Here is a 144,179-nt window from a genome sequence, read left to right on the forward strand (position 1 = left end):
AAACGTGTAATAAATAAGACCCTGCCCCCACTGATAAAAGTATCTTTGTTGACTTATGTGCAATTTTCATATTTCTCCGCTAGGCTCCTCTCTTGCGCCATCTGTCTGAAGCCCAAATACATGGTCAAGCAAGGCTATCCGCGCCCAACTGTATTTGCGTGATGGCTTGACGGTCCTAGAGAGGTGGTAAGAGGGAGACGACACTGGTCACGGTCAGGACCATCAGTCAATGGATGACAGCACAGCATTCAGTCACAACCGCAACTTGCGCCAAGAGAAAACACCACTTTTGGTCAACGTTTACCCTCGACCCTCGGGTATTCAGTCGCAACCGCAACTTGCGCCAAGAGAAAACACCACTTTTGGTCAACGTTTACCCTCGGGTAAACCAAGCATTGTTTTTTAATGTTGATAATAGGAACGGGGTGGCTAACGTCATTTTTCTATCTTCAGATGTTCATCCGCTCTTCACCTGGTAAGGGGGTTTACATTTCACACATCAAAGATGTAGCTTACAAACCCTATCTAGCTACATTTCAATTGCGCAAACGTTCAAATGTGTCGCTTTATGTTGTAAATACTAATACGCTATTCAATGTTAGGTATCTTATAGATAGCAAGCAGCAACATGCAAACCTGTAAAAAAACTCGGTCAACTCGTCAGCTAGCTAGAAGATAACCAACCAGCTAGCCTGTCGCGTAGTTCACTGGTCCACGTCACTAATTTTTTGCTATCAGGGATTCTTGACGTCGTCCCATTGAAGTTGACATTTAGGAGCGTTAAGGTCAGGGTATGGACATCCCAAGGATTCTAGATAGTACTAACCGTGTTTCACTAGCCATATAGCTGGGTGCACCACCGGCAGGAGCAATCGCGGGGTCTTTGATCTTATGCTGCTGCCTTTGCCCACCGAGGGCCGCAGGGTCTCCTGGCTCAGGTGTCAATGGCCGGGGTTAATTATGTTTTAATAGCAGGTGCATCTGCATGCTATAATCACCTATTTATCATGTTATCTCTGGTTACCAGATTTGTCATTCCCGCCGCCTATTGTATTCTTGTAATACATTGTGTTTCAGAAAGCACTAAATAAATATTTGAATGTGCCTTTTATAATTTTCCCAGAGCTATATATTTACAGTTTGGCTCTGGACACAAGATCACACCATGCCAGCGTAGACCCATTATTCTGTCAATTTTCACATAGAAACTATTAGGGATCAATGAAAGAAAGATGTGTTTGTTAGGGCCAGGATGATATCACAATATTCATTAGTTTTATTTAACCAGGCAAGTCAGTTATGAACAAATTCTTATTTTCAATGAAGGCCTAGTTCAGGGACAGAACAACAGTTTTTTTTTTTTTACCTTGTCAGCTGGGAGATTTGTACTTGCAACCTTTCAGTTACTAGTCCAATGTTCTAACCACTAGGCTACTCTGCCACCCCAACTGCATGCCACTGAACCTTGAGAGTAGAGGTCGACCGATTATGATTTTTCAACGCTGATACCGATTATCGGAGGACCAAAAACATCCCATACCGATTAATCGGCCGATTTAAAATAAAAATAAAATAATAATAATATATATTTAAAAATATATATATGTATTTGTAATAATGACAAAATATTAATAATAAATATTGCAAAAACAAAGTGTTGGAGAAGAAAGTAAAAGTGCAATATGTGCCATGTAAGAAAGCTAACGTTTAAGTTCCTTAATCAGAACATGAGAACATATGAAAGCTGGTGGTTCCTTTTAACATCAGTCTTCAATATTCCCAGGTAAGAAGTTTTAGGTTGTAGTTATTATAGGAATTATAGGACTATTTCTCTCTATACCATTTGTATTTCATATACCTTTGACTATTGGATGTTCTTATAGGCACTTTAGTATTGCCAGTGTAACAGTATAGCTTCCATCCCTCTCCTCCCCGCTACCTGGGCTCGAAACAGGAACACATCGACAACAGCCACCCTCGAAGCAGCGTTACCCATGCAGAGCAAAGGGAACAACTACTCCAAGTCTCAGAGCGAGTGACATTTGAAACGCTATTAGCGCTCACCCCGCTAACTAGCTAGCCATTTCACATCGTTACACGAGCCTAATCTCGGAAGTTGACAGGCTTGAAGTCATAAACTGCGCAATGCTTGAAGCATTGCTTGAAGCATTGCGAAGAGCTGCTGGCAAAACGCACTAAAGTGCTGTTTGAATGAATGCTTACGAGCCTGCTGGTGCCTACCATCGCTCAGTCAGACTGCTCTATCACATCATAGACTTAATTATAACATAATAACACACAGAAATACGAGCCTTAGGTCATTAATATGGTCAAATCCGTAAACTATCATTTCAAAAACAAAACTTTTATTCTTTCAGTGAAATACGGAACCGTTCCGTAATTTATCTAACGGGTGGCATCCCTAAGTCTAAATATTGCTGTTACATTGCACAACCTTCAATGTTATGTCATCATTACGTAAAATTCTGGCAAATTAGTCCGCAATGAGCCAGGCGGCCCAAACTGTTGTATATACCCTGACTCTGCGTGCAATGAACGCAAGAGAAGTGACACAATTTCACCTGGTTAATATTGCCTGCTACCCTGGATTTATTTTAGCTAAATATGCAGGTTTAAAAATATATACTTCTGTGTATTAATTTTAAGAAAGGCATTGATTTTTATTGATTTTTATTTTTTATTTCAGCTTTATTTAACCAGGTAGGCAAGTTGAGAACAAGTTCTCATTTACAATTGCGACCTGGCCAAGATAAAGCAAAGCAGTTCGACACATACAACGACACAGAGTTACACATGGAGTAAAACAAACATACAGTCAATAATACAGTATAAACAAGTCTATATACGATGTGAGCAAATGAGGTGAGATAAAAGGCAAAAAAGGGCCATGGTGGCAAAGTAAATACAATATAGCAAGTAAAACACTGGAATGCTAGATTTGCAGTGGAAGAATGTGCAAAGTAGAAATAAAAATAATGGGGTGCAAAGGAGCAAAATCTATTAATTAATTAAATACAGTAGGGAAAGAGGTAGTTGTTTGGGCTAAATTATAGATGGGCTATGTACAGGAGCAGTAATCTGTGAGCTGCTCTGACAGTTGGTGCTTAAAGCTAGTGAGGGAGATAAGTGTTTCCAGTCATTGGCAGCAGAGAACTGGAAGGAGAGGCGGCCAAAGAAAGAATTGGTTTTGGGGGTGACTAGAGAGATATACCTGCTGGAGCGTGTGCTACAGGTGGGAGATGCTATGGTGACCAGCGAGCTGAGATAAGGGGGGACTTTACCTAGCAGGGTCTTGTAGATGACATGGAGCCAGTGGGTTTGGCGACGAGTATGAAGCGAGGGCCAGCCAACGAGAGCGTACAGGTCGCAATGGTGGGTAGTATATGGGGCTTTGGTGACAAAACGGATTGCACTGTGATAGACTGCATCCAATTTGTTGAGTAGGGTATTGGAGGCTATTTTGTAAATGACATCGCCGAAGTCGAGGATTGGTAGGATGGTCAGTTTTACAAGGGTATGTTTGGCAGCATGAGTGAAGGATGCTTTGTTGCGAAATAGGAAGCCAATTCTAGATTTAACTTTGGATTGGAGATGTTTGATATGGGTCTGGAAGGAGAGTTTACAGTCTAACCAGACACCTAAGTATTTGTAGTTGTCCACGTATTCTAAGTCAGAGCCGTCCAGAGTAGTGATGTTGGACAGGCGGGCAGGTGCAGGTAGCGATCAGTTGAAGAGCATGCATTTAGTTTTACTTGTATTTAAGAGCAATTGGAGGCCACGGAAGGAGAGTTGTATGGCATTGAATCTTGCCTGGAGGGTTGTTAACACAGTGTCCAAAGAAGGGCCAGAAGTATACAGATGTTTATGGTTAGGTACACATTGGGGTAACGGCGGTCCTTTTTCGCGAATGCGCACCGCATCGATTATATGCAACGCAGGACACTCTAGATAAACTAGTAATATCATCAACCATGTGTAGTTATAACTAGTGATTATGATTGATTGTTTTTTAGAAGATAAGTTTAATGCTAGCTAGCAACTTACCTTGGCTTCTTACTGCATTCGCGTAACAGGCAGGCTCCTCGTAAGGCAGGTGGTTAGAGCGTTGGACTAGTTAACCGCAAGAATTGAATAGGAATTGAATCCCTGAGCTGACAAGGTAAAAATCTGTCGTTCTGCCACTGAACAAGGCAGTTAACCCACCGTTCCTAAGCCGTCATTGAAAATAAGAATGTGTTCTTAACTGACTTGCCTAGTTAAATAAAGTTGTAAAAAAAAAAAAACTGCAAAATCGGCATCCAAAAGTACACATTTCCGATTGTTATGAAAACTTGAAATCGGCCCTAATTAATCGGCCATTCCGATTAATCGGTCGACCTCTACTTGAGATGCAAGCATAGTCATAGTGGCACTGCTTAGTGTCTTTTCAACAGTCCTTATTCTTATGTGAAACCATTAGGGCAGAATCATCTGCATAGAGGAACAGAGGGCATGAACAGGCAGAGTCCATGTCATTTATGTAGAGCAAAAAAGCAAAGGCCCCAAAACACTCCCCTGGGGGACACCACAATTTATCTCATTAGCATCAGACAGCGGCACGCCCACATACACATCAGTTAGGTATGAATTCACCCATAATAAGGAGTTGGTGCCAAAACCAATTGCTTACAGTTTGTGCAACAAAATATCATGGTTCACAGTATCAAATACTTTTTCTAGGTCAACCATTACCATATCACAGAAGTTGCCCTTGTCAATTTCTTGCTTGATCAAATCATTCAAGTATAGTAAACGTGTCAGTAGAATAGGATTGTCTAAAACCGAACTGAAGGTCATATAAAATGTTATGGTCATCAATGTACTTTAGGATCTGTTCACAGATTCACTTATTTCATAAGGTCCAATACAATCAGCAGCATCACACAGAAATCTAGCCTGGATGTTATACAGTCCTGTAGCTTTCTGTTTGTCAAGGTATTCAAGTCTTTGTAACATCTGTGGTTGAAACCTGGGAAAATCCAAATTGTCCTTCGGAGATGCCTTTGGCTGAATAATAGGTTTGAATAGGATGGTTGGAGTTAGCCAACATGGTTGCTGGCAATGGTGGTGAACAATTCATTAAAATGATCAGCCACCTGTGCTCTGTCAAAAGGTTACAGTACCATTGATGTTCAGTCCTATGCTGTTTGACTGTTTTTGGCTTGTTGCAAGTGCCTAGATCCTTGAGAGTAGAACCCAGTAGAATCACTCCAGAGTTAAGAAAGCCACAATATGCAGTACATATATTTGAAGGATCTCATTAAAGTAACTCTGGTCTGGAGGTCTATACAGAGCCGCTACCAAAATTGGTTTGCTCTTAGGTAAAAATATATCTAGCCAAACTGCTTCAATGCGATCATGGTTTAAATCAGTTCTCATGTCAAAACTAATGTCCGCTCTGACATAGATGTACACATCCCCTTCTCTCTGATTTCTGTCCTTTTGGGTAATTAGGAAGTTTTCTCTTTCTGGCGAGCAAGCAAATCTCATCTATTTTTTGGCAGTAGACTGCATACATTAAGATGTAGACCAGTGATCACCAACCTTTTCTGATTCAAGATCACTTCCCTAGTCAAAAAGCAAGCTGAGATCTACTGCTCAGATATATTTTTTTACATTAACCTCACATAGTTTTGTAGGAATGAAGTTTGGGCAGTAGGTCTAATACATTATCACAGCATATTGGCTATATGATTGGCCTGCCAATATTGTTAATCAGACCATATTATATTTCAAAACTCAAGCTTTGATAACAAAATACATTAGTTGGTTTAGCACTTGTGAGGCACTGTGGAGCATGAATTGAAATCATTTGCTTTTTTATTTTACTGGACTGATGGAACCTGCATCTGATGGTCAACGAGGTCAAATCACGACATCAGTGATCTTCAGGTCGAAAAGTCGAAGCTCTAGAAAGATCCCCGAGTTTCCGATTTGGAATTCCGAGTTCGATGACCATTCAAAACTATTTTTCCCAACTGCCTCTCACGGTCCCTGCTTTCTCCTTCCTTTCCTCCGGTGAGACTGACCAGAGAGAGGGGACATCGTCTTCCACCTGATGGCTAAACTCGAGTCGCACCGCATCTGCCTCATGCACAAATTCATGTTGTTCCTATGACCAGAGAAAGTTAAATATTCCTTAATATTAAAATCGACATGACGAGCTGCTAATAATAATAAAACGCAGGGCTGTTGATACTTGGCTACTCATTCATTATGGAAGCTCTGTAGCCACGGTGATTTGAGCTATCCGAATGGACAGAGCAGTAGGTGCACTCGATTTAGTCACAGATTTGCCGGTCCGCCAGGCAGGCGTAGGTTGTCTTATGGGAACACTTTTCTACCCGGTGAGCAGGACTTTTGAATCAAGTGCACTTACCGGCAACAGCTCAACACGATTTTAAAGAAGGAGCGCAAGCCTTTATCGTTTGATGGCTTTTCTACAGAAATATTTGGTGATCGACTGGTTGGCGACCACTGATGTAGACAATGCAAACCTCTGTGGGCGAGGGGCTTGACTCTGGATGATGTTGTCATCTAGAGTCACACGTATTTATTTTCCAACCTATAGCACACAATATTTTACAAACAGCAGGTTTTTAGAGGACCAGTGTTTTAATTTTTGCCATGAAAAAAATATTGGGATACTGGTATCGTCACAGCCCTAATATTCATCAAATGTTCAGCACCAATTGGTAGATTAAAAAAATACTGATCATGTATATTATTTAGGGTAAGGAAAATATATATGAATAATTTAAAAATATAGTTTGGAAAGCATTTACACACTAAATACAGTGAGCTCCAAAAGTATTGGGACAGTGACACGTTGTTTTTTTTGTCTCTCTACTCTGGCACTTTGGATTTGAAATCATACAACATCAATATCGTGTGAAATGTTTTGTAATTACAGCACTTTTTGCGTATAGTCCCCCCATTTTAGGGGACCAAAAATATTGGGACAAATTCACTTAAATGCAGGGTATTTTCATCCATATCGTGTGAAATGTTTAGAAATTACAGCACTTTTGCGTATAGTCCCCCCATTTTAGTGGACCAAAAGTATTGGGACAAATTCACTTAAATGCATCCAACAAGTTTGTAGAGTCACAAGCTTGATGTAATCATTGCGTGCTTGGAATATGGGACCAAACACTAAACATTTGACTACTTTAATACACATGCTGTTTGTTTTGGTTTGTGTTTCAGATTTTTTCGTGCCCAATAATGTATTGTGTCCTTTTGGAGTCACTTTTATTGTAAATAAGAATAGAATATGTTTCTAAACACTTCTCCATTAAATGTGGATGCTGCCATGATTACGGATAATCCAGAATTAATTGTGAATAAAATGAGTGAGAAAGTTAGACGCACAAATATCATACCCCGAAGACATGCTCACATCTCACCACTACAATAACAAGGCAGGTTAGCATTTTTCTAATGTTTTGTACACTATATTGGTGAATAAAAATACAGTGGTTTGATTCATCTAAAAAGTTGCCATATTCAATTGTTCAACCCATGAAATATTGGAAGGTGAGTAAAGTGTACAGTAGTTGTTTAACAGTATTCCTATGAATCTGTCCTAATAATCCTCACTAATCATGGAACTGTGAACTGTGCTAGGCTTGGGTGATATACTGTTTATACCGTATACTGGGCTATTTTGATATACAGACGGTATGATTTTCAATAAGTGCCTTCAGAAAGTATTCATACGCCTTGACTTATTCCACATTGTGTTGTGTTACAACCTGAATTCAAAATGGTATTTTCTCACCCATATACATACACACAAGGCACGATAAAAACAAAGAAATGTTTGCAAATGTATTATACAGTTATTTAATGTACATAATATTCACACACATGAGCCAATACTTCGTAGAAGCACCTTTTGGCAGCGATTACAGCTGTGAGTCTTTTTGGGTACGACTCTAAGAGCTTTCTACACCTGGATTGTGTAACGATTCGAATGGAAGGGGGAGCATCATAGTCCTAATGAGCTATTCACTGCCAGAGAGTAGGCCATACTGCCAACAAACTATACCATGTAGCCTACACTGTCAATGATACCTTACCTCAGGAGGAGGATTTTGAGGTTCCTGTAAGAGATCCCCTCTTTTCATATTGATTGGCTAAATCCAAAACATCTAGACTAGGCCTAGCTAGCCAAATATAATATTTGTGTGTAGGCCCACCTATCACCACATGTTGTCCAATGTGTCTGTCTTTCATCACAGAGATTTATCAAACAGTCCTTTGTCTTCTACCGGTAGGCCCTATCTGTAATCAGCTCAGGGCCTAAACCAGCAGGCATTAGTTATGGGTGATGTAAGCAAGCCCTATGCTGCATGTAATTCACAAGAGCAAAGCAGTCCTCCCCTGGCTCCCATATCGGTAAGCAGCTACAGTAGCCTAAATGAGGACAAAGAGCTGTGGTGGATTGTGGTGCTAAATATAGCTGGGCGCTAAATTCAGATTAGTGTTGAATAGTGAAAAGTGAGGAATCGGTGTGTGGGAAATATCATTCAGCCAGCTCTGAGATGATTGATTTGACACCAAGGGCTCCTGACCCCCACCCCCCCCAGACAGCTCACTGGCTTTAATTGATGTAGGCCTATTTTATCCCAGATAAGTATCTGGAAGAAGAGCTTGACCAATGATTCTGCTTGTGAATCTGTTGCTGCCAGTCAACCCTGTCTTTCAGTCAGTTCAGCCTAACATAAATTATGCTGAATGGAAAGTAGGAATGTAAAGATAGTATTTTTGTATGTTCAGTGTCTGGCCTCTGCTGAACTGTGGCACTTCTCTGTATCAGATCATATGGCGCGCCATGACATCTAGAAAAGTTTTTTTGAGCAGAAACTCTTAGAACTGTTAGCAGGCAATCCATAGGCCAGTGCAGAGCAGTGTGTCCTTGGTGCAGCACTGTGATTCACAGGTTCACGTCCCACTGCCCTATTTCATTCTGAGTGCTCCATTATGTTTTCAAATGACCTCCCCTGTCAGGGCAGTACGATCTAGAGCAGGGTTATGGGACAATCTGCCTGTTCTCCTTGTGCTCTAATGCAGCAGCGGTGTACCAGGTTCAGTTCCACCACCTGGTCCAAGTCTCAGACCCTACTAGCATTTAAACAACTTGATCCAGTGCCTCTGTGAACTCTTATTTTCCCTAATCTGACACTGTCTAATGCCTACTGACTGACTGTGATGAGGTCCTGCTGGGCTAGGCTGGCTTCATAGTCACACCTCCTGGCCCAGGTCTCTGGGAAACAAACTACCGCATGGCGGTGTGGAGTGTTGACTCAGTGGCAGCCTGATTAATTCAGCTCCTGTAACCTACTTAGGCGGTGCATGTATCGGCCCTCTGGGTCACGATGCAGTTGGCAGCGGGTGGTGCCTCTGCCCTTCCCTGGCACTGGCCGACTCTATTCTGGTGCTTGGGGACACAAGCGTTGCCGTGGGAATGCAGACGCCTAGGGTGTCGAGGTCGGGAAAGTAATGCATTCAGACAGCGCCTCTGCCTGAGAGCTGATTGGAGAAAAAAAGATGGAGAAATTGAAATATGATGACATTGTTTGAGCACTATGAATTTGGAAACTACACACTCGACATGGTTTAATGTGCCAATAAATTAGCACAATCTACTTATTCGTTTTTTCTAATTACCGCCGTCTTGGAGCTAGTATTGGGATCATGTATACTGTGCTAATGCCGACACAAAAAAATGTAAATAAAGTAACAGAGCATTGTACAATACGGCGAACTTAGCAAATGAGGCATTTGTGATAAGAACATGGGGGCTGCCATCTTTATGCACCTTCGCTATTGTAACGCCGCCTTCTTTCTGTGTGTGTGTGTGTGTCTTCAAAAAATGTGTAGCCTTTTTATAACCTCCTTGGACACACTATTGCTCGAGTGGAACTCCTCCATTTGCACCGCTGCTCATTGTGTTGATGCCTGTCTGCTTCATTCTGTTCCTGTTCCCGACACTGCAGGTGCTGGAGGGATGTGTGGGTTGGAAGTGTTAGGACACATCTAGTCCACCTCTGCTCAGAGAGAACACATCTAGTCCACCTCTTCTCAGAGAGAACACATCTAGTCCACCTCTTCTCAGAGAGAACACATCTAGTCCACCTCTGCTCAGAGAGAACACATCTAGTCCACCTCTTCTCAGAGAGAACATAGCGCTGTGTCTTCCACACACTGCCTGCCTGGGGAGACCAGCCACCACATCCTCAGAGCATTGGATGCAGCTGGGTCAAAACCAGAGGAGAAGAGAGAATGGCTTTCTGTGGTGCTGTGATGATGAGAGGATAACGGGGCCAAGCACTGAGGGCCCTGAGGTGGACAGGCACAGTTGAAGCAGCAGGCCAGGGTTGAGCCAGGCAGGCAGTGGGCACCCACCGTCCAGGGACCAGGAGCCACCATTTCTCGGGTGGTGTGGCCGGCGCGGAGGAGGGGCGCCGTGCGGAGGCTGGAGGCACTCTGGATGATGACCAGCCTGTTCCGCCGCCGCAACAGTGGTAACCATGGTGACGTGGCGTCACACAGCGACAGCCCAGTCCCAGCTGAACTCAACAACGGTAATCCCAGTGGGGGTGGGCAAACGGTGCGGCGTCTGGAGTTCAACCAGGCTATGGAGGACTTCAGGACTATGTTCCCCAGCATGGAGCAGGAGGTGATAGAGTGTGTGCTGCGGGCCAACCACGGAGCCGTGGACTCCACTATCGACCAGCTGCTCCAGATGAGCCTGGAAGGACACGGCTCTGATGACGGCTCCGACTCAGAGGACAGCATCCCCCCTGAGGTACGTCTGCATGGGGGCAGGGGCGCTGGTATGAGAACTTGTGAGTAGCCCAGATAAAACTAAATGAACGCAACCTAAGACAGTCTGAGACCATAGCATGTCATGAAATGTATGTCAAGGTTGTCAGCTACTTTTTCACCCAATAGTAGTTATTCATTCACACACCTTATTTCCCTGTGTTTTGCCTCTTCAAACCAGATGGTTGTTCTTGGGGAGGGAAAAGTAGTTTTAATGTTGCTCTTAATATGCTTTTGTCGTGGGTGACATGCATTTCCCTGGGGAGCAGGTGATTATGCACTGCTATTGTGGATAGAAAGCTTTGATAAAGTGCCTAAAGCGATCTTCAAAAGCTTGACAATAGCTAGAGGTGCACACTTTGTGGTTTCTCGTGCAATGGGGTGACTGTTGTGGACAGCCAAGACCAGCCATTCCTTTGGAACTCCCTTGGTGCTGATACATAAACTATTGCTGAGTAGTAACAAGATTGTATCAAGTGCAATATTGGACTGGCAAGCTGTTCACTTTGTATTTGATTAAATTACTGCAGGTCTCTCAGTTTCAGCCATATTGAGTGTTTTTATTAGCCTTTGTCCACTCTGGCTGTATTCCACCATGCACCACACAGGTTATGAACTGTTTGTTTATTTCCCCCAATCATTCTGAAAGACTTGAGGGAGAAAGAGGAAGATTAAGAGCTGCACTTAAAAATTACACTGAATGTACAAAACATTAAGAGTGCTTCCTAATATTGAGTTGCACCTCCCATTTTGCCCTCAGAACAGCCTCAATTTGTCATGGCATGGACTCTCCAAGGTGTCGAAAGTGTTCCACAGGGATGCTGGCCCATGTTGACTCCAATTCTTCCCATTGTTGTGTTAAGTTGGCTGGATGTCCTTTGGGTGGTGGACCATTCTTGATACACACGGGAAACTGTTGAGCGTGAAAAACCCAGCAGCGTTGCAGTTCTTGACACTCAAACCGGTGCGCCTGGCACCTACAGTGCCTTGCGAAAGTATTCGGCCCCCTTGAACTTTGCGACCTTTTGCCACATTTCAGGCTTCAAACATAAAGATATAAAACTGTATTTTTTTGTGAAGAATCAACAACAAGTGGGACACAATATCTCTGTGCCATATTGGATATTTCAAACTTTTTTAACAAATCAAAACTGAAAAATTGGGCGTGCAAAATTATTCAGCCCCCCTTAAGTTAATACTTTGTAGCGCCACCTTTTGCTGCGATTACAGCTGTAAGTCGCTTGGGGTATGTCTCTATCAGTTTTGCACATCGAGAGACTGAAATTTTTCCCCATTCCTCCTTGCAAAACAGCTCGAGCTCAGTGAGGTTGGATGGAGAGCATTTGTGAACAGCAGTTTTCAGTTCTTTCCACAGATTCTCGATTGGATTCAGGTCTGGACTTTGACTTGGCCATTCTAACACCTGGATATGTTTATTTTTGAACCATTCCATTGTAGATTTTGCTTTATGTTTTGGATCATTGTCTTGTTGGAAGACAAATCTCCGTCCCAGTCTCAGGTCTTTTGCAGACTCCATCAGGTTTTCTTCCAGAATGGTCCTGTATTTGGCTCCATCCATCTTCCCATCAATTTGAACCATCTTCCCTGTCCCTGCTGAAGAAAAGCAGGCCCAAACCATGATGCTGCCACCACCATGTTTGACAGTGGGGATGGTGTGTTCAGGGTGATGAGCTGTGTTGCTTTTACGCCAAACATAATGTTTTGCATTGTTGCCAAAAAGTTCAATTTTGGTTTCATCTGACCAGGTGGCTTGTGTCAAACCTTAAACGACACTTTTTATGGATATCTTTAAGAAATGGCTTTCTTCTTGCCACTCTTCCATAAAGGCCAGATTTGTGCAATATACGACTGATTGTTGTCCTATGGACAGAGTCTCCCACCTCAGCTGTAGATCTCTGCAGTTCATCCAGAGTGATCATGGGCCTCTTGGCTGCATCTCTGATCAGTCTTCTCCTTGTATGAGCTGAAAGTTTAGAGGGACGGCCAGGTCTTGGTAGATTTGCAGTGGTCTGATACTCCTTCCATTTCAATATTATCGCTTGCACAGTGCTCCTTGGGATGTTTAAAGCTTGGGAAATCTTTTTGTATCCAAATCCGGCTTTAAACTTCTTCACAACAGTATCTCGGACCTGCATGGTGTGTTCCTTGTTCTTCATGATGCTCTCTGCGCTTTTAACGGACCTCTGAGACTATCACAGTGCAGGTGCATTTATACGGAGACTTGATTACACACAGGTGGATTGTATTTATCATCATTAGTCATTTAGGTCAACATTGGATCATTCAGAGATCCTCACTGAACTTCTGGAGAGAGTTTGCTGCACTGAAAGTAAAGGGGCTGAATAAATTTGCACGCCCAATTTTTCAGTTTTTGATTTGTTAAAAAAGTTTGAAATATCCAATAAATGTTGTTCAACTTCATGATTGTGTCCCACTTGTTGTTGATTCTTCACAAAAAAAACAGTTTTATATATTTATGTTTGAAGCCTGAAATGTGGCAAAAGGTTGCAAAGTTCAAGGGGGCCGAATACTTTCGCAAGGCACTGTAAACACCCCATTCAAAGGCACTTCAATATTTTGTCTTGCCCATTCAGGCTCTGATTGGCACACATACACAATCCATGTCTCAATTGTCTCAAGGCTTAAAAATCCTTCTTTAACATGTCTCCTCCCCTTCATCTACACTGACTGAAGTGGATTGAACAAGTGACATTAATAAGGGATCATAGCTTTCACCTGGTCAGTCTGTCAGCCTATTCTACCTAACATGCTAGGCTGTTTTAAAAGTAAAGTTAATTTCAATCAACCATTTATTAAATACAGGATTAAAGAGTGCTGCTGGTCTAGTTGAATTAAACAGCTCAATACCAAGCGCTCACAATGCCTCTAATTTAGGGCAGAGAGGCTGTGCTGTATTGCCAATGACTAGTTATAATACAGATTCATAATTAATTTAATTTGCTCTTTGAAGTGTCCACATGTGCCATCTGATGGGATTTTCAAGACCTTTTAGAACATTCTCAATGGTTCCCCTGACCTCTGACCCTGTAGATCTTGGAGCGGACGTTGGAGCCGGACAGCTCTGACGAGGAGCCCCCGCCGGTCTACTCTCCGCCCTCCTATGACATGCACATCTACGACAGGAAGTACCCAGATCAGGTCCTGCCCACAGCATCACCACCACCCAGGCAAGAGAAGAAGGGGAGGGAGAGAGGGCTCAGGGCTGTCTGCGTGGCTCTGACCTCATTTCATCACTTAAAGGAGAATGATAGATGGCTGGGATAGTGTGAATGAATGAATGCATTTTCTCTTATACCATCATTTACATGAGTGATGAGATGCATATATTCTTCGTTGTTGCTTTCTCAATATCTAATACATGATATGGCTGCTCAGCAATTCATGTTGCGAGTGCTTTGAAAGCCAAGAGGTTCGTGATACATTGAATGCTCCACCTGCTGTCTAATGAATGCTACTACATTAGCTATGAAGTCCATGTTCTGTACTGTGCCCTAACTTGAGTAGATCTGTAGACATAATGCTAGTGACACTTTTGTTAGATGTAGACAATCTTATGTGTGCCAAGGAGGGAACCTGTGAGAAGAAATAAGAGAAACAGACAGGTTTATGCTAGACCGATCCTTTGAAGATGACCAAAACACGTCATTATTGATATGTACTCTTATAGAACATAGCATTGGGACTAACAATATCCTTTCCCATCTCTGTGCCAGCTTTGATGCCAGTCAATCCCGTCCCTGCCAGCCCCCTCCTGGTCCACACCCTCCTGCCAGTCAAAGGCAGATTGGAAGTTACAGGAACTGGAACCCACCGTTACTAGGCAACCTCCCTGATGATTTCCTCCGGATCCTGCCTCAGCAGCTGGACAGTCTGCCAGTAGGTAGATTTATGGGTCAGCCCCTAATGGACCATTAACCCACACTCCCATCACTTACAGACCACTGCCTGGCGCTCTGCTCTCGTGGCCAACTGGCTGGATAATTACCAGCCTTTGCAACAGACTGCACATGAAGAAAAATACAGTTCAACTATTTATACAGATTCAATTTCATTATTTTACAATTCATTGTGCAATTTTATTCAAAGCTGAAGCATTTCCACATAGGACTTTTACACGTCTAACATTGTTCTCTCTGGTCCCTCCCTTCCTGCAGCGCTCTCACAGCAGCCTAACGCCGACTAGTCTGACCCAGCCCTCCTGCTCTTCCTCCCTGTTGTCCATGACGCAGCAGGTTGAGCCTGGGGCTGGGGCGGCGGCCAGGGCAGGCCAGGTTGGCATGGAGACGGACCAGGAGAGAAAGCTGAAGCAGTACTTGGAGGATGAGCGCATAGCCCTCTTCCTGCAGAACGAGGAGTTTATGAGGGAGCTGCAGCGCAACCGCGAGTTCCTCATCGCCCTTGAGAGAGGTGTGCATACACATACAAACGTTTTTTAAAAATGCATCATTTGAAAAGGTCTTATACACTACTTAGTGATGATATCACTATGCTTTCATCCCCAGCAATCAAGCTATGAAGAGTCAGTAAAAGAAGGTCTCTGTCATGGCAGTGCTTTTCTCCTCATTCCCTCCACCTCTTCTCTAGTAGTGCATGAAGGAGAGCTTGTCAGCTCCTGCTACATGCCTCCATGCTTTTAACTCCATTGATGCTGAGACATCGGCTCCCTCTGTTTTTAGATCGGCTGCAGTATGAGTCAAAGGCATCCAAGTCCCATCATTCACCAGCTTTCATGGGGACGTCCACTCCAGGTAGATATCGTTCATCTGCACTCCATAGCATTTAGCTCCATTCTCGTTCTGGCTCAGTCTGAGACTGTCCAGGTTTCTTCATGCGGGGCCTGTGTACAGCGGGCTACTGCAGTGAAATGCCTTATTTTCAAGGCACACAGAGAAAGTGTGACTTGTTGTGCATCTCAGTTGTTGTGTGTGTCTCTGTGTGCATCCCTGTGTGTCTTTCTCTTGTGCTCGCATGTCTCTGTGCGTGGTCTATTTCACGCTGCTTGTCTGTGTTCTAGGAGATAATTGTGCCTCAGGCTCTGGGGAGGCCTGCACCAATGTTACAGATGACGCCTTGTTCCGTGACAAACTCAAGCACATGGGCAAATGTAAGAACACTCAATCTGTCGCTCTCTGGGCCATAACCAAATCATTTTCTCAATGTGTGTGGCTCTATCACTTCAAAATTCAAAATGTAATTAGAACTTTCCAAATTGGGCATGTGCAGTTAGCATGACGTGCTTCTAGCAGTACGTGGAACTGTAAATGATGGATGCTGAAGGACATGACCCTTTCACAGTCTGTGCTCCAGAAAGCTATAGGAAAACCAACTTTCCTACCGTCTCTGCACTTGAATGAGATGTTAATAATGATGATGTTAAGAGATGAGATGTTAATAATATAAATATATAATGATGTATTCATGGACATATGCTTTTTCAAATCAGAACAATCATATTCAATTTTTAAAAACTTTCTATTTGATCCTGTAATCCTCCACAGCTACGCGAAAGAAGCTTTTTGAAATCGCTAGAGCTTTCTCTGAAAACACCCGAAGAAGAAAAACAAAAAGGAGGGCCCTCATGAAACATCATTCGTATCCTTCCACTTCACCAGTGGTCCCTGCCACCACCCATCACCTCCCCCTCCTTTCCCTAGTCTCGAGAACTCGACCCTAGGCAATAGTCACTAGGGTCTGGTTTCAATTACGGACTCTTTTGGCATAGAGGAACTACCTCACTATTACTATCCTCTTGAATAAAATACTAAATAGTAGCAAGTAAGTCAAAGATCACAGAGGTTATTTTTAATGAGTGCATTTCGCAAGTGGCTAGTTTGCATCAACAACCTTCATTAAAGCCCTTGCAAAGGTTTTGCCTGCAAACTTTGGTTTCAAATCGTGATGTTCTGGCATGTCTGCATTGTGATTTGTTGAGAGGACCCACCCTAGACATTTTTCCCCCCCTTATTGAAGTTGCCAAAAGAGTAGGTCATTGAAACCAGATCCTGGCCTAGGGTCGGGTTTACAAGACGATCCTCTCTCTGGCAGGCCTCCATGCTCAGGAGTCATTGCCCAATGGATCTTTTGTCCTTGCCAGAAGTGACAGTGAGGTTCAAATGAACTGAACAGATGTGCTTGCATTGTACAGATGTAATTAACAATCCCTCAGAGACTTCTCTGCATGTTGATGAGTGGCTGTAATATCTGCCTTTGTTTCTACTGTTGATGTCATTTGGTTTGAGTTCCAGGGAAAGTCCCATTTAGTATCCAGTTGGCGGGTCATATGCTGGGCTTCATCATATTTACATTTGAGTAATTTAGCAGATGCTCTTATCCAGAGCGACTTACAGTAGTGAGTGCATACATTTTCATACCGTTAGGGCTGTGCTGAATTAGGAGGTCCTTTCATGGCCTTGACTCTGAACTTGCATTCATAGTATTGTGTATAAACATCTGCCTCTCTCCTTAACATCCTCTACCAGACTGGGTAATGCTGCCTCCACTGCCAACCTCTTGGAAGATGAAGAAGCTGGACACCTGAGTGGTACATTTATCCATGTTGTTTTAATATCATTCTAATCAAAAACCTAATTGAATCGTATGAGGCATGATTGTTCGATTGTTTCATTTAGGCCTAGTCCAACTGTAAACAGGGAGGTGAATTTAGTCCGCATGCTAGTTTGTATGAACCTAACTCATGTGTCTGTACAGAGGAGGACAGCATGCTCAAGAGACCAGGCCCTCAGGAAGAGGAGGTGCCCCAACAGGAAGTGTTATCATGGTGAGAGAGCAGTAACACTGCATACAAAAAACATACTAATTACTATACCTTGAAAACTAGACATTTTTTATCTTTTGGATTTCCTCAACTAACCATTATCTTAACTATTTCTTTGACAGAGTTGTCATATAGTTTTGTCTGTGACAATGGAAGAACAATATGGCTCACACTACCCTCTTCTTGACCTGAACCAGCCTGTCCCAAGTCCCTTGGAATATTACTACCTTCAGATGAAATTTCCCAGTTATGAAGTCGTAAGTCCTGTTTTAGAAGTCAGAGCAATTCTTCCTACCAATGAGATTTCATCTAACACGATGAGCTAGCTAACATTGCTAATGATAAAGTTAGCTAGCTTGCTTAACTTTGACAATATGGTAAACTAGCTATTATCCACATTGATAAGTTTGACAGCGTCAAACATTAATTTGCTTTATCATCTTATGGTTGATGAAAGGTCAGTGATGAAACGTCACAACTCTTAAATTGGTTATCTTCACTGACTTTCACTCTTGGAATTCCAACATGGGAGGGTTGTTCAAGTGCTTATTTCTCAGTCGGAACATCATATTTCCCACTTGAGTAGCATTTGAAGGCAGCATATTGCTCTTTTGATTTCATGTTTCAGAAATCATCAAACTAGCTAGTTAGGCACTTTTTAAAATATTTAAGTTATATGTCAAATGTATTGTTATTGATGGTGAATATTTAAAAAATGTTATGATTTAGATTTAAAATATTGAAATTATTCCTGATAATTGCTGGGTGATACAGTAAAGGCAGAGTGAAAGCTGGAGTTGTAATTCTGATAGGACTCAGGACCCTAGTGCATTTTACTCTCATATGAATGGATTTGAACATGTCTAGCTCCGGAACATTCAAACAGTCCATTTCTGGCCCCATGTGAGTTTCTCTGTGTGCAACAGTGAATGTTCTAGTTTATGCTTCCCCCAATGCAATTATATTCTCCCAATCTGAGACTATACTCTCTACCAAGTTGTCTGCCTTAAGGTTCAACAACAAGGTCCAGATAGGAACATTTCCCCCATTGATCTAATGGTACAGTTGAAGTCGAAAGTTTACATACATTTAGGTTGGAGTCATTTAAAACTCGTTTTTCAACTACTCCACAAATTTCTTGTTAACACATTATAGTATTTGCAAATCGGTTAGGACATCTACTTTGTGCATGACACAAGTAATTTTTCCAACAATTGTTTACAGAGAGATTATTTCACTTATAATTCACTGTATCACAATTCCAGTGGGTCAGAAGTTAACACACTAAGTTGACTGTGCATTTAAACAGCTTGGAAAATTCCAGAAAATTATGTCATGGCTTTAGAAGCTTCTGATAGGCTAATTGACATCATTTGAGTCCATTGGAGATGTGGATATATTTCAAGGCCTACCTTCAAACCCAGTGCCTCTTTGCTTGACATCAGGTGTAAATCAAAAGAAATCAGCCAAGACTTCAGAAAAATAATTGTAGAACTCCGTAAGTCTGGTTCATTCTTGGGAGCAATTTCCAAACGCTTGAAGATACCACGTTCATCTGTACAAACAATAGTACGCAAGTATAAACACCATGGGACCACGCAGCCGTCATACCGCTCAAGGCAGAGATGCGTTCTGTCTCCTAGAGATGAACGTACTTTGGTGCGAAAAGTGCAAATCAATCCCAGAACAACAGCAAAGGACCTTGTGAAGATGCTGGAGGAAATTGGTACAAAAGTATTTATATCCACAGTAAAAACTAATCCTATACCGACATAACCTGAAAGGCCGCTCAGCAAGGAAGAAGCCACTGCTCCAAAACCGCTATAAAAAAGCCAGACTACGGTTTGCAACTGCACATGGGGACAAAAATCGTACTTTTTTGAGAAATGTCCTCTGGTCTGATGAAACAAAAATAGAATTGCTTTGCTGCAGGAGGGACTGTTGCACTTCACAAAATGGATGGCATCATGAGGAAGATATATGTGGATATATTGAAGCAACATCTCAAGACATCAGTCAGGAAGTTAAAGCTTGGTCGCAAACGGGTCTTCCAAATGGACAGTCACCCTCAGCATACTTCCAAAGTTATGGCTGAAGGACAACAAAGTGAAGGTATTGGAGTGGCCATCACAAAGCCCTGACCTCAATCCTAAAGAAGATATGTGGGCAGAACTGAAAGTGTGTGTGTGCAAGGAGACCTCCAAACCTGACTCAGTTACACCAGCTCTGTCAGGAGGAATGGGCCAGAATTCACCCACGTTATTGTGGGAAGCTTGTGGAAGGCTACCTGAAAAGTTTGACCCAAGTTAAACAATTGAAAGGCAATGCTACCAAATACTAATTGAGTGTATGTAAACTTCTGACCCACTGGGAATGTGATGAAATAAATAAAAGCTGAAATAAATCATTATCTCTACTATTATTCTGACATTTCATGTTCTTAAAATAAAGTGGTGATCCTAACAGACTTAAGACAGGGAATGTTTACGAGGATTAAATGTCAGGATTTGTGAAAAACTGAGTTTAAATGTATTTGGCTAAGGTGTATGTAAACTTCCAACTTTAACTGTATATTCCCAGAGATGACTAATGTAGGGGAATACTGTTTCCAGTGTAACCAGCGAGCCCTGGTTTGAATCTGAATCTGGACCTTCAGTGTAACAGTATCCATGGGTTTTCACCTTTAGCATGCCTATGCCTATTTAGTAAGTTTAGAACATAATTAATTTACTGTTTCTCATGTACATTATTAGAAACACTATGAAGTTCCTTCTTCTGTTTGTGGCCCCTACATCTTTTTTGCTTACAGTAGAGCAGTTAGACCTTCAATTGTGAGTTGAGGCTTAACTGTCACGGTTAACTCTACTTGCAATTTTCATATTCTACCATTTTCATTCTTAATGAATTGTCTTTTTCAACCACGTGTTCTTGCTGGTGAATATCACTGCTATGTCTCTCAGAGTATACCTCTTTGCACCTCAGAACTTTTACTCAAGTGGTATGTTTTTGTTATTTAAAGAAGAAGAAATTATGTCTATTATTTGAAGAAAACAGTTTTACTCCTGTTTTGCTTGTAGCTACTTAGGAAAGGAAGCTCGAGACTATCACAATGATCCAATGGCTTTATGTGATCCTACTGTAAATGAGACCAGTAAGACTTGATGGAAGACAAAATATAAAAACTTCTATATCATTTTTTGGACAATACCAGTACTTCCTGATATTGCTCACGCTGGTTTAGACTTGTATTTATCTGCATCTCATTAAGTGCATTTAGAAATTAGTCAGACCCCTTGACTTTTTTCCACATTGTTACGTTGTAGCCTAAAGATCTAAAAGATCTAAAATTGATCAAATTGTTTTTTTCACCTCATCAATCTACACACAATAACCCATAATGACAAAGCAAAAACAGTTATTTAGAAAATGTTCCCGCAAAATTATACAAAATTAAAAATGGAAATATGACAAGTATTCAGACCCTTTACTCAGTATTTGAAGCACATTTTGCAGCGTTTACAGCCTCGAGTTTTCTTGGGTATGACGCTACGAGCTTGACACACCTGTATTTGGGGAGTTTCTCCCATTTTTCTCTGCAGATCCGCTCAAGCTCTGTCAGGTTGGATGGGGAGTGTCACTGCGCAGCTTTTTTTCAGGTCTCTCCAGAGATGTTCGATAGGGTTCAAGTCTGGGCTCTGGCTGGGCCACACAAGGACATTCAGAGACTTGTCCCGAATCCACTCCTGCGTTGTCTTTGCTGTGTGCTTAGGGTCATTGTCCTGTTGGAAGGTGAACCTTTTTCCCCAGTCTGAGGTCTTGAGCACTCTGGAGCAGGTTTTCATCAAGGATCTCTCTGTACTTTGCTCCGTTCTTCTTTCCCTCGACCCTGACTGGTCTCCCAGTCCCTGCCTCTGAAAACGTCTCCACAGCATGATGCTGCCACCACCATGCTTCACCGTAGGGATGTTGCCAGGTTTCCTCCAGACGTGATGCTTGGCATTCAGGCCAGAGTTCAATCTTGGTTTCATCAGACCAGAAAATCTTGTTTCTCATGGTCTGAGAGTCCTTTAGGTGCCTTTTGGCAAACTCCAAGTTGGCTGTCATGTAGTTGTGGAAAAAGTATCCAACTGTCATACTTGAGTAAAAGTAAAGATACCGTAATAGAATATGACTCAAGTAGAAGTCAGTCATCCAGTAAAATACTACTTGAGTAATGGTCTCAAAGTATTTGGTTTAAAATATACTTACAGTGGGGCAAAAAAGTATTTAGTCAGCCACCAATTGTGCAAGTTCTCCCACTTAAGAAGATGAGAGAGACCTGTAATTTTCATCATAGGTACACTTCAACTATGACAGACAAAATGAGGGGGTAAAAATCCAGAAAATCACATTGTAGGATTTTTAATGAATTTATTTGCATATTATGGTGGAAAATAAGTATTTGGTCAATAACAAAAGTTTATCTCAATACTTTGTTATATACCCTTTGTTGACAATGACAGAGGTCAAACGTTTTCTGTAAGTCTTCACAAGGTTTTCACACACTGTTGCTGGTATTTTGGCCCATTCCTCCATGCAGATCTCCTCTAGAGCAGTGATGTTTTGGGGCAGTTGCTGGGCAACACGGACTATCAACTCCCTCCAAAGATTTTCTATGGGGTTGAGATCTGGAGACTGGCTAGGCCACTCCAGGACCTTGAAATGCTTCTTACGAAGCCACTCCTTCGTTGCCCGGGCGGTGTGTTTGGGATCATTGTCATGCTGAAAGACCCAGCCACGTTTCATCTTCAATGCCCTTGCTGATGGAAGGAGGTTTTCACTCAAAATCTCAAGATACATGGCCCTGTTCATTCTTTCCTTTACACGGATCAGTCGTCCTGGTCCCTTTGCAGAAAAACAGCCCCAAAGCATGATGTTTCCACCCCAATGCTTCACAGTAGGTATGGTGTTCTTTGGATGCAACTCAGCATTGTTTGTCCTCCAAACACGACGAGTTGAAGTTTTACCAAAAAGTTTTATTTTGGTTTCATCTGACCATATGACATTCTCCCAATCTTCTTCTGGATCATCTAAATGCTCTCTAGCGAACTTCAGATGGGCCTGGACATGTACTGGCTTAAGCAGGGGGACACGTCTGGCACTGCAGGATTTGAGTCCCTGGCGGCGTACTGTGTTACTGATGGTAGGCTTTGTTACTTTAGTCCCAGCTCTCTGCAGGTCATTCACTAGGTCCCCCCGTTCTGGGATTTTTGCTCACTGTTCTTGTAATCATTTTGACCCCACAGGGTGAGATCTTGCGTGGAGCCCCAGATCGAGGGAGATTATCAGTGGTCTTGTATGTCTTCCATTTCCTAATAATTGTTCCCACAGTTGATTTCTTCAAACCAAGCTGCTTACCTATTGCAGATTCATTCTTCCCAGCCTGGTGCAGGTCTACAATTTTGTTTCTGGTGTCCTTTGACAGCTCTTTGGTCTTGGCCATAGCGGAGTTTGGAGTGTGACTGTTTGAGGTTGTGGACAGGTGTCTTTTATACTGATAACAAGTTCAAACAGGTGCCATTAATACAGGTAACGAGTGGAGGACAGAGGAGCCTCTTAAAGAAGAAGTTACAGGTCTGTGAGAGCCAGAAATCTTGCTTGTTTGTAGGTGACCAAATAATTATTTTCCACCATAATTTGCAAATAAATTCATTAAAAATCCTGTCTGTCATAGTTGAAGTGTACCTATGATGAAAATTACAGGCCTCTCATCTTTTTAAGTGGGAGAACTTGCACAATTGGTGGCTGATTAAATACTTTTTTGCCCCACTGTAAGTAATCAAAAGAACAAGTATAAATAATTCCAAGTTCCTTATATTAAGCAAACCAGATGGCACCATTTTCTTGGATGGAATATGAATGACATTCTTCCAATATGCTGTGATAGGTCCCATGTTGCTCAGTTAGTGGAGCATGGTAGTTAGTCTTGTCCCATCGCTGCAACTCTCGTATGGACTCGGGAGTGGCGAAGGTCGAGAGCCATGCGTCCTCCGAAACATGACCCCGCCAAGCCGCTGATTCTTGACATACTGCTTGCTTAACCCGTAAGCCAGCCGTACCAATGTGTCTGAGGAAACACTGTACAACTGGCGACTGAAGTCAGCTTGCAGGCTCCCATAAAGGCCTGATTGGTGGAGTGCTGCAGAGATGGTGGTCCTTCTGGAAGGTTCTCCCATCTTCACAGAGGAACTCTGGAGCTCTGTCAGTGTCCATCGGGTTCTTGATTACCTCCCTGACCAAGGCCCTTCTCCCGCGATTGCTCAGTTTAGCCGGGCGGCTAGCTCTAGTAAGAGTCTTGGTGGTTCCAAACTTCTTCCATTTAAGAATAATGGAGGCCACTGGGTTCTTAGGGATCTTCGATGCTGCATACATTTTTTTTGTGTCCTTCCCCAGATCTGTGCCTCGACACAATCCTGTATCTGAGCTCTACGGACAATTCCTTCAACCTCATGGCTTGGTTTTTGCACTGACATACACTGTCAACTGTGGGCATTATATAGACAGGTGTGTGCCTTTGCAAATCATGTTCAATCAATTGAATTTACCACAGGTGGACTCAGTCAAGTTGAACAGACATCTGAAGGATGATCAATGGAAACAGGATGCACCAGAGCTCAATTTCAAATCTCATAGCAAAGGGTCTGAATACTTATATAAATAAGGTATTTCTTTGTTCTTTTATATATATATATATATAAATTAACAAACATAAAAATAACCGTTTTTGCTTTATCATTATGGGGTATTGTGTGTAGATTGAGTTTTTGTATTTAATCACTTTTAGAATAAGGATGTAACGTAAGAAATTCTGGAAAAAGTGAAGGGGTCTGAATACTTTCTGAATGCACTGTATGTAGCTAGATATGTATAAATTGAAATGGTTTAAACGATTTATGATCTTGGGGATGTCACTACCATAAACTATGTAGATATGCCCTAGGTAGCAAGAAAATAATCAATGCTCAGGGAATCTTACTCGGCTGCAATTTTCTTGTTGTGTTTCACCCTCTTCTCTGCTATTTACCCCAACTGATTAAACACAGCTGAAAATATTCTGATATGTTCTGATATTATATGTGTTCCATAGCCTAGTGTGGTATAGTCCTTGTGGGTGGATCTTTTTTGGACCAATTTATAATTGGTTTTGTTATTGCATTCTCTAGCTATACAAGAGAGAAAAGATACAACTCTGTTGGCCTTTTCTGGAATACAATTCTGTACAAATGGCAAGACTTTTCAATATCAGTCCTACCCTAAAGAAAATACTGTTTTAGCAAATGCAATTTAGATGACAATGTCTTCTTATCAGACCACAAACCTAATTATCACCATGTCTAGCTGTAGCTTCCCTCTACTTTAACAAAGGTGAACTTAATAAATTCTAGATTACTTGGAAACTCTTTATAGATTGTGTTACACTGAAATATGATATGTTCTAGCTATACCACAACTAGAGGGTTACGTGTTCTCATGTAAGCCAGGATTTCATTTCAGTCTGAGCATTTTTATTTATTTGGGTTTGCGTGATTGTTTAATTATTCTATTGTCCTGTGTGTTGGTCAGGGGGCACCTGCGACTTGGCATAATGATATTTTCTTCCATGTTACCGTAGCTCCCTCCAAAGGATTGTGTGTTACATGAATGTACAGTATAGAGCCAATGTTGATTAAAACATGAACCATTTAGAGTGCACGTCTTTGGGCTTGTTATCCTGAATGACTCACCATCAACCCAATCAGAAGACAAAATGTATTTAATGCTAATTTGTGATTCTTATTGTACGCATTATACTGTATTCCTCTATTTTCCTATTTGAAAAAGCATATATGCTGGAAACTTATCAGCCAATTACATTACAATTCATGTTATCAAATGCAGGTTGAAGAAAAATGGATGTTAATGCTTTTTATGACTTGTACAATTGATTTGTATCTGTGAGAGACATGCTGGTGTAGATCTAGAGAAATGATCTAATCTAGTATAGTATAATCTCTTTACTTCTCAACCTAATTCAAAAATAGGAAAATATACACTTCTGTCTTTTGCATTTTCAAGAACTTTCATAAACAAATATTTTCTTATACTGCTTTTGTTTGCTACGTGAATAATACAGTTGTGTTATACCCCGTGTTCTTGGTCTTTTTCTGTGTGACAGATGTTAAATCAACATAGAACTATAGTAGGGCATGTTATATCTGATGTATGTGCCAGTGTGTGCTCCCATGCTCTGTAGTTTAAAGACGAGTTCCCAGAATATAACATTGTGAGCGGACATTCTTTCCCTTCCCTCTATTGTCTCTGTTTCCTGTTGCTCCTCATTAAGTGTAAATGAAGGATCTGCCAGAGTTGCCTCATGCCTAAGTATCTAGATGCCTAATTTAAAGGAAGTGACATCAACACTGACTGAGAACTGCCACTGATTTTTTTGCAGGTTTACTTCTAAGTGCTCTATTTGAGTCTGCATTTACCATAGATATCCTATTAAATTTCTAGGATTAATTAGTTCTAATTCCTAAAAATATGGTGTTTACCATTTTAAATATGGTATGTCAGACATATCACTTTTATTTCTGTTTTATGTAAATACCTGTGCTTTCATGCTTGGTACAAAGTAATTACACAGGGTATTTCTCTGGAATAAGCCTAATGTAAACTGTTGCCATTTTATTCAGTTTCTCATGTCCAATGCATCTCCCGACTTAACAAGGACTATTTGTGATAGTAATCAATGCTGCTCAGTAAAATTATTCAATCTCACTGCCTCTACTTTTTCGACTAAGTTAAAGGCCCAGTGCAGAAGATGTGATTTTTCTGTGTTTTATATATATTACCACACAGAGGTTGGAACAATATTGTGAAAATTATCATAATGCCCTTTTAGTGTACTAGCTATTTGAAATGACCACCTGAAATTTCTGCCTGTTTTGGTGGGATGGAGTGTTGGCCTGACTGGTGACATCACCAGGGGGTAAATTAGATAATAAACCAATAAGTAGTTCCAAACCTCTCTTCCAATAACAGCTAGATTTCTGATTTCCCCTCTCCACTCAGACCACCCCCAGACTGTCCTAGCAAAATTATTCCTTGAGAAAATGCTCTTTGCAACGAAGCTATTTTGGTTTATTTTTTACAATTTCCATTTAAAACAATCACAGTAAAGTACTTAAATGTTACATAAATAATTTAATATTGAGATCAAAACGGCTGCATTGGATCTTTAATGGTTTTGGAGTTTGCCCACTGAGCTCTAACGGCAAACCTACTTTGCCCAGTAGATGGTGCTCTACACAAATGTATTTAACTTCATCGCATCTGCATCCCATGTGCAGTTTTTTCCTCATTGCATTTCTTCCGATAGTACTGTATGACACATCAGTGTTTTTTCTCTTTTGTTATCATGCTAATCTCTACCATATTACCCCAGTATCTTGATTGTCCTTGCTCTTCTGTTTTGTAGTTCTATTCTTTATTCCTCCCTTGCCGTCAGTCTTTCTTTGTCTCTGCATGGCCTCCCGCGGTAGTCATTGCCACCCCTGTCCTGAAGGGGGCTCCAGCCTGTATGTGTTGTAGTGGCAACTGGGCAAGCAGGGCTGGCTATGGCTGAGTGACATGCGTGTTGGTGTGATTAAGCCTGTCAGGTCTTTATGCTGCTAATTGCATGGCAACTGCAGATGGAACTTTAATCTAAGCCTGACTGTCCACCCTGCTCCTCAGATCATGCCTGGTTCTGGTGTCCCCCTCCCTGTCCGAGGTTAGGATTGGGATGTTTAATGTCCCTTTTTACATATGCGGTGTGTCTAAACTAGACATGTGAACCTCACACTCAAGACTTTACAATTTAGATTGTACAACAGGCAGGCTGTGTTGTTATGGAGCAGCAGGCCGTGTTGTTATGGAGCAGCAGTCCCAGTGTCCGTGGCCCTTCCTGGGCTCATCCTCTCTCCTCAGACCTGCAGGGTTGGCTCAGGAGATCCCCGTCACAAAAGGACACGCAATCAGATTCTCCACAATCCAATTGAATCTGATGCAACGCTGCCTGGGAGGCTTGCCCCTACACTAAGATGCAGCAGCCTGGCTGGCCAATGGGGCTGCAGTACAAACCGCCTAAAAGGCCGCCAGGCCGAGTGGGCTGGCAAAGGATGTGTGTGTCTACCCTCAGCTCAGCAAGTCATGTCAACAAGCTGACAAGTGCCTCCTTTCCTCACTCGTCCTATTGCTTTCAGACCAAATTGTCAGCTTTTCTGTAAATGAGGCCTTGCTGAATTTGGGGGAATTCTAACTTTGAGAAATTGCTTTGCTTACCTTGATGCTCTCTGTGCCTACCCTTGGCAAGAATGTAACAAGCTCAGTCCAATACACAAAAAAAGGGAGAGCACGTTTCTGGAAACGAGACTTACTCTTTGAGTGTGTAGGTGATGTAAAAGGTGGCAGAGTCTCCGGAGTCTAAGCCAGGACACACGTTGATGTCAGTGTGTGTCTCTAGTCAGCATTGCTATGTGGGGCTGAGAAAGCAAGAGGAGAGCGGTCACATACCCTGAAGGTGACAGTGGGACCTTATAGGGGATTACCTTGTAATCTGCATTTAGGATGAGTGCCTACTAAAATAGCTTATTTTGTGCTCTGATCTCTCTCGATGTAGTGTCTAAGTGTGTGGAGTCATAAGCCAGCACCCACATGTGCTTATCCAGGACAGGGCTCACTCATAAGGGCTTACATTCACCAGACTCGCAGCTCAAATCTTGCCTTTGTGATCCTATCACCTTCCCACTCTCATACATGTGCAGTTTTGTTCCTTTCAGAGTTAACATTATGGGGAAACCCTGCACCCTGGTCATTTCATTTAAGGTGGGATGCAGGCAGTGTGTTTAAGGACAGCAAGGCATTGTTTATAGTCCTGTGTCAGAAATAAGAGAGGAGAGGGTAAGTGATGTAGATGGAGAATTCCAGGGACACATCACATGTGCTTACAGATCCAGAGTGAACATTGCTGGCCCTCACACCGATTCACTCCACAATGTGATTGGGTCTAATTCTGCACATTATAGCATGTCAAGTAGCAATTGTCAAGTTCACAGGTTGTGGAGTATTATTGTGCTAATATGACTGGGTAGTATACTGCAGTAGATCTCGGCATCATCGCTTCTTGTTCTATGGAGCTATATACTTCAGCTCAAGGTGTGTGTGGTGAGGATAATTTGTTGGCAAGACTTTATAAGAAAATATTTTATTGGTCCTCTCAAACAGGCTAGAGAACCAGCGACGTTTAGTCAGGACAATATGCCCAAACTGAGACGTATTTATTAAGCCCCAAATCAGCGGATGCCCAGCCATATTAAAAAACTTCATTTCCCGAACTGCAACGGGTCCGTGATGTCTCCAACAGCTGACAGACGATAAAAGCCTAGGCGAGAGCTTTCAGCAGGGGGAGAGAGTCTCTCGGCAAGGAGAATATACAACCCGAACACTGTTGGACTTTGGATTGCTTTGGACCAGGATATTGATATCGAACATTTGTATTTCTATATCCGAATTTGGCGCTTTTTCTGCTCAATTTTGGGATATTTGTTAAGTTCCATAACATTGCGTAGCTGGTGCATGTGCATTTTAAAGTGCATCTACCCCCTAAAGCCGTGCCCAATGCCGAGGAATGGATAGTGTGTCTGATAAAGGTGGAAAGATGGTCGAGAGTGATGAGCAGTCGGAGAGGGATAGTGGCGGTGGCGCAGCGATGGCCGCGCTACACCAATGCGAACTCATCCAGAACATGATTGAAATCTCCATCTCCAGTTTACAGGGGCTCCGGACCAAATGCGCCGCGTCCAATGACCTCACACAGCAAGAGATACGTACTTTAGAGGTAATTAACTCTTGAAAACGCATAAATACGGCGGTCCAAACTGCGGAGTTATACGTATGTCTGCTTGGGCTGCATTTCTTTGGTGGCTAAGCTAGGCGCTCCATCAATTTCCTCATGTTTTGCACAATACACTGCAGTTGTTTGCTGTATTGCGCGATGCTTACATGATTATTTAAAGAATAGGCCTACATTTAAACGTGCACGGCGACTTCCCACATTGTCTACTATTGATATATATATAAATGGACATTGTCACTGACGTTGATCTGGTTACTGTGACCTTTTTCTCGAGGTGAAATATTTGGCTGGAAACCCCGGAATTGTTTGCAGCAATGTAATGCGTGTTGATGGAACGGGCCAAATTCCTCACATTTTAATTCTGTTCTTGTTCACGATTCCGCATTTCTGCATCAGACAAGCCAAGTTCGGAGCCCAAACGAAATGCAACATGAAATAGCAGAGCATTTCTCGGCAATGGTAAATGCTCCTCATGCCAATAATCTTGATAATTTCCCTGAGTATATTTCTGAGCCAATTTAAGGCCAATATGTTTTTAATGAGTTCCCTGCACCTGGCTGTGTGAACAAAATAATTTCAGTCGTGTCTGGGATGAGTTGAGTAGCGTGTGCAAACAGTTCTGAGGAAACAGTGTTTAAATTGCGCAACGGGTGATGGCCTACATATCGGCTCCAGTCTTTAGGCCCATAATATGGTAGTGTTTAGCTGGAAAATATTATATCAAAGTAATAAAATAATACGGAAAATGTAGCCTATTATAGAGCAATCACATACTCATGGGCATATACACTGCGTGTACAGAACATTAGGAACACCTTCCTAATATTGAGTTGCACCCCATTTTGCCCTCAGAACATGGGTTGAAAGCGTTTCACAAGAATGCTAGACAATGTTTACTCAAATGCTTCCCACAGTTGTCAAGGTGTCTGGATGTCCTTTGGCTGTGGACCATTCTTGATACACCGAGAACTGTTTAGCGTCACAAAAAAAAACGGCAGCGTTGCCATTCTTGACACACTCAAACCGGTGCAACTGGCACGTACTACCATACCCCGTTCAAAGGCACTTACATCTTTTGTCTTGCCAATTCACATGCTGAATGGCGCACACATACAATCCATGTCTCAGGCTAAAAAAATAATTCTATAACTGGTCTCCCCTTCATATTCACTGATTGTAGTGGATTTAACAAGTGACCTGAATAAGGAATCATAGCTTTCACCTAGTCAGTCTGTCATGGAAAGAGCAGGTGTTCCTAATGTTTTGTACACTCAAGATCCCAAATAAAACTTTTTGTCACATGTGCCAAATATAGCAAGTGTATACCTTTACTGTGAAATGCTTACATAACAAGCCCTTAACCAACAGTGCAGTTCAAGAAGAGGTAAGAAAATATTTACCAAGCAGACAAGTTTATTTTTTATTTTTTTAAAGTAACCCTATTAGAATAACGAATATAAATACATGGGGCACCGGTACCGAGTCAGTATGCAGGGGTACAGGTTAGTTGAGGTAATTTGTACATGTAGTTGGGGGTGAAGTGACTATGCATACAGTGCCTTGCGAAAGTATTCGGCCCCCTTGAACTTTGCTGCCTTTTGCCACATTTCAGGCTTCAAACATAAAGATATAAAACTGTATTTTTTTGTGAAGAATCAACAACAAGTGGGACACAATCATGAAGTGGAACAACATTTATTGGATATTTCAATTTTTTTAACAATCAAAAACTAAAAAATTGGGAGTGCAAAATTATTCAGCCCCTTTACTTTCAGTGCAGCAAACTCTCCAGAAGTTCAGTGAGGATCTCTGAATGATCCAATGTTGACCTAAATGACTAATGATAATAAATACAATCCACCTGTGTGTAATCAAGTCTCTGTATAAATGCACCTGCACTGTGATAGTCTCAGAGGTCCGTTAAAAGCGCAGAGAGCATCATGAAGAACAAGGAACACACCAGGCAGGTCAGAGATACTGTTGTGAAGAAGGTTAAAGCGGGATTTGGATACAAAAAGATTTCCCAAGCTTTAAACATCCCAAGGAGCACTGTGCAAGCGATAATATTGAAATGGAAGGAGTATCAGACCACTGCAAATCTACCAAGACCTGGCCGTCCCTCAACTTTCAGCTCATACAAGGAGAAGACTGATCAGGGATGCAGCCAAGAGGCCCATGATCACTCTGGATGAACTGCAGAGATCTACAGCTGAGGTGGGAGACTCTGTCCATAGGACAACAATCAGTCGTATATTGCACAAATCTGGCCTTTATGGAAGAGTGGCAAGAAGAAAGCCATTTCTTAAAGATATCCATAAAAAGTGTTGTTTAAGGTTTGACACAAGCCACCTGGGAGACACACCAAACATGTGGAAGAAGGTGCTCTGGTCAGATGAAACCAAAATTGAACTTTTTGGCAACAATGCAAAACGTTATGTTTGGCGTAAAAGCAACACAGCTCATCACCCTGAACACACCATCCCCACTGTCAAACGTTTGGTGGCAGGGACAGGGAAGATGGTTAAAATTGATGGGAAGATTTGGAGCCTACAGGACCATTCTTTTTCAGCAGGGACAGGGAAGATGGTTAAAATTGATGGGAAGATGGATGGAGCCAAATCCAACAGGACTGTTTTGCAAGGAGGAATGGGGAAAAATTCATTCTGGAAGAAAACCTGATGGAGTCAGGTTTATATCAGTTTTATATGCAGTTTTATATCTTTATGTTTGAAGCCTGAAATGTGGCAAAAGGTCGCAAAGTTCAAGGGGGCCGAATAATTTTACGCCCAATTTTTCAGTTTTTGATTTGTTAAAAAAGTTTGAAATATCCAATAAAGGCACTGTAGATAATAAACAGTGAGTAGCAGCAGTGTACAAAAGGGAGGGGGGGGTCAATGTAAATTGTCCGGTGGAGATTTTATTAATTGTTCAGCAGTCTTATGGCTTGGGGATAGAAGCTGTTGAGGAGCCTTTTGGCCCTAGACTTGGCGCTCCGGTTGTGTGTGTGTGTGTGTCAGTTCCTAATAAGGAAATCAGTCAATTGAAGTAATTTCTTTAGGCCCTAATCTATGGATTTCACATGATGGGCCAGGTGCACAGCCATGGGTTGGCCTGGGGGGGGCATAGGCCTGGGCTGGCATGGTCTGTGGTTATGAGGCCAGTTGGATGTACTGCCAACTTCTCTAAAATGATGTTGGAGGCGGCTTATGGTAGAGAAATTAACATTCAGTTCTCTGGCAACAGCTATGGTGGACATTACTGCAGTCAGCATGCCAATTGCACGCTCCCTCAACTTGAGACATCTGTGGCATTTTATTGTGCACCTGTGTAATGATCATGCTGTTTAATCAGCTTCTTGATATGCCACACCTGTCAGGTGGATGGATTATTTTGGTAAATGAGAAATGCTCACTAACAGGAATGTAAACAAATTTGTGAACAACATTTGAGATTTTTTTTGTGTGTGTGGAACATTTCTGAGATGTTTTATTTCAGCTCATGAACATTGGAACCAACACTTATATTTTTGTTCAGAATATTCTCAGCTGTCGTGACATTTGTCCAGCCTGCATTCAGTCGCCAACATCCACAAAGGTGTATCAATAACCTACTCTTTATGCAAATTAAATTATACTACTGATATGCTTTCATGCTCATCACATTTGAATGAGATTGTCAGGTTTCTATTTGAGGAAAGCACAGGCTATTACTCTTCCCTTCAGGGGTTTTTGAAGAGTGCATTTTCTTTACGTTTCATGCATCTTCAACATCTGAGTTGTGAAAAGGTTCGGACTTCTTGAGTGGTCATTGAACTGCAACACTAGTTATGGTAAACCTGTTTCAGGACAAAGAAAGACTTCAAGTGAGTGTCAGAAATAGAAATCAATGAGTGGGTGCTCTAGGCTCACTCTACAGTACGCCTTTTACCGTCACCACACACACTGCCACTTTCACTTCTTCCTTCACACTGGGTTTTCTTGTTAGTTCAGGATGTCCATCACTGAGAAACTGGATCGTTATGGTCTGCTCACCCTGCCTTATAGACATTCAACCAGCAATGATCAATCAGAAGCTGCGTTTCTCCAGGCTGTACATACAGTGGGGCAAAAAAGTATTTAGTCAGCCACCAATTGTGCAAGTTCTCCCACTTAAAAAGATGAGAGGCCTGTAATTTTCATCATAGGTACACTTCAACTATGACAGACAAAATGAGGGGGAAAAATCCAGAAAATCACATTGTAGGATTTTTAATGAATTTATTTGCAAATTATGGTGGAAAATAAGTATTTGGTCACCTACAAACAAGCAAGATGTCTGGTTCTCACAGACCTGTAACTTCTTCTTTAAGAGGCTCCTCTGTCCTCCACTCGTTACCTGTATTAATGGCACCTGTTTGAACTTGTTATCAGTATAAAAGACACCTGTCCACAACCTCAAACAGTCACACTCCAAACTCCACTATGGCCAAGACCAAAGAGCTGTCAAAGGACACCAGAAACAAAATTGTAGACCTGCACCAGGCTGGGAAGACTGAATCTGCAATAGGTAAGCAGCTTGGTTTGAAGAAATCAACTGCGGGAGCAATTATTAGGAAATGGAAGACATACAAGACCACTGATAATCTCCCTTGATCTGGGGCTCCATGCAAGATCTCACCCCGTGGGGTCAAAAATCCCAGAACCGCACGGGGGGACCTAGTGAATGACCTGCAGAGAGCTGGGACCAAAGTAACACTACGCCGCCAGGGAGTCAAATCCTGCAGTGCCAGCCGTGTCCCCCTGCTTAAACCAGTACATGTCTAGGCCCGTCTGAAGTTTGCTAGAGCGCATTTGGATGATCCAGAAGAAGATTGGGAGAATGTCATATGGTCAGATGAAACCAAAATATAACTTTTTGGTAAAAACTCAACTCGTCGTGTTTGGAGGACAAAGAATGCTGAGTTGCATCCAAAGAACACCATACCTACTGTGAAGCATGGGGGTGGAAACATCATGCTTTGGGGCTGTTTTTCTGCAAAGGGACCAGGATGACTGTTCCGTGTAAAGGAAAGAATGAAAGGGGCCATGTATCGTGAGATTTTGAGTGAAAACCTCCTTCCATCAGCAAGGGCATTGAAGATGAAACGTGGCTGGGTCTTTCAGCATGACAATGATCCCAAACACACCGCCTGGGCAACGAAGGAGTGGCTTCGTAAGAAGCATTTCAAGGTCCTGGAGTGGCCTAGCCAGTCTCCAGATCTCAACCCCATAGAAAATCTTTGGAGGGAGTTGATAGTCTGTGTTGCCCAGCAACAGCCCCAAAACATCACTGCTCTAGAGGAGATCTGCATGGAGGAATGGGCCAAAATACCAGCAACAGTGTGTGAAGACTTACAGAAAACGTTTGACCTCTGTCATTGCCAACAAAGGGTATATAACAAAGTATTGAGATAAACTTTTGTTATTGACCAAATACTTATTTTCCACCATAATTTGCAAATAAATTCATTAAGAATCCTACAATGTGATTTTCTGGATTTTTTTTTTCTTATTTTTTCTGTCATAGTTGAAGTGTACCTATGATGAAAATTACAGGCCTCTCATCTTTTTAAGTGGGAGAACTTGCACAATTGGTGGCTGACTAAATACTTTTTTGCCCCACTGTATACCCTGATCCCATCTTCACACAACCCTTGAACCAGACAAATGTGGGGATGCTGGAAAGAATATAGGTAGTATTACAGTACCAAACTGAAGCACTAGTTTTAGTCACAGTATTTCACAGGTCCAAAAGCCCGAACCATCTGGGTTGAATCACCCCCATCTGTTTGTTTGAGAAGATTGTAGTGACAATTGGAGCAGACAGAGATGTTAACCATAAGTCGCCCAGATCTGTCTTGGGCTTGGCCATAAAATCCTAACTGGCAGAAATCTGACAAGCCTGTCAGCTTGACACTCCCATAGGGCTCCACAAGTGTTCTCATGAGTCCCGTATATAACAGCAGAGTGGAAAATATCAATTGTCAATCCAGCTAAATGGCCTAACTGATCAGTTAATTTGTGTGATGAATGAGAGTAGTGAATAACGACGGGTTAAAGTGTCTGTCACAGTTGTGTTGCAAAACAGGGGCATCTCTCCCAGAGACCCGCACTTGAGCGCAATCAAGAGAGGCTTGAACTCGCATTATATTCTTACTGAAAGAGCTTTATTATGGCACTCCATCCATGGCTGTTTTTTTACTGTGTGCCTTGCCGGTGAAAAGATAATGGTGCTTTGCTCTCCAAGTGGAGTACTGCAAGGTGGTGCTTCAGTTTTCACACACTAATCCCTGTCTGACTCTTGACATCTCTCACACACACCCTCTGTCTGTCTGTCTTTCTGTCTCCATGTTGGCCTGTTCTTTGTTATGTCTCCCTGTCGTTGTCTCTGTGGCTGTGAATCAGTATGTCTGTTACACTTTAGCAATGAATGACACTAGATGATATCCAATAATCATTCAAACAGCCTCTAGGGACAGATTAAATACTTTGTAGGGAAGGTTACTCTAAAAGTTTTTTTTTTTCTTACAGGTTATACAGTGCCTTCAAATTGTTCACACCCCTAGACTTTTTCTACATTTTGTTACAGCCTGAATTTAAAATTGATTCAGTTGAGCTTTTGTGTCACTGGCCTACACACAATACCACATAATATCAAAGTGGAATTATGCTTTTTGAAATTTTTCAATAACAAATGAAAAGCTGAAATGTCATGAGTCAACAAGTATTCAACCCCTTTGTTATAGAGTTCAGGAGTACAAATTTGCATAATGAGTTGCATGGACTCACTCTGTGAATGACAACCTCATCTCTATACCCCACACATACAATTATCTGTAAGGTCCATTAGTCGCGCAGTGAATTTCAAACACAAATTCAACCACAAAGACCAAGGAGGTTTTACAATGCCTCGCAAAGAACAGCAACTATTGGTAGATGTGTTTTAAAAAATAAATAAAAAACAGACAGTGAATGTCCCTTTGAGCATGGTGAAGTTATTAATTACACTTTGGATGGTGTATCAATTACACCCAGTCACAACAAAGATGCAGGCGTCATTCGTAATTCAAGTTGCCGGAGAGGAAGGAAACCACTCAGGGATTTCACCATGAGGCCAATGGTGACTTTTTAAAACATTTACAGAGTTTAATGGCTGTTACAGTAGAACTGAGGATGGATCAACATTGTAGTGTCTAGGGTTGTGCATTTTGGGGAATATTCAGAGGTGGAACATTTCTGTGGGAATATATGGGAAACAATGGAAATGTATGCAAATTAATATTAATACAATTTAAATTTATATATTTTTTTTTATTGGATATATTTACCATATATGGAGACAGAAACATAAACCATTTACCTTATCATAAGTAGACAATTACAAATGAGTAAATCCTTCCAATAGATTTTTTATTTACGAATTGAACTTTAATTAAATGAGTTGACTCTTCACATGGGATGATTTCACTGAACAACAAAAGAAAGGGAATATTGAATGATCCCCAATGATCCATCGCATCTCCCAAAAAAGATTTCAACATACATCTGTAAAATTATAGTCTAGAAACTAAAGCTTTGGTTGTCTTCCTCTCAGGCTTCCATGTCTTCTCCCTGGACCTCCACAATGTCCACCTCTTGAACATCAGACTCTGAGGCCTCATCTTCACTCACTTTCCAACCTTGTTGAGGATGGCACGTTATCAGGCTCAAAAAGCCTTAAATTCGCCCGGATGGCCACCAATTGTTCAACCCTTGTATTGGTCAGCCTGTTGTGTGCTTTGGTGTGTGTTCCCAAGCAAAGACCAGTTTCGCTCTGAGGCGGCTAATGTTGGTGGGATTTGGAGGATGATGGAAGCAACAGGGGAAAGAGCCTCAGATACACAAGGTCCCTTCCACCAGGTGGCTGATGAGATATGTTGGCACGACTGCCATATTGCATCTCCATTCTAAAGTTCTTGCTTGGAAGTGTACTTCGCCAGACTGCCAAGAACCTTACTCTCATCCAGGCCAAGGTGGCGAGACAGCATACTTAGTGTCCAACATGTACTCTGGGTGTGTATGGGCTTAAGGCAGAAGTCTTCACACTTTTGATGTATTTCAGAACTGAATTTTCCTCTGCTTGGAGCAACAGTGAAGGGGGAAGGGCAGTAAGGATTTCTTCTCTTACATCTGGAAGCAGAGTCTGAACATCAGACAGGATGGCATTGTCTCCCTCAATCCGTGTAATGGTTACTGCTATAGGTTTCAGGTTGCTTACCACACTCTTAAAATAAACTCAGCAAAAAAAGAAACATCCCTTTTTCAGGACCCTGTCCTTCAAAGATAATTCATAAAAATCCAAATAACTTCACAAATCTTCATTGTAAAGGGTTTAAACACTGTTTTCCATGCTTGTTCAATGAACCATAACAATTAATGAACATGCACCTCTGGAACGGTCATTAAGACACTAACAGCTTACAGACGGTAGGCAATTTAGATCACAGTTATGAAGACTTAGGACACTAAAGAGGCCTTTCTACTGACTCTGAAAAACACAAAGAAAGATGCCCAGGGTCCCTGCACATCTGGCTGAACGTGCAGATGTGGCCAGGGCAATAAATTGCAATGTCCATACTGTGAGCCGCCTAAGACAGCGCTACAGGGAGACGGGACTGACAGCTGATCGTCCTCACAGTGGCAGACCACGTGTAGCAAAACCTGCACAGGATCAGTACATGCGAACATCACACCTGCGGTACAGGTACAGGATGGCAACAACTACCGAGTTACACTAGGAATGCACAATGCCTCAATCATCAGTGCTCAGACTGTCCGCAATAGGCTGAGAGAGGCTGGACTGAGGGCTTGTAGACAGGTGGAAGGCAGGTCCTCACCACACATCACCGGCAATAATGTTTCCTCTGGGCTAAAACCCACCATCGCTGGACCAGACAGGACTGTCAAAAAGTGCTCTTCACTGACGAGTTGTGGTTTTGTCTCACCAGGGGTGATGGTCGGATTCGCATTTATCGTCGAAGGAGTGAGCATTACATCGAGGCCTGTACTCTGGAGCGAGATTGATTTGGACGTGGAGGGTCTGTCATGGTCTGGGGCGGTGTGTCACAGCATCATCGGACTGAGCTTGTTGTCATTGCAGGCAATCTCAACACTGTGTGTTACAGGGAAGACATCCTCCTCCCTCATGTGGTACCCTTCCTGCAGGCTCATCCTGACATGACCCTCCAGCATGACAATGCCACCAGCCATACTGCTCGTTCTGTGCGTGATTTCCTGCAAGACAGGAATGTCATTGTTCTGCCATGGCCAGTGAAGAGCCCGGATCTCAATCCCATTGAGCATGTCTGGGACCTGTTGGATCAGAGGGTGAGGGCTAGGGTCATTCCTCCCAGAAATGTCTGGGAACTTGCAGGTGCCGTGGTTTTAGATTGGGGTAACATATCACAGCAAGAACTGGCAAATCTGGTGCAGTCCATGAGGAGGAGATGCACTGCAGTACTTAATGCAGCTGGTGGCCACACCAGATACTGACTGTCCCTTTGTTCCGGGACACATTATTCAATTTCTGTTAGTCACATGTCTGTGGAACTTGTTTCCGTTTATGTCTGTTGTTGAATCTTGTTATGTTCATACAAATATTTACACATGTTAAATTTGCTGAAAATAAATGCAGTTGATCGTGAGAGGATGTTTCTTTTTTTTGCTGAGTTTACATCATCCAGTAGGATCCTCTTCATGGGGCTGTCCATGTCGGCAGACTGTGTTATGGCCATTTCTTGGAGCGACTCCCCCAGGAAACTGTCAAACATGATGACAACACCACCCCAACAGGAGTTGCTGGGCAGCTTCAATGTGGTGCTCTTATTCTTCTCACTTTGCTTGGTGAGGTAGATTGCTGCTATAACTTGATGACCCTTCACATACCTAACCATTTCCTTGGCTCTCTTGTAGAGTGTATCCATTGTTTTCAGTGCCATGATGTCCTTGGGGAGCAGATTCAATGCATGAGCAGCACAGCCAATGGGTGTGATGTGAGGGTAGGACTCCTCCACCTTAGACCAACCTGCCTCCATGTTCGCAGCATTGTCTGTCACCAGTTCAAATACTTTCTGTGGTCCATGGTCATTGATGAACCTTCAGCTCATCTGCAATGTAGAGACTGGTATGTCTGTTGTCCCTTGTGTCTGTGCTCTTGTAGAATAATGGTTCAGGGGTTGAGATGATGTCGTCAATTATTCCTTGCCCACGAACATTCGACCACCCATCAGAGATGATTGCAATACAGTCTGCTTTCTCTATGATTTGCTTGACCTTCACTTGAACTCTGTTGAACTCTGCATCCAGCAAATGAGTAGATAAAGCATGTCTGGTTGGAGGGGTGTATGCTGGGCTAGGAACATTCAGAAATCTCTTCCAATACCTGTGAGCATCAGAGGTGAACCAGTTGCATACACAGCTCAAGCAAGACATTCATCAGCATTTCTCTGACTCCGTTCCTCCATTGAGTCAAGGAAACTTCTGATTCCTGTTGCTATTGATAAGGTGTCTGATTCATCATTTTCACCTCAAATAGAAGTAGAGGGACTTTTGTCAGAGGTTGCTTGTTTTGAGCGCTGAGGGAACTTTATCCGCTTGTCCAGATGATTCTGCATCTTTGTTGCATTCTTCAAGTTATTTGGCACAGTATTTGCAAATGTACACAGCTTTTCCATCTACATTAGCTGCAGTGAAATGTCTCCATACATCAGATAGTGCCCTTGGCATTTTCCTGTAAAGATTAGAAAAAAATGATTAAAAAATAAACATATACAATTCCATGTACAGATAAATAGTTAAGCAGTTAGATTAAACTCCTTTTAAGATATATGTTTTAAAATTAAACATGTATGGAAACTGGTGAATTAACAGCTCAAGCAAGTTAAATCCCACATGGTAGCAAAAACTAACTAGCAGAAATTGTTCACAAGTTAGAAATAATTTAAACACACTTTGCTGTAGGCTACTATTCACTAGTTAGCAGAAAATGATGTATGTCATAAAATATATTCACCCCACCCAGTATTGTAATCATAACTTACCAGAAAGCATGTAGTCCTTGGCTCAGACAGTGTAGTAGTGTGAGCTCAATAGCATCTCATTAGTGTGCAAGATCTTGAGAATCAGCTGTACATATCATGGAAGAGTGAACTTCACATGTGGTGGAAGAATGCACTGTGCATGCAGAGGGTTGCAATTCCATTGAATTGGCGATAGTTTAACCAAAATATGCCACAAGACCTAGAATTGCCCTTATGTGTATCCCACAAAAAAATGTTCACTGTTATAAGCTAACCTTTTTGATGAATTTAAGCTAAATTCCCCAAATTCCTGGGCTTAACTTCTCATGGAAAAATTCAGGAAATTGACCGTTAAGTTTCCAACCCTTCGCAACCCTAGTAGTTACTCCACAATACTAACCTAAATGACAGATGTTCCAAAACATGCATCCTGTATGCAATAAGGCACTAAAGTAAAACTGACAAAATGTGGCAAAGAAATTAACTTTACATCCTGAATACAAAGTGTTATGTTTGTGGCAAATCCAACACCTCACTGAGTACCACTCTCCATACTTTCAAGCATGGTGGTGGCTGCATGATGTTATGGGTATGCTTGTCACCGGCAAGGACTTGGGAGGTTTTTTTTGTTTAAAAAAAGAAACAGAATGAAGCTAAGCACAGGCAAAAATCCTAGAGGAAAACCTGGTTGTCTGCTTTCCAACAGATGCTCAGAGACATTCACTTTTCAGCAGGACAATAACCTAAAACTCAAGGCCAAATTTACACTTGAGTTGCTTACCAAGACGAAATTGAATGTTCCCGAGTGGCCTAGTTACAGTTTTGACTTGAATCGTCTTGAAAATCTATGGCAAGACTTGAAAATGGCTGTTTAGCAATGATCAACAACCAACTTGACAGAGCTTGAAGAATTTTTTTAAAGAATAATGTGCAAAATATTGTACAATCCAGATGTGCACATTTCTTAGACTTACCCAGAAAGACTCACAGCTGTAATCGCTGCCAAAGGGGATTCTATCGTGTATTGGCATAAATGAGATTTCATGAAAGAAATGCAGAACTGTCTAAAATCATGTTTTCACTTCATCATTATGGGCTATTGTGTGGAGAGAGAAAAAAATATTCATTCCATTTTGAATTTGAGGCTGTAACACCACAAAATGTGGAATAAGACGAGGGATATGAATACTTTCTGAATGCACTGTATGTAGCCTAGCCTATATAGACATATAACATGATAAAGATTATATTATATCAGTCACAACAACCAGACTTCTGACTCCTCATTTGAATCTTGCTTGCGTAGGTGTCTCTTGATATACATTTTCTTCCGTGAGTCTTTTGGATTAATGCATCACCATGTTATCTGTGCAGATAATCCATCCCTGAGCCTATCCTAATAATCAGCAGATAGAAATGCATCATCTGTTTTGTCTTCTCGTGATGTTGGAAAGAGTTTTGCTGCGCCGCTCGTGGTGTGAGCTATTGTGGCTGTGTCTATATTTAGACGTCTTTCTTCCTACGCATTTTCAGGGTTGGTTGTTAAATAAGGAAATCAAATGACGCGCAAAGAGGCTATGCTGAGAGGGGAGAGCAGGGCGGAAGGGGGGGGATCAAAGCCAATCAGCTGGGCTGCTTCTTACAACATAGCAACTGCTGTGTCTGAGGCCTAGGAGGAGACCGACTGGGGAGAATATGGCCATCACCAGAGAAGAAACAAGCAAATCATTGCAGCATTATCCACACTATTTCACTTTCCTCTTTTTGTATTGGGAAAACAAACGGTACAATCCAGCAGTCTGATTGCATTGTGTGGAAATCATGGTCGTTTTACCCCAGCAGGCGGCTTTTGAGCTATTCTTAAACATGTTGAGGATGTAGTGTTTCTCTGCATCTGGTAATTTTGAGGTCTGCAGTATTTGTGTAATGGGGAAGGAGGATTTGCATGACATGGCAGAAAACAAGAGGTTCCGTTGCCCTGTTCAAGCAAGCTTCCTTCCTACCCATTCCTTTCTGTTTTTTCTTCCTTTCTTCAAGGACCATGACATAATTCCATTTCCAGATCGGATATATTACATTTGGGTAACATTTGACATACATTTGCTTCTATACCTGTGTAATAAAACTGCAATAGCTTTGTAATTGCTTAGTACCAGAATTGGGCATTTTTTTGTTATTATTACTCAAGTGGAATAAGGAATAGTGCCTATTCCTGTTAGAAGGGTTCTATATACAGCATGGTTACACAATAATGTATTTGAGGCATTTTGTGTTTCTCAATTGAAATCAGTTGAATGTAAATTCCTAAATACTGATGTGTTGCTCTCTAACAGAAAGCAGCTTAGATTTAGAGAACCATTTTGATTCAGAGAATGATGCAACACCAGCTCCAACACCTACTCTTAAGTTATATGGGAATTGCCTGGTTAGATAATAATGCATGTTTGGTTTCAAATGTAACTCAGGAGAAGACACACATTAGCCTGCCCCCGTGCTGTTCTAACTGACTCATGTCAACGTGTAACCCAAAACACTCAACAATGATCTTCCAATTGATTCAGGGCCTTGATGCAATTGCAATCTTTAAATTGTCCTATTGTGTTGTATGTCTTGAGGCAGCAGTAAAGTGGGGTCCGAAATTATTGACACGCTTGATAAAAATGAGCAATTAGAACTGTGGAAAATAATTACTAAAAAATACTGAGCTATATTTTGCACTCCAAAAAAATGGGCAAATATTATTTTATACTAATATAATTGCTCAGAGAAAGAGATTTTCTTTAACACGTAATAATAAAAAAATCTCAAAGGTAGGGTCAAAATTGACAGCCCTAAAGATTCTTAGAAATAAAGTAGCTAAAAGTGTAGTATTTGGTCCCATATTCCTACTACATCAAGCTTGTCACTCTACAAACTTGTTGGATACATTTGCAGTGTTTCAAAATTATTTTGTGCCCAGTAGAAATGACTGGTAAATAATGTATTGTCATTTTGGAATCACTTTTATTGTAAATAAGAAAATAATATGTTTCTAAACACTTACGTTAATGTGGATGCTACCAAGACTACGGATAACCCAGAATTAATTGTGGTTAATGATGAATGAGAAAGTTACAGAGAGTCAAAGATCATACCGCCAAGATATGCTAACCTCTCACCATTGCCAATAACAGGGGAGGTTAGTATGTCTTGGTGGTATGATATATATTTTTTGAGCATACAATAAAGCAGTGTTGAAATTATTCATTTCATAGTCATTATTGCTTATCAAGATGAGCAGTAATGTTCACACACTTAAAATTCCAAGCTATTTCTGAGCTTTATATGGTGTGTCGGCAAGGCCGGGCTGTGTGTTGCTGGGGCTGTCGCTAGGACAAACCAGACGGGGACTAACCTTACACAACATAAGGACAGAGGATTAGTGGCAGCAGCCAGCCAATCCCCCAGCCCCTCCCTGTGGGGTCAGCCAGCGATGACGGAGGGGTCAGTGCAGTGGGCCATTGTCTCTGACAGTCACCCACGGACGATGGGCGCCCAGCCCCGCCACAAAGCCCGTGGCACATGTGACCCTTCCTCCCTCCCTGCACCATGTGTCACTGTGCCTCCGTCCATCGTGCCACAATGGTGGTGGGCTGTGGTGATTTGTGGCATATTCATGTTGTTACCTGGGGCTGCTTAATATACAGCATCACGTCACAGCCGTTTGTTAACATTTAGGCCCATCACAAAGGCCTTAATGTGCCATGTTCATTATCTGCCAGATCACAGTGCTGTGCTGCCCTGAGACCAGTGCACACAGTGACTGTGACGGGGGCCGCCCACATTTTATTAATGCTACTTTGGACCGCATGGGGCCAGCGGATAAGGGCAGATTAAGCTATAGGCGAAAAGAAAAACGCCCTTGTCACATGGTCCTGCCTCCTTGTCACATGGTCCTGCCTCCTTGTCACATGGTCCTGCCTCCTTGTCACTTGGTCCTGCCTCCTTGTCACTTGGTCCTGCCTGCTTGTCACTTGGTCCTGCCTGCTTCTCACATGGTCCTGCCTGCTTGTCACTTGGTCCTGCCTACTTGTCACTTGGTCCTACCTGCTTGTCACTTGGTCCTGCCTGCTTGTCACTTGGTCCTGCCTGCTTGTCACTTGGTCCTACCTGCTTGTCACTTGGTCCTACCTGCTTGTCACTTTGTCCTACCTGCTTGTCACTTGGTCCTGCCTGCTAGTCACTTGGTCCTGCCTACTTGTCACATGGTCCTGCCTGCTTGTCACTTGGTCCTGCCTGCTTGTCACTTGGTCCTGCCTGGTCCTGCCTGCTTGTCACTTGGTCCTGCCTGCTTGTCACATGGTCCTGCCTGCTCCTGCCTGCTTGTCACTTGGTCCTGCCTGCTTGTCACTTGGTCCTACCTGCTTGTCACTTGGTCCTGCTTGCTTGTCACTTGGTCCTGCTTGCTTGTCACTTGGTCCTACCTGCTTGTCACTTGGTCCTACCTGCTTGTCACTTGGTCCTACCTGCTTGTCACTTGGTCCTGCCTGCTAGTCACTTGGTCCTGCCTGCTTGTCACATGGTCCTGCCTGCTTGTCACATGGTCCTGCCTACTTGTCACATGGTCCTGCCTGCTTGTCACTTGGTCCTGCCTGCTTGTCACTTGGTCCTGCCTCCTTGTCACATGGTCCTGCCTGCTCCTGCCTCCTTGTCACTTGGTCCTGCCTGCTTGTCACTTGGGTCCTGCCTGCTTGTCACTTGGGTCCTGCCTGCTTGTCACTTGGGTCCTGCCTGCTTGTCACTTGAGTCCTGCATGCTTGTCACTTGGGTCCTGCCTGCTTGTCACATGGTCCTGTCTGCTTGTCACATGGTCCTGCCTGCGTGTCACATGGTCCTGCCTGCGTGTCACATGGTCCTGTCTGCATGTCACATGGTCCTGCCTGCTTGTCACATGGTCCTGTTTGCTTGATGGTGATACTATTGTGTACTACTGATGAGTTCTTGTACCTATTCCAGTTACAAAGACATGTAGTATTTTTTTATTTATTTTTTTACATTTTTTTTTTCTGACTAAAACAATGTTTTGGAAGAGAACCATCAAACACTCATGGACACACTTGCACATTTATTTTTCTCTTGAGAATGGAGCATTGATCATGGTTTGATTTACAATTGTGAAGACAAAAACCAGCACATAATACCAGATGGGAATGGTGCAGTTTGTGGGCTTCTGTGGGGCAGATTCAGAATCCATGTGGGTCATATGCCCACCATGACCACAGACGGCAGATGCTTTTAAAAACTGCTGTACATTTCTGAGGGGACCAAAGGATAATGGCACATAACATGTGACAATAGAAACTGCAGAGAGTCATGTAAATTTGAAGGGGGCTTCTATTACCACAGAGATTGTTTTATCTTTGAGAAATCTGATATTACCTCATAGTGTACGTTCTGTTTCCCTGGGAAAGAAGTCTTGCACAATTCTCCTGCAGAGAGGCAATGCTGTCATTGGCAAAGACATCAAAGTAAGGCTGTCATCCAATGTTTCTGAGAGTACAAGACGGTTATTTCTGCCGAATCTTGAGGAAACAAATGGAACAGTAGGACTTTGTCCCCTGTGTCAGACAGGCGTTCTGGTGTCTCTCTGGCTGCTCTCTGGTGACTTGGTTCGTATTGGCTGTCACTCATCTCCTCAAGGCACTAAAGCGTTTCCATGGTGTTGTTCAACCCCCATTTTCAGACTAACAGGTGGGATCTGAGGCTTGTCAGGCTACCCCATCCCCCACCAGGCTCCCATCTATATGAGTCAATGAGTTCCATCCCCCACCAGGCTCCCATCTATATGTGTCCATGAGTTCCATCCCCCACCAGGCTCCCATCTATATGAGTCCATGAGTTCCATCCCCCACCAGGCTCCCATCTATATGAGTCAATGAGTTCCATCCCCCACCAGGCTTCCATCTATATGAGTCAATGAGTTCCATCCCCCACCAGGCTCCCATCTATGAGTCAATGAGTTCCATCCCCCACCAGGCTCCCGTCTATATGAGTCAATGAGTTCCATCCCCCACCAGGTTCCAGTCTATATGAGTCAATGAGTTCCATCCCCCATCAGGCTCCCGTCTATATGAGTCAATGAGTTCCATCCCCCACCAGGTTCCCATCTATATGAGTCAATGAGTTCCATCCCCCACCAGGTTCCTGTCTATATGAATCAATGAGTTCCATCCTCTACCAGGCTCCTGTCTATATGAGTCAATGAGTTCCATCCCCCACCAGGTTCCCGTCTATATGAGTCAATGAGTTCCATCCCCCACCAGGTTCCTGTCTATTTGAGTCAATGAGTTCCATCCTCTACCAGGCTCCTGTCTATATGAGTCAATGAGTTCCATCCCCCACCAGGTTCCCGTCTATATGAGTCAATGAGTTCCATCCCCCACCAGGTTCCTGTCTATATGAGTCAATGAGTTCCATCCCCCACCAGGTTCCCGTCTATATGAGTCAATGAGTTCCATCCCCCACCAGGTTCCCGTCTATATGAGTCAATGAGTTCCATCCCCCACCAGGTTCCCGTCTATATGAGTCAATGAGTTCCATCCCCCACCAGGCTCCTGTCTATATGAGTCAATGAGTTCCATCCCCCACCAGGTTCCTGTCTATTTGAGTCAATGAGTTCCATCCTCTACCAGGCTCCTGTCTATATGAGTCAATGAGTTCCATCCCCCACCAGGTTCCCGTCTATATGAGTCAATGAGTTCCATCCTCTACCTAACACAGACCTGTTGTTAGCTGATCATCACAGGGCTGACTGAAGAATCTATCGATCTGTGAATCTGACTCTGTTACATTTTGAAGCCCACTGAGGATTTCAGTGTTTTAAAACACACGTCATGTCTGGGATCTGTGGAATGGTACAACGCTACTCCAGCTTTTGATCTTTCTATAGAAAATGTGCTGTTATTCAAATGTTACCTAATAAGATATGTGTGTTTTATTTAACAGAACTGCAGAATTGTGTCTAGTCTGAGGTGTACTTATAACAGATATTCCACATCGAGGTGTACGGTCTCAGATTTTCTGTTACATGTCTATGGGAAAATCCCACTCTAAACAATGTTGCTGACAACTCTGGAGTGAGGTTGCTAGGTAACCTGACAACACTCTTGCACCAGTGTATTGTTCACTGTGCGCTGAATGATCCCCATCTACCTCTGTGTGTGTGTGTGGTTCTTGTGACGGATGTCTCTGGTGTCCAACTACACAATACCATTATGTTCCACAAATGAGACTGAAAAATACTATCTGCAACTCACAGTTGCAAAATATGAGGAGGAAATTGTCACGCTGGCTGTTACTATGTAGGCCTACTACAAATGTTAAATAGCTTTTACAGTTAAAATGTCTCCTGACCCTTTAAACTACACAGAGAGAATTTCAGACAGAAGTCTAATGAATCTAGTGTCATTCCTGCTCTGTGGGAAATGTCATGTGGATCTTCTCAATTTCAGCTCACATCCTGTCACTCCACTAAAAGAAGAGAAGAGATACAGTGAAGAGAGCTTGTTGTCGGCAAGAAGAAGCTTACTGGCCCTCTTGTCCACCCACAGCAGGAGGCCTCTCATTGGCTAACCTCAAAGGTCAAATGCCTGCACCCAGAACAATGGTTAAAGTCCAGACACATTGTGTCAATTTAAGGAGTTGTGGGCATGGTAGCCTATATGAATAGGATAGGGCTCCCTTTAACCAGCCCTGTCAGACAGTCTGTATTTGAAGTGATTCAGTAATATACTATTACCTTCACCGGACATCATACCATTGAGGCTTCAATGGGTCTAGTCAAAAAGAAAATGCTGCTTCCCATTCATGCCCGACTAGCATCACCACCCTGGATGGTTCCGACCTTGAATATGTGGACATCTATAAGTACCTAGGTGTCTGGCTAGACTGCAAACTCTCCTTCCAGACTCACATCAAACATCTCCAATCGAAAATCAAATCAAGAGTCGGCTTTCTATTCCGCAACAAAGCCTCCTTCACTCACGCCGCCAAGCTTACCCTAGTAAAACTGACTATCCTACCGATCCTCGACTTCGGCGATGTCATCTACAAAATGGCTTCCAACACTCTACTCAGCAAACTGGATGCAGTCTATCACAGTGCCATCCGTTTTGTCACCAAAGCACCTTATACCACCCACCACTGCGACTTGTATGCTCTAGTCGGCTGGCCCTCGCTACATATTCGTCGCCAGACCCACTGGCTCCAGGTCATCTACAAGTCCATGCTAGGTAAAGCTCCGCCTTATCTCAGTTCACTGGTCACGATGGCAACACCCATCCGTAGCACGCGCTCCAGCAGGTGTATCTCACTGATCATCCCTAAAGCCAACACCTCATTTGGCCGCCTTTCGTTCCAGTACTCTGCTGCCTGTGACTGGAACGAACTGCAAAAATCGCTGAAGTTGGAGACTTTTATCTCCCTCACCAACTTCAAACATCAGCTATCCGAGCAGCTAACCGATCGCTGCAGCTGTACATAGTCTATTGGTAAATAGCCCACCCATTTTCACCTACCTCATTCCCATACTGTTTTTATACTGTTTTGTTTTCATTTATTTACTTTTCCGCTCTTTTGCACACCAATATCTCTACCTGTACATGACCATCTGATCATTTATCACTCCAGTGTTAATCTGCAAAATTGTATTATTCGCCTACCTCCTCATGCCTTTTGCACACATTGTATAGACTGCCCATTTTTTTTCTACTGTGTTATTGACTTGTTAATTGTTTACTCCATGTGTAACTCTATGTTGTCTGTTCACACTGCTATGCTTTATCTTGGCCAGGTCGCAGTTGCAAATGAGAACTTGTTCTCAACTAGCCTACCTGGTTAAATAAAGGTGAAATAAAATAAAAAATATTTGGCCTTCTGTCTGAGTTTGTTGCTCAAATCAAATTGTATTGTCACATCCATGTGTTTAGCAGATGTTATTGCGGGTGTAGTGAAATGCTTGTGTTTCTAGCTCCAACAGTGCAGTTATATCTAACAAGTAATATCTAACAATTTCACAACAATACACACACATCTAAGTAAAGGAATGGAATTAACAATAAATAAAAATATGGACGAGCAATGTCAGATCATATCAAGTTCTCTTCATGTCAACTCTCTTTAGCACACTTTCAGTTTATTCACTTCTCAAATAGACTGGGTTTCTTTCTCCCAGTCACACGTCCAGGGGAAGACTAAAAATTGAGCTTTTATTGAGGAGGGCGATCTATGCCCTCAGTACAATTAGTACTTGTCTGGCAGCCGAGGAGCTGGAGTGGTCTATGGAGGGCCCCTTTGCCCAGGCTGTTGACCTGACCCCTCAGGTCCTCCTCCAGACGCCCTCTCTCCTTTCCTCTCTTCCTCTATGCTCCCTTCTCTCTCTCCTACTCTTTCCTCTCGCCTGCAGTGGAGAGGCCTTTTGTTAACCGCTGCCGCAGAGCCAAGCTGTCTCTTTCATCCCAAGGCCGCACTTTCTCTCGCCCAAAGTGTGTCTATGTTTCTACAGTGTGTACTACGTGTGTGAGTGAATGAGCTGAGAAAAGGCATGCTTAGCTCATTGTATCTCCAGCACTCGAGAGGTGACTGGTGGGCATAACTGTGAAAAGCACGGGTGCTGGGGTGCGCCCCCTGATAAATTGAAAAAAGAATTGTTCTTAATTGTTCTTCTTCTTCGATTACTCCTTTCTGAACAGACATTAATACAATTATTCCAAATAATACACCAAATATAGAACAGCTTGTTGCATTGTGGCCATCGATATAATCATAGACAGATTTTGGAACCTCTAACCATGGCACTTTTACTGTTAAACTAATGGCTACACTTGCAATGGCTTCCCGTCCTGACTTGAATAGGAACTGCCATCTATGGATTCTTTTTCTATGTTTGGGTGCAGCGGTCAGTTTGCCTTTCACAAAAATCTAAATACAATCACGAGAGAAACGTAGGCCTACCGTTTGGAAAGCAAATACCTACTTCTGAAAAGAGAAGACTGATCTGTCTGTAGAAGCAAACCACTTATTTTCTCAACCTTTGAGCAATTCTGAGTAAACAGCACTGTTTTTCAATGTAGCTTATCTGGAGATAGTGGCATGAGCGCATTGGCCATCACTGATGAGTAGCCTATGCTTCCTCTGCATCATTGGTTGAGTCAGTGTTACTAACTAGGTTTCCATCCAATTGGCAACAGGTTTTCATGTGAATATTCTATAATCCACTTTAAGAAAATATGCAGATTTCTTTTCACCAGTGATATGTTTCCACCAAACTGACTTGTTGGGGATAACAAATTGTGTGATGACTTGGTGCACACAGTTTACTTTTTAGCTTAAGTTTTCATGTACCTATAGTTGTCACAGAAACTGTTAAATAGCAAACGTGTCTACTCTGGTCTTGGCACGTGTGCATTAGCCAACAGCTCACAGATACAGTGCAGGTAGACTGTGTAGGTACAGTGCAGGTAGACTGTGTGGGTACAGTGCAGGTAGGCTGTGTGGGTACAGTGCAGGTAGGCTTGTCTACATGATGAGATTATAATGGATAGTGATAATATTTTTATTTGTCAAACGTCGGTCAAGCATTGATCATCATGTCACCAGAATAAGACCCTCAGTATTTATTGGAAAGGAGCATCAAGATCGCCGTGCACTTTCACCACCCTGTGAAGTTTGTCATTACTTATTTCATCTGTAGTTTTTAAATTTGAACGTTTAAATGTAACCTCTTATTTAACTAGGCAATTCCGTTAAGAACAAATCCTTATTTACAATGATGGCCTACCCCCTCCAAACCCGGACGACGCTGGGCCGATTGGGCACCACCCCGAACCAGGGAGTCTGTAGTGACGCCTCAAGCGTAAAACAAATTTGTGCACAACATTTTGTGTGTGTGGAAAAATTCTGGGATCTTTTATTTTAGATCATGAAATATGGGACCAACACTTTACATGTTGCACTTATATTTTTTTTTTTGTGTGTGTGTGTACAGTTGAAGTCAGAAGTTTACATACACCTTAGCCAAATACATTTAAACTCAGTTTTTCACAATTCCTGACATTTAATCCTAGTAAATATTCCCTGTCTTAGGTCAGTTAGGATCACCACTTTATTTTAAGAATTTGAAATGTCAGAATAATAGTAGAGAGAATGATTTATTTCAGCTTTTATTTCTTTCATCACATTCCCAGTGGGACAGAAGTTTAAATATACTCAATTAGTATTTGGTAGCATTGCCTTTAAATTGTTTAACTTAGGTCAAACGTTTTGGGTAGCCTTCCACAAGCGTCCCACAATAAGTTGGGTGAATTTTGACCCATTCCTCCTGACAGAGCCAGGTTTGTAGGCCTCCTTGCTCGCACACGCTTTTTCAGTTCTTTCCCACAAATTTTCTATAGGATTGAGATCAGGGCTTGTGATGGCCACTCCAATACCTTCACTTTGTTGTCCATTTTGCCACAACTTTGGAAGTATGCTTGGGGTCATTGTCCATGAAGACCCATTTGCGACCAAGTTTTATCTTCCTGACTGATGTCTTGAGATGTTGCTTCAATATATCCACATAATTTCCCCCTCATGATGCCATCTATTTTGTGAAGTGCACCAGTCCCTCCTGCAGCAAAGCACCCCCACAACATGATGCTGCCAACTCCGTGCTTCACGATTGGGATGGTGTTCTTCAGCTTGCAAGCCTCCCCCTTTTTCCTCCAAACGTAACGATGGTCATTATGGCCAAACAGTTCTATTTGTGTTTCATCAGACCAGAGGACATTTCTCCAAAAAGTACGATCTTTGTCCCCATGTGGAGTTGCAAACCGAAGTCTGGCTTTTTTATGGCTGTTTTGGAGCAGTGGCTTCTTGCTTGCTGAGCGGCCTTTCAGCTTATGTCGATATAGGACTTGTTTTACTGTGGATATAGACACTTTTGTACCGGTTTCCTCCAGCATCTTCACAAGGTCCTTTGCTGTTGTTTTGGGTTTGATTTGCACTTTTCGCACCAAAATACATTCATCTCTAGGAGACATAATGCATCTCCTTCCTGAGCGGTATGACGGCTGCGTGGTCCCATGGTGTTTATTCTTGCGTACTATTGTTTGTACAGATGAACATGGTACCTTCAGGCATTTGGAAATTGCTCCCAAGGATGAACCATGTAGACTTGTAGACTTGTGGGGGTCTAGAATTTTTTTCCCGAGGTTTTTCCCATGATGTCAAGCAAAGAGGCACTGAGTTTGAAGGTAGGCCTTGAAATACATCCACAGGTACACCTCCAATCGACTCATGATGTCAATTAGCCTATCAGAAGCTTATAAAGCAATAACAATTTTCTGGAATTTTCCAAGCTGTTTAAATGCACAGTCAATTTAGTGTACGTAAACCTCTGACCCACTGGAATTGTGATGAAGTGAAATAATCTGTCTGTAAACAATTGTTGGAAAAATGACTTGTGTCATGCACAAAGTAGATGTCCTAACTGACTTGCCAAAACTATAGTTTGTTAAAAAGAAATTTGCGGAGTGGTTGAAAAACAAGTTTTAATGACTCCAACCTAAGTGTATGTAAACTTCCGACTTTAACTGTGTGTGTGTGTGTGTGTGTGTGTGTGTGTGTGTGTGTGTGTGTACCGATTTTCTTATGAAATGTAACTCAGTGAAATCTTTGAAATTGTTGCGTGTTTGTATTTTTGTTAAGTATATAGATAAAGGAAGAGTATCTTAGGCCTAGCCCCAGAGAGAGCGAGAGATGGAGATATGCCGGTGGCATGCTACGATACCAACACCAACATCTCTTTATCCTTGTCAGATATGCTACTGTGTAAAGATATATAGGCCTACAGAAAGTCTAATTCGCAATTTTTCGATCACAATATTTTTTATAAAGATAAGTATTATATTGTTAAATTATAGGATTAACTCTGGTAGGCTTAAAACATTCTTCCTCACCTCAAGATCATCTGTCAGAGTCCGATGCAGTGCAGGTGCGCACTGCCTTCATATCATAGGCCTGCAGTATAATAGGCTAATAGCCACACCAAACCATCACAAAAGTTAATATCAAAAGTAAGTCGAGCCATTCGTTTATTTGGAAAATATGAGCAGATATTATATCACAGCAAACACAACATTACAGCTGGAACTTAATTTGTCCAAAGAAAATGGCTCAACAGAAGCAAACAAAACACTTGGGAACTGGTTTAAACCTACAAAGGAAGGATATTGCCTACCGTACCCAACAAATGACAGCAATAGGCAAATGTTATTTATTTTACAAAAGGCCTACTTATAACCTGTCTTAAACTAAATACTGAGCACAATTAAAAAGACAGCTCAAACTTAATTTAACCAATGAATATGTCCCAACATAATGAAACAACACCTTTTGCATAATTAAAGAACTGGTTTAGATTAATAAGTAGGCCTACAATAATAATAATGATGATGATAAAACAAATGATTCTAAATACAAAAAAATTAAGAAAGTTTCACAATTGCATCCTATCTGAATAGTCAGTTGCACAGTAGCGTACATTTGGGCATTTGTGTGGTATTAAAAAAATACTCTGTCTTCTAAATGAAATGCAATGGCCCAGACCCTGCAAAAATAAAACATCCACAAATACATGTATGCTCCATTGTATGCCACTACTCAAATGCGATTTTCGATGCATGCAATGCTTTAATATAAAGGGGATTTTTTTCCCTGCACACCCCTCCTAGCACCCACAACTCAAAACATCACATTGTATTTATTACTTGTGCCGAATACAACAGGTGTAGACGTGACCGTGAAATGCATCTTCCCGCGGCTATGCTGGTGGGTGGAGTAGAGTGACACCTGGCGGTGCGCTGCTCATTTCATGGCCATGCGGTGTGGCCTGCAGCCCAAGGCGTCCTGCTGTAATGGACACTCCCAGATGGAGATAAGGAGACATACTATACTGGAGCCCAGCACTGCATGGAGTTGAGAAGGCCAGGCTAGCGCAAACTAATACCACAGTGCTGTGAGTTACTCATCCGGTAGTCACCTGGGAAGGCCGGAACAAGGAGTGGAGCCTGCCTGGTCCTCAATGTTGTTATATTAAAGTACAGCAGTAAGTAGTGGTAATGCTTGAGTTTCAGACATCCTCTGGACAACTTCTGAGGTGTTTATATCACAGACCACTATGTTCAGACTGTCATTAACATGCCACGTGAACGTCCAGCCTGATCATAGTTTTATTTTGCTTCCGTCTCATCTGTTTTATTTTTCCACTGTCATGTTCCATACATCTCTTGATATCCCAGTGTTAATTTGCACAATCACCATTAGGGCAGTGGTGTCTGGTGTGCTGTTTGGATGGTACACAGCAGGGCTTGAGATGTTGTGATGTTTATCAGTACATCAGATATCAGGTGAAGGGAGCAATGGGGGGGGTATGTAATCTTAGCAGTCACTAGGTGTGGGGGGGGGGGGGGTCTGTTTGTGTGTGGTGAAGGATGAGGTGGACTTGGCATCCCTGAATCTAGATGCCAGTTACTGAGGCTTCACTTATTAAAGTGCTGATTAGCAGATACAGGCGGCTGGGGGGGGTGAAAAGGATGACTGGCTTAATGGCCAGCGGCCCCAATGGTAACATGGCTTGCTTGTGCGTCAGCAAGCTGCTGCCCTGGGTACTGGTGAAAGGGCCGTCTCAGCGGGCGAGCCCTCCTCCCTGGTGTCAGCTGTACAGGCCTCGCCTCCTCTCCCCTTAGACTGCCCTGCTCCCTGCGTCATCACCATCCACCACAACACGGAGGTGCTGCCACTACCTGTTCTCAGAGAAGGAGAGAGAGGGGGGGTGGCATATCCTCCCACCCTTAGCCGCCTGTCTGTGTCCGGCCTGTCTCTCTCTGTCCAGCCTGTCTGTGTCCAGCCTCTCTGCAGAGCTGGAAAATGAATGTGGTAGCCAGTGCTCTGTTTGTTTGTAGACTATCATGGTGGAGTGCTTTCACATATTCTACAATGTAAGCATCCTCACTGTTTTGTTTATTATGTGAACAGCTTATGACGTCTTTTAATAGAAAAAAATGGATCCCACGGTCTTGACAGATGAAAGAACAATGTGATACCTGGGTTAGCACCTAGAAAAACAAAAGCTCATGGGCTGACATGTTGATACATGGTCACTGAGGGGGAGGTATGTTTAGTCGGGGGCCAGTCCAGTGATGGCTGTGAGGCTGTCTGCTAGCCTCGCTGTGAACTTTGCGTCTTCCAGGACTGTGATGTCACTATGCCCCTGCCTTCAGTGGCTGCAATGTTCCAATGACACTTGGTTGCCATGCCAGCGGTGCAGACACCCTCATGAGAAGGCCAGCTCTCTGTTCCCTTCCATATAATAACAGCTATTTATATCTACTTGACAGCGCTGCTTGCTGGAGGCGAAGCAAAAAAAGAAGAGAGGGAGGGTAAAATAAAATCCAGTCAGATAACTGCCTGCCTGTGTGAGAACATATATGGAGGAGAAACGCCACGTTGTAGAATTAATAAATGTGTGTCTGCGTGATTGGAATAATTCATGTTTCAGATTGGCCTCTCCTCACATTATGGGAGAAGGATTGTGTGTGTGTGTGGGTGTGCATAGATGTGTCTGAAACTGCTTAATCTCCCCAGTGTTCTACCACAGTCCAAACATCAAAGACTGTAAAGCCCGCTTAGGGCTGTGGCGGTCATGACATTTTGTCAGCCGGTGATGTGTCAAGCAAATAACTGCCGGTCTCACGGTAATTTACCGTTAATTAACATGAACACGTTTAGCATCTCCTGGCTTCCACGCAGCCTCCAAGCCACTGATGCAGACCTTTTCGAACATCTACAGTTTAAAAAGTCTAATAAATCCATGTAGCCGACACCATCGCAATAAATCCATGTAGCCGACACCATCACAATAAATCCATGTAGCCGACACCATCACAATAAATCCATGTAGCCGACACCATCACAATAAATCCATGTAGCCGACACCATCACAATAAATCCATGTTGCCGACACCATCACAATAAATCCATGTAGCCGACACCATCACAATAAATCCATGTAGCCGACACCATCGCAATAAATCCATGTAGCCGACACCATCACAATAAATCCATGTAGCCGACACCATCACAATAAATCCATGTAGCCGACACCATCACAATAAATCCATGTAGCCTACACCATCACAATATATCCATGTCGCCGACACCATCACAATAAATCCATGTCGCCTACACCATCACAATAAATCCATGTTGCCGACACCATCACAATAAATCCATGTAGCCTACACCATCACAATAAATCCATGTAGCCTACACCATCACAATAAATCCAAGTAGCCTACACCATCACAATATATCCATGTGGCCTACGCCATCCCAATAAATCCATGTAGCCTACGCCATCACAATAAATCCATGTAGCCTACGCCATCACAATAAATCCATGTAGCCTACACCATCACAATAAATCCATGTAGCCTACACCATCACAATAAATCCATGTAGCCTACACATCACAATAAATCCATGTAGCCTACGCCATCACAATATATCCATGTAGCCTACACCATCACAATAAATCCATGTAGCCTACACCATCACAATAAATCCAAGTAGCCTACACCATCACAATAAATCCATGTAGCCTACACCATCACAATAAATCCATGTAGCCTACACCATCACAATAAATCCATGTAGCCTACACCATCACAATAAATCCATGTAACCTATGCCATCACAATAAATCCATGTAGCTTACACTTCACAATAAATCCATGTAGCCTACACCATCACAATAAATCCAAGTAGCCTACACCATCACAATAAATCCATGTAGCCTACACCATCACAATAAATCCAATCCATGTAGCCTACACCATCACAATAAATCCAATCCATGTAGCCTACACCATCACAATAAATCCATGTAGCCTACACATCACAATAAATCCATGTAGCCTACGCCATCACAATATATCCATGTAGCCTACACCATCACAATATATCCATGTAGCCTACGCCATCACAATAAATCCATGTAGCCTACGCCATCACAATAAATCCATGTAGCCTACGCCATCACAATAAATCCATGTAGCCTACGCCATCACAATAAATCCATGTAGCCTATGCCATCACAATAAATCCATGTAGCCTACGCCATCACAATAAATTCATGTAGCCTACGCCATCCCAATAAATCCATGTAGCCTACGCCATCACAATATATCCATGTAGCCTACGCCATCACAATAAATCCATGTAGCCTACGCCATCACAATAAATCCACGTAGCCTACACCATCACAATAAATCCAATAAATCCATTAATTATATTCGACAGTTCTAAAGAAACATGATATGAAGACAATGTAGTCTATTTCAGAAGAACAGAATAGCATACTCTGAGTTATTCTTATGTTAGGTGCTGTTCTGGCTATGCCACATGGCTGTGGGCTACACTAGTTCATTTTAGCAGACAAGATTTGCTTAGAATATATCATTCACAAGTGATAATATATCATTCACAAGTGATAGGCTAATATTGTCACCCATCAGATTATAATTTTTTTGTTCTTTTTTATTTAACTAGGCAAGTCAGTTAAGAACAAATTCTTATTTACAATGACAGCCTACTCCGGCCAAACCCTAATCCTGACGACACTGGGCCAATTGTGTTCCGCCCTATGGGACTCCCAAGCATGGCCGGTTGTGATACAGCCTGGAATTGAACCAGGGTCTGTAGTGATGCCTCTAGCACTGAGATGCAGTGCCTTAGACCGCTGCGCCACTCGTTAGCCCAATTACATGTTCTTGATTTAATCTGGTCTTTACATATACTAAATAATATGTGTCAAATGTGTTTTGATTTAGAATGGACCATTATCATGCACCTGTCTCAAAACAGGGGCAGGGGGGGGGGAAATGCATGTCATCTATGCACTTAAATACCGAATGGAGGACGTTTTTCCAGGGAAAAGCTAATGGGAATATCCTCCTTTTAATAGAGGCCATCAACTCTGTTTTCTCATACAATTGCATAGCCTATAGAAATGTTGCAAAACATGAGCTCATGGGGTCTCATGAAGTGTTTGATTGGATTTTCAATTACATTTGCATTGATGTCAGAGTGATTTAGAATGAGAATAGAGTGCTGAGTACCAGGTAGTTAGCAAGTTTGGTAGGCTACTAATGGCCATCAACAGCATCACAGCTTTGAGAAGCCAAGTTACCGTGACTAAACGGTCGTGTGGAATTTGACTGCCGTCATGACTCGTGACCGCTGGTGTGGCGGTAATGCGATCACCATAACAGCCCTAAGCGCATTCCCTCGTTGTCTCTTTGGCAGCCATGTTTGTTTTATAGGATTTACATTTTTTTGGCCTTGTCCAATATTTGATAAGTGGCTTTGGATCTGTTAAAACTCCAGCATAGACATACTGTAAACATGGCTTGGCATTGTCAGGGGCTGTCTTATTCTGGCTTTCATTTACCAGTGAATATAGTGTCTATTGTAGGTTTTCTGTTCTATGTGCTATTTCTGCAAAGAATGAGTGTGCATACCAATTGTGCAGGCCATAATTGCTGTAGCTATGTTCGACTGTCCATTAGGCTCATGGGTCTTTTCAATTCACCTATATTTTCCTGTCACGCTAAACTACACAGTTGACAACAACACAGGGAAGAGTAGTATATATCCTACAGGCCCTGGCTCTGGCCTGCTCCCAGCTAGCTTATCCAGGCTCATCTCATCTCTCTTCTCACTAACCTGCCCCTCCCTCCCTTATCTGTTGTGTGGCCCTTTCTGTTGCCCCCTGCAGGTGAAGCTGATGAAGTACATCTGTAAGCAGCTGCAGTGTAAGCAGAAAGTGCCAGAGACAGAGAGGCCTCAGGCCTTGGACAGTTACCCACTGCTGGGGGACTGGCTGCGCACCATCAACCTGAGACCTGAGCTCATTGAGGTAAGTCCTAGAAGTGTGTGTGTGTGTGGAAAGTATGTGATTACTGAAAAAATCAGAGTTTGCTTCATTTACTATCATCTTAAGATATTACATTTTTAAGTTATATTTATGCTACTTTCCATGATGTGGACAGTATGTGTACACAGAACGCAGCTATTATTTTCTTTCTCAAATGGCACAGATAATTTAAATAGCAGCCAACCGGTGTCACTGTTGATATCCTATGGCAGGTCGTGATTCGTTGAAGTTAAGTTGTTGAGCTGTGTTAGTTTTAACAGGACGTGCAACCTCATCTCCTCTCGCTCGCTCTCTCGCTCTCGCTCTCTCTCTCTCTCAACCACACCACTGTTGGCTGCTGCTTTACTGTATCTGCATGTCTCCCCAGGCGCGCGCATTATGTACTGGCTAGGCTGGGGCCTAGCCAGTACATAATGTGCAGTCTCTCTTTCATGTTGTCTCTCTGATGCTCTCTCTTGCATTGTCTCTCTCTCTCATCTCTCTTACGATGTCTCTCTAATGTTGTCTCTCTGATGCTCTCTCTTACGTTGTCTCTCTCATCTCTCTTACGTTGTCTCTCTCATCTCTCTTACATTGTCTCTCTCTCATCTCTCTTATGTTGTCTCTCTCATGCTCTCCCTCCATCATTTGCTCTATTTTTACTCATTGGCCAGTGGTCTGTCTGTGCCCTGTGAACAAACGGCAAGCAGGATAGGACAGAAATGCAGCCAACAAAATACCAGGGATGCCAGTGGGCTTTTGTGCTTATAGTGGAGCTTTATGATGCCCTCTTCCATCCAACAAGTTCCCTTTACAGTACAACTCCCATCAGTCAGACATTCAAGCAGTTTTGCTGCTGCATCCTGGGTGCTGTGACCCACTTCAGTGACAGTGTGAACCATAGAATTAGGACTTACAATACTAGGATCTCTATGGTGTGAACCATGAAGGCACAGCTGACCCAGAATTCACCAGTGCTGCATGCCTGCACGCTCACTGTTTGGGGGTGTACTCAGCCAAGAAGGGAGCTTGTCTCATTGCATTCATTATGTACATAATATTACATAACCAGCCGATCTGTGGATATTAGGTTGAGAGCTTCTTACAGGTCTGTGTGTATCTTATGGGCTTAATTGCAAGTGATGCAAAAAGCCTCCTTGTGACAGCCCTCCTGCAAGCCTTACAACTGGGTGAGCCTGCTCCTACAAGCTGCATGTTAACCGGAACGATAGTCGAACATATCTGTAAGCAACTGAATGTTTTTTGTTACTCGAAAAGGAAGCTTTCTGGAGTATGTTCTTGATTTAGATACAGTATTTCCAGAAAAATCTTCTCAGCTTGTTGAGGATGGTGAGACAATGGTTTAAGCTCTAATGTTACAGGGTTCATTCTCATCCACACAATATGCTTCAGGCCAGTAGGGGGTGGACAAGGTGCTCCTCTCCTCTTGGCTCAGTGATCACACCTGTGTTGAACTGTGAGTTGGGGTTAGACCTGGCCAGTGAGCACCTGTCCTGGGCTAGCCAGGCTGACATCAGCACTTTACGAGGAGCAGGCATACACCCCCCCCGAAAGATGAATGGAGCAATATACAAACAGATCCTTGATGAGAACCTGCTCCAGATCGCTCAGGACTTCAGACAGGGATGAAGGTTCACCTTCCAACAGGACGATGACCCTAAGCACACAGCCAAGCCAACACAGGAGTGGCTTCGGGACAATTCTCTGAATGTCCTTGAGTGGCCCAGCCAGAGCCCGGACTTGATCGAGACCTGAAAATAGCTGTGCAGCGACACTCCCCATCCAACCGGACAGAGCTTGAGAGGATCTGCAGAGAAGAATGGGCGAAACTCCCCAAATACAGGTGTGCCAAGCTTGTAGCGTGTGCCAAGCTTGTAGCGTCAGACCCAAGAAGATCCGGGGCTGTAATCGCTGCCAAAGGTGCTTCAACAAAGTACTGAGTAAAGGGTCTAAATACTAATGTAAATGTGATATTTCAGTTTTGTATTTTTATAATATATATATATATATATCTGTTTTTGCTGTGTCATTATGGTGTATTGTGTGTATATTGATGGGAAAAAAATACTCTTTAATCATTTTTAGAATAAGGCTGTAACGTAACAAAATGTGGAAAAAGTCAAGTCAAATAAAATAAAAAAAATTGTTGAATGCGCCGAATACAACAAGTGTAGACTTCACCGTGAAATGTTTACTTACAAGCCCTTAACCAACAGTGCAGTTCAAGATGAAGAAAATGTTTACCAAGGAGACCAAAGTGAAAAGTAATAATAGAAGTAACACAATAAGAATAACAATAACGAGGCTATATACAGGGGCACCGGTACCGAGTCAGTGTGCGGGGGGGCACAGGTCAGTCGAGGCAATCTGTACATGTAGGTGGGGGAAAACTGACTATGCACAGGTAACAAACAAACTGTACAAAAGGAGGGAGAGGGGTCAATGTAAATTGTCCGGGGGCGATTTTATGATTTGTTCAGCAGTCTTATGGCTTAGGGGTAGAAGCTGTTGAGGAGCCTTTTGGTCCTAGACTTGGCGCTCCGGTACCGCTTGCCGTGCGGTAGCAGAAAAAACAGTCTATATCTTGGGTGACTGGAGTCTCTGACAATTTTATGGGGTTTCCTCTGACACCGCCTATTAAATAGGTCCTGGATGGCAGGAAGCTTGAACCCAGTGATGTATTGGGCTGTTCGCACTACCCATAACAGGTGGTGATGCAGACGGTCAGGATGCTCTCGATGGTGCAGCTGTAGAACCTTTTGAGGATCTGGGGACCCATGCCAAGTCTTTTCAGTCTCCTGAGGGGGAAAAGGTTTTGTCGTGCCCTCTTCACGACTGTCTTGGTATGTTTGGACCATGATAGTTCGTTGGTGATGTGGACACCAAGGAACTTGAAACTCCCGACCCCGCTCCACTACAGTCCCGTCAATGTTAATGGGGGCCTGTTCGGCCCGCCTTTTCCTGTAGTCCACGATCAGCTCCTTAGTCTTTCTCACATTGAGGGAGAGGTTGTTGTCCTGTCACCACACTGCCAATTCTCTGACCTCCTCCCTATAGTCCGTCTCATCATTGTCGGTGATCAGGCCACTTTTGTGTCGTCAACAAACGTAATGATGGTGTTGTGGTCGTGTTTGGCCACGCAGTTGTGGGTGAACAGGGAATATAGGAGGGGATTAAGTACACACCCCTGAGGGGCCCCAGTGTTAAGGATCAGCATGGCAGACGTGTTGTTACCTACTCTTACTACCTGGGGGTGGCCCGTCAGGAAGTCCAGGATCCAGTTGCAGAGGGAGGTGTTTAGTCCCAGAGTCCTTAGCCTAGTGATGAGCTTTGTGGGCACTATGGTGTTGAACACTGAGCTGTAGTCAATGAACAGCATTCTCACATAGGTGTTCCTTTTGTCCAGGTGAGAAAGGGCAGTGTGGAGTGCGATTGAGATTGTGTCATCTGTGGATCTGTTGGGGTGGTATGCGAATTGGAGTGGTCTAGGGTGTCCGGGAGGATGCTATTGATGTGAGCCATGACCAGCCTTTCAAAGCACTTCATGGCTACAGACGTGAGTGCCAAGCGGCTGTAATCATTTAGGCAGGTTACCTTCACTTCCTTGGGCACAGGGACTATGGTGGTCTGCTTAAAACATGAAGGTATTGCAGACTTGGTCAGGGAGAGGTTGAAAATGTCAGTGAAGACACTTGACAGTTGGTCCGCGCATGCTTTGAAAACACGTCCTGGTAATCCGTCTGGCCCAGTGGCTTTGTGAATGTTGACCTGTTTAAAGGTTTTGTTCACATCGGCTACCGAGAGCGTTATCACACAGTCATCCAGAACAGCTGGTGCTCTCGTGCGTGCTTCAGTGTTGCTTGCCTCGAAAGCAAGCATAAAAGGCATTTAGCTCATCTGGTAGGCTCACGTCAGTTGGCAGCTCACATCTGGGTTTCCCTTTGTAGTCCGTAATAGTTTTCTAGCCCTGCCACATCCGACGAGCGTCAGAGCCGGTGTAGATGGATTCAATCTTAATCCTGTATTGACGCTTTGCTTGTTTGATGGTTCGTTTGAGGGCATAGTGGGATTTCTTGTAAGCGTCCTGATTAGTCTCCCGCTCCTTGACAGCGGCAGCTCTAGCCTTTAGCTTGATGCGGATGTTGCCTGTAATCCATGGCTTCTGGTTGGCATATGTACGTACAGTCACTGTGGGGATGACGTCATCGATGCACTTATTGATGAAGCCGATGACTAAGGTGGTGTATTCCTCAATTTCATTGGATGAATCCCAGAACATATTTCAGTCTGTGCTAGCAAAACAGTCCTGTAGCGTAGCATCCACGTCATCTGACCACTTCCGTATTGAGCGAGTCACTGGTACTTCCTGCTTTAGTGTTTGCTTGTAAGCAGGAATCAGGAGGATATAATTATGGTCTGATTTGCCAAATGGAGGTCAGGGGAGAGCTTTGTATGCATCTCTGTGTGTGGAGTAAAGGTGGTCTAGGATTTTATTTCCCTTGTTGCACATGTAGAAACGCACACCTATTAAGACGAGGTGCTAGCTAGCGGAGTAGAAACTTGAAAATAAAAGAGAGCCCCACACTCTAGGAGCTCAGATGCAAAAATGTAATACCAACGTTTCGACAGCCAAGCTGTCTTCATCAGGGTATAATCCTTGTTGCCCATGTGCCATGCCGGTAGAAATGAGGTGATACGGATTTAAGTTTGCCTGCATTAAAGTCCCCGGCCACTAGGAGCGCCGCTTCTGGGTGAGCATTTCCTTCTTTGCTTATGGCCTTATAGAGTTGGTTGAGAGCGGTCTTAGTGCCAGCTTAGTTTTGTGTTGGTAAATAGACGGCTACGATTAATACAGATGAGAACTCTCTTGGAAGATCTACGCGGTTTACATCTTATTATAAGCGGCAGGCTTATAGCCTAGTGAGGGGCTGAAGGTAGCCTTGTGGTTAGAGCGTTAGACTAGTAACCGGAAGGTTGCAAGATCGAATCCCTGAACTGGCAAGGTACAAATCTGTTGTACTGCCCCTGCCCCTAGGCCATCATTAAAAATAAGAATTTGTTCTCAACTGACTTGCCTAGTTAAATAAAGGTAAAAAATAAATAAAAATAAGGTACTCTACCTCAGGCGAGCAATACCTCGAGACTTCTTTAATATTAGAAATCGCGCGCCAGCTGTTATTGACAAAAAGACTAACACCCCCACCCCCCGTCTTACCAGAGGTAGCGTCTCTGTTCTGCCAGTGCATGGAAAATCCCGCTAGCTCTATGTTGTCCGTATCTTCGTTCAGCCACGTCTCGGTGAAACGTAAGATGTTACAGTTTTTAATGTCCCGTTGGTAGGATAATCTTAATCGTAGGTAATCCATTTTATTGTCCAATGATTGCACATTAGCGAGATGAATGGAGTTTACTCGCTCGCCTCCGGATTTTCAGAAGGATGCCTGATCTGCAGCCCGTTTTCCGGTGTCTTTTCTTAACGCAAAAGGCGTGGATCTGGGCCTGTTCCAGTGAAAGCAGGATATCCTTTTCGTCGGACACGCCGGACTTGTTAAAGGAAAAAGTTTCTTCCGGTCCGCGCTTTTCTGATGTCCAGAAGTTATTTTTGCTCATAAGAGACGGTAGCAGCAACATAATGTACACAATACGTTTTTTTTAAATAAGCTACGCATAAAAATAACAAAATAGCACAATTGTGCAGCTTGTCTGACCTCTTCTCTGGGTGGGAGGCTCCAGGGGGATTTGGCCAGTCAGTCAGTACTTTCTGGTCTCTGCTCCTTGCCTGGCCCGGCTTGTTCTGCCCTGGCTTGTTCTGGCCTGGCCTGGCCTGTCCTGCTCTGTGGACATAACTGGAGTTAGACATATGGGCTGGCTGGCTTTGGTTTATGAGAAGGAACAATGATAACCTTTGTGTCTAGCATAGGTGAGTTGGACTCTAGCATACTCGTGTAAGATGTATACAGATTGTATGTTTCTCTGTCACATGTTGTACTGTATGGAGAGTTGTGACTGGATACTGTGTTGACATACTAATAACCCCCCGACCGTGTCTCTTTCTTCTCCTCTCTCCAGGCAGTGCCCTTGAAACTGTCCCTGGATGCCTTGCTGCAGATGCCAGGTTCTCAGGTGCAGGAGACTGTGAGGAGACTGGGCTCCACTTCAGAGGAGTGTGCCAGGCTCACCGCTGCCCTCTCCTGCCTGAAGAGTGCCACTGAATCAGGTGGGTGTCTGTCTGTACCCTAGAGAGTCTGCCTGATCTGCCATGTCAGTCTGGGGTCTCTGTGGGGTTTTACTGACTGTTGGACTCAGCTGTTTCTGCCAGGCTGTTTCTGGTCTATTAGCCCCGTCAGAAGCAACAGGGTGCCAACCTTGTTAAGGTTATATTGTAGGACAGAAGACACTCGGTTGAGGGTTGAGGGGTGGAAGACTGATTGGCGTGTGTTAATGGTCTGTAACCCTGTTCTGTGTCTCCCCTACAGATGGGGAGCTGAGAGAGGATGGGGGACTCTGGTTCTCTGAGCCCACCCGGCGAGACAGTGGCTCTCTGCTGCTGCCTGCCGACCAGCTGATGGGGGGGATGGGGGGTCCGATGCGCCCCCATAGCCCCTCTCCCCTAGCTCGGCCCCCCACTACCCCATCCACTCCCCCCACCCCCTGCACAGCCTGTGCCCAAACCCGGTTCGGCTCCGTGTCTGCAATGCCCGGTCCCGAGGCCCATGGGGCGTACATTTACGCTGACAGCCCCTTCACAGACCCCTTCCCCCTCTCCGCCGCCCATCAGGGGCGACTCTATGGCCACACCTCCACCCCGCCCATCACCCCGCCCTCCAAGAGGCGCCACAGGCTGAAGCCCCCATGCACCCCGCCGCCGCCCTCCCGCAAGGTGATGCACCTCCTGCCCAACATCACCCTGACCCGCAGCAAGAGTCACGAGTCCCAGCTGGGGAACCGCATCGAGGAGCCGCCCACCAACAAGTAGGTCACTTCCTGCCCCCCATGCTTTGTGAGAGTTCCAGTCCATTATGACCTAGAGTAAAGGGTTATGCTGTCTGACAGTGTTGTTGGAGGCACAGAATTTCAACTGATTCAGTCCATTTGACAGTAATCATAGTGGCCCACTCGACAAGAGATTTCTGAAAGATTATTTTGCTTGGCAACGCATGTGAGGTCATCATGACCAGTGTCTGGGCAGTTTTCCACAATGCTCAAAATCTTGGAACCGGTTTGTATATGGGACACACTTCTGTCCTTCCTTATTATGATGTTACAACTGAAGCACAGGGCTTTTCACTCACACACACACACATACACACACACCACATCCTGCCCGTTGCTGCCTTAATGTGTTCAGTATAAGGCCAGAGCTAATCCCCCACAGATTCTCTGAGATTGAGTCATTTCTAAGGCATGATTCTCAGAGGACAAGACACAGAAACACACACACACTTTTCCCACACAGCCATAGATACGCATACAGTACTAACACATATCCATAATATCCTGTTCATTTGTAAATGTACAGTGGCTTGCGAAAGTATTCACCCCCATTTGGCATTTTTCCTATTTTGTTGCCTTACAACCTGGAATTAAAATAGATTTTTGGGGGTTGTATCATTTGATATACACAACATGCCTACCATTTTGAAGATGAAAAATATTTTTTATTGTGACAGAAACAACAAATAAGACAAAAGTTTAAAAAACTTGAGCGTGCATAACTATTTCCCCCCCCCCCCAAAAAAAAGTAAATACCTTTTGCAGCAATTACAGCTGCAAGTCTCTTGGGGTATGTCTATATAAGCATGGCACATCTATCCACTGGGATTTTTGCCCATTCTTCAAGGCAAAACTGCTGCAGCTCCTTCAAGTTGGATGAGTTCCGCTGGTGTACAGTAATCTTTAAGTTATAACACTCAATTGGATTGAGGTCTGGGCTTTGACTAGGCCATTGCAAAACATTGTTATGCTTCCCCTTAAACCACTCGAGTTTTGCTTTAGCAGTATGCTTAGGGTCATTGTCCTGCTGGAAGGTGAACCTCCATCCCAGTCTCAAAGACTGAAATGGGTTTCCCTCAAGACTTTCTCTGTATTTAGCGCCAACCATAATTTCTTCAAATCTGACCCGTTTCAAAGTCCCTGCCGATGAAAAACATCCCCACAGCATGATGCTGCCACCACCATGCTTCACTGTGGGGATGGTGTTCTCGGGGTGATGTTCTCGGGGTGATGAGAGGTGCGCCAGACATAGCGTTTTCCTTAATGGCCAAAAAGCTCAATTTTAGTATCATCTAACCAGAATACCTTATTCCATATGTTTGGAGAGTCTCCCACATGCCTTTTGGCGAACACCAAATGTGTTTGCTTCTTTTTTTCTTTAAGCAATGGCTGTTTTTCTGGCCACTACATATGCACGCACCACTTTTCTGTTATAAATTTTAAAAATAAAAATTCACTTCACCAATTTGGACTATTTTGTGTATGTCTGTTACATAAATTACAGGTTGTAATACAACAAAATAGGAAAAATTCCAAAGGGGGTGAATATTTTTGCAAGGCACTGTAGCATTAGTGATGAAAAGCTCAGCCGTAATGAATGGAACCTGACTAGATGGAAGTATTTAAACAGGACTGATAATATAGCTTAATGATACATACATAGACTATATACTTTATATAGAAGTAGACCGTATGACCACCGACCTATCATGTGAGGACACTGATGAGTGTGACCGGGGGCATAGGGAGGCACAGGCCTTTTCCACTGTGTATAGAGCCCAGAGAGAGCAGGCAGGAAAGCAGTGGGGCTGCCTACTGCTGGATCAGCACTCTGCATTCCTGACCCAGTGCCAGGCAGAGGACGTTCAGCCCTTTGGCCTGTGCTCTGCTGTGATGGAGGTTGTGGCTGAGTCTGCCATGTGCCAAGACCTGCTGCTAATGTCTCCCTCCTTCCCCATCTGCCTCGCTCCTCTCCTCTCTGCCACTTGCATAACATGGCTGGTACAGGATAGCCATTAAATGATTGTCTTTGGTGATCTGTATGGTGGCCCATTTGGGAGTAATCCAGTGTTGACTGTGTTGAGATGAGGGTGTGAGGGCAGCAGTGGGCCACTGTACTGACGTCCCAGTGTTTCTTTTTTCCCCTCAGGTGTGCAAAGCAGAATAAGTTGTTCCTCAACGTTCAGATCAATGGGAATGGCTGTGAGGACTCACCCTCCCGTTCCCCCCACCTGTCTGCCCGCACTCCCGGGGCTTCAACCCCTGCCCCCGCCACTGCCCCCTACACCCTACCTGGCACCCCTACCCTGATGGAGGAGCATTCATCCCACCTCAAGAGTGAGTTCACACACATGTCTACTTTCCCCACTTAGGCTATATGTAAGGAATCTTCCTTTGAGTAGATTGGTAAGTGCATGGTGCACTACTCTGATAGAATGGACCCTTTGTCTATGTGTGCTCTTTGTAAAGAAATATATTTATTTTCCAGTAACTGGCTGTAGGGCCACAGTAGCCATCCCAGTTTGGCTCAGAGGCAGTGTGTGTTTCAGTCGGTAGATTGCTGGGGTTGTTCCATCTGAAGGCTGTGATGTGGGGGAGCGTTCTCTGAACCCATCGCTTGTATAGATGACATTACTCCTCCACTTCATTTCACAGCTTAGAGATAAGTCTAATACTCCCACAAATTTGTGTCTTTGAGTGAGTGAGTGAGTGAGCGAGTGTGTGTGTGTTGAGCGAGTGAGTGAGTGTGTGTGTTGAGCGAGTGAGTGAGTGAGTGTGTGTGTGTGTTGAGCGAGTGTGTGTGTGTGTGCGCGAGTGAGTGTGTGTGTGTGTATTGAGCGAGTGAGTGATTGAGTGTGTGTGTGTGCCCGCGAGTGTGTGTGTGTTGAGTGAGTGTGTGTGTGTTGAGCGAGTGAGTGAGTGTGTGTGTGTGTGTGAGTGAGTGAGTGTTGAGCGAGTGAATGTGTGTGTGTGTGTTGAGCGAGTGAGTGTGTGTGTGTGTTGAGCGAGTGTGTTGGGTGTTGAGCGAGTGTCTTGGGTGTTGACCGAGTGAGTGAGTGTGTCTATGTTGACCGTGTGAGTGTGTCTGTTGACCAAGTGAGTATGTGTGTTGACAGTGTGTGTGGTGAGTGTGTGTGTGTGCTTTTGTGTCAGTATCTTTCCATAATGATTTATGTGTAGGGGATTCACCTACCGAAACAATGTCAATAGGTCTCACTTACATTTGTTCTAACTTGTAAAATAAACAGTAAATGTTTTTCATTGGTTTTGGCACATACTGTAGCAAGTGGTAGGGTTGAAAAATTCTGTTAACTTCCAGGAGTCTTCCAACCAGGATTTCTGGAAATGTTGGGAAGTTCGGGAAAAGAACCAGAATTGAGCATTTCCCTGAGCACCACTCATTTCATTTTGATACTAGCCTCTAAACTTCATAGAACATTTGCAGTTTTTGCACTAATACTCAATGTTTAGACACATCCTCCTCTGTCACGTTTACGTTTCACTCCTAGTGTTTGACATCTCTGTCTCTCTCCAGATAACATGGGGTTGCGCCGCGGCTCCCCACAGGCAGTGAGGAGAGACATAGGCCTGGCCGTCACCCACAGGTTGCTGACTACACCTTTAAGCCTCAGACTGCCATGATGAAAATATGAAATATACTTTCAATCTGCAGTAGATATAGCAAAACACTATTGCTGGTTTAAGCAATTGATGATTCTGTGTGCAGGTTTTCCACCAAGTCGTGGCTGTCCCAGACGTGTCAGGTGTGTCAGAAGAACATGATGTTTGGGGTGAAGTGTAAACACTGCAGGTGAGTGAAGTGAGGAGACATGGAGAGGAGGATAGGGAGGGGGAGGCTCTCTGAGATGTTCTGGAGTTCGGTTGAGTGTCTGTACAATGCAGTAAAATACAACTTCATCCTCTTTTGGTGGTTCGTTTTTCTGTTGCTGTTCTCTGATTGGTTGTTTCCTGTCTGCAGGTTAAAGTGCCATAATAAGTGTACTAAAGAATCTCCCTCCTGCAGAATCTCCTTTCTGCCAAGTAAGCCTTCCACACCACACATTTTCACAGGTTAGTATTTATTGGGATGACTCCTGTACTGGAGGCAGCTCTGCAGACGGGTCAATAAATCTGATTTTAAACCTAACCTTAACTGCAATGATAACAATAATGCCCACCTCTAACCTTAAATTAAGAACAAAAAAGCTCAATTTTGTTTTCATAAATCTTTACAATATAGACAATTTTGACTTTGCAGCTGGCACATCTAACAGAAAATCGCTTAGTTCTACCTCCAAGACAAGACTCATCCCAATAAACGTCAATCTGCAAAATGTTCATCCATAGTTTATTAAAGGGCCTACATAGATTCAACAAGTATGAGGGTTATGACCCCAATTTCTTCTTTCCAGTCACCAAAATCCGGAGGACTGAGTCTGTGCCGTCTGACATCAACAACCCTGTGGACCGGCCTTTGGAAGCACCGCAGTTTGGCACACTACCAAAGGCCATCACCAAAAAGGTACAACCAATCACACCTGCTTAGATATTACATCACAGCTTTGATGATAATTATGTGCATGATGCTGTTAGGACAGACAAGTGTGTTATTGACTCTGATCAGTGTGTATTTGTTCTCCTTCTCTCAGGATCACCCTCCTGTGCTCAACCAGTTGGACTCCAGCAGTAACCCGTCCTCCACCACCTCCTCCACACCCTCCTCCCCTGCCCCCTTCCAGAACCCTCCCAGTGCCACCCCGCCCCCCAACCCCTCGCCCAAGGTCCACCGGGAAAACCGCTTCCACTTCCCAGGTAGGTCCCTGACCGTCACTCACACCCTTATATGAATAAACACAATCACCGCTCTCACACACAAACACACACATGAATATACATACACACGGCTATATAAACAACCACAGAAGCATGTCCACTGCACACAGTTAAATCAGCATTCTCCAACTATCAAGGTGCATGCTTGCATTGTGTTCTTCATTACACAGAATGACTCCCTGAGTCACATTTTCTGTTTAGTGAATGCTAGACTTGGAATGGAAAGGCCGGGCAGCAGTGGTCGACCTCCCTCTCTTTCCCTCTCTTCATTTATACCACTAACACAGAGGAACTCCTGTGGGTGGGTGGGTGTGACTAGGGTTGTTTTAATGCCTACTCTAACCCAGAGTCCTTCTCTCCTCTCCATGCTTGTTGGTTCTTCCCTCTCTTTTCCCTAAGCTGCCTGCTACTTTCAGCATAGACAGCAGTTTATCTTCCCTGGTGAGTTTACGGTACAGTCCCAGACACTGTTGGGCGGCGCTCACTCCTGCCCACATCCTCAGCCACAACCAACCCTGTCAGCTCTGTCTATCTCCTGCATGTACTCACGGGTTTAGTGGATTATATGACCAAGTTGTGCATTTGTGAATGCCTTGGAACAATGTGTTTTACTGTGTGATATTCAGACTGCATTATCTCATGTGGAGATGGATCTCTGTGCCACCTGCTGGGGAGTTTCAGAATTGCATGTCTAATCATATTGTAGTGGTTGTGGTTGTCAACACATTGCTAAGGCAAGGGGCCAATATAAGTGGGCAAAGAAACTACATGAGGGATGCAAGTTTGGCTATAAGAGCAAAGAGCAGTTTTATTGCATACTGAATATTTGTATTATTTTCTCCCAGATGTGTCCAGTTCCACTACTTTGCACTCTGAAGCCCTCCAAGACACAGTGTAAGGCTCGCCTGTCTATTTCATTTATCAATAGTGTTTTAATGGTGCAACACTCAGAACACTCTGACATTGTGACTGTGGTTTGACCCGTCCCAACAGTGAGACTGAACCAGCAGATGACATGCACGCTGAACTGGCTGAGGATGAGGATGGAGAGGTAGAAACTGTGTGTGTGTGTAAAGTAACTGTAACATATGTGCAGACACATGCCCAAAACCAAAAACATTGGCCATGCATGAATGTCTTACAGGAGGAAGAGGAGGAGGAGGAGGTTGAACCTGAGATAGACCCAGATCCAGTAGAGGAGGAGGAGGAGGATGATGATGAGGAAGATGACGATGGGAGTGGGATGAATGGTGGTTCGGACGGTGAGTGTGATGGTGATGAGTTGGATGACCTGCCCAGTTCACGGGGTGGTCGCTGGAAAGGCCCCATCTCCCGTAAGGCCAGCCAGACCAGCGTCTACCTGCAGGAGTGGGACATTCCCTTCGAACAGCTGGACCTGGGAGAGCTCATTGGGAAGGTGAGAGGACAATAGAACACGCTGTTTTCACTGGAGAGAACATTTTCAATGATCAAGCTACATATGCATGAAACTATCAGTGTTTTCTATTCAAACCCATTGAATGTCTGTTTCTGAAAGTGTCATTAAATCACTCCCTCCTTCACTCCAGGGCCGTTGGGGAAAGGTGCATAAGGGGCGTTGGCATGGCGAGGTGGCTATCCGGCTGCTGGAGATAGATGGGAACAACCAGGACCACCTGAAGCTGTTTAAGAAGGAGGTGATGAACTACAGACAGACCCGTCACGAGAACGTGGTCCTCTTCATGGGGGCCTGCATGGCCCCGCCCCACCTCGCCATCATCACCAGGTAGGGGGAGGGGTTAACATACATACCAAATGAATATCTCTTTGGCATATTCAGTCCACCATAGCTGTTGTTTACTTGGTTAGTTCCATTTGTTCATTCAAATGTTTTTCTCCAGTTTCTGTAAAGGGAGGACACTATACTCTGTGGTTCGGGACACCAAAAACACATTGGATATAAACAAGACGAGGCAAATCGCTCAAGAAATTGTAAAGGTGAACTTCTACTCTTGTTCGGTCCTTTCAGATTTGTACAGGTAGATGGGTAATGTTGACAAAAACAGTATGTGTAATATATATTTACTGTATGTCCTTATTACTTTAATCCACACAGGGAATGGGCTACCTGCATGCCAAAGGCATTGTCCACAAGGACTTGAAGTCAAAGAACGTCTTTCATGACACCAATAAAGTGATTATTACAGACTTTGGCCTGTTTGGGATCTCTGGAGTGGTTCAGGAGGGGAGGTATGGACTCTGCATATTGGTTCCTACAGCCATCATCTCAGCTGGTGGATGCTCGGTGGGTCTGTGTTCTCCGAACAGTGGTTTCTTATTGTGTGTGTGTGTGTGCATGCGCGTGTGTGTGTGTTTTCTCTCACAGGCGAGACAACGAGCTAAAGCTTCCACATGGCTGGATCTGTTACCTGGCGCCAGAGATCGTACGCAGGATGAGCCCTGGAAACAACGAGGACCGCCTGCCCTTCTCCAACGCTGCAGACGTCTATGCCTTTGGGTACGCTCTCTAGCAGAATAGTTTCTCCTTGAGACTGCTTCACTTTACAGTTAACTGGCTCTGGGGAATGACCATATTGCTGGTTGCCCCCTTTTAGCACCATTTGGTACGAGCTCCAAGCCAGGGACTGGCCTATCATCAACCAGCCTGTGGAGGCTACCATCTGGCAGGTGGGGAGCGGTGAGGGCATCAAGAAGGTCCTGGCAGAGATCAACCTGGGCAAGGAGGTCACGGTGAGTGGAGGGGGGAAGCACTTATGTGAGCGGAGCTGGAGGGGAGCGTGCCCAATTTGACTGGAGCCCGGTGCGAGATTCCCACTGGCTGGAGCGTAGGCCTTCTCGCCCGCCCCAATTTCGTTCCAGTAGCGCTCACTTCACGAGCTCAGGGCACGCCCGGCCCAGCATGCATTTGTAGTCTACTTGTGTGCTGCTATAGCCCCTTGTTTTAGCTACTGTCATGGAGTTAACACAATATTTTCATAAAGAAACTGATAGAACACACAGGTGCTAAATCAAGGTGACTTACAAAGATGAGGACCAAGAGCAAGAGAGGGAGTGTGGTGATGTAGTGTCCACAACTAAAGAATCATTGTGGAATCTGAAAAGACACGTATCCCGAAAGCATGAGCGGGATTTCCAAACGCTTATCTCCGCTCACATGCTCTGGTGCCAGATCACATTGTGGTGTAATCGTGCAGAAATCTATGCCCATACTTTTTGGGGGGGAATTGCATCTTTCTTAATCCTAGCAGGGTAAGTGAGGGTATTTGCTCATGCTAATGCCATCTTTTTAAGTGATGACCTTGATAGAGTAGAGAAGAAATTAAAGCTGACTACAGGATACATCTCTACATTGTGTTGGCATGAAGTGATTACGTTAATCCTTCCTGTCTGTGCAGGAAATCCTGTCTGCCTGCTGGGCCTACGACCTGAGGGAGAGGCCCACCTTCACCCAACTGGCAGACATGCTGGAGAAGCTGCCCAAACTCAACCGGAGACTGTCCCACCCTGGACACTTCTGGAAGTCTGCAGAGTACGTATCCTAGAGGTGTAGGACATGCCTGCCCGCCCTGCCATGCACTCTGACCCCTAACTGGGTTCTGACTCATCTGGAATGGACTTGTGTATGAAACAAAGAGGTTCAGCTGAAGGCATGTAAAGTATGGGCCCCAGATTGCTGTGCGGTTTTAGGGCCACTGATGTCAAACTGGTGGGGACTAGGCAGGGGATGACCGAGTTGACTCTTGGTCGTAGTTTATTGTCATGAGCCACATACCCTCTTGACGGTCCATTACAGATATGTTGACCACTGTAATATGAGTGACTGTGGTTTCTAATGGTGAAGCATTTAGAAATTAACCATTATATGTGACGCTAAGGGAATTTTCTGTTTTATCTTCTGTTTCCCAAACTTTCTCCTCCAGGATGTGACTGTGAGTGCACTTTTCTGTTTAAAAGCATTGTCCCTCCCTTTCCTGGACATTTTCCTGACCTGCTCTGTACCCATACACCTCCCCACCCCTTTCTTCTCATATGTTAGGTGTACAGTACCTGGTCCAGATTTGTCTCTGCACCTTCACTCATCTCCGGCCATCTCTCTCCTGCTCGCGCTCTGTAACTTCCTCATTCGCTACATACTGCACGTCTGTCACTCAAAGGCTCATGGGTGGAGTCTTCTCTACACATGAACTACTTGTCCAGTAACAGCCCCTACCAGTTTAACAACTCTCTGCTAGTGGAGCTAGCTACTGGTCTTATGTTTGTTTTCAAACAAGCTGTCCTTTGCCAACACTATCAGTAATGATGCCCCAACAAATTGAGCCTGCATAGCATGCCAGTGCTTGAATGGGAAGAGAAGAGCTTACCAGTTTGCATGGTGTTTGCAATGGTCTGTTGGGACACTGCATGGGCTTGTAAATCCTGAAAGAGGTTTTTGTGATGAGAAGGCTCATTTGAGATTCCTGTGGTGCAGAAATATGGGCCCTTGTTTCATGTTGAAGTATTTACCTGTCTCTTCTACTGCACCGGTCTTCTTCTCAAATCATTCTCTTAATTTTAACCTGTTATTATATTTTCACTAACAGCCTCTAACCTCCATGTTTCATTTGTTCTCTCTCTCTCTGTTTTCTCTCTTCCTAATATAGGTTGTAGCCGTCACTATGAAATATAAGCAATGCAAAACAAACAAAGCCTGGGTCTGCCTTGCATGCTCCTGAAATCCTTAACTTTTAGGATTGATCAAAGCATTGACTCTGCCGGATACAGACACGGCTTCCACTAACCCACAGCCTGATCTTCCATGTCTTTTAAACTGTAGTGTCTGGTTGTGTGGGAGAGAAGGGTGCTGGACTGAGGAGGCTAACGGTAGTGCTGCGCTACCTCCCCTCAACTTTCCTTCCTTCGTCTCAAAACATATTGCCTTCATTTTTTTCTACTGTTGCTTTTTGGACTATCTGAGGCTTGTGAATAACTGGCTTGTGGTGTCTGTTCTGAGACTGACCGGTGTGCTCTGGTATGAGCCCGGTAGCTGACGGCTGCTCTGCTGTGCTCTGCTCCATCTGCAGCCTGCCCTGCTCTCCCTCCTCTCTGTGCTGCTGTGATATGGTTCTTCCTACTGGGGGCTCCCAGACGATGCAACCCAGACACTTGCTGGACCAAAACAATGTTTGTAACTCCTATCCTAAATGGACCACTGCATTCACTCCCTCCTCTTTTCTCATTGTGGTCTTGAAGCTTCGGGCTGCTTGAGTGATGTAATCCAACTGCCTCTTGACTCTTACCCTTCAGCTCTCTGCAGTGTTTTGATGACATGCACTGCGACACGGTCACCGTGCTGCCCTCTGTCTGCCTCCTGCACATGACCTGTACACATTATTTCAACAGGAGAAAAAATGATAAGATACAAACTTTTACTTTTAGTTGTTGGTTCCTATTTTGAGTAATAATTTTCAGTGTTTATGTTTTTGTTCCATGAAGTTTGAAAGGACAAAGGTCTCAGGAGTTGCGAGAGCATGATTGAATTGACTCATGTCTCTGTGTTGCTTGTCTGAGTAGAATCTGATGAAACCATACATTTGAAAACAGCTCATTGCATAAATGAAGAATGAATCTGTTGAAACCACAACTAAGAGGTGTCAGCATGCAATGTGATCTTCCTCTCATCTCACTACACACTGGGAATGGAATCATGTTGGTTATTTAGGACTAAAGGTATTTGATAATGAAGCGAGTGCCCTGATTATTAAAACGCATAAGAGGGAGCCACAGAGAAGCACGGATGCCTTCTCTCAGCCTGGGAGCGCTGTAGAGAGATATATCAAGTCAAGTAGTATAGTAGATTCATTTACAGCACCCAAAAAAATAGAACAGGAACCTGGCACAAAAGTGTCGTATAATTTACTCCTTAAACATGATCACATGTGCTTGTGTGTATTCCGTTAGTGATTGTCAGCTTCAGTTGGTGTGCTTGTATTAGTGTGTTTGTGAGTGTATAGTATTGGAACATATAGGGTTGATTTAGTGAAAGACTGCAGTAAATGTATTGATGATATCAATGGTATGTAAGATATACATGTAGATACGTTATTTAATGTACAGCTAATTAACTTTTAATATTTGTACAAACATTTTATATGTACAATACATCGCATTTTGAAATAGGTACTGCTCCCCTATTACAGATGTATATATCTTTATATTTTTTCATGTACAAATACTGTAAAAATACTGTACATTTCTTTTTGAATGGGTCAATTCATGTTTTTTATGTCATGTAAAAATTCATATTTTTGTATTGCATGTGGTTACCATTCTGTGAACACAGTTTCTGTTTTCATCCTTGAAAAAATAAAATAAAGCTTATGTCATCATTTGTTTCAGCAGAATTCAATAAAGTATTTCAGTTATGTTATGGGCTTTTACAGTCAGTTATATTTAGTTACTGCCACTGGTCACTCTGTGCCCATGCCATATGTTCAAAGGATATGATGGGGAGTAAGGCCATAAAAACAAATATCTAAATGAATTAACATATCTCGAGACTGGTGTAGTATGTTTTATCCAAATTACTTTTTCATTTTGTTTTAGTTTGTAGCTATCCTTTGTGGGATCGCTAGATGAGGAGACCCAGGGCAGTCCAAAAAAGGTTAGCTGTCAAATGTATGGAACGCCGTTTGGTTCTTAAAGAACGTGATCAAATCGCAATCTTTTTAATGCTACGCGTGTAAAGTAAGCAGGTGCAGGCGCTAAGTTAACGTGTTCACGTACTAAGTTAACGCCTACCCGCGTCAAATAAGCACGTGCAAATGTGTTTGCAGGCGGTCTAACGTGCTAAATAAACGACTGTAAGCAGTCCTGCACACGTCAAATCAACGCATACAGCTGCTAAACATAGACCTGCACACGGTGGCGGATTTAGGTATAGGTAACATGGCACGCACAAAAAAAAATGAATGATGACATTTGCGCGATCGGTTTTCTATCGCTCATTTGAACGTCACGTCACCTTGTGGGACTGTTGGTCAATTAACCTTGTCGGAGTAGGCGCCCTGATTCTAGTTTGTGAGCTAGGCAAGAAGGTCTCCCACTCAGAAGTACTAGATGGGGTGGGGGGTAGGTTGACCTCAGGTCTCCCCACTGGAACCCCGATGTAGAGGGAGCGGGGGAATCTATCAAATAGCGCACCTCTAACTTTGTACAGTACTAATGCAATTAGTAAAATCAGTCACACTATGAAATGCTACCAAATAAACCACAATTCATTCATAATACGGTGAATATATAGTTTCACAGACATATTGTTGCATTTTTTTCTGGTTTGTGTGAAATCGTTAAGAATAATATAAAACCAGTCTGCTGGTCTTGACTCTTGGTTGACAGTATTGGGGGATGGGTAATGTATTGATGCTCAAGTACCAAATCAACACAAATGAATAAGAAAAGGTCTAAGCCATCAGGTGCCCAGTTTAGGAAAAAGAGTAAAGAAGAAGAGCAATGTGCATAAGATAAAAGGCATGCAGCTATGTAATCTCTTTATGAGTCAAAATGTTTATTTCACCTTTATTTAACCAGGTAGGCTAGTTGAGAACAAGTTCTCATTTGCAACTGCGACCTGGCCAAGATAAAGCATAGCAGTGTGAACAGACAACAACACAGTTACATATGGAGTAAACAAACATACAATCAATAATACATTAGAAAAAAGTATATATACAGTGTGTGCAAGTGAGGTAAGATAAGGGAGGTAAGGCAATAAAATAGGCCATAGTGGTGAGGTAGTTACGATATAGCGATAATATTAATATTATGCATGTAATGAAATAGGGTAGTATAACACTTATGTGTTTTAGCCTACGTTGCTTGCTATGTTATTACACATGGGGCGACAATATTTAGTTTTCTGTCCAACTAGCTTACTTAACATTGGCTATATGTTCACCTAGCTCCTCCTTTCAACCACATTTCAGAGTTTAAAGGAACTTTATTTGCCACTGCAAGCAGAGTATGGACCTTCCCAATGTAACGGTTTTGTCTTTGAAAATTGTTATTACAGGGTTCAATTCTCGGGCCGACTCTTTTCTCTGTATATATCAATGATGTTGCTCTTGCTGCGGGCGATTCCCTGATCCACCTCTACGCAGACGACACCATTCTGTATACTTCTGGCCCTTCCTTGGACACTGTGCTATCTAACCTCCAAACTAGCTTCAATGGCATACAACACTCCTTCCGTGGCCTCCAACTGCTCTTAAAAGCTAGTAAAACCAAATGCATGCTTTTCAACCGTTCGCTGCCTGCACCCGCACGCCCGACTAGCATCACCACCCTGGATGGTTCCGACGTAGAATATGTGGACATCTATAAGTACCTGGGTGTCTGGCTAGACTGTAAACTCTCCTTCCAGACTCATATCAAACATCTCCAATCTAAAATCAAATCTAGAGTGGGCTTTCTATTCCGCAACAAAGCCTCCTTCACTCACGCCGCCAAACTTACCCTAGTAAAACTGACTATCCTACCGATCCTCGACTTCGGCGATGTCATCTACAAAAAAGCTTCCAATACTCTACTCAGCAAATTGGATGCAGTTTATCACAGTGCCATCCGTTTTGTTACTAAAGCACCTTATACCACCCACCACTGCGACCTGTATGCTCTAGTCGGCAGGTCCTCGCTACATATTCGTCGCCAGACGCCAGACGGTCATCTACAAGTCCATGCTAGGTAAAGCTCCGCCTTTTCTCAGTTCACTGGTCACGATGGCAACACCCACCCGTAGCACGCGCTCCAGCAGGTGTATTTCACTGACCATCCCTAAAGCCAACACCTCATTTGGCCGCCTTTCCTTCCAGTTCTCTGCTGCCTGTGACTGGAACGAATTACAAAAATCGCTGAAGTTGGAGACTTTTATCTTCCTCGCCAACTTTAAACATCTGCTATCTGAGCAGTGTTGTGGAATGATCAGAATTAGTTGGGTAACATAGATAAGATGTTTTATTTTCATGATATGCTTATGAGTTATTTCTCATAAGAATGTATTTTGTTGTACTATAGTGGTGGCCATTGGCAGTTATCTGTTCTATGTCAAGACTAAGTTGCATGGGCCGCATAGAGGGGAGAGGTCAAGGGGTCATCATGTGTAAACATATCTTTTCTGTGTGCCAGTGACTCCCTACTTTTCTCATCGGGGAAAGGAGGGTGGCAGTGTCTGGAATCATTCTATGCTCCCTCTTTGTTGACCTATAGGGTCACTCTCCTCTCCGTGAGTTTGTCCTCTGATTGGTTGTATTTAGAATCTAAATGACAATTTGATATATATCATAGGGTGGGGGTAATGTCTTGGTACCATTTTGTACCAAGGACGAGATAAGAGCTTTGTTTAGGAGACCAAACTGAACGATAATTTATAGCCCACTCTGTCTGATTAGGGGATATTCTCTCTGAAGTAAGGTTTTTTCTTTGTATAAATTCCTAAGACCTGTGTTTTGTCATGTCGTCTAGGAGGGGGTGGATCTTTGCTATAAAGGATCCCATTTACCATTATGTTGGGCACTCTCAACTTTTCATTAGAGATACTGAACTGTTGAAAGTCTAAATGCTATTGCAAAAGCTTAATTATTATTAAAGGTGAAGATTAAGCATAACTCTGACTCGGGTGTGATTTGCTCTCTCATCAGTTGGTAATTAAGGAAATTTCCACGACAGCAGCTAACCAATCGCTGCAGCTGTACATAGTCCATCGGTAAATAGCCCACCCAATTTACCTACCTCATCCCCATACTGTTTTTATTTATTTACTTTTCTGCTCTTTTGCACACCAGTATCTCTACCTGCACATGACCATTTGATCATTTATCACTCCAGTGTTAATCTGCCAAATTGTAATTATTCACCTACCTCCTCATGCCTTTTGCACACAATGTCTATAGACTCTTTTTTCTTTTTTCTACAGTGTTATTGACTTGTTTATTGTTTACTCCATGTGTAACTTTGTGTTGTTGTCTGTTCACACTGCTATGCTTTATCTTGGCCAGGTCGCAGTTGTAAATGAGGACTTGTTCTCAACTAGCCTACCTGGTTAAATAAAGGTGAAATAAAATAAAAAATAACTGAATCATAATGTTAATCAGCTAGTTTACAGTGGAAGGATCTGTTTCTTATCACTGGCTATCCATTAGTTTCCCGTGTCCCATGATGCCTTACGCGAATTATGGATGTTATTTCCGGTTTGACATTTTGACATAAACAAACGGTTTCTTCATTCATTCATGAAGAGCTTGCCAAACTAATAATGATGTGGGAACACAACCTGATGGAGAACAAAAAGGGTAATATTAGCCGACCTTTACCCTCCGTAATTGATGGTTGGGAAGATGACGTGAAGAAGTGGCCTCGTATCACGTACGGTAGCGTACTTACTTACTTTGTTGAATCCGCAGCTTGCGATGGTAAGGCGATGAGCAACTTAAAAAGTTTCGAGGTGTAACGGATGTGAAACGGCTAGCTAGTTAGCGGAGGTGCGCGCTAAATAGCGTTTCAATCGGTGAGTCACTTGCTCTGAGACCTTGAAGTAGTGGTTCCCCTTGCTCTTCCCTGGTTCTCGCCTGGGTATAGGTGAGGGGACGGTCTAAAGTTATACTGTTACAGAGGCGTACTAATACCTACACAGTCACAAAGTCAGTCGGGTGTTATTGAAGGATGTTGGAGACAACCTTGTCTACCTAAAAAGCAGACATAGAGCCGAGTCAGAGCCTGCATGCATCTCATCACAAGGCGTGGGTGCTAGCATCAACGACAGGTGTCATACAGGTAGCGGGTTGCTCATGTATTGCAGGGCCAGGACGCTCTTGTAGTCATGCTGCAGCAATTCTGTGGAAGGTCAGTAAAGTAATGACCAAAAATGACATGAATGTGCAGGACAACAGATACTCCAGGAGAGGTTTGAGAAATACTGGGTTAGATAATAACTAAAAATATTTTCTTCAATGTTGGTTGAGAGTGCAATCGGGCAAGGCGAAACAGGAATGGTATGCACTAATGTTCAAAGGAAGTGGAACTCAGGTGTGAGGAAGAATGTAGGGCTGAGGAAGGTGAAACACATTCATTTTAAACACCACAGACCACACCACACATATCCAGGCCAATCAACATCGCCACAGGACGGTTCCACAACCTCCCCCTGACTTTTCAGGAACCATGCAGAGTTCACAAGCCACATCAACACCTCAGTAATGGCCCCACTATTTTGGCTCCAGACAAATGGTCTTCTTTAGCTAAGTTACAGAGCAGATGTAGACAGCAGCAGCAAGTCAGGCTCAAGCCAACATGATTCAGCCTACACAAACACACTGAACACAGCACAACACTAACCTGGAGGAAGTGCACAATGTTTTATTAGGCCTACATCAAATGATCCCCCCTACAAGCAGCTACATTGATGGAAGAAACCAAGATCCAAAGTGCTTCACAGCTATGGCATGATGCTAGGAAGCTGCGTCTAACAGCCGGCACAGCGAAACGAGTCCCCAAACGAAACACCACAGATCCCAAAAAATGTGTAAATGAGCATTTGTACCAAACCTTCACTGGCAATACAGCAACAAAGCATGGCAAAGAAAATGAGGCCAATGTCATCACACTCCTGGAGGCATGTTGTGGAGAACAGAGGCCTGGTGGTGCACCCTGACCATCCTTGGTTGGAAGCCAGCCCAGATGGGATCCTTGATGCAACACAGCTCCTTGAGATCAAGTGCTCCTTCAAGAGTTCCACGTCTCTGACAGAATTTCTGAGTCGGCCAAATGGTGACATCAAAAGCTTGGATAATGGACAGTACCTAATTCATTATTATGGAAAGATGGATACAACCTTCAGGTGGGTAAAAATGGACAGTACCTAATTCGTCCCAATGGAGAAAATGGATACTTGCTCTGAGACCTTGAAGTAGTGGTTCCCCTTGCTCTGCAAGGCCCGCGGCTTTTGTAAAGCGATGGGTAACGATGCTTCGTGGGTGACTGTTGTTTAGTTTTTCAGCACCTACTGTGCTCCTGTGGACGTATTCCATAGCTGCTTTCACTTTGTCCACAGTGGGTCATCACCTTCAGAGCATCTCTTACAATCAGGTTGATTGTGTGGGCAAGACAAGGATGATGGGTCCATTTTTTTTAAAGTAATGGCTTTGGTTATTTTAGCTGCATTGTCGCTAACACAACAGGCCACTTTTCCATCTACTTGCCATTCTCTGGCCACTCTCAACAGTTCCTCTGCCAAGTTCTCTGAGGTGTGTCTGTCGCTGAACTCAAAGTAGTACAGAAGACAGCTAGACATAAAAAAAAACATCTTCAATGAAGTGACATGTAAGAAGTGGTTGCCCTTGATGTCCAGCAGTCAGTGGCAAACTGCAGTAGCTTTTTGGATTCTTTCCCACACTGAAGCCTGTTTGCTCTCATACAGTTGTGGAATAAGTGATTTTGAAAGGGTTTTCCTGCTTGGAATTGTGTACATTGGAATTAGACTATTGCTATAATTTCTAAAACCTCTTTCTCCACAGTCGAAAATGGCTGGAAATCGGTGGCAATTATTTTAGCAAATGCAATATCAATTTGGCCTTGTTTTGCTACAGACAGACTTTAGCAAAAAACTGGTCCATAGAAGACTGTGTTGCTGTGGGTTGCGGAGTATGCCTACTTGACTGAGTGGATACATCTCCGAGTGTGGAGGTGCTGGCTCCACCACTATCACTAGCAAGCCCGCTAGTTTCTTGAAGCTCCGCTACAGCTAGCTTCACAGTTGGGTGCACAGTTCGCATATGCCGGTGTAGGTTGTGCGTAGAACCGGCTTTATATGAGATTTTGTTTTGGCAAATTCTACACTGTGCTCTAACATTGTCTACATTATTAAATTGCATCCAAATGCCACTGTGCTTCCGACTCATTTTCCAGCTATTGTTTTCACAGCTGTCCTTCCTCTCTCTCCTCGGCTTCTATGTGTGTGTGAGTGAGTTGGCTCGGCCCTCCCTCCCGCATCTTTGGATCATTGCTTGACACTGTGTGTCTGATTGGACAGGAACAACACGTGAGGCTGTTAGTCTGAGCAGACAGAACAAATGTGTGAGCGCTTGAGCATTTAGCCCAATATTATATTATTTTTTAGTTCCTTGAATTAGTTCATTATATTCATTGAAATCTTTTGATTATTCAGATCTTAATTTGTGTATATTTTTCTAAATAGATTCGGGTTCTTCTGATATGTGAGCCGGCTCCCAACGTTCACCTACAAGAGCCGGCTCTTAGAACCAACTCATTCGCGAACGACCCACCACTATTAGACATTGTGTCTATTTGCTAGAAATAAGCTCTCCTCTCAGGTTTACAAGAGCTGCACAAATGTATGTTGTCAATTTTAGGGACCAAACTAATAGGCAGAGTTTGAGAGAAACACTTTAAGACGTGTTATTTCTCGTTCCACATGAATACGGACATTAGCAATGCGTTGTTGTGTGCGAGTGACCTGCTCATTTGTCAACTGCCATTGCTTGCATGTAAATGCTGATAAGACCAAGCGTACACTCCGTTCCTCTAGCAAGTCCCTAATTGTGAAGTGTAAGGAAGTGCTATTTCTTATGCAAATGACCAGCTTACTGCTATTACATTGCTATAACTGAGACAACGTATTTTCACAGTAAAACATGCTAGGTCCATACAGGATAGCTCCCACACCCACACACACAGCACACACACATACACACACTAACTGCCGAGGACACACAGATAAGACATACACCCACACATTGCGAAGAGACACAGCCTTGACTTCCAGAGACAAGCACACACACATAATCTCCCTTCCTAGCTGAACATTGTGTGATTGAGAACTGCACGACGAGACTCAGAGGAATGACGGACGGCTCAACAGGACCAATCCAAGAAGACAACACCTCAACTGTGGCCAACCAAAAGACCGGGACTTCCAGACTCAAACCTACTTTCTGTACTGTACATAACATGCTTGCACTCTGTTATCGGGGCTTCTTTCTGCTGGTTCCTTGTGGGCCGAATGAATGAGCCCGTATACGTTGTACCAGATATCTTTACTCTGAATAAACTGTCGCTTGTCATACAATTTACCAGCTTGTCCGAATCGATCCTTGACCGACTCGCCCTATCTACATATCCCATTATCAACAGAAGCCACGGGCCCCCATCACCTCATCTCCAGCACGCAAAATGGCCAAGAAACCCATAAAACTCTGTGTTATGAACCTATCGCTACATTTCCCACCATAAGCCTCTGTAATGAACATAACCATTCCTGTTGGAGCAGTAGCACTAGATATTTTACAGTATTACTGGCATAGTAGTGACTGTAAGATTCAGTTTTTGAGCCCAGATGTTTAGCCTTCTGCAAAACACTTCATGTGCAGTCAATAACACAAGTTGTTTTTGAAAAATTATCCTGAAAAACCTGTGGCATAGTAGCCTTTATCATCTCATGAGGCAGCCATGGAATGAGATCCTTGCTCAGTAATGCTCAGCAATGACATCTATCCAGATTTTCAATGTTTTACTGACCTGACCGGGTGACCTTTTGAAGCGTCTTGCTAAATCAGCTATAACAAAGTTTCAAGTATCAACAGAATTTGGTCTACAACCGGCATTGTTGATGATGTGGGGGAAAACCTTGTAAGCAAGACACAAGAGTTGAATTCTAGTAGTGAAATCACTGTGTACAGCAGACAGTCTGCATCATCTTTCGATGTAAGCGCCAAGCACACATGGGTTAGATAGTCCAAAAATCGACAACTATGTTGTCTCTATTTTGCTTTATCATTGACTAAAGGAAGACAAGCTACCTAAATGTGACTCATCGGATAGTACTGAAGCAGGACATGTTTTTGAGTTACGTTTTTAGCCCAAAGCCTTGTATTTAAGCAAAACAACAGCTGAAGAAGGTAGGCAATTTCTTCAGCCGGACTGGCTGTCATTTCAATGCTAGCGGTAGCCGCGCTAGCTCGCGATTAGCATGAAGACACTGAAAAGCTCACATAAAGCAAATTTGGCTAGTGACAACCTTGTAAAACCTTTGCTAACATCTACAACATGTCAGCTTTAGAACAGATTAGACTTTAATGTGCAAGTTCACTTCGTTTTTGGAATATCTACATTCCATCTAAGCTTATTAGGGTAAAATAACAACTTCAGGCATATACCCAGTACTAAAAGTACTGCTTCAAAGGAATAGGATTCCCATTCTTTCCGCTTTATTATCACACAATTGTCTTGCAGAAGGGAACCATGAAGAGGAGCTTGGAGTGGGCAAGGGAGAGGCTGATAAAGCAGCAAAGACCTGATTCATCAAGTATCACAGTTAATTCCGGTGATTCTCACCTGGTTGGCATGCACAACATCGCAAGGTATGCAACATTAAGCCCAATCAAATATCCAATGTTATTAAAACATGTATCCCAATCTACGGTCAAGCAATGTTTAATGTCAGTTGTGTTAATGTTATGAACTACGAACAATCTATGGTTCTTGGAGTCAATTCATCAATTGAAAGCGACTAGAATTAGAATTTATTTTAAAATCACTGTGCCAGTAATGATTACAAAAAAAGTTATCTGCTCTTATGGTTGTTTACATTTTTTCAAACACTTCAATCCGACACTCTTAATGTTTGACGTCAGGCAAAACTTCTTCAGCCACCTTAGGATGGAGTGCCGCTGGTTGTTATGACTGCTGTGTCTGTGTGGGTGTGTACCAAGAAAGGACGTTAGAAGTTTGGTCCCCATGATTTCAAAGCTTCTTACCATCTCCACTACAGCCCAGTCGATATCGATTTTAAAAACTGGAACAATAGATATCGTGTAGCACATGGTAGAAAATTCACTGGACCAACTCCTATCCAATGCCTATTGTCCCAACAAATTTGTCAATTATGCATTTGACATATGTCAGAGTGCGTTTTCTTTTATAGCTCTGCTTTCAACACCATCCTGACCCACAAACTTGTTAGCAGACTCATGCCTCTGGGTATAAACCCTGTAAAAACAAAAAACATTTTTTTTTTTTTTTTTAACATAATTACAAGAATATGTATCTCCAGAATGGACCCAACATCTAAACATGCTGACAACACTACCATGGTACACCTGATCACGAGTGCATGAAGCAGCTGTGGGACCTGACATAACGGTGATAGGATAACAGCCTCAGTGTACGCAAAGCAAAGCAGATGGTGAGACTTAAAGACTATTCTCCCATATAGGGTACATTGACATGGAGATGATCAGCAGCTTCAAGTTCCTGGGCACCCTGATATCCTTTTCACCCTTAGTCACTTCACTCAAAAAGTCCCACCAGTGCTTCTCCACTACCCTCATCAACTTGCTGCACCACGACCTATGTACCAACTACAGCAGGTGTGGGTAATTCTAGTCCTCGAGGGCCTGATTGGCGTCAGTTTTGCCACAGCCCCAGCTAACACAACTGACTTCAATAATCACCTAATCATGATCTTCAGTTTAGAATGCAATTTGATTAATCAGCTGTGTTTGGTAGGGAAAGAGTGTGACACCAATCAGGCCCTCGAGGACTGGAGTTGCCCACCGATGAACCACAGGGTCTGTTTTTATTGCCATAACACATGTAAATTAAATGTTGTCCATATTTACTGTAAGATTTATGGTAACATTGTACATATTGTAATATTATAGCCCCTTGACATTCATGACTTAACTACTTTGCATAATGCCCAGTCTACCCACTCTACTAAGAAATCATACATTTATTAAAATATTAAAGCTGCATTATGTATTACTGTCCAATTGATTCTGGTTGGTTGTTTTTGAAAACTTTCACTACACAACTTTTTTTTGCTGATGGCCAATCTTGTCGGAAACTTTCATAATATCAATAATTTTGGCACACATCACCAATTAACATTGGCTGCAGTATTCTGAACTTACTAGGTGGTCATGCAATAAACGTTTTGGATAATTCCCCTTAAATGAATTCCCTTTAAATCAAATGTTATTTGTCACATGCGCTGAATACAACAGGTGTTGACCTTAGAGTGAAATGCTTACTTACAAGCCCTTAACCAACAATGTAGTTAAGAAAAATACAAAAAAATAAAATAACAATAATAATTAGAGCAGCAGTAAAATAACAATAGCGAGGCTATATACAGGGGGTACCGGCACAGAGTCAATGTACTGGGGCACCGGTTAGTTGAGGTAATATATACATGTAGGTAGAGATAAAGTGATATTAAAGTGACTATGCATAGATAATAACAAAGTAGCAGCAGCATAAAAGAGAGAGGGGGGGGGGGGGTCAATGGAAATAGTCTGGGTAGCCGTTTGATTAGGGGTAGAAGCTGTTCAGAAGCCTCTTTGACCTAGACTTGGCGCCCCGGTACCACTGTACCACAGTCTATGACTTGAGTGGCTGGAGTCTTTGACAATGACACCAAATGTTGGTGACTGTAGAATTCAACAATCCATTTCCTCCCTGAAGGCTGCGTAGAGTTGGGTGAATTGGTAGCCTTAAAACAATGCTGCATGTATCTGCTTCTGGGAAGATCCTGGCAGCCTTATTCTCTTGTTTGTGTAAGAACTGGCTGTGGCTCCACTGGCAATCCCAGCCTAGGAATGGCTGAAGCCACCGAAGTGAAAAGGAGAACCTTCTCTAGGGTCAGGGGTATGTGTTTCCCTCTGAAAAAAGAAGGAAAAGGGAGGGGGGGACATTAAAGTCCATAAGTAACACTTATTGGAGAACACGATACAGGGGCAAAAACAGAGTGAACCTTGCTGCTCACTAACTTCAGCAGTGTTTGGAGGTCAATGCTTAAAAATAGGCATTCAAAATAACAAAGCTCAGATACTTCCCTCAATTTATCTGTAAAAATGTTACAAGACGACGCTGTTCACTGCTGCTATGGCCGGGGTTTGCGGCTAAGGAACATTAGCAAACGAACTAGTAACTAATTTAGCAATCCAGCCATGTAAATACCAGTATTCCTTTAAAAATATATATATATATATATTACTAGCTACATATATTAAATACTCCCTTGGCCTAATCACATTTACAATATTAGCGACACAAAAAGTCAGGCCTAAGTTAATTGCACTGCTGTCTCAGCGTCTGAGCCTCCAACATAGCTGCATAGCCATGAACAGATCTGTCCTCTGTGTTAGCTAGCTGATCACCTTTATGATGAAGTAATAATAATAATTGTGGCAACCTGGTTCATAGTCACGTGATTGCAGCATACAATAGCTGTAGCATCAGCAGAGGCATTCGGGAAGTTAGAGGGACATAAATTGGGTTACTTACATTATTATTATGATGACTTAGCGACACAGTGGTAGGGATTCATTGATCTGGGTTTGAGAGTGTATAGAGAGAGTGCAAAAAGAAAAAAGAAAAGCAGATGGCTTGACCGTGTTTCAATTAGTGTAAAACAATGATGGCCGCATGCGTCATTGTGAGAGAAATTTATAGAAGTGCCAGAAGAGAACCACCGAACGTCTACGCGCTGCACTCTCTAGATTCGCCATAAAGTCAAACCAACAGATCAGAGCCACACAGCAGCATGGATTATCAGCAACCCTTCTGCAATCCGGTAACAATTCTACTTTGACATTATTTACATGTACTTTTCAGGCCCCATTATGTGTGAGTTTTGGGAGTCATTTTGATACTCTTTTTGGTGTAATATTCCACAATATTTTTATATTCTGGACCCACAGATTTTCCTCTAGCCCAGCATGCACTAGCACATCCGATGCAACTAAAATCAGGTGCAATGGATCTGTTAGTGATGCATTTAGTGGACTATAATAAAAATGGGTTCCTCAGGAACAGGACTGAAAAACATTGAATAGGTCTGTCTATATTTCCTGTCATTTTCATATCCACCTTTGACACTTAAAAACTTAAGTGATTGATATAATTAATGAAAGAAGGTAAGAAGAAAGGAAACTATAACCTTTTAGGGTGGGTTGCACCAACATGGTTTTAATTAATCTAGGATTAGAGCTAATCTAGGTTTTGTAAATCTAGGTTTATAATTAATCAGAGATGTGTGGCACCACTTCATTTTAAATCTGGCTCAGTAAATCTATAATTAACGGTTTTAAACTATGATTACTGACATGTTGCACCAATATATGAGTTTTTTCTTGAGTTGAAACAAAGTAGATGGGCCATTTTATGCGACACATTTAATGGATCGACACGGATTAAAGAAAAAAGGAACCCAAATCAAATGAAGGTGTGCTGGAAAAACGAAAAGCGAAAGCGAAAGCAAAAAAATGATGCAGCAGAGGCGAGTGCTCTTTCAGACCGGAGGGGGCCTCCAAGGCTATTGATCCTCTCTCCCAGAAGATTTGAGAGATGGTTCCCCAGCAGTTTTCCCCTCTCCTTAACTCTTATGATGACGACGGACAACTCGGCCCACCAATATTTAGTAAACATAAATAACTGGTAAATATCAATGACTATAATGCACGTTAAAACTAATTTACAATGTTAATGAACACAATCATCACGGGATGAACGGTGTCAGCCACCGGTAACGTGTGGGTGCTTCATTTGCGCTACAGTCAATTATGATTGCATGTATACCTATATTAAATATAACAGGAATATTAGTTAGTTCATGTAGAGACAAACTATTATGCTTATTTTTTTATCATAAAGTTAATTTCCGATCATCTCGATTTAGCAAACTAGCTGACTAGCTAACATTAGCCAGCTAGCTTTATGGGTGTTGTGACATGCGTATGAAATTGTAATTCTGGTTGTTTAATGGTTTAGGGACTCCTGAAACAACCAGCAAACCAGGCTGTCGTAATGTGAATCAGTGGATGTAAAGAATCTAGCTAGCTAAAGCATTTACTGCAAATTGAATGTACAATTTTGGAAGCTTGCCTTGCTGATATTTGCCATGCAATGTGTTGGATCCTGTGTTTTACATTATAGCCATTACCATATATATGATTGAATATTATCTGCTGTTGGCTTGTGTGGATGTATGTATGTGTTATGCAACATAGCTGACTTGAAACATTGTTAAAAGTATCAGGGCCATGGGACTTTCTCATGATGGAAAAATACAGAGAAGCATGAAGACAGTAACTGTTCAAATTAGTTGGGAGGGGGGCACATTCAGAGCGGGGTGTTGCGTGAACAAGCGGTCTTTTGTTAGATAACAGGAGCCAGGTGCGAGATAACGGTATGGAGCATGAGAGCCTGGATGTTCTTCACAAGCAACATTTACATCTATCAACAGAAGCGCCAAGAGGCGGGGACCCGCCTGAGCACCTGCAATAGGCTGAGCAAGTTTAAACCACGCCCAGTCTCTACTGTGATAAGCCAACAGACGGGTTGGAACTGTCTATCACAGTATAAAGAATACTGTTTTACATACAACTTGTCAGTTCTCCGTTCTGCCCTGCGTGGTATTACAGTGAGCCCGTATATACGAAAGTTGCATTTGCCATTTTTTACTTAGCTAATAAAAAATACATAGTATAAAATCGGTGACTCATTGTTATATTTATCCTGATACCAGATTCGAATTTACGCAACCCTAACAAATGCAGAAAGATGAAGTAACGTAGTTATTATGTTCTTGCTTATTGTGCAGTGGAGGATACAAATACCTGTATTGTAACCTGTACATTTAATATATTCACTGATCATGTATTCTACCTTGGCAAATAAATGTGCAGTTCAGGTATGAATGTCTTTGAGATTATTTCAGTCATATCCAATACCAGGAGTATCAAATTCCAGTGTTTGAATGATGCTGTGTCTGCATTACAATTATACACTTCAACAGTGTTTACCAATCTTGGTCCCGGGACAATGGTTACACATGGTTCCCTACGACTAGAAAAAGGATTTAACTACTTAAAGGCTGATTTGTAATTCATATATATATTTAAACAGAACACTACACTTCCTATGCTTCATGTAAATACTCTAAAACCAGTTAATCACAATATCTAATGCCCTTCATTTGCATTGATCTGATAAACACAGGATAGGTGTATTTCAACCAGTAAAGAATGTGAAACTCTATATCGAAAGAAGTTCATTATCCAAGTGTTATAAATACATACATTATAAATATATTGTAATATTGTAAATTAAAGTTCAGTCTGTTTTTCAATTCACATCTGTTGTGCATTATAAAAACAGAGGAAGAAAGGAGGTGAGAGGTGTAAGAGACAGAAAGGGAAAGAGGTAAGAACATAGGAGCAGGGAAGGGAGCATATAATTTATGAATCACAGTGCTCCCCAAATATTCTCTCAGTTCATCACAATTGCATAATTGCGTCTAGTCAGCCCGAAGTTTATCTTAAAAGCGGGTGAGGTGTCTGATGGGTGGCATCCACTCTCACATCAAAACATATCTCAGGACGAGCGACAGATGGAGAAAGAGCATGTTTAAGCCTTGTGTTTTTATTCTAACATTGTTAGTCATAATCAGGAGGTGAAATGCTAAACTGACCTTGGATCATTAACTCTGGGACTACAGCATCTCTTTCTGTATTTCAATGTAAAGCAGCTCTTTAATAATTGTTTCTGTTGACCTGACCAAGTGATCTCTCACCTCTGATCATGCTGTGCCCTCTGTTTTATTTTTTATTTAACCAGGTAGGCTAGTTGAGAACACGTTCTCATTTACAACTGCGACCTGGCCAAGATAAAGCAAAGCAGTGCGACAAAAACAACAACACAGAGTTACACATGGAATAAACAAACATACAGTCAATAATACAATAGAAGAGTCTACATAAATTGTGTGCAAATGAGGTAAGATAAGGGAGGTAAGGCAATAAATAGGCCATAGTGGCGAAGTAATTACAATATAGCAATTAAACACTGGAATGACAGATGTGCAGAAGATGAATGTGCAAGTAGAGATAATGAGGTGCAAAGGAGCAAAATAAATAACAGTAGTAGTTGGATGGGCTATTTACAGATGGGCTATGTACAGGTGCAGTGATCTGTGAGCTGCTCTGACAGCTGGTGCTTAAAGTTAGTGAGGGAGATATGAGTCTCCAGTTTCAGTGATTTTTGCAGTTCGTTCCAGTCATTGGCAGCAGAGAACTGGAAGGAAAGGCGGCCAACAAAGGAATTGTCTATGGGGATGACCAGTGAAATATACCTGCTGGAGCGTGTGCTGCGGGTGGATGCTGCTATGGTGACCAGTGAGCTGAGATAAGGTGGAGCTTTACCTAGCAAAGACTTGTAGATGTCCTGGAGCCAGTGGGTTTGGCAACAAGTATGAAGCGAGGGCCAGCCAACGAGAGAGTACAGGTCACAGTGGTGGGTAGTATATGGGGCTTTGGTGACAAAAGAGATGGCACTGTGATAGACTGCATCCAATTTGTTGAGTAGAGTGTTGGAGGCTATTTTGTAAATGACATCGGCGAAGACAAGGATCAGTAGGATCGTCAGTTTTACGAGGGTATGTTTGGCAGCATGAGGGAAGGATGCTTTGTTGCGATATAGGAAGCCGGTTCTAGATTTAATTTTGGATTGGAGTTGCTTAATGTGAGTCTGGAAGCAGAGGTTACAGTCTAACCAGACACCTAGGTATTTGTAGTTGTCCACATATTCTAAGTCAGAACCGTCCAGAGTAGTGATGCAAGACGGGCGGGCAGCGATCAGTTGAAAAGCATGCATTTAGTTTTACTTGAGGTTAGTTAACACAGTGTCCAAAGAAGGGCCAGAAGTATACAGAATTGTGTCGTCTGTGTTGAGGTGGATCAGAGAATCACTATCAGCAAGAGAGATCATTGATGTATACAGAGAAGAGAGTCGGCCCGAGAATTGAACCATGTGGCACCCCCATAGAGACTGCCAGAGGTCCGGACAACAGGCACTTCGATTTGTCACACTGAACTCTATCTGAGAAGTAGTTGGTGAACTAGGCGAGGCAATCATCTGACAAACCAAGGCTGTTGAGTCTAACGATAAGAATGTGGTGATTGACAGAGTCGAAAGCCTTGGCCAGGTCGATGAATACAGCTGCACAGGTTTGTCTCTTATCGATGACTAATATGATATCGTTTAGGACTTTGAGCATGGCTGAGGTGCACCCATGACCAGCTCCGAAACCAGATTGTATAGCGGAGAAGGTACGGTGGGATTCGAAAATGGTCGGTGATCTGTTTGTTAACTTGGCTTTCAAAGACCTTAGAAAGACAGGGTAGGATAGATATAGGTCTGTAGCAGTTTGGGTCTAGAGTGTCTCCCCCTTTGAAGAGGGGGATGACCGTAGCAGCTTTCCAATCTATGGGTATCTCAGACGATACGAAAGAGAGGTTGAATAGACTATCTGAATTTGGATGAAGGAGCAATGGGGGATGCTTGGGCGAGTTGCTGTGGGAGGTGCAGGGCTGTTGACCGGTGTAGGGGTAACCAGGTGGAAAGCATGGCCAGCTGTTGAAAAATGCTTGTTTAAATGTTCAATTATCGTGGATTTATCGATGGTGACAGTGTTTCCTAGCCTCAGTGCAGTGGGCAACTGGAAAGAGGTGCTCTTATTCTCCATGGACTACAGTGTCCCAGAACTTTTTTGAGTTTGTGCTACAGGATGCAAATTTCTGTTTGAAAAAGCTAGCCTTTGCTTTCCTAACTGCCTGTGTATATTGGTTCCTAACTTCCCTGAAATGTTGCATATCAAGGGGGCTATTCGATGCTAATGCAGTACGCCACAGGATGTTTTTGTGCTGGTCAAGGGCAGTCAGGTCTGGAGTGAACCAAGGGCTATATCTGTTCCTGGTTCTACATTTTTATGTTGCAGTTCAGATGCAGGAGGGCTTCAGCGACACAGCTTATATTGCACCTGTACATAGCCCATCTGTAAACAGCCCATTATCTACCTACCTCATTCCAATACTGTATTTATTTATTTATCTTGCTCCTTTGCACCCCAGTATCTCTACTTGCACATTCATCTTCTGCACATCTACCATTCCAGTGTTTAATTGCTATATTGTAATTACTTCACCACCATGGCCTATTTCTGGCCTTAACTCCCTTATCTTACCTCATTTGCACTCACTGTTCTACCGTATTATTGATTATGTTTTGTTTATTCCATGTGTAACTCTTTGTTGTTCTATTGTGTCGAATTGCTTGTTCTCAACTAGCCTACCTGGTTAAATAAAGGTAAAATAAAACATAAATATAGGCGAGGCTGTGGATCATTAAGCCAGGGAGTGCTTGGGGATAAAGGAGGAAGCAGCCTGCATAAAGGGGCAGAGAATGGAGAGAAAAATGTGTGATATGTCGAGTGGGAGAAGAGAGAACAGTGGCTGTGAGATTACCTGTTGTGACCCGGACTGTTGGATTACCCCCTTTGTGTACCAAACCGGATTGGCTGAGGGTCCGAGTTTAAGGATTACCCTTAGGAAATGGAACGGATAACGAGCAGCTTGTGAACTGAAGTAATTGATGAATTCCCCTTCTTCACCCATGTACAAAAATCCCTAATAAACTCCCAATTTGTGTTCTAGTTTTGCTACTGGTGCATGTTTTGTTATTGAACTTGGTGACGTGGAAACCCCACACCCTTGAGCCTGCTACACAAGTTTATGAGTTAATCCATGTTGGTGCAACCCACCTTAGATTGTTATAGGTTACAAAATGCTTGATGTAGCCATTGTGAACATTTAAAGTTTTCAACTAAGTCTATTGCAAAGTCCCTAACCTTATCAGGCAGACTACCTAGCTACTAGTTGGTGAAAGAGATGAGACACCCAGCCTGGTCAAGTGTTGTTTCTTTGCTTCATGTCCTAGAGTGTGCCATTCACAGGCTGTATCCAGGGAAGTCTGCATGAGGGGAAGACCATCACTGTGACAGGGAGAGTCCTGCCAGGATCCCAGAGGTAGACCTACCTAGTAGTACATCTCTTTTTCACTGTAGGACAGCCATGTCGTCTTTAGCTCAGTCTTGTCACTCACTATTAGCACAGAAGGGATCTTGTTAAACCTAATCACTTTAAAATATGGCCCCATTTCTTCTCTCTATGTTTCATGTGAATGTGCAATGTGGCTCAAAAGAAAAACCTGACGTAGCCCTCCACTTCAACCCCCGATATGATGAATCCAAACACCATGTGGCCTGCAACACCATGCTGAGCTCTAAGTGGGGCCCAGAGGAGTGTAGATATTATATACCCATGACCCAGGAGGAACGATTTACCCTCATGTTCCTGGTCAACCGAGATTCATATTCGGTCAGGAGACTTTTATCACTTATACTTAGGCTACACATTTTTGTTTTACTGTCGACTTATTGAGTTGTATCAATATTCTAGAGCAAAAAAAGTTTCAAACCATAATTTTTTTCTCCATGTGCCATTGATTTCTTGTCTCTCCTAAATCCGGTCTTATCCCAGGTGGTTGTGAATGGTGCCCACTTCATGGAGTACCTGCACCGGATGTCAATCACCCAAGTGGACACCATCTTCGTGTATGGGGATGTGGAGATCGAATCCATTGCCTTCTCCAACTCTGCAGTGAGTATCTGACAGGTCCTCCGTTTGGGAGAGTACTGTACATCTTTGCAGTATTCTAGAGAAACTATTATGCATATTTTTTTATCATAAAGTTAATTTCCAAAAATCTCAAATAAGCTAGCTAACATTAGTCAGCTAGCTTTATGTGTTGTGACATGTGTATGAAATTATAATTCTGGTATAATGTTTTAGGGACTCCTGAAATAACCAGCAAACCAGGCTGTCGTCATGTGAATCAGTGGATGTAAAGAATCTAGCTAGCTAAAGCATTTACTGCAAATTGAATGTACAATTTTGGAAGCTTGCCTTGCTGATATTTGCCATGCAATACAGATATATGAAGTAACGTAGTTATTATGTTCTTGCTTATTGTGCAGTGGAGGATACAAATACCTGTATGGCTGTTTAGCTAGTTATTTAGCTGATCTGTGTATGGACCCAAACAATTGGTATACATATTAGTTCAGAACCTAGCTATGAACCTCAGCTGTCATAGCCAGTTGTCATTCAGACGGTTTTGAAGTTGATATTTTAATGAAGCCTGTGGATTGAGTAGAATATAATATAAATTTGTGCCAAGGATGCAAGTCGTATATACATGTAGTTATTACCATGCATGAGATCCATCCCCACACTGTGGCCTGTACATTTAATATATTCACTGACCATGTATTCTATCTTGGTAAATAAAGGTGCAGTTCAGATATGAGTGTCTGAGATTATTTCAGTCATATCCAATACCAGGAGTATCAAATTCCAGTCTTTGAATGATGCTGTGTCTGCATTACAATTATACACTTCAACAGTGTTTACCAATCTTGGTCCTGGGACAATGGATACACATTGTAATGAATAGACTAGAAAAAGGATTTAACTAGTTAAAGGCTGATTTACAATTCATATATGATTTAAACAGCAGAACACTACACTTCCTATGCATCATGTAAATACTCTAAAACCAGTTAATTGCAATATCTAATGCCATTCATCTGCATTGACCTGATTAACACAGGATAGGTTTAGTATTTCAACCAGTAGAGAATGTGAAACGTTTTGAAAGAAGTAAATTATCCAAGTGTTATAAATGCATGCATTTATAATTGTAGTATTATAAATACAAGTTCAATCTGTACTTCAATGCACATCTCTTATGTATTTATAAAAACAGAGGAAGAAAGGAGGTGAGAGGTGTAAGAATATAGGAGCAGGGAAGGCAGCATATTGAATTGAATCCCAGTGCTACCCAAATATTCTGTTTGTCACAATTACATAATAGCGTCTAGTCGACCCAAAGTTTCTTAAAAGCAGGTGAGCTGGCGATGATGGGATCCTCTCACATCAAAACATATCTGCATACAGATGGACAGAGAGCATGTTTAAGCCTTTTATTTTTTTATTCTAACATTGTTAGTCATAATCAGGAGGTGAAATGCTAAACTGACCTTGGATCATTAACTCTGGGACTACAGCATCTCTTTCTGTATTTCAATGTAAAGCAGCTCTTTAATAATTGTTTCTGTTGACCTGACCAATGATCTCTCACCTCTGATCATGCTGTGCCCTCTATGTAGCCAGTTCAGTTGCGGAAGGGGTTCACCAACACAGCTGATATAACCTTGAGGATTTAGGAAGAAGAGGAGAGAGGGATGAAGGAGAGAGACTGTTATTGATAAAATAAGGTAGTTAAAGAGACAGTGTTCAACACGAATCTGTGTGTGGCCTCACCTGGTGTCCACACCACGCTGGCTGCAGAGTACTTTATGCTGAAAAACAAACGGACACACGAGGACAAACAATATAGTATAGTTATAGAAATAATTGAGTGTTTTACTTTTCTCCATGGTTGGCCCTCTTGCCTATTCTTTGAAGGTGGAAGGAGCCACAGTATTACACATGAGCCTGCATAACACAATCCAATCAGATTGATAAATGGGTGTGGGTTATAGGGTGTCTGTTTTGTACAGACATCACCCTCACCTGAGAAGAAGAAATCAAAGGGAGAGAAACTGGGAACTGAATAACTGCAGTTGACATAAGTAAATGGAAGAATACTCTTATTGCAATGTGAATGGCTCTTAAAAGAGCCTTTGGTTGTGCATAGTGTAGTCTATGGTGTTGCCAGGGAACAGAACCCTCTTCAAATAAGTAGGAGGTGAAGATCTCCTGTACACAGATTGCCTCTTGCTGCGTTGTTGGACCTCATCCTTGAAACATCCTGCAGAGCAGCAGACTTCTCTGGCACATGGCGGCGAGCTGCAGATCCCCTCCTCGTTCTCGTGTCCATCCTCATGATGTTATGCAGGACACAGGTAGCCTTGACACACCTGAATTCCTCCAGGATGCAGTCCCAGATGGCCCTGGTCACCCAACCTTGCAGTGCCCTACACGTTAACTGTAGGCAATCGTTTCGAAGGAATCTCCAGTTCTAGGAATATGGAAGATAATGTAATTATTTGACTTTTTATTTTACTTTTACATCACCAGTTCATTGTGGATTACTAAAGCATAATAACATTTGATTGATAGATGCATGGGCACACATATGCGCATGTGACAATAACAGGATCATATCAAGGATAGCATCACAAATGAATACATAAATACCACTCGAAGCTTGATGATGAGTTGATCATTTGAGACAGCTGTGCAGTGCTAAGGCAAAAACAAAAACGTTCACCCCTCGCACAATTGGCCCAGCGTCATCCGGGTTAGGGAGGGCTTGGCCGGTAGGGATATCCTTGACTCATCATGCACCAGCGACTCCTGTGGCGGGCCGGGCGCAGTGCACGCTAACCAAGGTTGCCAGGTGCACGGTGTTTCCTCCGACACATTGGTGCGGCTGGCTTCCGGGTTGGATGAGCACCGTGTTAAGAAGCAGTGCGGCTTGGTTGGGTTGTGTATCGGAGGACGCATGACTTTCAACCTTCGTCTCTCCCGAGCCCGTACGGGAGTTATAGCGATGAGACAAGATAGTAGCTACTAAAAAACAATTGGATACCATGAAATTGGGGAGAAAAAGGGGTAAATTTAAAATAAAAAAACGTTCCCCCCTTTGAGTCCCCAGGACAAGGACTGAGAACCACTGCTCTTCATGGGGACCTCTTCATATGTAGATAGTCTTTCACAGCGCTCTTTAACTGAGGAAAGATAACCTCACAAGAAACAGACTTCATTATAGTCAAATTACACCGCACTGAATATTATGTTACTTTTATCTCCGTCCTCACTTCTAGGGTAAGGTACTACACAAAAGTACCTGCCCTATCCAGAATAGTCATGGCCAAAAGTTTTGAGAATGACACAAATTAATTTTCACAAAGTCTTCTGTCTCAGTTTGTATGATGGCAATTTGCATATACTCCAGAATGTTATGGAAGAGTGATCAAATGAATTGCAATTAATTGCAAAGTCCCTCTTGGCCATGCAAATGAACTGAATCCCCCAAAACATTTCCACCGCATTTCAGTCCTGCCACAAAAGGACCAGCTGACATCATGTCAGTGGTTCTTTCGTTAACACAGGTATGAGTGTTGACGAGGACATGGCTGGAGATCACGCTCTCATGCTGTTTGAGTTCGAATAACAGACTGGAAGCTTCAAAAGGAGGGTGGTGCTTGGAATCCTTGTTCTTCCTCTGTCAGTCATGGTTACCTACAAGGAAACACATGCCGTCATCATTGCTTTGCACAAAAAGGGCTTCACAGGCAAGGATATTGCTGCCAGTAAGATTGCACCTAAATCAACCATTTATCGGATCATCAAGAACTTCAAGGAGAGCGGTTCAATTGTTGTGAAGAAGGCTTCAGGGCGCCCAAGAAAGTCCAGCAAGCGCCAGGACCGTCTCCTAAAGTTGATTCAGCTGTGGGATCGGGGCACCACCAGTACAGAGCTTGCTCAGGAATGGCAGCAGGCAGGTGTGAGTGCATCTGCACGCACAGTGAGGCAAAGACTTTTGGAGGATGACCTGGTGTCAAGAAGGGCAGCAAAGAAGCCACTTCTCTCCAGGAAAAACATCAGGGACAGACTAATATTCTGCAAAAGGTACAGGGATTGGACTGCTGAGGACTGGGGTAAAGTCATTTTCTCAGATAAATACCAACTTTAAACATCTGCTATCTGAGCAGCTAACCGATCGCTGCAGCTGTACATGGTCCATCAAATAGCCCACCCAATTTACCTACCTCATCCCCATACTGTTTTTATTTTTGTACTTTTCTGCTCTTTTGCACACCAGTATCTCTACCTGCACATGACCATCTGATCATTTATCACTCCAGTGTTAATCTGCCAAATTGTAATTATTCGCCTACCTCCTCATGCCTTTTGCACACAATGTCTATAGACTATTTATTTTATTGTATTGTTTAAAAAATTTTCTACTGTGTTATTGACTTGTTTATTGTTTACTCCATATGTAACTCTGTCTTTCTGTCTGTTCACACTGCTATGCTTTATCTTGGCCAGGTCGCAGTTGTAAATGAGAACTTATACTCAACTAGCCTACCTGGTTAAATAAAGGTGAAAAAAATCCCCTTTCCGATTGTTTGGGGAATCAGGAAAAATAGCTTGTCCGGGGGGAGACAACGTGAGCGCTACCATCAGTCCTGTGTCATGCCAACAGTAAGCATCCTGAGACATTCATGTGTGGGGTTGCTTCTTAGCCAAGAGAGTGGGCTCACTCACAGCAACTTCTCCCAACCATCCAGGAACAGTTTGGTGATGAACAATGCCTTTCCCAGCATGATGGAGCACCAGCTACCTATCTATACAGTATGTGAAGTTGACTAGATAGCTAGCTAGTGTTGGATCCTGTATTTTACATTATAGCCATTACCATATATATGATTGAATATTATCTGCTGTTGGCTTGTGTGGATGTATGTATGTGTTATGCAACATAGCTGACTTGAAACATTGTTAAAAGTATCAGGGCCATGGGACTTTCTCATGATGGAAAAATACAGAGAAGCATGAAGACAGTAACTGTTCAAATTAGTTGGGAGGGGGGCACATTCAGAGCGGGGTGTTGCGAGAACAAGCGGTCTTTTGTTAGATAACAGGAGCCAGGTGCGAGATAACGGTATGGAGCATGAGAGCCTGGATGTGCTTCACAAGCAAGTTACATCTATCAACAGAAGACCAGAGAGGCGAGAACCCGCCTGAGCGCCTGCAATAGGCTGAGCAAGTTTAAACCACGCCCAGTCTCTACTGTGATAGGCCAACAGACGGGTTGGAACTGTCTATCACAGTATAAAGAATACTGTTTTACATACGTCTTGTAAGTTCTCCGTTCTGCCCTGCGTGGTGTTACAGTGAGCCCGTATATACGAAAGTTGCATTTGCCATTTATTACTTAGCTAATAAAAAATACATAGTATAAAATCGGTGACTCATTGTTATATTTATCCTGATACCAGATTCGAATTTACGCAACCCTAACACTAGCCAACTAGCTAGCTCATTTGAGTTAGTCTGCACTGTAGCTAGTGAGCTAATAATACATTGTTTTAAAAAAACATTTTTTGAAATGTATTTACTTACCATGAAACTCTACTGACATCCCTGGGAGGTAATATGACCAGGTAACATCTAGGATGTGGTGCTGAGGCTGCCATGGACCAAAGAGGCCATGCAGGTTCTAGGTTGGGCTCGATAGACAAAGAGGCCTGTTAGATGTAAATGGGCACTTGTGAAGCCAGGTATGCCCATGTGGTGGCCTTCAGACTAGATGCAATCATTTTCCAATTTAAATACCTCTGGGCCTAGGGTAACTTATGTGAAAGTAATATATCCATTCACCTATCAATTCTCACGAATTGGAATGGAACGAAACAATTTCAATGGGAAGTTAATTGCAATCGGCAAAGGCCGCTGCGCAATGCAGGTGTACTTGGCATAAAATGTGTCAGTTGCTATCTTATCTGAGCGTCACCGTTTCAATTACTACAGTCAGGTTAGCCGACACTTGCAAACCCGTCTGGAACGTCGTTTGGGTCATAAAGCACGTGTTAAAAATGCAATGGTTTTAATGCTACGAGTGTAAACTAAGCAGGTGCAGGCGCTAAGTTAACGCGGTCACTCGTTAAGTTAACGCATTAAATAACACGCATTAAATTAATTTGTATGCGCGAAAACACAACACTTTATGGTATTGCGTGTTTTCTGGAAACTGAGTCGGCACTCACGCACAGATCAAGACCATAGCTACACATCATTCCAAGCAAACAGTTTGAATTACACTTACTCGATCTTCCTGAATTATAACAAATAGTTTAGTTCATTTTCGTGCTTTATCAAAAAATACTTGATCACGGATATAGTGAGGCAGCCCTATCCTAATGGGGCGATGTTTAGCAACTGTTCAAATGTTAAAGCAAGATGTTTTTAATTTTAGCTAATTTATTTAAAAAACGTTTAAAAACTGAAATACTTTATCTTAAACAAGTATTCAGACCCTTTGCTATGACACCCGAAATTGAGCTCAAGTGCATCCTGTTTACATTGATCATCCTAGAGACGTTTCTACAAATTGATTGGAGTCCACCTGTGGTACATTCAATTGATTGTACATGACTTGGAAAGGCACACACCTGTCTATATAAGATCCCACAGTTGCTAGTGCATGTAAGAGCACAAACCAAGCCATGAGGTTGAAGGAATTGTCTGTAGAGCACTGAGATAGGATTGCGTTGAGGCACAGATCTGGGGAAGGTTACAAAAAATGTCCCCAACAACCCAGTGGCCTCCATTATTCTTAAATGGAAGAAGTTTGGAACTACCATGACTATTCCTAGAGCTGGATGCCCAGCCAAACGGAGCAATCGGGGGAGAAGGGCCTTGGTCAGGGATGTGACCAAGAACCCGATGGTCTTTATTTTATTTAACCTTTATTTAACTGGGCAAGTCAGTTCAGAACAAATTCTTATTTACAATGACGGCCTGCCAAAAGACAAAAGGCCTCCTGCAGGGATGGGGGCTGGGATTAAAAATATGACAAAACACAACAAGAGAGACAACACAACACTACATAAAGAGAGACCCAAGACAACAACATAGCAAGGCAGAAACACATGGCAGCAGTACAAAACATGATACTAACATTATTGGGCACAGACAACACAAAGGGCAAGAAGGTAGAGACAACCATACATAATGCAATGCAGCCACAACTGCCAGTAAGAGTTTCCATGATTGAGTCTTTGCATGAAAAGACTGAGATTAAACTGTCCAGTTTCAGTGTTTGTTGCAGCCCGTTCCGGTCGCTAGCTGCAGCAAACTGAAAAGACTAGCGACCCAGGGAGGTGTGTGCTTTGGGGACCATTAACAGAATGTTAGACGGGTGTTGTATGTGGAGGGCTGCAGTAGATATCACAGATAGGGGGAAGTGAGGCCTAAGAGTTTTTTAAAAAATAAATAAGCATCAACAGTGGGTCTTGCGATGGGTATACAGAGATGAGGAGTGCAGTGATCCAGTGCCTTGCGAAAGTATTAACCTGTAATATAAATAGATTTTTATTTGGACTTCATGTAATGGACAAACACAAAATAACCCTATTACAGGGGCTGAGTCACTGGCTTACTGGGGCTCTCTCATGCCGTCCCTGGAGGGGGTGCGTCACCTGAGTGGGTTGATTCACTGTTGTGGTCATCCTGTCTGGGTTGGCGCCCCCCTTGGGTTGTGCCGTGGCGGAGATCTTTGTGGGCTATACTCAGCCTTGTCTCAGGATGGTAAGTTGGTGGTTGAAGATATCCCTCTAGTGGTGTGGGGGCTGTGCTTTGGCAAAGTGGGTGGGGTTATATCCTTCCTGTTTGGCCCTGTCCGGGGGTGTCCTCGGATGGGGCCACAGTGTCTCCTGACCCCTCCTGTCTCAGCCTCCAGTATTTATGCTGCAGTAGTTTATGTGTCGGGGGCTGGGGTCAGTTTGTTATATCTGGAGTACTTCTCCTGTCCTATTCGGTGTCCTGTGTGAATCTAAGTGTGCGTTCTCTAATTCTCTCCTTCTCTCTTTCTTTCTCTCTCTCGGAGGACCTGAGCCCTAGGACCATGCCCCAGGACTACCTGACATGATGACTCCTTGCTGTCCCCAGTCCACCTGGCCATGCTGCTGCTCCAGTTTCAACTGACCTGAGCCCTAGGACCATGCCCCAGGACTACCTGACATGATGACTCCTTGCTGTCCCCAGTCCACCTGGCCATGCTGCTGCTCCAGTTTCAACTGACCTGAGCCCTAGGACCATGCCCCAGGACTACCTGACATGATGACTCCTTGCTGTCCCCAGTCCACCTGGCCATGCTGCTGCTCCAGTTGCAACTGTTCTGCCTTACTATTATTCGACCATGCTGGTCATTTATGAACATTTGAACATCTTGGCCATGTTCTGTTATAATCTCCACCCGGCACAGCCAGAAGAGGACTGGCCACCCCACATATGCTCTCTCTAATTCTCTCTTTCTTTCTCTCTCTCGGAGGACCTGAGCCCTAGGACCGTGCCCCAGGACTACCTGACATGATGACTCCTTGCTGTCCCCAGTCCACCTGACTGTGCTGCTGCTCCAGTTTCAACTGTTCTGCCTTATTATTATTCGACCATGCTGGTCATTTATGAACATTTGAACATCTTGGCTATGTTCTGTTATAATCTCCACCCGGCACAGCCAGAAGAGGACTGGCCACCCCACATAGCCTGGTTCCTCTCTAGATTTCTTCCTAGGTTTTGGCCTTTCTAGGGAGTTTTTCCTAGCCACCGTGCTTCTACACCTGCATTGCTTGCTGTTTGGGGTTTTAGGCTGGGTTTCTGTACAGCACTTTGAGATATCAGCTGATGTGCGAAGGGCTATATAAATAAATTTGATTTGATTTGGTGAAGTGAAATCATCTGTCACATAGAGTCATTAAAACTCGTTTTTCAACCACTCCACAAACGTCTTTTTGACAAACTATAGTTTTGGCAAGTTGGTTAGGACATCTACTTTCTGCATGCAAGACAATTGTTTACAGACAGATTATATCACTTATAATTCACTGTATCACAATTCCAGTGGGTCAGAAGTTTACACACACAAAGTTGACTGTGCCTTTAAACAGCTTGGAAAATTATGTTATGGCTTTAGAAGCTTCTGATAGGCTAATTGACATCATTTGTGTCATTTGAAGGTATACCTGTGGATGTATTTCAAGGCCTACCTTCAAACTCAGTGCCTCTGCTTGACATCATGTGAAAATCAAAAGAAATCAGCCAAGACCTCAGAAAAAAAATTGTAGACCTCCACAAGTCTGGTTCATTCTTGGGAGCAATTTCCAAACACCTGAAGGTACCACGTTCATCTGTACAAACAACAGTACGCAAGTATAAACACAATGGGACCACGCGGCCGTCATACCGCTCTGGAAGGAGACGCGTTCTGTCTCCTAGAGAAGAACGTACTTTGGTGCAAAAAGTGCAAATCAATCCCAGAACAACAGAAAAGTACCTTGTGAAGATGCTGGAGGAAACAGGTACAAAAGTATCTATATCCACAGTAAAACGAGTCCTATATCGTCATAAGCTGAAAGGCCGCTCAGCAAGGAAGAAGCCACTGCTCCAAAACCCGCCATAAAAAAAGCCAGACTATGGTTTGCAACTGCACATGGGGACAAAGATCATACTTTTTGGAGAAATGTCCTCTGGCCTGATGAAACAAAAATAGAACTGTTTGGCCATAATGACCATTGTTATGTTGGAGGGAAAAGGGGGAGGCTTGCAAGCCCAAGAACAACATCCCAACCGTGAAGCACGGGGGTGGCAGCATCATGTTGTGAGGGTGCTTTGCTGCAGGAGGGATTGGTGCACTTCACAAAATAGATGGCATCAATAGATAGATAGACATCAAGAAAGCCAGTTAGTTGTTAATTGACAGGTTTTTCCAACACTTTTGATAAACAGGACAAAATAGAAATAGGCCTATAACAGTTTGGATCAGCTTGATCTCCCCCTTCAAATAAAGGATGAACCGTGGCTGCCTTCCAAGCAATGGGAACCTCCCCTGAGAGGAGAGACAGGTAAAAAAAATGTCAAGAGATATGCTTGGAGATGATAGGGGCACCGTGGGTGGCAGCATCATGTTGTGGGGGTGGCAGCATCATGTTGTGGGGGTGGTTTGCTGCAGGAGGGATTGGTGCACTTCACAAAATAGATGGTATCATGAGACAGGACAATTATGTGGATATATTGAAGGAACATCTCAAGACAACAGTCGGGAAGTTAAAGCTTGGTCACAAATGGGTCTTCCAAATGGACAATGACCCCAAACATACTTCCAAAGTTGTGGCAAAATGGCTGAAGGACAACAAAGTCAAGGTATTAGTGTGGCCATCACAAAGCCCTGACCTCAATTCTATAGATGATTTGTGGGCGGAACTGAAAAAGCTTGTGCCAGCAAGGAGGCCTACAAACCTAACTCCATGACACCAGCTCTGTCAGGAGGAATAGGCCAACATTCACCCAACTTGTTGTGGGAAGCTTGTGGAAGGCTAGCTGAAACGTTTGACCCAAGTTAAACAATTTAAAGGCAATGCTACCAAATACTAATTGAGTGTATGTCAATTTCTGACCCACTGGGAATGTGATGAAAGAAATAAAAGCAGAAATAAATCCTTCTATCTACTATTTTTCTGACATTTCACATTATAAAAATAAAGTGGTGATCCTAACTGGCCTTAGACACGGAATTTGTACTAGGATTAAATGTTAGGAATTGTGAAAAACGGTGTTTGAATATGTTTGGCTAACTTCCGACTTCAACTGTATTTCCACCTGTTCTGGAAGGCCCCAGAGTCTGCAACACCACTAAGCAAGGGGCAACACCAAGCAAGCAGCACCATGAAGACAAAGGAGCTCTCCAAACAGGTCAGGGACAAAGTTGTGAAGAAGTACAGATCGGGGTTGGGTTTTAAAAAATATCAGTAACTTTGAACATCCCAAAGAGCACCATTAAATCCATTATTAAAAAATTGAAAGAATATTGCACCACAACAAACCTGCCAAGAGAGGGGTGCCCACCAAAACTCTTGGACCAGGCAAGGAAGGCATTAATCCGAGAGGAAACAAAGAGACCAAAGATAACCCTGAAGGAGCTGTAAAACTCCACAGTGGAGATTGGACTATCTGTCCATAGGACCACCTTAAGCCGTACACTCCACAGAGCTGGGCTTTACAGAAGAGTGTCCAGAAAAAAATAGGAAAACAGGTTTGGTGTTTGCCAAAAGGCCTGGGAGACTTCTCAAACATATGGAAGAAGGTACTCTGGTCAGATGAGACTAAAATTGACCATCAAATTTGACCAAATCTATGTTATGGGTGCCTCCCGGGTGGCGCAGTGGTCAAGGGAGCTGTACTGCGGCGCCAGCTGTGCCACCAGAGACTCTGGGTTCGTGCCCAGGCTCTGTCATAACCGGCCGCGACCGGGAGGTCACGCACAATTGGCCTAGCGTCGTCCGGGTTAGGGAGGGTTTGGCCGGTATGGAAATCCTTGTCTCATCGCGCACCAGCAACTCCTGTGGCGGGCCGGGCGCAGTGCGTGCCAACCAAGGTTGCCAGGTGCACGGTGTTTCCTCCGACACATTGGTGCGGCTGGCTTCCCGGGTTGGATGCGCGCTGTGTTAAGAAGCAGTGCGGCTTGGTTGGGTTGTGTATCGGAGGACGCATGACTTTCAACCTTCGTCTCTCCCGAGCCCGTACGGGAGTTGTAGCGATGAGACAAGATAGTAGCTACTAACAATTGGATACCACGAAATTGGGGAGAAAAAGGGGTCAAAATTCACACACACACAAAAAAAAGAGAATCTATGTTATGACTTAAAGATTTCTGTACACCAGCGGAACCCATCCAACTTGAAGGAGCTGGAGCAGTTTTGCCTTGAAGAATGGGCATAAATCCCAGTGGCTAGATGTGCCAAGCTTATAGAGACATACTCCAAGAGACGTGCATCTGTAATTGCTACAAAAGGTGGCTCTACACAGTATTGACGTTGGGGGGGTGAATAGTTATGCACGCTCAAATTTTCTGTATTTTTTTGTCTTATTTCATGTTTGTTTTACAATAAAAAATATATTTTGCATCTTCAAAGTGTGTTGTGTAAATCAAATGATACAAACCCACCAAAAATCAATTCCAGGTTGTAAAGGCAACAAAATAGGAAAATTGCCAAGGGGGTAAATACTTACGCAAGCTACTGTATGTCCTATAACAGGGCTGCCCAAACCTCTTCCTGGAAATCTACTGTCCTGTAGGTTTTCTTTCCAACCCTAATTTAGCTGTTCTGATTCAGCTAATTAAGGTATTGTTGAGCAGCTAATTAGTAGAATCCGGTGTGTTAAATTAGGGTTGGACTGAAAACCCACAGGATAGTAGATCTCCAGGAAGAGGGTTGGGCAGCCCTGTCCTATAAGGAGCATTGGTGGCAAATCTGATGGCCGTATGGTAAAGAACATTTAGCTGCTCGAGAGCACCCTTAACTGCCAAACTATAAATTACGTCGGCATGGCCGATTAATTAGGGACGATTTCAAGTTTTCATAAAAATCGGCAATCTGCATTTTTGGACACCGATTATGGCCGATTACATTGCAATCCACGAGGAGACTGCGTAGCTGGCTAACCACCTATTACGTGAGTGCATCATCAAAATGACCTTGTGGCTGCAAAGAGCCACGGTAAGTTGCTAGCTAGCACTAAATTTATCTTATAAAAAACAATCAACCTTCACATAATCACTAGTTAACTAGACATGGTTGATGATATTACCAGTTTAACTAGCTTGTCCTGCATTGCATATAATCAATGTGGTGCCTGTTAGTTTATCATCGAATCACAGCCTACTTCAACCTCGCCAAACGGGTGATGATTGAACAAAAGCGCATTCACGAAAAAGCACAATCGTTGCACCAATGTACCTAACCATAAACATCAATGCCTTTCTTACAATCAATGCACAAGTACAGTATATAATTTTAAACCTGCATATTTAGTTTTTTTTTTTTAAATTATGTTAGCAGGCAATATTAACTAGGGAAATTGTGTCACTTCTCTTGCGTTCTGCGCAAGCTGAGTCAGGGTATATGCAGCAGTTTGGGCCTCCTGGCTCGTTGCGAACTGTGTGAAGACCATTTCTTCCTAACAAAGACCGTAATTAATTTGCCAGAATTTTACATAATTATGACATAACATTGAAGGTTGTGCAATGTATTATTTAGACTTAGGGTTGCCACCCGTTCGATAAAATACGGAACGGTTCGTATTTCACTGAAAGAATAATCATTTTGTTTTCGAAATGATAGTTTCCGGACTTCACCATATTAATGACCTAAGGCTCGTATTTCTGTGTGTTTATTATATTATAATAAAGTCTATGATTTGATATTTGATAGAGCAGTCTAAGCGGTGGTAGGCAGCAGCAGGCTCGTAAGCATTCATTCAACAGCACTTTCCTGCGTTTGCCAGCAGCTCTTAGCAATGCTTGAAGCACAGCGCTGTTTATGACTGTTTATGACTCCCGAGATTAGGTTGGCAGTACTATAGTGCCTATAAGAACATCAAATAGTCAAAGGTATATGACATACAAATGGTATAGAGAGAAATAGTCCTATAATAACTACAACCTAAAACTTCTTAACTGGGAATATTGAAGACGCATGTTAAAAGGAACCACCAGCTTTCATATCTTCTCATGTTCTGAACAAGGAACTTAAACTTTTTTACATGGCTTTTTTACATGGCACAAATTGCACTTTTACTTTCTTCTCCAACACAGTTTTTTTGCATTATTTAAACTAAATTGAACATGTTTCATTATTTATTTGAGACAAAATTTTATTTATGTATTATATAATGTTCATTGTTCATTCAGTATTGTTGTAATTGTCATTATTACAAATACAAATTGACCGTTTAATCGGTATCAGCTTTTTTTGGTCCTCCAATAATCGGTATCGGCATTGAAAAATCGTAATCGGTCTACCTCTACTCTGGTGGCATTTATTTTGGGGTATGCATGGGTGTCTGAGCTGTGTGTGTGTTAGTCGTTTAAACTAACAGCTTGGTGCTTTCAACATGACAATACCTCTCACAAATACCAGTAGTGATGAAGTCAATCTCTCCTCTACTTTGAGCCAGGAGAGATTAACATGCATATTATTAATGTTTGCTCTCTGTGTATATCCAAGGGCCAGCCGTGCTGCCCTGTTCTGAGCTAATTGCAATTTTCCTTAGTCCCTCTTTATGCCACCTGATCACATGACTGGGCAGTAGTCCAGGTGCAATAAAACAAGAGCCTGTAAGTCATTCCTTGTTGAGAGTGCTGTTAAGAAGACAGAGTAGTGCTTTATTATGGACAGACTTCTCCATTTTAGCTACTGTTGTAGTATCAATATGTTTTGACCATAACAGTTTACAATCCAGGATTTCTCCCAAGCAGTTTAGTCACCTCCATTTGCTCAATTTGTGTGTGTGCTGTTTGTAAGTCATGACCATGAACACATCTTGCTTTAACAATTTAACATTCGCTAAACAGCATACCCGTTAGGCTACTGCATCCTCTGCGACCTCACCTGGTGGTCAAAGTCATTTTTGATAAGGCAAAAAAATAAAATTAACGATTTGGTATAATGTTGATTATGGAAGATTGAATAAGTGTTCAAACTGTTTGCTTGGAATGATTTGTTGCTATCGTCTCTATCTGTGCATGAGAGTGCATCCGACTCCGTCTCCCTAACAGAAAATACTTATAACAACGATGACCGCATGAGTCATTATCAGAGAAACGAAACTTATGGAAGAGAAAACAAAATACTAAATAATTTACGAATGCCGCGTTCCACACAACTGGGAACTCGAAAATCTCCGACATCATTTTGTTCAAAACAAATCGGAACTCGGAAAAAATACTAGCTCCGACCTGGAATTATCGATTTGGACGGTCAACCAACTCGCAATTCCAACTGGGGAACTTGTGCCTCTTTCTAGAGCTCCGACTTTCCGACCTGAAGATCACTGACGTCATGATTTCCCCTCGTATTTTCCGAGTTTCCAGTTGTTTTGAACGTGGCAGAATAGAACCGCCGGACCTCGATGTGTTGCACTCTCTAGATTCACCAAACAGTCGCACAGACACACTGGAGCATGGCTTGTCAGCAACCCTTCTTCAATCCGGTAAAAATCTAATTTGACAGTATTTACATGTCTTTTTTTTAGCCCCCATTATGTTTGAGTTTCAGGAGTCATTTTTGTGATTATTTTTGGTGTAATGTCCACAATATTTTTATATTCTGGACCCACATATTTTCCTCTAGCCCAGCACGCACTAGCACATCCGATGCAACTAAAATTAGTTGTAATGGGTCTGCTAGTGATGGGTTTAGTGGACTAGAACAGGACTGAAAAACATTGAATAGGTCTGTCGATATTTCCTGTCATTTTCATATCCACCTTTGACACCTAAAACCTTAAGTGATTGATATAATTAATGAAAGAAGGTAAGGAGAAAGGAAACTAACCGTTGAGATTGTTATTGGTTTCACAATGCTTGATGTGGCCATTGTTAGTGTAACGGATGTGAAATGGCTAGCTAGATAGCGTTTCAATCGGGACGTCACTTGCTCTGAGACCTTGAAGTAGTAGTTCCCCTTGCTCTGCAAGGGCCGCGGCTTTTGTGGCGCGATGGGTAACGATGCTTCGTGGGTGACTGTTGTTGATGTGTGCAGATGGTCCCTGGTTCGCGCCCGGGTATGGGCGAGGGGACAGTCTAAAGTTATACTGTTACATTAACGTTGAACGTTTTCAACTAAGTCTATTGCATAGTCCCTCGCCTTATCAGGCAGACGACCTAACTACAAGCTGGTGAAGGACATTAGGTACCCAGCCTGGTCAAGTGTTGTTATTTGCTTCATGTCCTAGAGATTGCCATTCACTGGCTGTATCCACGGAGCTCTGCGTGAGGGGAAGACCATCACTGTGACAGGGAGAGTCCTGCCAGGATCCCAGAGGTAGACCATGTCTTCTTTAGCTCAGTCTTGTCGCTATCAGCACAGAAGGGATCTTGTTAAACCTTGTCACTTTAAAATATTCACTTTTTTAATCACTTTTTTCTCTCTGTAGGTTTTATGTGAATTTGCAATGTGGCTCAAGAGGAAATCCCGACATAGCCCTCCACTTCAACCCCCGATATGATGAATCCAAAGATGTTGTGGTCTGCAACACCATGCAGCACTCAAAGTGGGGCTCAGAGGAGCGTGAATACCCAGCATCCATGACCCGGGGGGCCAACTTTACCCTCATGTTCCTGGTCAACAGAGATTCATATTCAGTCAGGAGACTTTTATCACTTATACTTAGGCTACACATTTTTTTTTTACTGTAGACTCATTGAATTGCATTGTATCTCTGTTCTAGAGCAAAAAAAGATTCAAACCCTTATTCATTATTTTTCCTCCATGTGCCATTGATTTTCTTGTCTCTCCTAAATCATGTCTTATCCCAGCTGATTGTGAATGGTGCTCACTTCATGGAGTACCTGCACCGGCTGTCGTTCTCCAGAGTGGACACCATCACCGTGGATGGGGGAGTGGAGATCCAATCCATTGCCTTCTCCAACCCTGCAGTGACAGTGAGTATCTGAAAGGTCCTCCGTTTTGGAGAATACTGTACAAGGATCAGTCTTGAACAAGGACAGATTTGCTGATCTTGGTCAGTTGTTTGGAATGCTACCCAGTCTGCAAAACAAGTTGCAACTTGCAATGGTCATGGTCGGAGTATATAATGATTGTAAGGATGTTTTGGACATATTTTTTGTGTCCAAAAAAACGTATTTCCCTCAGTTCCTACTTTAATCAAAGTTCCTACTTTAATCATTTAAATAAATAGTATTCAGACTTATATGTGCTGACCAAGGGTTTGTCCATATCCTACACAGAGAAATGAAATGTGTTTTCTTTTCTCCAGTCACCTCCTCCCCAACCAGGATATCCTGTCCATCCACACAGTGTGAGTATTCTCCAGACAGACTGATCAACAGGTTTCTTAGTTAAACAAGTGTTAACGAGTTTTAGTATTTGGATTTACATAAGGCCTGCAGTTGTATGGAAACACTTGTAATTAGTAATAAGCACATTACTACCAATGTGTCCTCACAAAACAGTAGCATAGGCCATAACCCAAGAGAGACATTTTGTTTACAGGGTCAACGGAACCGAACTAAATCTCATCAAAGTAAACCATGTCCCAAAACTCCTCCTCAATGGTGTAATGCCACACAGGTAGATTATAGCATTCTGGGTTGGAGGCTAATTTGGTGTATTTAGCCTTTTTCCTTGTGGTGGGTGTTGTCATAAGATGGCTGGATTTCATTCAATTCAGTCAATTTGAACTTTGATGGTTGATCATGCTTTCCTTGTATTCATGGTTTCTTTGTTTAATTTGATACTTGTTTGACAACTGTTTGTTTGTTTTGTAGGCTTTCTCGGCTGCGTTTTGTGCCCCAGGACTTTTTCAGGTGCATTGCATTCAAATGAATCAACTTTTTAGAGTTCAACATTGTAGAGTAGAGGCCAACATCAGGAACTTTATTGGAGTCGTATCATTGATCTATCTAAAGGAATAAAGCTGAAATGAAAATGAAGCTCTGACCAGATTAAATAGTTTAGAGAATGTACTGAAAGGTGCTATTCTTCAGATGGTAATGTACAAGGTTTATTTTACAGACACCCCCTCCATACACCCCCCAGCCATCCTTCGTAAGTACCCCTTCTTTAACCTACAGACTAAGTGCAGACTGAACAATTACATTAATTGATTTAGTATCGAAACCGATTGTTAGGGTGATATGGTGATGTTATGGACCCTGTGTTCTCAGGTTGTGCCATATAAAAATATAATGGTAGGTGGACTTTACCCAGGCAGAAACATCATCGTCCAGGGTGTGGTCAACCACAACGCTGATAGGTAAGTAACGATTACTCATTTGAAACACATCTGGCATTATTAATTTGCTTGTCACCTGCTATGAGTCGGAATTGGTACTATGAATCGTGTACCTATACATTACAGACAATCCAGATAGATGGTAAGGAAAAAGGTCCTTTTTAGATTAGTCTCACCCTCCAAATGATTTGCATATTTTTTTTCACGATTGTGTAACACTCACCACCAGCAAAGTTCTCCCTCTCTAGAAACAGTACATTACAGAGCTATACAGTACTAAGTCATTCCTTCAGCATATCAATGGCCAACATGGGTAAGGGTGATACTCTTTGTAGGCTTACCTTTGCACACCCTTTCCTGTATCTACCACAGAGTGTTCATTTATTTGGTCATCTAACATATTCCTGGCCAAGCCTTATAACCATGATCATGGTCTTTATGGTTCCAGGTTCTATATTAACCTGCGTTTCAACTCGGGGGTGGCGCTCCACTTCAACCCCAGGTTTAATGAGAACACTGTCGTGCGTAATAGTCTCCTGAAGGAACAGTGGGGTCCAGAGGAGAGGAAAGGGGGCATGCCCTTCTACAGAGGCCAGCCTTTTACGGTATAAACTCCATTATACCTGATTGTAGACTGTATTATGGAAGCTAGCTATATTTTCATTTTTGTTTTGTTTTTGTGCATTGACAAGAATTTGATCTGAAATTAGTTCTGAATGTGTTTTAGCTGCAATGCTACCGTGTGCTTTTCCTTGGATGAACTCAGCACTCATGTCGGGCTCTCTGTTTCAGGTGACAATTACGTGTGACACCAAGTGCTACAGGGTGATGGTGAATGGAGTCCAGATGTTCAGCTACAACCACCGCCACTTCCTGCTCCAGCAGATAGATATCCTGGAGGTGGAAGGGGACGTGAGCCTGTCCTCTGTGGTGTTCTAAGTAATGACTCTGTCCTCTGTTATGGTTTGAGTCACGTACACTGGGGTCAAAGGTCAACAGGGGTAGGATCTGATCAGGACATTATAAAGACTGATGGGTGAGAAATCATCTCTTCTGTGTGTGGATGTTTTGCTATGTGGCTGATGGCGAATGTTGATATCATGTTGGGCAAGATGTTTTCATCAATATTTTCATCTCTTTCATAAACTATTTAATTTAGAGTAGACTATGTATAAAATAGTCTTCTATTTATCAAATTCCACGTACTTACTGTATGTCTGTTCTCTCTTACCGACAATGTTTCTACATCAAATAAACTTCAATATTGGAACTAAGATGTTGTCATAATTCTACATCTCCGCTAGGGGGCAGAGAGGTTCTGATAAAATTACTAACTTTGTCCTGCTTCAGATTGTCGTGGGAGGGTTCAGATTTTATATTAAAAACTCAATTCTAAGGATTTTGACAAAGTAAATACTGATGACATTAACGGAGCTGTGAATCATTATAATTACATGAAATGTATTCAAATGACTCTGGGAGTTCCAGGTAGTTGGAAATGGGCTAGTAGGCCGGTCGACAGATGTATGCCCTAGTCGGCTGGCCCTCGCTACATATTCGTCGCCAGACCCACTGGCTCCAGGTCATCTACAAGTCTATGCTAGGTAAAGCATCGCCTTATCTCAGTTCACTGGTCACGATGGCAACACCCACCCGTAGCACGTGTTCCAGCAGGTGTATCTCACTGATCATCCCTAAAGCCAAAACCTCATTTGGCCGCCTTTCCTTCCAGTTCTCTGCTGCCTGTGACTGGAACGAATTGTTGCAAAAAACGCTGAAGTTGGAGACTTTTATTTCCCTCACCAAACATCTGCTATCTGAGCAGCTAACCGATCACTGCAGCTATACATAGTCCATCAGTATTTAGCCCACCCAATTTACCTACCTCACTCATCCCCATACTGTTTTTATTTTATATACTTTTCTGCTCTTTTGCACAACAGTATCTCTACCTGCACATGTTCATCTGGTCATTTATCACTCCAGTGTTAATCTGCTAAATTGTAATTATTCACTGCTATGACCTATTTATTGCCTACCTCCTCATTCTTCCATTGCAATACTACCATTCCAGTGTTTTACTTGCTATATTGTATTTACTTTGCCACCATGGCCTTTTTTGCCTTTACCTCCCTTCTCACCTAATTTGCTCACATTGTATATAGACTTGTTTTTTTTTACTGTATTATTGACTGTATGTTTGTTTTACTCCATGTGTAACTCTGTGTCGTTGTATGTGTCGAACTGCTTTGCTTTATCTTGGCCAGGTCGCAATTGTAAATGAGAACCTGTTCTCAACTTGCTTACCTGGTTAAATAAAGGTGAAATAAAAAAATAAAAATGCCTTTTGCACACAATGTATATAGATTCGTTTTTTCTACTATGTTATTGACTTGTTTATTGTTTATTGTTTACTCCATGTGTAACTCTGTGTTGTTGTCTGATCACACTGCTATGCTTTATCTTGGCCAGGTCGCAGTTGTAAATGAGAACTTGTTCTCAACTAGCCTACCTGGTTAAATAAAGGTGAAATCAAATAAATTTGAACACTGTGAAGCTTTTATTTGGGCTACAATTTCTGAAGCTGGTAACTCTAATGAAAATATCCTCTGCAGCAGAGGTAACTCTGCGTCTCCCATTCCTGTGGCGGTCCTCATAAGAGCCAGTTTCATCATAGCGCTTGATGGTTTTTGTGACTGCACTTGAAGAAACTTTCAAAGTTTCAAGCCTATTCTTTACAGGGCTTCAGCACTGTCTTGTCCCTCCCTGAAGCTGCCCATGACTGCCTGGTTGTACCAAAATTATTTAGACCAATGCTGCACAAGTTGGCCTTTCTTTCACTAAAACAGATGCCTATGCAACATTCTTTAGATTAGTGAAATTAGTTCATTTTGCAGCATGTGATTTGATATGCTTTCTGAGGAGACCAAAATGGCATCTTATTCACAAAGAGCCCCTTCACACAGGGTCAAAGCATGGTAACATTACATGTCAACAAATTTGGATGACAAAGTATGTCAAATCAAAGTTCAGGGCGGATGCAGCGAAATGCTTATGGTACTGGCTCCTAGCAAAGCAGTAAAATGTCAATCAAGTACACAAATAATACAAATAAATAAAGAAATTTAGAACGAATCTAATTAACAACCCAAATAGCACTGTAACAGAATTGAATTTACACAATATTAAGAATGGTATGTACAACAGTAGATACAGTGAGCTCCAAAAGTAATGGGACAGTGACAATATTTGTTGTTGTTTTGGCTCTGTACTCCAGCACTTTGGATTTTAAATGATACAATGACTATGAGGTCAAAGTGCAGTCTGTCAACTTTAATTTGAGGGTATTTTCCTCTATAGCGGGCGAACTGTTTAGAAATTACAACACTTTTTGTACATTGTCCCCAATTTTAGGGGACTAAAAGTATTGGGACAAATTCACTTATATGTGTATTAAAGTAGTAAAAAATTCAGTGTTTGGTCCTAACACACAATGATTACATCAAGCTTGTGACTCTACAAACTTGTTTGGTTGCGTTTGCTGTTTGTTTTGCTTGTGTTTCAGATTATTTGGTTCCTATTAGAAATGAATGATAAATAATGTATTGTGTCATTTTGGAGTTACTTTTATTGTAAATAAGAATATAAAATGTTTCTAAACACTTTACATTATCATACCCCCAAGACATGCTAACCTCTCACCATTACAATAACAGTGGAGGTTAGCATTTTTGCAGCAGTAGGATATTTGTGTGTCTGTAACGTTCTCACTCATCATTATAGAACGGCAGCAAAAAAAGCTATATTTTCATGTTGCTTATGAGTGCATTTCACACTTCTTTTGGATTATAATTGGATTGTAAGGCTTGTATGAATGTCCTACTTAATATAATGTTTGTCTCATCATCGCAAATCAGTTGCATTGTACTTTAAAAAAATGGCTCTTTGGCTAGCTTTTGCCATAGCCAATTTCAATGAGCGTTAGCATTCTAGCTAACAACTGCTGCCTCCAAAATAGTTTATTTGCAAGGATCACAAACAAATATAATCTTACGCTTCGAACACAGACAGCGTCATTGTCATTGTGCAAAAGAGTACGCAGCATCATCTGGATATGTCTGCAACAAAAGTTCAACATTCACCTTCTGCTACCATTTCTGTCAAGAGGTCTATGCATACAGTTTGATGCATACATTATGCACCACACCGAACGCACTGCAACTGCCTGTGCAACGCAATGCTTCGAGTCAAATGCAGCCGTTTCATTGGAAATTAATGTACTTCTGGTGTACCAAAATGCAATGACGCTGTCGGTGTGATTGGAGCGTTAGAGACTGTTCACGCAAGAATCAAAACAATTGTTAGGCTATGTTGAATAGGCGCAGATTGCGATTGCTTTCTTACTGCCGCCAAGAGTCACGCATATCTCTGCCTGATGTCAGTGTGTCGTGTACTGGAAAAGGGTCAATAGGTTGCACCACTGTCACTCGGGCGTCATGTGGTTATTATGAATGTTCTCAACCTGCCTTCTATCGGTGGCACCATAGTGATGCCCTAAAGAGGTGATAAACCCAGTCATTCTGGATTGAGGATACTGTTTAGTCTAAATTAAACTATAGTGCCTGGAAATACGCTGACGTTGCTCAAGTAGTCAAATATACAAGGGCTGCATAGCGAACATAACAAATACAACTGTTTATATGGATTCTCATGACAATTTAAATTGGCATAAGCTGCAGTGTATGGGAATTGACGCTGTTGACTGCATCTCCTCTTGTGGTTTTGAGCTCTTCGAACACACCGACAGCTCATTGCATTTTGGTACACTGGTATTACATTCATTTCCAATGAAACGCTGCGTTTCCCTTGCAGCATTGCGCTGCAGAAGCAGTTGCCGTGCGTTCAGTGTGGTGCATACGTTGACGTATGCGTCAAACTGTATGTGTAGATGTCTTGACAGAAATGGCAGCAGAAGGTGAATGTTTAACTTTTGTTGCATACATATCCAGATGATGCTGCGTAATATTTTGCGCAATGTCGGTGTGTTCGAGTGGCCTGCTTTCAGTACGTTTTTAATGTTCTGGAATGTTCAATTGAACGGTAACGGTGCTGTACTGAACTACCAGTTGAAAACCAGGGAGGTTCGGGAACGCTGTCAGCATGGTCACTTCCCTTTAAATGCATCACTCATTGTTTCAAGCCACACCCACCAACACCACAACACCAAACGGGAGCAGATGCACACAAAGTCTGTTCAAGAACGTACAATAACGTTTGGGGGAAACGTCTTGTTCAGTACAAACCGTTCTGCAACGTAGCAAACGATCAAGCGAACTGAACACACTTCTGATTTTATAGACTAGTGTAAGGAATTGCTATTTCGTATGCAGGTGACTAACTTACTGCTAATTACATGGCTACAACTCACAGTAAAGCCTGTGGGGTCCCCTACAGGATAGCTCCCACATTACACACATAATCTCCTATGTAACCGAACACTGTGTGCCCGAAGAAGATCCTACGATGACGGACAGACAACTGAGCCAATGGCGGAAGACTACAGACTACAACCAGCTGAACCAATCCGGAGATCCGATCTTCCTAGGGTCAACCTACTTTCTGTGACGTATATAAGGGCTGTGCTGACTGTTTACGCTCTCTCTGCCTGCTGTTCCAACACGAACTAACGGAAGAGCCGTATTTACGTGTACCAGATATTCTCCCTCTGAAATAAACTGTCGCTTGTCGTACAATTTTAACACCTGGGGCCTGTTGCACAAAACTAGGATAAGGGATTAAGCCAGGATATCTTGGTGATCCTGGCTCAATTGATCCGTAATCCGGTTGCACTAAAGATGGATAGGGGGCAGGAGGATATGTTATGGTATAAATTACCATGGAGATTTATTCTGTGGAGCTAGCCTGCTCCAGACCAGGCTAAATTCCAGGATCTATTTAATCTCATCCCTAATGTCAGTCAGCAGTCACCACAAATGGAAACCAATAGTTATTTCACTGCTCACTATACATTGTTATCACATATAACTAGACCCACTGTTATTATTTAAACGTTTGTGATCATTAATTTCAATGATTTTGGATAAAAAATGATTTTTAGATTATGTTGCTATCATTAGATAATTTACAGTTTCCCCATAGACTATAAGGCTATATATAAAATGATAGAATATTAGGGCCACAGAGGGGAAAAAAACACAAGTCATAATATTGTAACCAGTTGTTTTAAAGGAGGACAGTTGTTAAAATGACAGATGTGGGGCATTTCGTGAAATTGTACTTCAGTATGGTTTCATAAACAAAGACATGCTGATGTGCCAGAATATTAAGTATCACATTGTCATAAGTATCAAAACTGTAAAAACAATATGTAGCTTTTCTGCAGAAAGAACCAGCCTCATAAATTTATGACTTTATCCTTTTTCTTCAGTGTGGCCCTAGTACTCTGTCATATAAACAAATACACATTCCATATGAATATAAAAACACAATGTGTAACATTATGTTCCTTTATTGAATAAGGACAAAACAAAGCAGGTAAACCATCAGCTCCTTTCGAAACTGAAGTCACAGTGACTCTACAAGATGGAAAGCACAGAATCCAAGCATATTATACAAAATGATACATACACATTCAAAGGTCTGTATATAACACACCCTGCATGTCTGCACACTAAAATAAATGCAGGACAAATCCATACACATCAACTGAACAGACAAATGAATGGATGCAGTAGCCTCCCTGCAGCCTTGTATTACACACAGTATACCGCACAAACATCATAAGAGGCCAAATTCGTCAAAAACGAACCCAAAAAAACCCAAATTCCTCTGCCACCGCAGGACATATTTAACCAAAATTGAAAGCACACATACTAACTAAAATAATTCAACACATATTGGTCCCTCAGCAGCCGGCCACTGTCGTCATCAGGGAAGATTGCCGGATTGTCCCAGTCCATGGCTGGTGGCACTCTGGGGGCCCTCTCCTTCCTCAGGCAGGCCACATTGTGGAGGACAGCACAAGCCACAGTAATATCACATGCCCTAACAGGGCTGACCCTTAATTTGTGAAGGCAGTGAAAGCGTGCCTTCAGGAGGCCAAAGGTCATTTCAACTCTGGCCCTGGTCCTGGCATGGGCATGGTTGTAGGCCTGCTGTGCTTCCTGGGGGTCTGTGAAAGGTGTCAGGAGAAAAGGCTGGCAGCCATACCCCTGTCTCCCAGCAACACACCAGAGAATTCACCTGTCAACACAAAATCTCATCATTACTACCTCATAAACACAGTGATATTCTTGACACAGCCATGATGGTTATAAATAGGGGTTGTGTGGCTTACCTTGTGATAGGCACTGATAGATTTCAGAGGCCCGAAAGATTCTGGAGTCATGGACTGAGCCAGGCCATTTTGCCACAACATTGCTGATCACACAGTCAGCATTGCAGACCATCTGAAATCATAAGATGAGGAATATTACACCAATCAATGCACATCACTGGCAATGCAGAGTGTTCGTCAATGGACAATATCAAAAAGTTATGTTCACCTGAACATTAATGCTGTGAAAGGATTTCCTATTCACAAAATCGGCCTCATGGGCACCTGAGGGGCTTTTATCCTTATGTGTGTGCAGTCCACTGCACCAATGACATTGGGGAAACCTGTCACACAAAGTAATGAGTATCCTACTATGTGTTAACAGTTGTCCTGTAATTTGTAGATCCTCTTACCTGCAATCCTATAGAACTCCTCTTTGATGTCACAGAGTCTTCTGTGGCCAGGGAAGGAGATGAAGACATCTGCTAATGCTTTGATAGCCAGACGCACACTCCTTATTGTGCGGCAAATTGTGGCCTTGTTCAGCTGTTCTGCATCCCCCACTGAGTACAGGAAGGCTCCACTAGCAAAAAAGCGCAAGGCCACACAAACCATTTGTTCCACACTCAGTGCATGGCTCCGTGCAGTGCGGTGCTTAATCCTGGGACCCAGTAGTCTGCATAGATACCTGATGCCATCTGCAGAAAACCTGTATCTTTCATATAGATGGTCATCAGGGAAGGCCAGTGGGTCCAACCGGTCCCTGAAGACCCTTTCTCGCCTGAAGGCTCTCCTCAGCACAAGTGCTTCTTCATCCACCACATCTCGCACGAATGGGCATGCCATTGTCAGAGCAGAAAGGAACACACAATTTTGGGCCTTCATATAGGCTAGTGGCCACACCTGGTGCTGGGGGTGGGCAAAAGAGGGCGATGCCTTATAACGATGACTTGGTTGTACTGATTGCTGGGAAAATAAAAAAACCTTAGAAAGATGCCACCGTCCTGTGTGCTCACAATAAGAGCTCATATGTCATGGCTCACTTGACTTTACGAGAATATACCTAATTTTTATTTTGAGCTGTGTCATCTTCTTGGAGCTGGGGGAGGAAAGAAAAATAATGATTAATACATTTGTGTTACAGTTAGCATACAGTGTACATTGAAGGCATATCTCACCTCCCTCTCAAGTTTTTTTATTTCAAGGTCCAGTTTCCAAATTGTCCTCTTTTTTATTTCGGACTCCAGTGCAAGATTTTCCATCTTTTTCTTCTTGTACTGAATGTCTATGTCTGCCAGTTCTATTTGGCGCCGGAGGTGGTTGCCATACAACTTTCTGATAGCTTGTGAGCTCTGTGAACACAATACAATTAGCGCAGCTGGAATTTGGCAGGATGTGGTGTCCTTTTATTAATACGCACTATGTTGCCAGGCTGGTTTTCCCACTGTATAGCATCTGGGTCCTGTAAAAGAAATTAGATTTTTTGATTTTGATGAGGACTCCTCACCATTGTAGAGTAAATAGTACTTTCACAGTCTTAACATGATACCTCATGCCTTCTGGAATCCAGAGAGATGGTCTCCTCCTCATCATCGTCTCCATCATGTGCTGTTGCTGCTGCACTGGGGCCTTCACCCTATCACATTTAATCGGATTCATATTGAAGCTAGTAGACAAGACATGCCAGGCCTACAGTATGCCTTTGATGGAGTACTCACTGGATCAGCATCGTCTGGTGCTTGTGCTGGTGGCTCTAACAGGAACACAGTGCTGCCAGGCACTGCAAGGCAATAGGTAAACCAAAGTCAGACAGTCCAAATTGATTCAATATGAATGTGGTTGTATCCCATGTAGAGATGGAAGGACATACCTTGAATGAAGCGGGTGGCATCTTGGGAGGAACCTATGCTCGTCTCTTTCCCCCCAGGGATCCCCTCTAAGACGGGCCTGCCTTTATTTAGCTCCAAGGCCATGTCCTCTGCTGGGGTAAGGTCAGCCTTTGGTGACCCACCACCCGTGCCTTGTCTGTGGGTATTCTTTTTCACTGCTAAAACAGTACAGACAATGTGTGAACAGGCACCTTCTGGGTACAATATATGCTTGTGCTTTGTTAAATATTAGTCAGGGACCATACCATTCTGCAGAATGTTCTTGTATTTGATTTTGACCTGCTGCCATGTCCGTTTTGGCCCGTTCATGTTTAATCTACACACACACACACACACACACACACATTTAATGGAGTCACACTGCAAAAAATTACTTGGTATTTTTGTCTTGTTTTCAGTAAAAATATCAAAAAATTCTAGTTGCGGCTCTAGTTGCCATGGTAAATCAGTTCATCTGTGATCTGTGGCGGGGTCTATTTGAGTGAGCCGTGAGCGCGCACCTATCCAGGATTGGTTTCACCTGGCTTAATGAATCCGTGTCTGCTCATCCTGGCTTGGTCTTTGTGCAACCAATTAAGCCTGGACGCACATGTTTTGGCTTCATTGAGCTCAGCTGAGTCATTTATCCCGGATGTCTTAATTCTACTTTTGTGCAACAGGCCCCCGGTCTGAATCGATCCTTAACCGGCTCACCCTTCTAATATCCTTTTATCAACACTAGTAACATGGTAAACGTAAATCCGGGACACTAAAATGGGTATGTTATGTTCGGTGTGGTTACATAAGATTGATAGAAGGTTACTTACTAGCAACCCAAAAGTTACGTGTTTGAATTTCATCACTGACAACTTTAGCATTTTAGCTAACTACTTACTACAAAGCAAATCTAGCTTTGGCTTTGATAAATGCAACATGTAAAGTGTTGGTCCCTGTTTTATGAGCTGAAATAAAATATCCCATACATTTTCCATACCCCATACATTTTCCATATGTACAAAAACAATTATTTCTCTTAAATTTTGTGCACACGTTTTAGTAAGAATTTCTCCTTTGTCAAGATAATCCATCCACCTAACCGGTGTTGCGTATCAAGATGATTAAACAGCATTATCATTACACAGCTGCACTTTGTGCTGGAGACAATTAAAGGCCACTTTAAAATGTTCAGTTTTGTCACACAACACAATTCCACAGATGTCTCAAGTTTTGAGGGAGTGTGCAATTGGCATGCTGACTGCAGGAGTGTCCAATAGAGCTGTTGCCAGAAAATTGTATGTTCATTTCTTTACCATAAGCCACCTCCAAAGTCATTTTAGAGAATTTGGCAGTACATCACAAGCACATGTAACCACACCAGCCCAGGACTTCCACATCCAACTTCTTTACATGCGGGATCGTCTGAGACCAGCCACCCGGACAGCTGATGAAACTGAGGAGTATTTCTGTCTGTAATAAAGCCCTTTTGCGGGGAAAAACTCATTCTGAGTGGGTAGGCCTGGCTCCCAAGTGGATGGGCCTATGGAATCCCAGTCTCACCCATGGCTGCGCTTCTCTGCCCAGTCATGTGAAATACATAGATTAGGTTCATAATAAATTCATTTCAATTGACTGATTTCCTTAGGAACTATAACTCAGTAAAATCATTGAAATTGTTGCATTTATATTTTTGTTCTGTATAGTAAAACAATAATTGTTCTTATGCAATGGATAGACTGTGTCCTTAGGTTGTCATAAGAATTACTATGTACACTTTGTGAGAGAAAAATACACTGCTAAAAAAGTATAGGGAACAGAGAGTAATAGGATACGGCATGTGTCAAAATTGATTGATTGTTGACCTGATGACGTGTACTGAATATGTGCCCCCGCCCCGCCCCCCCCTGTTCGTGTGGTCATGTGTTAGAGGGTGTTTGAACTTTTGGGGCCCATGCCCCCCCTCCACCCCCCAGTTTTATCTCCCTTATGGTTGTTATCTATGAAGCAGGAATGTCTGGGGCTATAGATAGCGCTGGGACATAGGCATTATAAATGTCCAGAACAAGCCATTTTTAAGACCTGAATATGTGTGTGTGAGAAACAAGGAATGTGTGTGGGTGTGTGTTAGAAACAATGTCCCTTGGGCATTTCAGGCTTTAAACAACAATTAAACAGCCATCTATATAATGTTTCTCAGCCTAGTTTCCTATTGAGTTCTCTTTATATGTACAGGCACAGAGCTTCCAGATGGCTCCAGCCTAAGGATTTTCAGTGCATGTACACACGGGGAGATTAGAACCCCAAAGAAAAGATCCTAAAGGTACTTTCAGATTCAGGTTTATCATGACAGCCGCTTTATGAAAGGCATTTACTTATGGCTAAACAGCTTCTACACAGTTGATTAATTAATGCTGTGGGATGAAATTAGGTGTTTCTAGGAGGTCTTAAACAGATCTACAGTGAAACAAACATGTACACTTTACACACATATTTACTGACTTTTAAAAAGACCACAGTAACATGACAGAATTTGTGCAAAGGCAACGAAATCTGCTAGGGGATATTAAATGTACAACAGTAGTATTCTGTAACAAGCAATACGTGTTAAACATGAGGCACATGCAATCATGACCGCCTCTTTATGAAAGGCCTTTAATTAGGTGTTTCTAGGAGGGCTTAAACAAATATACAGTGAAACAAACATGGACACTTTACACACATTTTTATTGACTTTTAAAAAGACCACAGTAACATGACAGAATTTGTGCAAAGGCAACGAAATCTGCTAGGGGATATTAAATGTACAACAGTAGTATTCTGTAACAAGCAATACGTGTTAAACATAAGGGACATGCAATCATGACAGCTGCTTTATGAAAGGCCTTTACTTATGGCTAAACAGCTTCTACACAGCTTATTAATTAATGCTGTGGGATGAAATTAGGTGTTTCTAGGAGGTCTTAAACAGATCTACAGTGAAACAAACATGTACACTCTACACACATATTTATTGACTTTTAAAAAGACCACAGTAACATGACAGAATTTGTGCAAATGCGACGAAATCGGCTAGTAGATATTAAATGTACAACAGTAGTATTCGGTAACAAGCAATACGTGTTAAACATGAGGCACAGGCAATCATGACAGCCTCTTTATGAAAGGCCTTTAACTATGGCTAAACAGTTTTCTACACATCTTATTCATTAATGATGTGGGCATACCCAGGATTTACAGGCAGGACGTTTGATCTACACAGGGAGGGAAAACTTACGGAGTTATGATGGAGCGGGCAAGCGTCTTTGAGTTGGTGAATTCGAAACAAATAATGGTCTTGTAGCTCCCTTCAGTAACCACGAGCACAACCGTTCCATGATTTTAACTGGCGGCTTTATTCTGTAGTTTCAGTGAGAATTATCCCCTTCAGTGAAAACTATAAAGTAAATTAAAAATACAGTTAAGCACACTCTTACAACATTATCTTAGGAGTGACTTATTAGCTTGGTATAACTCTGAAGTGCTTACATACATAACAGTTTAACCGGCGTTATAACGGGTTCAGATTAAACACATGAATAAAGGAAAAAATACCTCATTGGCTGCTTATTACAGAAGGAGGAAATCAAACTTCACACTTATTATTCCTGGCATGAATTCACACTTCATCCTAACATACACTCTTCAACCTTTATGAACTACATCCGATGACATGAAAACTTAGCTAACGCAGTGCAGGATTGCCTTCCCTACAAAAGTGTGTTGCTACAATAAGGATCCCCAGTTACAACAGTATTAGCTACGTAGTTCCGCTTGTATTATCATTTTCCCCGCACAGCGGACACATAAACAATACAAACAAAAGACAACGACATAACCTGTAAGTCTAACTGTCAGTTACAGGTCGGGGCTAACAGGACCCTTTATCTGTAAGAAATAGTAAACATTTTGGAATTATAACATGTGTTAAAATGTAGGTACTAAATATTTTGAATTAAATCACTGGTTTTAAAAATGTATCTCACGCTTTAACGATAGGGGAAGAGGTCATTTCATATTTCGTTTTAGGGGGGTTATTAACTTTATGGAAAACAATATTCACACAAACAACACCGCTTAGAGCAGCTTGGAGATTATTAGCCATGTAAGTGGGGAGCAAAAGAGCGGATTTAACCAACTCTGTACAAACCCCGACACGGGGTATGATAACTCTGACGCGTACGTCTAATGATTATTGTAGATGTTTACAACTGAGGGAGTTGACAGTAGGTCAATGAGATGTATAAAGGCAAATTGACATAACGGACCTCAAAGACCAACAGCCTACTTAATCATATAGAATGCAGGGGTGTGTAATGAACATGTAACCATTATAAAACTAAAACAAACAAAAAAATGTCTCGAAACACACACATAGTTAGGGACAGAACGTGGAGCATATACTTTAACACTGTTACCACAGCTTTAGCGCAAACCCACAGCCCCGAATATTTAGCTGCCAGGACAGATTAAAAAAGAGATGTGAATAAGGGAATCCCTCCTAATAGATATTTCTGAAGGCTACTAGACATCGGTGACTGGGAAGCGACTGTTAGACGTAGATTCTCAGAAGCAATTTATAGTCTTTCCTACAATGGTATGTTATAAAGTTTGTAATAATGTACAACTGTAGGTCTCCAATGTTTTTACATAAAATCACTAATGATGCATGTTTAAATAGTAGTACAATTTGGTAATTAATTCGAACATGTCTTTAAAAAGTTAGTACTATATATTTTGGGTCTTAAATCAATGGTTTTAAAACAGTATCTCACCCTTTAACGAAGGGAAAATGTCCTTTCCAGCCATCAACCACGTCTGTCACGAAGAAAAAAATACAGAAAATCCGGGTGCGTGCGTGCGTGAGTGTGCGGTACAACTGTAGGCCTCCAATGTTTTTACATAAAATACTATTGATTCTTGTTTAAATAGTAGTACAATTTGGTCATTAATTCTAACACGTCTTTAAAACGTATGTACTAAATATTTTGGAATTAAATCACTGGTTTAAAAAATGTATCTCACCCTTTAACGATAGGAAAATGTCCTTTCCCGACATCACCCCGGTCTGTCACGAAGAAAAAAGACACGACGGAGCAGCAGGAGTGTGTGTGTGTGTGTGTGTGTTTGTTTCAAAAACAAAGGGTGTGGGTGTGTGTTCAACAGGGGCCCAAGCATGTAGCCCCATTCTATCTGTAGAGAATCGTTTGAAACCAAGGTGTGCACTATCATGCATAAGGCATGTCGAGATATCAGCCGACCACCCGGGGTTAAACATAGATACCTCTAATCTGCGGCCGGTGACCCCCCCACCCCGGTTGCAGACAGAATGTCACGACATCCCCTCCTGTTGTTTGAATTCATAGCCTTTGTTCTCTAAACCAAATATCCTGTATCGGAGGAACCGATGAAACAGACAGTATTAGGTCTTTTTGTATGAAAGGTCTACGAACGTTGGAACATCTACAACTATTGAAGATGCAAAAAGGGGTTTTCAGAAAAACATTTGGTTTGCAGATATGTATTATTATAAAAATAATATAACATTATTATCATAATCTAAAACACTTTAAAGGAGCTCTAATTCAAACATGCAAGGATATATATATATATATATATATATATATATATATATATATATATATATATGATACGATTACCCACTTTAAAACTGTTGCTGCAAAATCACTTCTCAATGGGTGTACATTTCAAGCTTTCAACAACAATAAACCAACCAGCTCAATAATGTTTCTCAGACTTACACACTGTTGAGTTTTCCTAGTTAGTAAAGAAACAACCACTAAGTCAAAACTACACGAATTGCCATTATTTTAGTTAACAGCCACCCATGGTTGAATTTGGTACTTTTTCTTTGTACATGCACCAAGCCTCCAAGGGGGGTGACAACCGTATTCCTAATGAGAAATATAGTCTAATAAAACAAATGTCTGCATAATGAAAGACATGGAAACTGTAGCCAACAATGTATTTTGAGCTGTTTTAAACGGGGATATTGTCAGTAAGGTCACAAACTAACAATAGACAATAGTTATTGTGGGCGGTTTAGGGTTAAAATATAGGGGAAGGATCAGGAATGTTAGAGATTTGGTCACTGGGGCGATTTTGAAAGAGCGAGATTAGAACCACAAAGTAATAGGGTGGTAAGAGATCCTAAAGGTAATTTCATATTTCGGTTTAGGTGTTATTAACTTTATGGAAAACAATATTCCCACTATGTGGATTATAAACATGTACGTACATAGAGAGCCAACACATCAAGTATAACAGGGATGAGTGGGGATTCATAGTACAGCAGGAGGCTTCTGTAACCTGCAATACGTGTTAAATATGTTTTACATACATCCATGACTGAATGGTTTCACAAACTACCTTTAAAGATTTTGTAAGAAAGTTGTAACAGGCCTCATTCACCAGTCTAGAGATGAAGCCAGAGACACCAAAAACATCAACGTTTAGACCAGCTTGGAGAATATTACCCATGTAAGGGGGGAGCAAAGATGACAACCGTATACCTAATGAGAAATATAGTCTAATAAAACAAATGTCGGCATAATGAAAGACATGAAAACTGTAGCCAACAATGTATTTTGAGCTGTTTTAAACGGGGACATTGTCAGTAAGGTCACTGAGACTAACAATAGACAATAGTTATTGTGGGCGGTTTAGGGTTAAAATATATGGGAAGGATCAGGAATGTTAGAGATTTGGTCACTGGGGCAAAAGAGGGAGATTAGAACCACAAAGTAAGAGGGTGGTAAGAGATCCTAAAGGTAATTTCATATTTCGGTTTAGGTGTTATTAACTTTATGGAAAACAATATTCCCACTATGTGGATTATAAACATGTACGTACATAAAGAGCCAACACATCAAGATATAACAGGGATGAGTGGGGATTCATAGTACAACAGGAGGCTTCTGTAACCTGCAATACGTGTTAAATATGTTTTACATATATCCATGACTGAATGGTTTCACAAACTACCTTTAAAGATTTTGTAAGAAAGTTGTAACAGGCCTCATTCACCGGTCTAGAGATGAACCCAGAGACACCAAAAACATCAACGTTTAGACCAGCTTGGAGATTATTACCCATGTAAGGGGGGAGCAAAGAGCTGATTTACCTCTACGGTCAAATGCATCAATAGTTTTTAATGAAGGGGTCGCTGCATTCATTTAGATTATTTCAACATAGTCTAGAACCAGTAAGAACATAGAGTGAATGATCGGCTTTGTGCTATTGAGCAAGAGGCCTGACCCATTTCTATGTAAGAAGCCACACTTTTTATATTCAGCTTCTGAATTAACTAAATCATAAATATGTTTTTAAGTCAGCTTAATAGCTTGATACACTTCAATCATTAGAATAATATGCATAATGTAGTTCAGATAGAGCACGAGCAGCAGGGCGGGCGATAGAGTACACAACTGTATCAACGGCTTGAATTTCTGACAAAATAATATTATCAATGTATACAATATATCTGTTTATTAGACCTACCAACATAGAACACAGTAGTGTATATCATGGGTAACTCCCGTTTTCATGGTTAATTGATAGGTGTTCAATTCTGTGGCCTGAGAATCCAAAATACTTTGCACAACATATACATTAACCATGAAAACGGGAGTAATTTCTCATTAGGAATACGGTTGTCACCCCCCTTGGAGGCTTGGTGCATGTACAAAGAAAAAGTACCAAATTCAACCATGGGTGGCTGTTAACTAAAATAATGGCAATTCGTGTAGTTTTGACTTAGTGGTTGTTTCTTTACTAACTAGGAAAACTCAACAGTGTGTAAGTCTGAGAAACATTATTGAGCTGGTTGGTTTATTGTTGTTGAAAGCTTGAAATGTACACCCATTGAGAAGTGATTTTGCAGCAACAGTTTTAAAGTGGGTAATCGTATCATATATATATATATATATATATATATATATATATATATATATATATATATATATATATCCTTGCATGTTTGAATTAGAGCTCCTTTAAAGTGTTTTAGATTATGATAATAATGTTATATTATTTTTATAATAATACATATCTGCAAACCAAATGTTTTTCTGAAAACCCCTTTTTGCATCTTCAATAGTTGTAGATGTTCCAACGTTCGTAGACCTTTCATACAAAAAGACCTAATACTGTCTGTTTCATCGGTTCCTCCGATACAGGATATTTGGTTTAGAGAACAAAGGCTATGAATTCAAACAACAGGAGGGGATGTCGTGACATTCTGTCTGCAACCGGGGTGGGGGGGTCACCGGCCGCAGATTAGAGGTATCTATGTTTAACCCCGGGTGGTCGGCTGATATCTCGACATGCCTTATGCATGATAGTGCACACCTTGGTTTCAAACGATTCTCTACAGATAGAATGGGGCTACATGCTTGGGCCCCTGTTGAACACACACCCACACCCTTTGTTTTTGAAACAAACACACACACACACACACACACTCCTGCTGCTCCGTCGTGTCTTTTTTCTTCGTGACAGACCGGGGTGATGTCGGGAAAGGACATTTTCCTATCGTTAAAGGGTGAGATACATTTTTTAAACCAGTGATTTAATTCCAAAATATTTAGTACATACGTTTTAAAGACGTGTTAGAATTAATGACCAAATTGTACTACTATTTAAACAAGAATCAATAGTATTTTATGTAAAAACATTGGAGGCCTACAGTTGTACCGCACACTCACGCACGCACGCACCCGGATTTTCTGTATTTTTTTCTTCGTGACAGACGTGGTTGATGGCTGGAAAGGACATTTTCCCTTCGTTAAAGGGTGAGATACTGTTTTAAAACCATTGATTTAAGACCCAAAATATATAGTACTAACTTTTTAAAGACATGTTCGAATTAATTACCAAATTGTACTACTATTTAAACATGCATCATTAGTGTTTTTATGTAAAAACATTGGAGACCTACAGTTGTACATTATTACAAACTTTATAACATACCATTGTAGGAAAGACTATAAATTGCTTCTGAGAATCTACGTCTAACAGTCGCTTCCCAGTCACCTATGTCCAGTAGCCTTCAGAAATATCTATTAGGAGGGATTCCCTTATTCACATCTCTTTTTTAATCTGTCCTGGCAGCTAAATATTCGGGGCTGTGGGTTTGCGCTAAAGCTGTGGTAACAGTGTTAAAGTATATGCTCCACGTTCTGTCCCTAACTATGTGTGTGTTTCGAGACATTTTTTTGTTTGTTTTAGTTTTATAATGGTTACATGTTCATTACACACCCCTGCATTCTATATTATTAAGTAGGCTGTTGGTCTTTGAGGTCCGTTATGTCAATTTGCCTTTATACATCTCATTGACCTACTGTCAACTCCCTCAGTTGTAAACATCTACAATAATCATTAGACGTACGCGTCAGAGTTATCATACCCCGTGTCGGGGTTTGTACAGAGTTGGTTAAATCCGCTCTTTTGCTCCCCACTTACATGGCTAATAATCTCCAAGCTGCTCTAAGCGGTGTTGTTTGTGTGAATATTGTTTTCCATAAAGTTAATAACCCCCCCTAAAACGAAATATGAAATGACCTCTTCCCCTATCGTTAAAGCGTGAGATACATTTTTAAAACCAGTGATTTAATTCAAAATATTTAGTACCTACATTTTAACACATGTTATAATTCCAAAATGTTTACTATTTCTTACAGATAAAGGGTCCTGTTAGCCCCGACCTGTAACTGACAGTTAGACTTACAGGTTATGTCGTTGTCTTTTGTTTGTATTGTTTATGTGTCCGCTGTGCGGGGAAAATGATAATACAAGCGGAACTACGTAGCTAATACTGTTGTAACTGGGGATCCTTATTGTAGCAACACACTTTTGTAGGGAAGGCAATCCTGCACTGCGTTAGCTAAGTTTTCATGTCATCGGATGTAGTTCATAAAGGTTGAAGAGTGTATGTTAGGATGAAGTGTGAATTCATGCCAGGAATAATAAGTGTGAAGTTTGATTTCCTCCCTTCTGTAATAAGCAGCCAATGAGGTATTTTTTCCTTTATTCATGTGTTTAATCTGAACCCGTTATAACGCCGGTTAAACTGTTATGTATGTAAGCACTTCAGAGTTATACCAAGCTAATAAGTCACTCCTAAGATAATGTTGTAAGAGTGTGCTTAACTGTATTTTTAATTTACTTTATAGTTCTCACTGAAGGGGATAATTCTCACTGAAACTACAGAATAAAGCCGCCAGTTAAAATCATGGAACGGTTGTGCTCGTGGTTACTGAAGGGAGCTACAAGACCATTATTTGTTTCGAATTCACCAACTCAAAGACGCTTGCCCGCTCCATCATAACTCCGTAAGTTTTCCCTCCCTGTGTAGATCAAACGTCCTGCCTGTAAATCCTGGGTATGCCCACATCATTAATGAATAAGATGTGTAGAAAACTGTTTAGCCATAGTTAAAGGCCTTTCATAAAGAGGCTGTCATGATTGCCTGTGCCTCATGTTTAACACGTATTGCTTGTTACCGAATACTACTGTTGTACATTTAATATCTACTAGCCGATTTCGTCGCATTTGCACAAATTCTGTCATGTTACTGTGGTCTTTTTAAAAGTCAATAAATATGTGTGTAGAGTGTACATGTTTGTTTCACTGTAGATCTGTTTAAGACCTCCTAGAAACACCTAATTTCATCCCACAGCATTAATTAATAAGCTGTGTAGAAGCTGTTTAGCCATAAGTAAAGGCCTTTCATAAAGCAGCTGTCATGATTGCATGTCCCTTATGTTTAACACGTATTGCTTGTTACAGAATACTACTGTTGTACATTTAATATCCCCTAGCAGATTTCGTTGCCTTTGCACAAATTCTGTCATGTTACTGTGGTCTTTTTAAAAGTCAATAAAAATGTGTGTAAAGTGTCCATGTTTGTTTCACTGTATATTTGTTTAAGCCCTCCTAGAAACACCTAATTAAAGGCCTTTCATAAAGAGGCGGTCATGATTGCATGTGCCTCATGTTTAACACGTATTGCTTGTTACAGAATACTACTGTTGTACATTTAATATCCCCTAGCAGATTTCGTTGCCTTTGCACAAATTCTGTCATGTTACTGTGGTCTTTTTAAAAGTCAATAAATATGTGTGTAAAGTGTACATGTTTGTTTCACTGTAGATCTGTTTAAGACCTCCTAGAAACACCTAATTTCATCCCACAGCATTAATTAATCAACTGTGTAGAAGCTGTTTAGCCATAAGTAAATGCCTTTCATAAAGCGGCTGTCATGATAAACCTGAATCTGAAAGTACCTTTAGGATCTTTTCTTTGGGGTTCTAATCTCCCGTGTGTACATGCACTGAAAATCCTTAGGCTGGAGCCATCTGGAAGCTCTGTGCCTGTACATATAAAGAGAACTCAATAGGAAACTAGGCTGAGAAACATTATTTAGATGGCTGTTTAATTGTTGTTTAAAGCCTGAAATGGACACAATGCCCAAGGGACCTTGTTTCTAACACACACACACACCCACACACATTCCTTGTTTCTCACACACACCCACACACACCCACACACACACACACATATTCAGGTCTTAAAAATGGCTTGTTCTGGACATTTATAATGCCTATGTCCCAGCGCTATCTATAGCCCCAGACATTCCTGCTTCATAGATAACAACCATAAGGGAGATAAAACTGGGGGGTGGAGGGGAAGCATGGGCCCCAAAAGTTCAAACACCCTCTAACACATGACCACACGAACAGGGGGGGCGGGGGCACATATTCAGTACACGTCATCAGGTCATAAGGTCAGCAATCAATCAATTTTGACACATGCCGTATCCTATTACTCTCTGGGAACACTTAAACAACACAATGTAACTTCAAGTCAATCACACCTCTGTGAAATCAAACTGTCCACTCAGGAAGCAACACTGATTGACAATAAATTTCACATGCTGTTGTGCAAATGGAATAGACAACAGGTGGAAATTATAGGCATTTAGCAAGACACCCCCAATAAAGGAGTGGTTCTCAGTTCCTATGCTTCCTGGCTGATGTTTTGGTCACTTTTGAATGCTGGCGGGTGCTTTCATTCTAGTGGTAGCATGAGACGGAGTCTACAACCCACACAAGTGGCTCAGGTAGTGCAGCTCATCCAGGATGGCACATCAATGCGAGCTGTGGCAAGAAGGTTTGCTGTGTCTGTCAGCGTAGTGTCCAGAGCATGGAGGCGCTACCAGGAGACAGGCCAGTACATCAGGAGATGTGGAGGAGGCCGTAGGAGGGCAACAACCCAGCAGCAGGACCGCTACCTCCGCCTTTGTGCAATGAGGAGCAGGAGGAGCACTGCCAGAGCCCTGCAAAATGACCTCCAGCAGGCCACAAATGTGCATGTGTCTGCTCAAACGGTCAGAAACAGACTCCGTGAGGGTGGTATGAGGGCCCGACGTCCACAGGTGGGGGTTGTGCAAGACGTTAGGCATTTGACCGGGGAACACCAAGATTGGCAAATTCGCCAATGGCGCCCTGTGCTCTTCACAGATGAAAGCAGGTTCACACTGAGCACATGTGACAGACGTGACAGTCTGGAGACGCCGTGGAGAACGTTCTGCTGCCTGCAACATCCTCCAGCATGACGGGTTTGGCGGTGGGTCAGTCATGGTGTGGGGTGCCATTTCTTTGGGGGGCCGCACAGCCCTCCATGTGCTCGCCAGAGGTAGCCTGACTGCCATTAGGTACCGAGATGAGATCCTCAGACCCCTTGTGAGACCATATGCTGGTGTGTTTGGGCCTGGGTTCCTCCTAATGCAAGACAATGCTAGACCTCTTGTGGCTGGAGTGTGTCAGCAGTTCCTGCAAGAGGAAGGCATTGATGCTATGGACTGGCCCGCCCGTTCCCCAGACCTGAATCCAATTGAGCACATCTGGGACATCCTGTCTCGCTCCATCCACCAACAGACTGTCCAGGAGTTGGCGGATGCTTTAGTCCAGGTCTGGGAGGAGATCCCTCAGGAGACCATCCGCCACCTCATCAGGAGCATGCCCAGGCATTGTAGGCAGGTCATACAGGCACGTGGAGGCCATACACACTACTGAGCCTCATTTTGACTTGTTTTAAGGACATTACATCAAAGTTGGATCAGCCTGTAGTGTGGTTTTCCACTTTAATTCTGAGTGTGACTCCAAATCCAGACCTCCATGGGTTGATAAATTTGATTTCCATTGATAATTGTTGTGTGATTCTGTTGTCAGCACATTCAACTATGTAAAGAAAAACGTATTTAATAAGAATATTTCATTCATTCAGAACTAGTATGTGTTATTTTAGTGTTCCCTTCATTTTTTTGAGCAGTGTATATTACGTATCATTAGATACAGAACTTCTGACTTTATCATTGGCTATTAAGGAACTCCCCTTTTCTCATGCATTCAGCCACCCCCTCCCTCCCCCCTCACAGCCAGTAGGCTACTCTATTCATACTGTAGGAATGAAAGGCTCATCTGTAGGTGAATGAGGGAAATATATTTTCTAAGGAACAATCTGCTAAGAGATCATTCATAGGTTTAAAGGCAAGCCCATCATCCTTTCTTAAAATATTAACATTGAATTATTTCCTGGGAGAAAAGAGGCAAGGAGGGACATCAGAAAAAAGGTTACACAACAGCGTAGAATACCAGCACATATGGCCACAAGAAGAGACTAGAGGTCGACTGATTAATCGGAATGGCCAATTAATTAGGGCCGATTTCAAGTTTTCATAACAATTGGAAATCGGTATTTTTGGGAGCCGATTTACAGATTGTTAAAAACATTTTTATACCTTTATTTAACTATGCAAGTCAGTTAAGAACACATTCTTATTTTCAATGACGGCCTAGGAATGGTGGGTTAATTGCCTCGTTCAGGGGCAGAACGACAGATTTTCAATTTGTCAGCTCAGGGAATACAATCTTGCAACCTTACAGTTAACTTGTCCAACGCAATAACGACCTGCCTCTCTCTCGTTGCACTCCACAAGGAGACTGCCTGTTACGCGAATGCAGTAAGCCAAGGTAAGTTGCTAGCTAGCATTAAACTTATCTTATGAAAAACATTCACAATCACTAGTTAACTACACATGGTTGATGATATTACTAGATATTATCTAGCTTGTCCTGCGTTGCATATAATCTGACTGAGCATACAAGCATACAAGTATCTAAGTATCTGACTGAGCGGTGGTGGGCAGAAGCAGGCGTGTAAACATGAATTCATACATTACTTTTGTGCGTTTTGTCAGCAGCTCTTCGTTGTGCGTCAAGCATTGCGCTGTTTATGACTTCAAGCCTATCAATTCCCGAGATGAGGCTGGTGTAAGCGAAGTGAAATGGCTAGCTAGTTAGCGCGCGCTAATAGCGGTTCAAACGTCACTCGCTCTGAGCCTTCTAGTAGTTGTTCCCCTTGCTCTGCATGGGTAACGCTGCTTCGATGGTGGCTGTTGTCGTTGTGTTGCTGGTTCGAGCCCAGGGAGGAGCGAGGAGAGGGACGGAAGCTATACTGTTACACTGGCAATACTAAAGTGCCTATAAGAACATCTAATAGTCAAAGGTTAATGAAATACAAATGGTATAGAGGGAAATAGTCCTATAATTCCTATAATAACTACAACCTAAAACTTCTTACCTGGGAATATTGAAGACTCATGTTGAAAGGAACCACCAGCTTTCATATGTTCTCATGTTCTGAGCAAGGAACTGAAACATTAGCTTTCTTACATAGCACATATTGCACTTTTACTTTCTTCTCCAACACTTTGTTTTTGCATTTATTTAAACCAAATTGAACATGTTTCATTATTTACTTGAGGCTAAGTTTCCGGCCTTTACATTTTTTCATTTTTATCATCACTGGGAGCTGGCGGATGGAGGACAGCTGTTAGTGGGTTCTTCAAGTCCTCCTTATTCTTGAAATCTGAATGCTTTTTGCTTTATTGTTTTTGGTCAGCCAAATGACGGCGGTCGTCGTTCTAATTTTTTGAATTGCAAAACTTTTTTTTTTAAAGCACATTTTGTACACTCCTCCACTCCTGACTGCATGTGCTGCTTAGCAGGGAGAAGGGCGCTGCCTAGGCAACCAAATACTTATTTTATACAACACCTTGCTTGTTTCAGCAAGGAGCAACCAAATTTCATCACATTTTAAAGAGTCCGTGCTACCGCAGAAACGGACTCAATGCCCTGCCGCCCCGTCTTCAGTCAGCTGTTTGTTTATTCTATATTTTTCTTTTTCGATGGTATTTATTCATAATCGTGAGTTACATATACGGCTTAAATATACAGCTTTCCACTTTGTTGCCCATGTCACTGCCAGTCAATTTAAAAGCATGACATGTTAAACCCTTACTAGTAATTAGAAAATCCTTATATTTTCAATTAAATATTTAACTTAATGATCCACCACTATTGTCCCCAAGTAGAACCCTCTTTGTCCCCAGTCCTCCCACGGTGTGATGGGGTAATGGCAGATCCCAGGGGGAAAAATGCAGAACAAACTATTTTGGTGGCCTCTGGTACATTCTAATGCCTTGATTCCATCTGAAATACACAGCTAAATTGTTGAATTCTTTAACGACTGCCTCCTAGATTGGGGAAATGAGTTGTGGTATTGAGTAGAAATATCTGACCTTAAAATAGCAGAAAATGTAAGAATTCAGTGTGTTGTAAGTTGTTTTGGAAATGGTCTAGGCCTGTATGTTCTAGGGCTGTGACGATACCAATATCACAATATTTTATTCCATGGCAAAAATGAGAACAAGCATGCAACTCTCTGGTCCTTTAAAAACCTGCTGTATGCAAAATATTGTGCTAAAGCTTGGAAAATAAGTAAATGTGACTCTGGATGACAACATAATGATTTTGTTTCCAACATTGGGGCTATTCTCCTAAAGAAGTTAAATCCGCTTCTTGTTTTGTTTCCTTGCCATGATACTATCGTGATACTGGTATCGTCCCGACCCTAATTCAGGACTATTTTCTAAGTAAGATAACCTTTTGTTTGACATTTTCTGCTAGCTTTACTGCAAGATATGAATTGCCACGATGTTTGTTCTTCAAATTATGTATTTTATTGACTCTGACTGTGGACCCTAATTTGGGTGAACTATCCCTTTAACAGATTGGCCTGTCAATCACTGTGGGTGGGATTGTCAGGGGAGGGAGCAGGTTGCTTGTGAGTCACAGAGTTGGTAGGGGGTCAGACCTGTCAATCAATCACTGTGGGTGGACTTTGAGGGAAGGCAGTAGATTCGTCAGAAAAACTAGTGTAGTCTACTCTTTGAATTTATTGTGGCAAAAACCTAAGACAAAAGGTTGTGTTCTGTAAAGTAAACATGGATTCCTTGTTGAGAAACAACATTTTCAGGGGGATGACCCACAGATTGTGCCCCCCCCATTTTATATGAAGTCAGGGGCCCATTATAGACCTACAGGTATGCTTGAAGAATGAAGCAGCTTAAACATGTGCTTGGCTACACAGCAAAGCATCAGCAGTATTTTGGACCAAAATTAGGCTCTCTCTGCTACTTATTGTTCCTGCAGTGAAGATTCAACATCTTAATTAAATGTTTTCATAATGTATCTGCACATAATCGCCAAAAAGCAATAGTAGCCTATCACTATGTAAATTAGGGAGCCAAATGAACAGCTCTCTCTCCGACTCAGTTCCGACATTCACCTAAAAGATCCGTTCAAAAATGGTTGTCACTTGTGAACAATTCATCACTAGGCTACACTGACAAGTCACTTTAGCGCTCACTGGCAAGTGTCGACATGGACTTCAATCTTAGGACAATAGAAGCAAGATTTGGTTTACTTGTCCCGATGCGATACCATGGACATTTAACTATGTTGTATGAATCGCAAAGGGATATAGGATATTGACTTTATTCAGTCAGTTCGACACCTTTTTATAAACTAGTCTGCTGTTAAAACACTTTATTTAATTTAATTTATTTCACCTTTATTTAACCAGGTAGGCAAGTTGAGAACAAGTTCTCATTTACAATTGCGACCTGGCCAAGATAAAGCAAAGCAGTTCGACACATACAACGACACAGAGTTACACATGGAGTAAAACAAACATACAGTCAATAATACAGTATAAACAAGTCTATATACAATGTGAGCAAATGAGGTGAGAAGGGAGGTAAAGGCAAAAAAGGCCATGGTGGTAAAGTAAATACAATATAGCAAGTAAAACACTGGAATGGTAGTTTTGCAATGGAAGAATGTGCAAAGTAGAAATAAAAATAATGGGGTGCAAAGGAGCAAAATAAATTAATTAATTAAATACAGTTGGGAAAGAGGTAGTTGTTTGGGCTAAATTATAGGTGGGCTATGTACGGGTGCAGTAATCTGTGAGCTGCTCTGACAGTTGGTGCTTAAAGCTAGTGAGGGAGATAAGTGTTTCCAGTTTCAGAGATTTTTGTAGTTCGTTCCAGTCATTGGCAGCAGAGAACTGGAAGGAGAGGCGGCCAAAGAAAGAATTGGTTTTGGGGGTGACTAGAGAGATATACCTGCTGGAGCTACAGGTGGGAGATGCTATGGTGACCAGCAAGCTGAGATAAGGGGGGACTTTACCTAGCAGGGTCTTGTAGATGACATGGAGCCAGTGGGTTTGGCAACGAGTATGAAGCGAGGGCCAGCCAACGAGAGCGTACAGGTCGCAATGGTGGGTAGTATATGGGGCTTTGGTGACAAAACGGATTGCACTGTGATAGACTGCATCCAATTGGTTGAGTAGGGTATTGGAGGCTATTTTGTAAATGACATCGCCAAAGTCGAGGATTGGTAGGATGGTCAGTTTTACAAGGGTATGTTTGGCAGCATGAGTGAAGGATGCTTTGTTGCGAAATAGGAAGCCAATTCTAGATTTAACTTTGGATTGGAGATGTTTGATATGGGTCTGGAAGGAGAGTTTACAGTCTAACCAGACACCTAAGTATTTGTAGTTGTCCACGTATTCTAAGTCAGAGCCGTCCAGAGTAGTGATGTTGGACAGGCGGGTAGGTGCAGGTAGCGATCGGTTGAAGAGCATGCATTTAGTTTTACTTGTATTTAAGAGCAATTGGAGGCCATGGAAGGAGAGTTGTATGGCATTGAAGCTTGCCTGGAGGGTTGTTAACACAGTGTCCAAAGAAGGGCCGGAAGTATACTTGCTGTTCAGTCGTCAATCAAAGCACAGTAAATAGCCTTTGCGCCCTGACTCCTTGGCTGGCTATATGAAACACGCTAAATAAATTTAATTAATTTGCGCTAAACATTAATTAAGTGGATTTCAATTAATTGTTACCACTTACATGGGACTTGTAAATTCACTCACAGGGGACGATGAAGCGCCATGCTCTCCCTGCTCCGTGAAAATACATTTTGACTGCAGCCAACCACAGCAAACATAAATAACACGGATACCGAGAGGCAGGACAGACAGCAGACTGACAAACCAGCAGTTACCCTGTCATCGCTCACTTTGTGACTGACAGGCGCCTGTTCTGTCAATAGATTACTAGAAGATGTACTGTTTATCGTTCATTCTAGCGGGAAAAGGCTATACAGACTTTTCTGACGAGGGAATTGAACTTTTTAAATGAAATGAAGCCAAGTTTAATTTATGAAGTAGAAAAAGTAGGCGCTTAGAGAACACTGAATGTGTTCTCCGCACTGTCCATGGTGTAGTTGTTCAGGGATGCCTGCTTGTCACTGGAGCCTAACTGACCATTCTCTGTGTGGGATGGCTTTGATCCTCATCCTCAGCTATCAGTGGTTTCTCTCCTCTGGGTTAAGAGGGCAGTGCGGACATCGATTTAAAGGTTTTCTTCTTTTTGACCTCTAACCTTTCCTTCCTCCTTTCCTCTTCATCTCCCTTCCCTCCATCCCTCAGCAACCGAAGGACTGCATGCGTCTGGACGAGACCATGCTGGTGAAGCAGCTGCTGACAGAAATCTGTCACTTCATCCACACCTACCGCGAGGGCCACCAGCATAGACAACCCACCCAACTCACGCTCTGACCATACACAAAGACATAACAAAAGGTCAGAACATGACAGGTGGGTATGGTATATGGGGCTTTGGTGACAAAACAGATGGCACTGTGATAGACTGCATCCAATTTGTTGAGTAGAGTGTTGGAGGCTATTTTGTAAATGACATCGGCGAAGACAAGGATCGGTAGGATAGTCAGTTTTACGAGGGTATGTTTGGCATGAGTGAAGGATGCTTTGTTGTGATATACGAAGCCGATTCTAAATTCAATTTTGGATTGGAGATGCTTAATGTGAGTCTGGAAGCAGAGTTTACAGTCTAACCAGACACCTAGGTATATGTAGTTGTCCACATATTCTAAGTCAGAACCGTCCAGAGTAGTGATGCTAGATGGGCGGGCAGGTGCGGGCAGCTATCAGTTGAAAAGCATGCACTTAGTTTTCCTTGCATTTAAGAGAAGTTGGGGGCCACCGAAGGAGAGTTGTATGGCATTGAAGCTCGTCTGTAGGTTAGTTAACACAGTGTCCAAAGAAGGGCCAGAAGTATAAAGAATGGTGTCGTCTGCGTAGAGGTGGATCAGGGAATCACCAGCAGCAAGAGATATCATTGTTGTATACAGAGAAGAGAGTCGGCCCGAGAATTTAACCCTATGGCACCCCCATAGAGACTGCCAGAGGTCCGGACAACAAGCCCTCCGATTTGTCAGACTGAACTATCTGAGAAGTAGTTGGTGAACTAGGCAAGGCAGTCATTTGAGAAACCAAGGCTGTTGAGTCTGCCCATGACCAGCTCGGAAACCAGATTGCATAGCCGAGAAGGTATGGTGAGATTCGAAATGGTTCGGTGATCTGTTTGTTGACTTGGCTTTTGAAGACCATAGAAAGGCAGG

The 144,179-nt window shown here is 42.5% G+C and overlaps 4 protein-coding genes and 3 long non-coding RNA genes across 14 annotated transcripts; 6 read left to right on the forward strand and 1 right to left on the reverse strand.

The window, feature by feature from the left end:
- The first annotated feature begins 10,069 nt into the window (after window positions 1–10,069).
- Window positions 10,070–20,872, forward strand: LOC115136437 (CUE domain-containing protein 1-like). Its single transcript, XM_065023625.1, has 10 exons — window positions 10,070–10,876; window positions 13,966–14,102; window positions 14,649–14,811; window positions 15,090–15,342; window positions 15,612–15,683; window positions 15,950–16,039; window positions 16,434–16,527; window positions 17,415–17,476; window positions 17,644–17,713; window positions 17,833–20,872. Coding segments are annotated over exons 1-10 (1,260 nt in total). The 5' UTR covers window positions 10,070–10,558; the 3' UTR covers window positions 17,834–20,872.
- An 8,268-nt stretch (window positions 20,873–29,140) lies between these two features.
- Window positions 29,141–77,901, forward strand: ksr1a (kinase suppressor of ras 1a). Of its 4 annotated transcripts, XM_029670735.2 has the most exons (21): window positions 29,141–29,606; window positions 59,552–59,692; window positions 65,780–65,927; window positions 66,187–66,682; window positions 68,853–69,040; window positions 70,239–70,308; window positions 70,431–70,514; window positions 70,683–70,774; window positions 71,116–71,225; window positions 71,353–71,515; window positions 71,936–71,977; window positions 72,382–72,430; window positions 72,530–72,587; window positions 72,681–72,953; window positions 73,105–73,301; window positions 73,417–73,513; window positions 73,632–73,765; window positions 73,902–74,033; window positions 74,131–74,266; window positions 74,932–75,065; window positions 76,177–77,901. In XM_029670735.2, the coding sequence occupies exons 1-21, from the start codon at window positions 29,397–29,399 to the stop codon at window positions 76,181–76,183; spliced, it is 2,961 nt and encodes a 986-aa protein (XP_029526595.2). In that variant the 5' UTR covers window positions 29,141–29,396; the 3' UTR covers window positions 76,184–77,901. The 4 variants fall into 4 exon arrangements, with proteins under 4 accessions (XP_029526595.2, XP_029526591.2, XP_029526596.2 ...); XM_029670731.2 differs by having other exon boundaries at window positions 29,142–29,606; window positions 74,932–77,901; XM_029670736.2 differs by having other exon boundaries at window positions 29,142–29,606; window positions 70,683–70,744; window positions 74,932–77,901.
- An 11,905-nt stretch (window positions 77,902–89,806) lies between these two features.
- Window positions 89,807–97,784, forward strand: LOC115135721 (uncharacterized). Of its 2 annotated transcripts, none has more exons than XR_003864520.2 (5): window positions 89,807–90,158; window positions 96,359–96,447; window positions 96,623–96,798; window positions 96,961–97,080; window positions 97,273–97,784. It is a non-coding gene; the product is annotated as an uncharacterized LOC115135721 (long non-coding RNA). The 2 variants fall into 2 exon arrangements; XR_003864521.2 differs by having other exon boundaries at window positions 96,375–96,447.
- LOC135573767 (uncharacterized) lies at window positions 90,166–92,279 on the forward strand. Its single transcript, XR_010464899.1, has 2 exons — window positions 90,166–91,021; window positions 91,355–92,279. It is a non-coding gene; the product is annotated as an uncharacterized LOC135573767 (long non-coding RNA).
- A 14,373-nt stretch (window positions 97,785–112,157) lies between the features above and the next one.
- Window positions 112,158–116,306, forward strand: LOC115135722 (galectin-9-like). 2 transcript variants are annotated; one of them, XM_029670739.2, is made up of 11 exons: window positions 112,158–112,266; window positions 113,011–113,099; window positions 113,212–113,419; window positions 113,594–113,719; window positions 114,055–114,096; window positions 114,291–114,368; window positions 114,566–114,604; window positions 114,813–114,845; window positions 114,965–115,053; window positions 115,481–115,637; window positions 115,825–116,306. In XM_029670739.2, the coding sequence occupies exons 1-11, from the start codon at window positions 112,237–112,239 to the stop codon at window positions 115,969–115,971; spliced, it is 1,038 nt and encodes a 345-aa protein (XP_029526599.1). In that variant the 5' UTR covers window positions 112,158–112,236; the 3' UTR covers window positions 115,972–116,306. The 2 variants fall into 2 exon arrangements, with proteins under 2 accessions (XP_029526599.1, XP_029526600.1); XM_029670740.2 differs by lacking the exon at window positions 114,291–114,368.
- A 5,239-nt stretch (window positions 116,307–121,545) lies between these two features.
- On the reverse strand, window positions 121,546–124,666 carry LOC135573768 (uncharacterized). 3 transcript variants are annotated; one of them, XM_065023629.1, is made up of 10 exons: window positions 124,503–124,666; window positions 124,239–124,415; window positions 124,087–124,148; window positions 123,918–124,004; window positions 123,789–123,830; window positions 123,547–123,720; window positions 123,432–123,467; window positions 122,782–123,334; window positions 122,390–122,501; window positions 121,546–122,295 (listed from the first exon to the last, which is right to left on the reverse strand). In XM_065023629.1, exons 1-7 carry the CDS (start codon window positions 124,564–124,566, stop codon window positions 123,432–123,434), a joined length of 642 nt encoding a protein of 213 aa, XP_064879701.1. In that variant the 5' UTR covers window positions 124,567–124,666; the 3' UTR covers window positions 121,546–122,295; window positions 122,390–122,501; window positions 122,782–123,334. The 3 variants fall into 3 exon arrangements, with proteins under 3 accessions (XP_064879701.1, XP_064879699.1, XP_064879700.1); XM_065023627.1 differs by having other exon boundaries at window positions 123,432–123,720; XM_065023628.1 differs by lacking the exons at window positions 121,546–122,295; window positions 122,390–122,501; window positions 122,782–123,334 and having other exon boundaries at window positions 123,412–123,720.
- A 7,886-nt stretch (window positions 124,667–132,552) lies between these two features.
- Window positions 132,553–135,422, forward strand: LOC135573769 (uncharacterized). Its single transcript, XR_010464900.1, has 2 exons — window positions 132,553–133,082; window positions 134,463–135,422. It is a non-coding gene; the product is annotated as an uncharacterized LOC135573769 (long non-coding RNA).
- Window positions 135,423–144,179: the final 8,757 nt, after the last annotated feature.

This window comes from Oncorhynchus nerka, linkage group LG10 (genome assembly GCF_034236695.1).
Source record: "Oncorhynchus nerka isolate Pitt River linkage group LG10, Oner_Uvic_2.0, whole genome shotgun sequence".
In the NCBI taxonomy this organism is placed as follows: domain Eukaryota; kingdom Metazoa; phylum Chordata; class Actinopteri; order Salmoniformes; family Salmonidae; genus Oncorhynchus; species Oncorhynchus nerka.

What these genes read in the sequence shown, in the direction of transcription:
- LOC115136437 (XM_065023625.1), top strand. Translation starts at nt 10,559, where the DNA reads ATGATGACCAGCCTGTTCCGCCGCCGCAACAGTGGTAACCATGGTGAC. An exon ending in AGGACAGCATCCCCCCTGAG is followed by an intron (nt 10,877 to 13,965) that starts GTACGTCTGCAT and finishes CTGACCCTGTAG; the next exon opens with ATCTTGGAGCGGACGTTGGA. An exon ending in ACTCAAGCACATGGGCAAAT is followed by an intron (nt 16,040 to 16,433) that starts GTAAGAACACTC and finishes AATCCTCCACAG; the next exon opens with CTACGCGAAAGAAGCTTTTT.
- LOC115135722 (XM_029670739.2), top strand. Translation starts at nt 112,237, where the DNA reads ATGGCTTGTCAGCAACCCTTCTTCAATCCG. An exon ending in GTGCCCCAGGACTTTTTCAG is followed by an intron (nt 114,605 to 114,812) that starts GTGCATTGCATT and finishes TTTATTTTACAG; the next exon opens with ACACCCCCTCCATACACCCC. An exon ending in ACACCCCCCAGCCATCCTTC is followed by an intron (nt 114,846 to 114,964) that starts GTAAGTACCCCT and finishes CTGTGTTCTCAG; the next exon opens with GTTGTGCCATATAAAAATAT.
- ksr1a (XM_029670731.2), top strand. Translation starts at nt 29,397, where the DNA reads ATGGATAGTGTGTCTGATAAAGGTGGAAAGATGGTCGAGAGTGATGAG. An exon ending in GGCCTGGCCGTCACCCACAG is followed by an intron (nt 70,309 to 70,430) that starts GTTGCTGACTAC and finishes TTCTGTGTGCAG; the next exon opens with GTTTTCCACCAAGTCGTGGC. An exon ending in ACCTGGGCAAGGAGGTCACG is followed by an intron (nt 74,267 to 74,931) that starts GTGAGTGGAGGG and finishes CTGTCTGTGCAG; the next exon opens with GAAATCCTGTCTGCCTGCTG.
- LOC135573768 (XM_065023627.1), bottom strand. Translation starts at nt 124,566, where the DNA reads ATGAACGGGCCAAAACGGACATGGCAGCAGGTCAAAATCAAATACAAG. An exon ending in CAAGAACATTCTGCAGAATG is followed by an intron (nt 124,416 to 124,502) that starts GTATGGTCCCTG and finishes GTACTGTTTTAG; the next exon opens with CAGTGAAAAAGAATACCCAC. An exon ending in CACCAGACGATGCTGATCCA is followed by an intron (nt 124,005 to 124,086) that starts GTGAGTACTCCA and finishes TAAATGTGATAG; the next exon opens with GGTGAAGGCCCCAGTGCAGC.